The 119,515-nt window shown below is 49.2% G+C and overlaps 5 protein-coding genes across 13 annotated transcripts; 2 read left to right on the plus strand and 3 right to left on the minus strand.

Moving 5' to 3' along the window:
• Positions 1 to 27,592: 27,592 nt before the first annotated feature.
• On the plus strand, positions 27,593 to 41,806 carry DOK4 (docking protein 4). 7 transcript variants are annotated; one of them, XR_004055502.1, is made up of 9 exons: positions 27,593 to 27,779; positions 34,073 to 34,319; positions 37,800 to 37,907; positions 38,108 to 38,222; positions 38,511 to 38,630; positions 38,751 to 38,940; positions 39,693 to 39,831; positions 39,999 to 40,498; positions 40,851 to 41,806. XR_004055502.1 is itself a non-coding variant. In XM_010365484.2 (9 exons), the coding sequence occupies exons 2-9, from the start codon at positions 34,254 to 34,256 to the stop codon at positions 40,356 to 40,358; spliced, it is 981 nt and encodes a 326-aa protein (XP_010363786.1). In that variant the 5' UTR covers positions 27,593 to 27,779; positions 34,073 to 34,253; the 3' UTR covers positions 40,359 to 41,806. The 7 variants fall into 7 exon arrangements, 6 of the variants coding, with proteins under 6 accessions (XP_010363786.1, XP_030781374.1, XP_030781376.1 ...); XM_010365484.2 differs by having other exon boundaries at positions 39,999 to 40,122; positions 40,240 to 41,806; XM_010365485.2 differs by lacking the exon at positions 27,593 to 27,779 and adding an exon at positions 33,389 to 33,471 and having other exon boundaries at positions 39,999 to 40,122; positions 40,240 to 41,806.
• On the minus strand, positions 41,718 to 50,493 carry POLR2C (RNA polymerase II subunit C). The gene is made up of 9 exons (XM_010365488.2): positions 50,318 to 50,493; positions 50,087 to 50,136; positions 46,824 to 46,892; positions 46,620 to 46,672; positions 44,355 to 44,483; positions 43,879 to 43,930; positions 43,511 to 43,679; positions 43,286 to 43,360; positions 41,718 to 42,667 (listed from the first exon to the last, which is right to left on the minus strand). Exons 1-9 carry the CDS (start codon positions 50,401 to 50,403, stop codon positions 42,523 to 42,525), a joined length of 828 nt encoding a protein of 275 aa, XP_010363790.1. The 5' UTR covers positions 50,404 to 50,493; the 3' UTR covers positions 41,718 to 42,522.
• A 1,376-nt stretch (positions 50,494 to 51,869) lies between these two features.
• Positions 51,870 to 66,357, minus strand: COQ9 (coenzyme Q9). Of its 2 annotated transcripts, none has more exons than XM_010365481.2 (9): positions 66,208 to 66,357; positions 62,591 to 62,759; positions 60,225 to 60,360; positions 56,521 to 56,663; positions 56,152 to 56,236; positions 54,815 to 54,919; positions 53,446 to 53,601; positions 53,052 to 53,105; positions 51,870 to 52,559 (listed from the first exon to the last, which is right to left on the minus strand). In XM_010365481.2, exons 1-9 carry the CDS (start codon positions 66,281 to 66,283, stop codon positions 52,524 to 52,526), a joined length of 960 nt encoding a protein of 319 aa, XP_010363783.2. In that variant the 5' UTR covers positions 66,284 to 66,357; the 3' UTR covers positions 51,870 to 52,523. The 2 variants fall into 2 exon arrangements, with proteins under 2 accessions (XP_010363783.2, XP_010363782.2); XM_010365480.2 differs by lacking the exon at positions 51,870 to 52,559 and adding an exon at positions 52,621 to 52,860.
• Positions 66,258 to 85,461, plus strand: CIAPIN1 (cytokine induced apoptosis inhibitor 1). Of its 2 annotated transcripts, none has more exons than XM_010365482.2 (9): positions 66,258 to 66,446; positions 72,740 to 72,951; positions 73,643 to 73,795; positions 76,046 to 76,122; positions 79,476 to 79,644; positions 81,109 to 81,182; positions 82,414 to 82,529; positions 83,339 to 83,420; positions 84,368 to 85,461. In XM_010365482.2, the coding sequence occupies exons 2-9, from the start codon at positions 72,795 to 72,797 to the stop codon at positions 84,476 to 84,478; spliced, it is 939 nt and encodes a 312-aa protein (XP_010363784.1). In that variant the 5' UTR covers positions 66,258 to 66,446; positions 72,740 to 72,794; the 3' UTR covers positions 84,479 to 85,461. The 2 variants fall into 2 exon arrangements, with proteins under 2 accessions (XP_010363784.1, XP_010363785.1); XM_010365483.2 differs by having other exon boundaries at positions 73,682 to 73,795.
• Positions 85,462 to 97,909: 12,448 nt separating this feature from the next.
• CCL17 (C-C motif chemokine ligand 17) lies at positions 97,910 to 100,117 on the minus strand. Its single transcript, XM_010365479.2, has 3 exons — positions 99,990 to 100,117; positions 98,828 to 98,945; positions 97,910 to 98,202 (listed from the first exon to the last, which is right to left on the minus strand). Exons 1-3 carry the CDS (start codon positions 100,057 to 100,059, stop codon positions 98,115 to 98,117), a joined length of 276 nt encoding a protein of 91 aa, XP_010363781.1. The 5' UTR covers positions 100,060 to 100,117; the 3' UTR covers positions 97,910 to 98,114.
• Between the last annotated feature and the right edge of the window lie 19,398 nt (positions 100,118 to 119,515).

The raw sequence follows: 119,515 nt of genomic DNA on the forward strand, positions 1-119,515 counted from the left end.
GTAGGTGCCACCATCATCATCCTATTTTATGCTGAGGATCCAGGGTCTCAGAGAGACGGAGTGATTGTTCCAAGGCCACACAGCTGATTAGACATGAAACTGGGATCCCAGGCCAGAGCCCACACTCCTATATTTTTATTATTATTGTAATTTTTTTTTTGATACAGCATCTCTCTGTGTCGCCCAGGCTGGCGTGCAGTGGCACAATCTCGGCTCGCTGCAGCCTCTGTCTCCCAGGTTCAGGAGATTCTCATGCCTCAGCCTTCCATGTAGCTGGGATTGCAAGCATCTGCCACCATGCCCAGCTGTTTGTTGTTGTTGTTTGTTTGTTTGTTTGTTTGTTTTTAGTAGAGATGGGGTTTCACCATGTTGGCCAGGCTGGTCTCAAACTCCTGACCTCAAGTGATCCCCCTGCCTTGGCCTCTCAAAGTGCTGGGGTTACAGACATGAGCCACCACGCCTGGCCCACACTCCTGATCATGGGCTGCCACCCCATCCTCCAAGGCAAGGCCCCGTGTGGCCCCTGCCCTCTGCCACACCACCACACTCTACTCTGCAGACACTGCAGCTCCAGCCATACCAACCTCCTTACTGCCCCAAGTACTACCCTGCACCCATCAAAGTCCCACCAGCCCTTCAGAGCTCGGTCTACTGGGTTCATTCTTAGCATGTTAGGGGAGCTGTTTATGTGTCTGCTGCTTCTGCCTCCCTGGCTGCTCCTGGAGGGCAGAGAATCCTCTAGCAACCAGCACAGTGCCTTGGACCTAGTGGGCATTTCTTTTTTTTTTTTTAAGAGACGGAGTCTTGCTTTGTCGCCCAAACTGGAGTGCAGTGGCCGGATCTCGGCTCACTGCAAGCTCCGCCTTTCGGGTTTACGCCATTCTCCTGCCTCAGCCTCCTGAGTAGCTGGGACTACAGGCGCCTGCCACCTCGCCCGGCTAGTTTTTTGTATTTTTTAATAGAGACGGGGTTTCACCTGGTTAGCCAGGATGGTCTCGATCTCCTGACCTTGTGATCCGCCCGTCTCGGCCTCCCAAAGTGCTGGGATTACAGGCTTCAGCCACCGCGCCCGGCCTTTTTTTTGAGATAGAGTCTCGCTCTGCCGCCGGGGCTGGAGTGCAGTGGCCGGATCTCAGCTCACTTCAGCTCACTGCAGGCTCCACCTCCCGGGTTCACGCCATTCTCCTGCCTCAGCCTCCCAAGTAGCTGGGACTACAGGCGCCCGCCACCTCGCCCGGCTAGTTTTTTGTAGTTTTTAGTAGACGGGGTTTCACCGTGTTAGCCAGGATAGTCTCGATCTCCTGACCTCGTGATCCACCCGTCTCGGCCTCCCAAAGTGCTGGGATTACAGGCTTGAGCCACCGCGCCCGGCCATGGGCATTTCTTTAAGTGTTAGAGGGGAGGCAGGGGGGAAAGCGTGAGGGATGCATGGAAGGATGGATGAAGGACAGATGGGTGGGATGGTAGAAGCTGAAACCAGAACCCCACCCCACCCCCAGCTCCACTGCAATAACTGCCAGGCCAGTCCTAGGAGGGTCTTTCTGCTGCCCAGCTAAGTCTTCCTCCTGGAGGGGGGCGTGGAAGTCCCCCAAGCCCAGGTACCAAAAGCCACAGCAACCCAGGGGCAGCAGTGCCAGGGCCTCTCCTCATAGGCCTGGAGTGCCCAGACGGGCTGGAGAACCGGCTGAGCCAGACACTACCCCGCCACCCGGTCCCTCCTCTCCCATAGTGAGAGGGCTGGGGGCCCTGAGCCTGTCCTTCCTCTCCAGCCAAGGCCATTTTATCCAGCCTGACTCTACCAGGCAGCCCCTAGGGATTTCTGCCTAGAAATCCATGCCCAGCAGTGAGTCTTCTGCACTCCAGCCCTCCAGACAAACCTGGCTTCTGGCCCCAGCCTCTCTCTGATTGGCTGTATGTCTTCCGGTGAGCTCCTGCCTCTCTCCCAGCTTTGGTTTTCCTATCTGTCAAATGGGGACAGGAAAAAACGGGCTGTCCAAATCCACCTTCACTGACATGACTGTGCCGTTCTATTCCCCCTCTGACTCTCCCTGCTGCCCTGTATTTCCTCCCAAGCCGCCACTGCCTTGTCTTCCTGGGGCCCTCCAGCCACTCCAGGCAGCCCTTCTGGGCCAGTGGAGGGGGCTGGAGGCAGTGGCAGCATCCAGAAGCCAGCTGCAGCTCTCAGCCGGCCGCCTCCCACCTCCCCCGCCACCACTGGCTCCCCTGCCTACTTTACTAATTGCAGGGTTGCAAGATGCCATCTGCCTCCCAGGCCCCAGGCAGGCGCCTTCCAATGGGGCAGGGCCCCCCTGGAAAGCCTCCCAGTCTTCCTCAAGCCCCACAGACCCGGCTGCACTGGGGGTGGTCTCCAGAGTGCTCAGACTCCTTCCCAGTCCCAGGGAGGGGGCCTGAAAAGGTGGAAGCGTGAAGCCTTCCTCCGAGGCTTTCCCATTTCCCAGGCTTCCGCTATGTCAGAGAGGAGCAGCCTGGCCTTCCCCTCCCCTGCTGAAGGCCTAGCAGGGCTGGCCAGATCCTGGCCCCTGGGGTGCCCCAGACTCTCACCCTTGAGCACATTCTCCAAGTGGGCTCAGCTCCCTGTTGCTCTCGGAAAAAGTCCAGATGGGCCTCTTGCTACAGCCTCTCCTCCTCCCCAACTGCCTTCCCCAGCAATGCCACTGCACCTGCCTTGTGACCTGAGCACCAATGACCTGGTCTGACTGCATGCCAGAGAACACAGGGATTCAGGACCATGCTTCATCAGCCCACCCCTGGACCCCAAGCTCTGAGCTCAGCTCTGAGCTCAGGAATCCTGTCTGCAGGAATCTGAGTGTGTCCCCAGGAAAGGAAGGAGAGCGTCATTCGGGGCTCATGCTCCTTCTCTATTTTGCTGTTTAACTTTTACCTTCACAACCCCCTGGGAGGTGAAAAATGGCAAATGAGAAAACTGAGGCCCAGGGAGGGAAGGACCCAGCCAGGAAGTGGCAGGATCAGGATTTGAATGAACCAAGATAGCTCCAAAGGCTGGGCATTTTCAGCTACAGCACCGAGCCAGTGATGACCTGACAGCTGTCACCAAGCCCTCTCCCCTCAGATCATTCTGCAGAGCCCTTTCTCACCCAGAGCCTCACCTGATCCCCTAACTTGAATACTTGAATGGGTTGCAGCTGGGAATCTCATTACCTAGGTGAGTAAACTGAGGTCCCGAGAGCAAAGTGGCTTGTCCCAGGGTACCCAGCATCTGTGTCCTGAGAATCCCCAGATCCTCTTAATTAGGCGGTAATACATCGCTCCTTTATGCCCCATACATTCTTTTTTTTTTTTTTCATAGTTAAGGAAATATTGACCCTTTCATTATCATAAATTCAGAGAGATGTGGATTTGCCTCCACTCCTAACCATGCAAGCCGCACAACCTCTCAGAGACTCAGTTGCCACCTCTGTAACACGGGATGTGTTGTGGGGCTTAGAAAGGACCTTTGTCAAGCCCCTCACACAGGGTCCAGCACCAGCAGTATTGCTGTGTGTCCACCTTTGTCCCAGGGCACCTGTCAGGTCTGTGTGGGAGACTAGTTGTTCAGGCGAAAAAAGCACACTCGTGTACACTGGGTCAGGATCCTTATCCAGGATCTGTCTCTGCCTGCACGGCCTGCTCCCCCCAGCCACATGTGGCTCCCCCTGCCCTCAGTCCCCTCTCAGAAACCTCCACCTGATCACTCGCCCAGGTATCTTTTTTTTTTTTTTTTTTTTTTTTGAGACAGCATCTCGCTCTGTCATCCAGGCTGGAGTGCAATGGCGCGATCTCAGCTCGCTGCAACCTCCGCCTCCCAGATTCAAGCAATTCTTCTGCCTCAGCCTCCCAGGTAGCTGGGACTACAGACGTGCACTACCACGCTTGGCTAATTTTTGTATTTTTTAGTAGAGACGGGATTTCACCATGTTGACCAGGCTGGTCTTGAGCTCCTGACCTCATGATCCACCCGCTTCAGCCTCCCAAAGTGCTGGTATTACAGGCGTGAGCCACCGCTACTGGCCCACCCAGGTATCTTAAGGCCGAACTATCTCAATTCCAGGATAGGATGGGATTGGGAAGTGGCAATGCTTGGAGAGCAGTGACACCTTTGTCTGTCCCTGGACCACCACCCTGTCCCCACCACCCCCGCCCTGATGGCTGATAAACTGGACTCAGGTGTATAACAAAATCCTGTAGGAATCAGTCTGGTAGAAATCCTTTATCAGATGAAGCTTATCTGGTCCCCCAATCCCTGAAGGGTAAACTGAGGAAGCTGCCAAACTAAGAGGGGTAGGGGCAGAGAGAAAAAGGAGGTACCAGGCTAAACAGGCTGACTTTGTTATTTTTTTTTTTTTTTTTTTTTTGGAGACGGAGTCTCGCTCTGCCATCCAGGCTGGAGTGCAGTGGCCGGATCTCAGCTCACTGCAAGCTCCGCCTCCCGGGTTCACGCCATTCTCCTGCCTCAGCCTCCCGAGTGGCTGGGACTACAGGTGCCCGCCACCTCGCCTGGCTAGTTTTTTGTATTTTTTAGTAGAGACGGGGTTTCACCGTGTTAGCCAGGATGGTCTCGATCTCCTGACCTCGTGATCCGCCCGTCTCGGCCTCCCAAAGTGCTGGGATTACAGGCTTGAGCCACCGCGCCCGGCCACTTTGTTATTTCTTTTGATGCTCCTGACAGCCCAGTGAGGTGATCACAGTTATCCCCTATAAGGGGATAATAATTAATTATCTTACAGGTGAGAAAACCGAGGTTGAGATCTTCAGCAGCTTCCCGGGGTCTCAGAGCAACTAAGAGGCAGGGCTAGAACCAGGGCTGGTAACCCCACTGCATCTGCTGCCCATGGCACACCCTAAATATAACACATACCTCTTCCCAGGCCTCCTGGGGCCCTGAGGTCTGGATGTGTCTCTTTTCATAGCTTCATCTCCCCACAGCGCCCCCTCCCTGACTATATTCCAGTCCACTGGCCTCCTTTCCACTCCTCAACACCCCAATCCCACTCCAGCCTCAGGGCCTCCAGCCGTGCTGTTCCTTCTGCCTAGAACCACCTTTCCCTCCTTCACATCCTTCCAGTCTCATTTGAAGGGTCCAGGCCAGGTGCAGTGGCTCACACCTGTAATCCCAGCACTTTGGGAGGCTGAGGTGGGTGGATCACTTCAGGTCAGGAGTTCAAGACCAGCCTAGCCAACATGGCAAAACCCCATCTCTACTAAAAATACAAAAATTAGCTGGGCATGGTGGTGCATGCCTGTAAACCCAGCTATTCAGGAGACTGAGGGAGGAGAATCACTTGATCTGGGAGGTGGAGGTTGCAGTGAGTGGAGATCGCACCACTGCATTCCAGCCTGGGTATAGAGTGAGACCCCGTCTCAAAAAACAAAAAGAAAGTTAAAGGTAATTTCCCAAGGGCAAGGAAGTGGTAAGGGCTTCCATGACTCCTCTAGCTAAAAGGATACACCCTCTCCTGTGCCCCTATTAACCTGTATTTCAGTCCCTTGACATTGATTTTTCCAGATGGCTTCACTTTCCTCATTGCCAATGTTTTCACCTGACTGGTGCAGCCCTCCCGTGCCCTTGCCAGCTGGCAAGTTCCTCCTTTTTGCTCACCTTGGTGCCCCCACCACCTCTGCCAGCTACATAGCAGGAGCTCACTAAGCATTGGATGGATGGATGAATGGATGGATGACCTCCCATGCTCTCTCTCAGGCCCCTGCTCTGGGCACTCGAAAGCAGCAAGAGCAGGAGGGAGAAACCAAGTCAGGCAAATGCACTGTGCAAAGTTTTTTGAGAGGAAACTCAAAGATGCAGTGCTATTAAAAATTGATATTTCAATGAGATAATCCCTCTCGTAGGCTTTTAATTGATTGTCTAAAAAGCCTTCCTCTGTTGTTGTGCTTCTTTATTTGCAGGGACCATTAATTTTTTTATGGACGATCAAACCCGGATAGGGTGGAGGGGCTACCGCACGACTGATTCAAAAACAGTAACAGAGGCGCCAGGGAGGAACATCTGGGGTTCGGCCGTGGAGCTGGCCTTGACTGTGGGTCCTGGCAGGGGGTGGCTGATTCCCTTGAGGAAGGAGGGGAAGCCCCTGTGCATCCAGAACACACACACACACATCTCTGTCCTCAGTCCCGAAGGACAGGCTTCGTAAAGGGAGAAGGTGGAGGCCCAACAAGGGACTGGGGCAACAGGCCCCCCAACATCGAGGTAAAGCCCCATTCTGGGAGGTGGGACTCCTGGGTTTCTCCCTTGCCACTGGTGGCCAATTCCCCATCCACTCCAGGCATTGGTCCCTTGCAGGACAGGGCTGGAGGTGGACAAGGAAGAACAGAGAAGGGGACTCAGGATTTCTAGACCCTGCCACTTCTCCCCTCTGGGCCTCTTTCTTCCTGTATTCAGTGGGGGTAACAGTGGCTCCAGTTTCAAGGGATGGCTCTTCAGGCCAAGCACAGCACCTGACTCCCGTAAGAGTGCAGGAAGAGCTTATGTTGCTCTCCCTGTTATTAATCTCAGCTTCCTTTTCCTGCTCTGCAGGCGGCCCTCAAATTCTTGCCACGGCACTCCCTCCCTCATGCTGGGCTTGCACAGCTTTGTGGCTGCAGAGGTGTTATGCGAACACCTGTCTCCAGGTCACTGGCCCCATCTGCTTCTACTGCATCTATCCACTCCATCAGCCTGACAGGCAGCCCCAAGGAGGCCCCAGAGGCTCTCCGTCTACCTAGCAGAGAGCCAGGGCTGGGCTGGGATGCTCCCCGAGCTGGCGTCCCACGCTTACCTCCTCTCTGCTGCTCCATGCCTGCAAGACCTCTTTTCCAGGAGGAAGAGACTTGCCAAGAAGGCCAGCTTCATGGTTGTGCGGGCAACCTGTGCTGTTACTCAGGGCCCTACACTTCTGAGGGCCCAGGGCTTGGTTTAATACTCTGTTGTCACCCCTCAGCAATGCATTAATAATTTGTTGGTGGGGCACATATTCTTTTTGTGCTGGGCCCCGAAAATGATGTGGCCGGTCTTGCTGCCAAGGGACAGTGCTGCTTCAGGAAATGGCCACAGGGTGCATCCCCAGGGCAATGCCCATACCTTTAGGCCATGGACTGTCCCTGCAGAGGGTTGACCTAATCCCCACACCTTCCCTCCTCACTTTGCCCGGGTCCTCCCAGCTGCTCACTGCAGAGGCCCTTCAGGGGATGTGCAAGTTTGTGGGGAATGATTTCTCCAAGGATTGCTAAGTCTCAGACCCCAGGGAGGGGACTTAAGGGTATGGCAAGGGGCGTCCCCAAACACATATGTTCACCAAGTCTCATCTGTGGACTGAGGAAATAATGTTTCACCCAAACAGGTATGACTCTTGTCAAGTGGAAGTTCGGAGTCCACATAGCAGAGGAGGAACAAATTAAATCATCTGGGGAATTCCTAATAGCCTTTGGTCAACATATTGGTTTCCCGAGGGTTTTTTTTTTTTTTTTTTTTTCCAGGTACTGAATATTAAAGGTAAGACAGCTTTGACCTTATGGGCATCAGAAAGATTTCCTCCATTGATGCCCACCCTCAGATGGGAACAGGGCAGGCTGGCAAAATGCAGCAGAAACAGTTCACTTTGAGAAATCTCTCCTAAGGAAGTCTGTAAGCACACAGCATCTATAAGTGCAGGTGCAAATATTGAGCCACACGAGTGCTCATTGTGGCACTGTTTACAAAAGCAAAAATAGAGACAGCTAAATGGCCGTGGTCAGGGGCTGGTTAAATAAATGACAGTGCGTTTCTCTAGGGGCATGTCAGACTGTTGGTAAAATTCACCTTGTCCTATGAAAGAAGAGGGAGTGAGTGAAAAATCAGTTTTGGAAAAAAGCGTCCAACACAGGCTTGGTTTTCTGTCTCTATCTGTGGAGGCATTGAGACGATAATGTTCGTCCCAGGGTCATTGTTTATCTTCCTTCTTATCCTTGAGTGTCCTGGCTTCCAGTAGCCAATCACCAAGGAGTCAGGGACACTTGTCATTCTAAAGATCTCTCAGACCTGTTCAGAGCCACCAACCCTCTCACTACTCACCACCTCTCTCCTTCGAGACTTGCTCTTGTTTCCTGTCTTGCTCCCCCACTTCCACTTGGCCCCCTCCATATATTCTTTAAGGACAGCCAGAGGGATTCTTTCTCAAAATATAAATTGCGGCCTGGCGCGGTGGCTCATGCCTGCAATCCCAGCACTTTGGGAAGCTGTGTCAGGTGGATCACTTGAGGCCAGGAGCTCAAGACCAGCCTGACCAACATGGTGAAACCCCATCTCTACTAAAAAAAATACACAAATTAGCCAGGCATGGTGGCGTGTGCCTATAATCCCAGCTACTCAGGAGGCTAAGGCAGAATTGCTTGAACCCAGGAGGCAGAGGTTTCAGTGACCCAAGGTCTTGCCACGGTACTCCACCCTGGGCAACAGAGTGATACTCCATTGAAAAAAAACAAAAACGTCAGTTGGATCTTATCTCCTGCTTCGTGTAAAACCCTTGACTGGCTCCCTGCTACTCTTAAGATAGAGATGGAATTCTGGGACTGGCCTTCAAGACCCTACATACAGCCTCTCCAAGCACTGTGCTTCCCCTCCTCACTGCACTCAGCCGCCCTGGCCTCCTCCCATGCCCTTCTGCAGGCCAGGATCTCTTCTGCCAAGGGGCCTTTACACGTGCAGTTCCCTCTACCCAGAACATTCTCCCTCCCTTCTTCACCAGGTTACCTAATCCTTTCGCTTTCACCTTAAGGGCCACTTCCTTAGGAAGCCTTCCCAGACAAATCAGGTCTCCCTGTATCTCCGTCTTTGCTTTTTTGTTTTTAGAGATTGGGTCTCCCTCTGCTGCCCAGGATGGAGTGCAGTAGCATGATCTTGACTCACTGCAGCCTTGACTTCCTGGGCTCAAGTGATTTTCCTGCTTCAGCCTACCGAGTAGCTGGGGCTACAGGCACGTGCCTCCAAGCTGGGTTGGTTTGTTTATATTTCCTTGTACAGACAGGGTCTCACTATGTTGCCCAGGCTGGTCTCAAACTCACAGCCTCAAGTGATCTTCCCACCTTGGCCTCCCAAAGTGTTGGCATGAGCCACTATGCCTGGCCCCCGTATCTCTTCTAGCCCCCTGTAGCCGCTTCTACTCCTTCTGCCCTTCTCACAGTTGCACTTGCCGGTCACTTGCACTAGACCATGAACTCCTCAAGGCCATGGGCTCTTCCCGTGGAACACTGTGTCCCCAGTGCCCAGCGGCTGGCACAGAGTAGGTGCTCAGATGTTTGCTGAGTGAATCAATGAATCAGGGAGGGAGAGGAGGCTGGCCCAAGCACTTGGCCTCCCTTCACTGCTGCCTGTCCAGGGAGCAGCTTGTCAGACCTGCTATTAGCATCTCACACGTGTGCTCAGGAAGGCAGTCCAGGGAGAACCCTGTGTGGGGAGGTGGGGCAGGAATGTTGTCCCGGGCCTCCTTCCTGTGAGCTGCTCTCTGAGCCCATCAGAAATCACCCCTCGCCCGGCCTCCCCAGGAGGAAGCTAAAGGAGCTAGGGGGCCCCTGTCTCCTTCCTCTCCACGCCCCTCCTGGTCAGTCCACTTTGATGTGAAGGTTCCTGGGGAGGCTGGTTTGTGTCACTGTCGAGTCGGGGAGGCAGACGGGAAGAGGCCTCATCTCTCTTTTTTTTTTTTTTTTTTTTTTTTGAGATAAGGTCTCGCTCTGTCACCCAGGCTGAAGTACAGTGACACAGTCATAGCCCACCGCAGCCTCGACCTCCTGGGCTCAAGTGATCCTCCCACCACAGCCTCCTGAGTAGCTGGTACCACAGGCATGCACCACTGCGTCCGGCTAATTTTTATTATTATTACTTTTTGTAGAAACAGGGTTTCACCTTGGTGTCCAGGCTGGTCTTGAACTCCTGGGCTCAAGCAATCCTCCCACCTCAATCTCCCAAAATGCTGGGATTACACCGCACGAGGCCAAGGCCTCATCTTAACTGGCCAACGGGGCCAGCTCTCAGTGCTCCTGTGTAGCTCTCGAAGACACCAGCCTCTCACCAATGTCATTTGAAAAGAATTCATGGCCAGGTGTGGTGGCTCACACCCGCAATCTCTATACTTTGGGAGGCCAATGCGGGCGGATCACATGAGGTCAGAAGTTTGAGACCAGCTTGCCCAACATAGTGAAACCCTATCTCTACTAAAAATACAAAAACTAGTCAGGCATGGTGGTGGACGCCTGTGGTCCCAGATACTCTGGAGGCTGAGGCAGGAGGATCATTTGAATCCAAGAGGCAGAGGTTACAGTGAGCCGAGATCATGCCACTGCACTCCAGCCTGGGCAACAGGGTGAGACTCCATCTTAAAAAAAAAAAAAAAAGGGCCGGGCGCGGTGGCTCAAGCCTGTAATCCCAGCACTTTGGGAGGCTGAGACGGGCGGATCACGAGGTCAGGAGATCGAGACCATCCTGGCTAACATGGTGAAACCCCGTCTCTACTAAAAAATACAAAAAACTAGCCGGGCGAGGGCGGGCGCCTGTAGTCCCAGCTACTTGGGAGGCTGAGGCAGGAGAATGGCGTAAACCCGGGAGGCGGAGCTTGCAGTGAGCTGAGATCCAGCCACTGCACTCCAGCCCGGGCGACAGAGTGAGACTCCGTCTCAAAAAAAAAAGAAGAAGAATTCACCCGTCTGATGGCTGCGGTGACATTGCCCAGGATTCAGGGGACTCCAGGTGTCGTCCTCTTCCTTGCGCCTGGCACCTGGCTCTGTGGAGCTTACCCTTTTCCCCAAGAGTAGACCTGAGGGGTGTGGGGGAAGCAAGGACCTTGCTAGAGGCCCCATAGAAGGCTGACATGAACAGGGACCCCCATCCTTCTAGGTTATGCCAAGGCCCCAAGCAACACAGTCTCCAGGGTCACCAATTCAAGTCCTGGCATGACTGCATCATCTTGGACAGATTATTCTACTTCCTGGGCCTCAGTTTCTCTACCTGTGAAATGGGGATTGCTGCCATGAGGTTCAATAGGTTAGTAAGGTGTCTCCCCAGGTGTGGAGCACACCATGGTGATAAATACAGTGATGTGAGCCACACTCCACAAAATGGCCTTAATCAACACTGGGCTGAACTATGAGAAAGCAATTCCCTATTCGTTTTTCTTTTCCTTCTCTGACTGTTGTCAAGGGGAAAGCCTCAGACAGGTGGTAGCATGGGTTTGGCCTCTCTCCGACATGTGCTGAACTCCTTTTAACAAAAGCCTTAGAGCTTTCCAGGCAGCATTGTTTGCCAGCCCCAGTTGAATGTGCTTGTCTTATTTTCAAGGTATTTTATTTACACAATTTGTTCTTGAGGCAAATAGAAAAATGTGAGGTGATTTAAAGAAAGGTCTTGAGCAAATAATAGTAGAGGAAATGCCTGAATCTGACAAAAATCACAGAGTAGCTAGAATGGCCAGGCTTGGGAAATGCTTTTATAGTGTGGGCAAAAATTCCCTGAAAACGTTTGTGTGCGGTATAAACACGGTTTGAGGTCGAGGGCATGGAAAAGTCATGTCACCAAAGGGCTTTGCCTTTCCTGGGTGAAAACTTCAGGCTTGTGGGACTAAGGCCCAGAGAAGATGGTTAAAACAGTGGTTGGCTGGGCATAGTGGTTCACACCTGTAATCCCAGCACTTTGGGAGGCCAACGCTGGGGGACTGCTTGAGGCCAGCCTGGGCAACATAGAACTCTGTTTCTACAAAAAATATGAAAATTAGCCAAGCAGGCATGGTGGTGGACATCTGTAGTCCCAGCTACTCAGAAGGCTGAGGCAGGAAGATCGCATGAGCCCAGGAGTTCGAGGTTGCAGTGAGCCATGATTGCACCACTGCAGTCAAGCCTGGGCAACACAGTAAGACCCTATCTCTAAAAACAAAAGCATACAGAAATTAGCTGGTCATGGTGGTACGTGCCTGTATTTCCAGCTACTCTGGAGGCTGAGGCAGGAGAATCGCTTGAACCCAGGAGGCAGAGGTTGCAGTAAGCCAAGATGGCACCACTGCACTCCAGCCTGGCGAGAGAGCGAGATTCCATCTCAAAACAAAACAAAACAAAAGCAAACAAAAAACAAAAGCAAAAACACAAACTCTCAATACTTGCAACAAGCCTCCCTCCATTCCATGAACCAGGTGGATGTTTCCACAGGTCTTATTTCACTAAACTCTTAATGTTCTAATTTCCAGAGGAGGAAATTGAAGTTCTCAATGGTGAAAGGATCCAAGATGGATCTGCGATTGGCCCCAGATCCTTCCCTGCCTCCATTCTCAGTGTAGATTTCCAAGTGCCAGGGACACCGCCTCCTTCACACCTTCTCCCAATGGATGCCTGGGTTAGGTCCTGAGGTGTGGGCTGCCATCTGCGCCCAGTAAGTAATCAGAGACCAGTATGTAACCCCTCATGGAACACCATCCCCACACCACCCCCAAAACAACCCATGGTGGGTGGGTAGAGGAGGTACAATCACATTCTCACATGCTGGAGCCTGTTCCAACAGCTTTATATCTATTTCCTCATGATTCTAGAAGGAGAGACACTCTTATCATCACCCTCATCAACCCCACCTTACAGACGGCAAAGTTGAGGCACAGAGAGGCGAGGTGAGTTGCCCAAGTGTGGAACCAGGGCTCGGACACCGTGGTTTGGCTCTAGAACCTACATACCTTAGCACCACCCTTCTCTGCCTGGAATCTTCTCGTCCTTTACAGCACAGCCTCTTGGGCAGGCCATGTGAGGTTCACCCGCCCCCATTTCCAGGGGGAAACAGATGTGCAGAGATGAGTCCACCTCATTCACTGTCCCTTACTCAATTGCCTCAGTTTCCCTTCGCATCACATTCTGACTGGAGGTCATGATTACCAGGATCTTGGTGTTCCTTCCTGGCTGAGGAGTCGAGGGAAGCCCCAGGTCTGGGCGCCAGCCTGAGGCTGCCATCACAACCCCAGGCTTCACCAGATACCGCCCAGGAGAGCATCCAGCTTGGTCCTGCCATCTCTCCATCTCTTTCCTTCGTGGCTGCTCAAGCCCATTTCCTCCCAGACAAATTGGGGCAAAAGCCAGCACCCAGAGCCACCAAAAGCCCCAATAATGCTCAGGTGAGGAGTAAAGCCAGTCTTCCTGTCTGGAAAGAGTGTTGGCCGAGGAATGAATATGTAAGACGATAAAATCCATCTGTAGGGTGGGGCTGAGGGGCCCTGGTGAGGGCCGTTTGGGGCTGAATGGACTGTGAGCCTCCCACGACAGTGATGGTGGCCTTTTGGCTCTGCAGGCTCGGGCACAAAGGATCTACTAAAGCAAACACAGCTGGGACCAGCGTGCTGCCCCCAGCCCCTCCTGGCCTCAGGCCCAGCATCAATGCTGGACTGAAACAGGCTAAGGCCCCTGGCCGTGAGCTGGAGGGGTGTACCCAGTCACACCAGCCTCATTTAACCTCTTCTAGGCAGTACTGGGGGATGGAGCGGAGACTGTCATCTATAAATTTCAGTGCAGCCCTGCGTCCCTTCCAGGATTTTATTTAATTAATTTATTTTTTGAGACAGGGTCTTGCTCTGTCACCCAGATGGAGTGCAGTGTCACTATCATAGCTCACTGCAGCCCCCAACTCCTGGGCTTGAGCCATCCTCCTGCCTCAGCCTCCTGAGTAACTAGGACTACAGGCATGCACCACCACACCTGGCTAATATAAAATTTTTTTTTTTTAGAGATGAGGATCTCGTTATGTTGCCCAGGCTGTTCTCAAACTCCTGGCCTCAAGTGATCCTCCACCTTCAGCCTCCCAAAGTACTGGGATTACAGGTATGAGCCACCACACCCAGCCCCACTCATGATTGGGGGCCCTGAGGTTCCAGGAAGGAGAAGCACTTGCCAATGGCCTCACAACCAGAGGAACATCAGGCTGCAGCTGAGACACACCCTTCAGTCTCCACTCAATCAATTCTTGGTCATCCACAGTGCCCACAACCCCCGGCCCTGCCCGCACCCAAGGGTGGCATGAACACCTACAGGGTGCAACTTCTAAGGTCAGATTTGGAAAGTGGACCTTGGGAAGATTTTTCGTAGTAATAGATTGCAAATACTCGATTCCAGGTAACACATGAATGAAACAGTTTCAGATTTTGGTATGTGATGGATGTATACATTGTATATGCTGTATTGTGATACGTATCACATGCGTTGTGTGTAGGCATATGTGTGTGTGTCTGTGTGTGTGTGTGTGTGTGCACACGCATGTGTGTGTATGGAATCATACGGAATGTACTTGTCTGGCTTCCTTCACTCTTACTCAGTGTAATTATTTTGAGATTCATCTATGTTGTTGCAGTATTTCGTTCCTCTTACTGCTGAGCCGTATTCCAATGTATATATATGTCTATTAAATTATTTTAAAATGCAAGTTGGCCAGGCACAATGGCTCACACCTGTAAATCCAGCACTTTGGGAGGCTGAGGCAGGAGTGTAGTTTGAGCCCAGGAGTTCAAGACCAGCCTGGGCAACATAGTGAGACACTGTCTCTACAAAAATTTTTTTTTAATTAGCCGGGTGTGGTGGCAAGTGCCAATAATTCTAGCTACTTGGGAGGCTGAGGCAGGAGGACTGCTTGAGCCCAGGAAGATGAGGCTGCAGTGAACTATGATCACGCCACTGCATTTCAGCCTGGGCGACAGAATGAGATCCTGTATCGAATAAATAAATAAATAAATAGACATGTAAGTTAATAGATAGTGATTGAAGGTAAATCAATGGATGCCTGGGGACTGACAGGGGCAGGGAAATGATGAAGAAGGAATGTAAAGAAGAAGAAAACTATAAAGTGATAGATATACTCACTAACTTAATTGTGCTGTTAGTTTCCTGGGTGTATAACTATGTCAAAATTCATCAGACTGTATATTTTAAAGACATGAAGTTTACTGTATGTTATATACTTCAACAAAACTATTTATACATATGCATACACACACACACACACACACACACACACAAAACTAGCACCATTGGACCTGTGACTTAATGGATATTATTGCTTATTGCCTAGTTCAAGGGCAGAGCAGAGCTGGTGCTTATTTATTTTTTTAAGTGAGTTGGTTCTTCTGCTTCTGGGAAGATGGAGTAGGCCTCCTTTGTCCTATTCCTCCCAGTAAGTACAACTAAAAACCTTGGAAGTTATATCCAAAACAAACACAAGAAGTCTCTGAAAGATGGAGAGAAGAAGGCGGACAGGCTAGGGAATGTGGGACTCAAGCAACAACACACTGGTGATTTTCCTGGGTTTTTCTTTTGCCTCATACATGGCACACTTAGAGCTGAAAAGGCCAGCAACCCAGAAATGTCAGCGGGCACAGAGCAAGAAACACCACCAAATGAGAAAAGCGTGCTCTCTCCAGCCAAAGGACCAAGAAAGGGGCATCCTGGCTAGACATGAAATGTTTAGACAATAAGCACTCAGCTCCAGCCAAAAACCAAAACAAACAAACAAAATTGGTCCCACCTCCACCCATAACAGCAAAGGCTTAGTGGAGACTCTAGATTTCTTTTGAGACAGGGTCTCGCTCTGTCACTCACCCAGGCTGGAGTGCAATGGCATGATCTCAGCTCACTGTGGCCTCAACCTTCCTGGGCTCAGGTGATCCTCCCACCTCAGCCTCCCAAATAGCTGGGAATACAGGCTTACACCACCACACCTGGCTAATTATTATTATTATTATTATTATTTTGTAGAGATGGGTTTTGCTGTGTTGGCCAGGCTGGTCTCAAACTCCTGGGCTCAAGCAACCCACTCACCTCAGCCTCCTGAAGTGCTGGGATTACAGGCGTGAGCCACTGTGCCCAGTCCAGGACTCTAGATTTCTGCCCTCGTCAGTCTGTAACAAGGCACCTTAACTTTCCCACCAGCCAAAATCGAGACTCTCCTGCTGCCGTGTCAGTGTAGACCATATGGGAAGCCTGGACCTCCACCTGACCTGGTTGTAATGAGGTGTCCCTCTCCCTCCCTTCTGGGGTGGTGTCAGAGGTGAAAAGTCAAGTCTTTCACTACTGCCCAGTAGTAATGAAGCCACCTCCACAGTGGTATCAGTGGAGAACATGAGGATGCTGGAACTTCCATCCCTGCCCAGTAGTAATGAGTGGGCAGCCTCCTGCAAGATATAAACAGAGACCAAGTGGAGAACCAGGACTTCTCTCTCCACCTAACTGTAACTAGGTGGTGCTCCCCTTCCCCTGCTAGAGCAGTAATCAGAGAAAGCGAGCTAAAACAGGAGGCTTAAACAAACTCCAAAGTCTCATAACATAATATGAAAATATCCAGGTTTCCAAAAAGCACTCATCCCCAGAATCAGAAAAATCTCATACTGAATGAAAAATAAAAGGCAATCAATAGATTTCAACACTGAGATGACAGAGATGTTAGAATTATCTGACAAAGATTTTAAAGTGGCCATTATAAAATGTTTCAAGGAGCAACTGCAAATGTGCTTGAAACAAGTGAAAATAAAAAACATAGAAAGTCTCAGCAAAGAAACAGAAAGTATAAAGAGATCCAGTGAGAATTTTCAAACAACACAATAACTGAAATAAAAACCTCAGTGGGTGGGCTGAATGGCAGAATCAGGGGAACAGGAAAGAATCAGTGAACCGGAAGAGAGAGCAATAGAAATTGCCCAATTTGAACAACAGAGAGAAAATACAGGACCTGTAGGACTATAACAAAAGATTTAATATTTGTGCCATCAGAGTCCCTGAAAGAGAGAAGAAGGAAGACAGGGCTTAAAAAAAAAGTACTCAAGGAAATAATGGCTGAGGCCAGGCACAGTGGCTCATGCCTATAATCCCAGCACTTTGGGAGACGGAGACGGGCAGATCACCTGAGGCCAGGATTCTAGACCAGCCTGGCCAATATGGTGAAACTCTGTCTCGACTAAAATTATAAAATTAGCCTGGCGTGGTGGCACATGCCTGTAATTTCAGCTACCCAGAGGCTGAGGTGGGAGAATTGCTTGAACCCGGAGGTGGAGGTTGCAATGAGCCGAGATCACGCCACTGCACTCCAGCCTGGGCAACAGAGAGAGACTCCATTTAAAAAGAAAAGAAAAGAGGTCGGGCGCGGTGGCTCACGCCTGTAATTCCAGCCCTTTGGGACGCCGAGGCAGGTGGATCACTAGGTCGGGAGACTGAGACCATCCTGGCTAACACGGTGAAACCCTGTCTCTACTAAAAATTAAAAAAAAAAAAAAAAAAAAAAAAAGGCCGGGCCGGTGGCTCAAGCCTGTAATCCCAGCACTTTGGGAGGCCGAGACGGGTGGATCATGAGGTCAGGAGATCGAGACCATCCTGGCTAACACAGTGAAACCCCGTCTCTAATACAAAAAACTAGCTGGGCGAGGTGGCGGGCGCCTATAGTCCCAGCTACTCGGGAGGCTGAGGCAGGAGAATGGCGTAAACCCGGGAGGCGGAGCTTGCAGTGAACTGAGATCCGGGCACAGCACTCCCGCCTGGGCGACAGAGAGAGACTCCGTCTCAAAAAAAAAAAAGAAAAAGAAAAAAGAAAAGAAAAGAAATAATGGCTGAAATCTGTCCAAATTTGGTAAAGGACACAAGCCTATAGATTCAAGAATGTGAGTGAACCTCAAAGAGGCAACCCAAAGAAATCCACTCCAAAATATCTCATAATTAAACTTCTGAGAACTAAAGATAAAAATGTCTTGAAAGCACGTAGAGAAAACAATACCTCGCAGATAAGGCAAACACAATTCCAATGACAGCAAATTTTTCATCAGAAACCACAGTGGTCGGTCGGGCACGGTGGCTCACGCCTGTAATCCCAGCACTTTGGGAGGCCGAGGTGGGTAGCTCACCTGAGGTCAAGAGTTCGAGACCAGCCTGCCCAATATGGCAAAACCCCATCTCTACTAAAAATACAAAAAATTAGCTGGGCATAGTGGTGGACGCCTGTAATTCCAGCTACTCAGGAGGCTGAGGCAGAAGAATCACTGGAACCCGGGAGGCAGAGGTTGCAGTGAGCCAAGATCATGCCATTGCACTCCAGCTTGGGCAACAAGAGCAAAACTCTGCGAAGGGAAGGGTAGGGGAAGGGGAAGGGGAAGAGAGAAGGCATCCATCCATTGTGGTCAGAAGGAGGTAGAACAAGAAATTTTTTTTTTTTTTTTGAGACAGAGTCTCACTCTGTTGCCCTGGCTGGAGTGCAGTGGCACAATCTCAGCTCACTGCAAGCTCTAACCAAGTTCATGCCATTCTCCTACCTCAGCCTCCCGAGTAGCTGGGACTACAGGTGTCCGCCACCATGCCTGGCTAATTTTTTGCATTTTTAGTAGAGACAGGTTTTCACCGTGTTAGCTAGGATGGTCTCGATCTCCTGACCTCATGATCTGCCCGCCTTGGCCTCGCAAAGTGCTGGGGTTACAGGCGTGAGACACGGCGCCTGGCCAGAACAAGATTTTTTAAGGGCTGAATGAAAAGAACTGTCAACCCAGAATCCTATACCCAGTGAAAATGTTCTTCAGGAATGAAGGGAAAATTTGGACATTTTAAAATAAAACAAAACTAAGAGAATTTGCTCCTAGCCTAAAAAATGGCTAAATAAAATTCTCGAAACAAAAAATAAAAGAAGAAATTTTGAATAATCAGGAGGGAGGAAATAACATATTAAGCAAACGTATGGGTAAATACAATAGGCTTGGCCAGCCGTGGTGGCTCATGCCTATAATCCCAGAACTTTGGGAGGCTGAGGAGGGTGGATCACCTGAGGTCGGGAGTTTGAGACCAACCTGACCAACATGGAGAAACACCATCTCTACTAAAAATACAAAATTAGCCGGGCGTGGTGTTACCTGCTTATAATTCCAGCTACTTGGGAGGCTGAGGCAGGAGAATCACTTGAACCCAGGAGGCAGAGGTTCCAGTGAACCGAGATCACATCATTGCATGCCAGCTTGGGCCACAGTGAGACTCTATCTCAAAAAAAAACAAAAAAAACGTGTATATATATATATATATATATATATATATATATACACACATATATATATATCTACACATACACACACACACACAAAATAGGCTTTTCTTCTAGAATTTTCTAAATTATTATTCATGGTTGAAGTAAAATTATTTTGCTTCTGATACAGTTCTAAATGTATGTAGAGGAAAATTTTTTTTTTTATTTTTTATTTTTTATTTTTTTTTTTTTTGAGAAGGAGTCTCGCTCTGTCACCCAGGCTGGAGTGCAGTGGCCAGATCTCAGCTCACTGCAAACTCCGCCTCCCGGGTTTACGCCATTCTCCTGCCTCAGCCTCCCGGGTAGCTGGGACTACAGGCGCCCGCCACCTCGCCCAGCTAGTTTTTTGTATTTTTTTTAGTAGAGACGGGGTTTCACCATGTTAGCCAGGATGGTCTCGATCTCCTGACCTCGTGATCCGCCCGCCTCGGCCTCCCAAAGTGCTGGGATTACAGGCTTGAGCCACCGCGCCCGGCCTGTAGAGGAAAATTTTAACACAATTATAGATTGGGGAGGATAAAGGGACATAAAGAGGTAATATTTCTTTTTGTTGTTGTTGTTGAGACGGAGTTTCACTCTTGTTGCCCGGGCTGGAGTGCAATGGCGCATTCTTGGCTCACCACAACCTCTGCCTCTGGGTTTAAGCAATTCTTCTCCCTCAGCCTCCTGAGTAGCCAGGATTACAGGCATGCACCACCATGCCCAGCTATTTTTGTATTTTTTAGTAGAGAAGGGGTTTCTCCATGTTGTTAGTGAACTCTCGACCTCAGGTGATCCACCTGCCTCGGCCTCCCAAAGTGCTGGGATTACAGGCATGAGCCACTGCGCCTGGCCATAAACAGGTCATATTTCTATACTTTACTCAAACTAGTAGAACAATCTCAGTAGACTGAGAGAAGTTAAATAGAGATGATATAATACCTAAAGCAACACCGCTAAAGAGCTAAACAAAAAGATATGCTCAAAAACATAATAAGCAAATTAAAATGAGATTGTAAAAAATGTTCAGGCTAGGCACGGTGGCTCACACCTGTAATCCCAGAACTCTGGGAGGCTGAGGGAGATGAATCACCTGAGGTCAGGAGTTCAAGACCAACCTGGCCAACATGGTGAAACCCTGTCTCTACGAAAAATACAAAAATTTACCGGGCATGGTGTCATGTACCTGTAATCCCAGCTACTTGGAAGGCTGAGGCAGGACAATCGCTTGAACCCGGGAGGCGGAGTTTGCAGTGAGCTGAGATCAGGCCACTGCACTCCAGCCTGGGCGACAGAGCTAGACTCTGCTTCAAAAGAAAAAAGAAAAAAAAAAACCAAACTGTTCAAGTAACACATAGGAAGGCAGGAAAAAGAAAACACAGAAATAAAAAAGAGAACAAACAGTCAAAAAAAAAAAAAAAAGAAGAAGAAGACAAGGCCACGCCATTGCACTCTAGCCTGGGAGACAGAGCGAGGCTCTGTCTCAAAAAAAATAAACTAACAAAAAATAAAAATAAAAAGAAGAAAGAAAGAAAAGAAAAGAAAAAAAGAAATAATGCTTTTCCACCTATCCTGGTATCCCTTAACACAAAATTAGCCTTCACGGTAGACTCTAGAGCAAAGAAAACTACCAGAGACAGAGAGTGACAGTATATAATAGTAACAGTGTCAATCTATCCAGAAGATATAGAAATCCTTGGCCGGGCGCGGTGGCTCACGCCTGTAATCCCAGCACTTTGGGAGGCCGCGACGGGCGGATCACGAGGTCAGGAGATCGAGACCATCCTGGCTAATATGGTGAAACCCCGTCTCTACTAAAAAATACAAAAAACTAACCGGGCGACGAGGTGGGCCCCTGTAGTCCCAGCTACTGGGGAGGCTGAGACAGGAGAATGGCGTGAACCCGGGAGGCGGAGCTTGCAGTGAGCTGAGAGCCGGCCACTGCACTCCAGCCTGGGTGGCAGAGCAAGACTCCGTCTCAAAAAAAAAAAAAGAAATCCTTAATACAGGGCCGGGCATGGTGGTTCACGCCTGTAATCCCAGCACTTTGGGAGGCCGAAGCAGGCAGATCACAAGGTCAGGATTTTGAGACTGGCCTGTTCAATATGGTGAAACCCCATCTCTATGAAAAATATAAAAATTAGCCAGGTGTGGTGGTGCGCCCCTGTAGTCCCAGCTACTCGGGAGGTTGAGGCAGAAGAATCTCTTGAACCTGGGAGGCGGAGATTGCAGTGAGCCGAGATCACGCCACTGCACTCCAGCCTGGGTGACAGAGCGAAATTCCATATCAAAAAAAAAAAAGAAGAAGAAAAGAAAAGAAATCCTTAATACACATGCACCAAGCAAGAGAACTACAAAATATGCAAAACAAAAACTGATAGAACTGAAAGGAGAAATGGACAAATCCACACTTACAGTTGGAGATAGCAACACCTCTCTCCAACTATTGATAGTACAACTAGATATAAAATCAGAAAAGATGCAGAACTTAGCCACAGCATCAACCAACAGGAGTTAACTGATATTTTTAGAACACTCTGCCTCAGAACAGCAGAGTATACCGTGTTTTCTTTTTTTTCTTTTTTGAGACAGAGTCTTGCTCTGTCACCCGTGCTGGAGTGCAGTGGCACAATCTTGGCTCACTGCAACCTCCGCCTCCTGGGTTCAAGCAAGCACATCTGGCTAATTTTTGTATTTTTTCATAGAGACGGGGTTTCACCATATTGTCTAGGCTGGTCTTAAACTCCTGGCCTCAAATGATCCGCCCGCTTCAGCCTACAAAGTGCTAGGATTACAGGCGTGAGCCACCACACCAGGCCTACACCTTGTTTTCAAGTGCCCGTGAACATATACCAAGATAGACCACATCCTGGCCAAAAAGCAAACTTTAACAAGTTTAAAATAATTGAAATCTTACAGAGTATTTTTCCTGGCTACAATGGAATCAAACTAGAAATCAGTAACACAAAGAGAACAGGAAACTCTCTAAATGCTTAGAAATTAAACCATACACTTCTGAATGATCCATGGATAAAGAGAAAGTTTCAAGGGAATTTTAAAAAATATACATTGAACTGAATGACAGTGAAAGTAAAACATATCAAAATTTGTGAAATACACCTAAAGCAGCACTAATGTGGAAATTTATTTCACTTTAGAAAAGAGGAAAAGTCTTAAATCTGTCATCTAAACTCTATATCATCTAAACTTGATAGATTGACACCTTAAAGACCTAGAAAAAAACAGTGAAATAAATTCAAAACCAGCAGAAGTAAGGGAATAATAAAGATAAGAGCAGAAATCAATGAAATCTAAAACGAGAGAGAGAGAGAGAGGAGGGATATAGAGAGAGAGAATTAGTGGAACAAAGATTTGGTTTTTTGAACAGATCAATAAAATTGACAAATCTCTAGCAAGACTGACAGAGTAAAAAAAGTCAGACAAGACACAAATACCTATATCAGGAGTGAAATAAGGAATATTGCTATAAACCCTGAAGACATCAGTCATAATAATAATAAGGTAATGTTTATTATTATTATAAAGTTGATAACTTAGATGAAATAACTACTTCCCCAAAGACACAAACTGTTACAATTCATTTAACATGAAATAGTTCATTTGAGTAGTCCTGTAACAATTAAGGAAATTAGATTTTAAATTTTAAAACTCCCAAAAAGAAATCTCTTTGGGAAGCCAAGGCGGGAGGATCACTTGAGCCCAGGAGTTCGAGACCAGCCTGGGCAACATAGTGAGACTCCCCATCTCATTTTATTTTAAAAAATTATTATTATTATTATTATTATTTTAAAACTCCAGACTCAGATGTTTTTGCTGAAGAATTGTACCAAACATTTAAAAAAGTAATACTAATTCTACAAAATTGTTTTCAGAAAATAGGAGTGAATTCTGTTCAGTTCATTCTATAAAGTCAGTACCCTGATACTAAAACCAGATAAAGGTAGTACAAAAAGAAAGAAAAGAAAACCGGCCGGGCGCAGCGCAGTGGCTCACACCTGTAATCCCAGCATTTTGGGAGGCCGAGGCAGGCAGATCACCTGAGGTCAGGAGTTCAAGACCAGCTTGGCCAACATGGTGAAACCCTGTCTCTACAAAAAATACAAAAATTAGCCGGGTGTGGTAGCAGGCACCTGTAATCCCAGCTACTTGGGAGGCTGAGACAGAATAATCGCTTGAACTCGGGAGGCAGAGGTTGCAGTGAGCCAAGATGGTGCCATTGCACTCCAGCCTGGGCAAGAGAGCAAGACTCTGTCTCAAGGAAAACAAAACAACAACAACAGCAACAAAAACAGGCTAAAGATGAAATATCATATATTATATTACATCAGTCAGTATAGAAAAGCATTTGACTAAATTAAACATTCATTAATGGTAAAAGCTCTCAAAAAATAAGAGAGGAGAACTTCCATAATTTGATAACGAGAATCTACAAAAAACCTACAGCTAACGTTGGTCCTTAACGATGAAAAATTGAATGCTCTCCCTGAAGACCAGCAATAGGGCAAGGATGTCAGCTCATACTACAACATAGTGCTGAACATTTTAGCCAACGCGATAAACCACTAACAAATAGGTAGAAAAAGAGGAAAAAAGCCTTTTCTACATGCAGATGATATGATTATCTATATAGAAAATGTCAAAGAATCTACTAAGAAAAAGAAAAAAACCTCCTAGAACTGATATGTTCGGCAAGGTTGCAAAATATAATTATACAAAAATTATTTCCATATACTAGCAACGAACTCATTCATAGACAGCAAAATTAAAAATGCAATACCTTTTAAAATCACCGAAAATAAGTAAATAAAATCATTAGGTGGAAAGCTAACAAAATGTGTATAGAACCTGTATGCTGAAAACTCTGTAATGCTGATGAAAGACATTAAAAATAAATAAATAAGTGGAGAGACATACTGTGTTCTTGAATTGGAAGACTCAGCATAGTAAAAACGTCAATGCTCCCCAATTGATATACAGGTTTAATGTAATTTCTATCAGAATCCCAGCAAGATATTCTGTAGATACAGATAACATTATTCTAAAACTTACATAGAAAGATAAAGAATATTACTAGGACAGCTGAAACAATTTTGAAAAAGAGTAAGTTGGGGCTGGGCGCAGTGGCTCATGCCTGTAATCCCAATACTTGGGAGGCCAAGCTGGCAGGATCACTGAAGACCAGGAGATTGAGACCAGCCTGGGCAACATAGCAAGAACTCCGTCTCTACACAATTATTTTAAAAAGTTAGTTGGGCATGGTTGGTCTCAGCTACTCAGTAGGTTGAGGGTGGAAGATTCCTTGAGCCCAGGTGCTCAAGGCTGCAGTGAGCTATGATCGTGTCACTGCACACCAGCTTGGGGGACAGAGTGAAACCTTGTCACAAACAAACAAACAGGCAAACCAGTAACTTCGGAGGAATTAATAACAGTCTACCTCACAGGTGCCCAACCCCTGGACCACAGGCCAGTACTGGTTTGTGGTCTGTTAGGAACCCGGCTGCACAGCAGGAGGTGAGCAGCTATGAATGAAGCTTCATCTGTATTTACAGCTGCTCCCCATTGCTCGCATTACCACCTGAACTCTGCCTCCTGTCAGACCAGCAGCAGCATTAGATTCTCATAGGAGCGCAAACCGTATTGTGAACTGTGCATTCAAGGGTTCTAGGTTGTGCGCTCTTTATGAGAATCTAATGCCTGATGATCTGTCACTGTCTCCCATCACGCCCAGATGGGACTGTCTAGTTGCAGGAAAACAAGCTCAGGGCTCCCACTGATTCTACATTATGGTGAGTTGTATAATTATTTCATTATATATTACAATGTAATCATAATAGAAATAAAGTGGACAACAAAGATATTGTGCTTGAATCATCCTGGAAACACCCCTACAACATCCATGGAAAAATTGTCTTCCATGAAATTGTCCATGGTGCCAAAAAGTTGGGGACCACTGGTCTACCTGATTTTAAGACTTTTTTTTTTTTTTTGAGACAGAGTTTTGCTCTTTTTGCCCAGGCTGGAGTGCAATGGTGCGATCTTGGCTCACTGCAACCTCTGCCTCCTGGGTTCAAGCGATTCTCCTGCTTCAGCCTCCTGAGTAGCTGGATTACAGGCCCATGCCACCACATCCAGCTAATTTTGTATTTTTAGTAGAGACAGGGGGGTTTCATCATGTTGGCCAGACTGGTCTTGAACTCCTGACCTCCAGTAATCCACGCCTTAGCCTCCCAAAGTGCTGGGATTATAGGCATGAGCCACTGCTCCCAGCCTTAAAACTTACTATATAGGTATAGTAATCAAGACTGTTATTAACAGAGAGGTAGACATGCAGATCAATGAAATAGAACAGAGAATCCAGAAATATGTCCAACTGATTTTTTACAAAATTGCAAAAGCAATTCAATGAGAATCTTTTCAGCAAATAGAGCTAGAACAATCAGACATGCACAGGCAAAAAAAAAAAAAAAAAAAGAAAAGAAATCAAACCTAAACCAAAAAAAGTCATCAAAACCTCTATCAAATCTCACACCTCCTATAAAATTCAACTCAAAATGGATCACAGACTTAAATATAAAATAAAATTATAGAACTTTCAGAATAAAACATAGAAAATTCAAAGAGTTTTTAGATTAGGCAACAAAAGCATAATCCGTAAAAGGAACAATGGATAATCCAGACTTTATCGAAATTTAAAACTTTTGTTTTGTGAAAGACCCTGTTAAGTGGATGAAAAGACAATCTACAGACTGGGAGAAAATATTTGCAAACCACATATTCAACAAAAGACTAGTAGGTAGAATATACAACTCTCGAAATTCAACAGCAAAAAAGCAAATCATCATACGGGGTACAGAGGCTCATGCCTGTAATCCCAGTACTTTGGGAGACCGAGGCAGGCGGATTGCTTGAGCTCAGGAGTTTGAGACCAGCCTGGGCAGCACGGTGAAACCATGTCTCTACAGAAAAAAAATCCAAAAAAATTAGCTAGACATGATGGTGCACGCCTGTAGACCCAGCTACTCAGGAGGCTGAGCGGGGAGGATCACCTAAGCCCCAAGGCAGAGGTTGCAGTGAGCTGAGATCACGCCATTGCACTCCGGCCTCAGTGCCAAAACTGATGGCTTTTTATTGTGAAAATTCATTTGTGTTGTTGTTGGCCAAAGCTCCCCTAGAGGTTTCTGGTATTGAAAAACAGTTTGCTATGATGAATCAAGTGCTGGAAGCTTTATGGGCTGTGGTTTGAAGCAAAGCAGGTGAGGTCAAGTTTGAAAGACGCATAGAGAGGTCAGGAGGTCGAGGCCCACGCTAGCTTGGCCATGGGCCTGGGGCTGATTAACTCAGGCTGATCACAGACACCACAATGACCATCAGGGACATTTTCAGACATCCGGAGGCAGCCTCCCTTTAAGATCCCTGGGCAAGGCTGAGGCCCAGGTGTCTCCAGGGCAGGGGCATGCATTCCATGGGTGGGTGTTGGGATCCTTGGTCCCTCACTGCTTTAGGCCTATTCCTCTGAGACACCGGGACAGTAGCTGGATGTGGAGATATTTTCATTTCTCAGGATTCTGGCTGTTCAGGTGGCCTATTGTTTTGTTTTGTATATATGGTCTAAAGCAGTGGTTCTCACACATTAGTGTGCATCAGAATCACCTAACCTGTTAAAATACACATTTCTGATGGAAACTCCCAGAAATTCTGATTTCATAGGTCTGAGGTAGGACAGGGAATTTGCATTTCTAACAAGTTTCAAGGTGATGGGAAGCTTCTGGTCCAAGGACCACACTTTGAAAAGCTCTGGTGTAAAAAGGTGAAAAACCTTGAGAAGCTTTTCACATAAACAGATGTGAAAACCAGAGGGGAGCAGTTCCTCCCCAGAGGAGGCCCTGGGCAACTTCTCTTGTCCCTGCCTTGCACAGCTGAGGCCTGTGATCAGGGATTCCGACAGACCATTGACTCAGGCCCGAAGAGCAGAGGTGAGGGGGTTGGGGGCTGGGTGGGGGGAGCAATGGAGGGGAATGAAGTTTGGGCTTGAGGGCAAAGTCTCAGGGGGACCTAGAATAGGAGAACTGGATGTTTTGAGGGTGGAGAGGAGATTGGGGAGACAGAGGCGCTGGTGCGGCTACTTGAGGAGGGGTAGCAGAGAAGGTCACTGTGGGGCTGGGGGAGCTGAGCTGTGAGGTCCCAGAGAGTCATGATGGGGTTAGAGGAGCAATGGGTATGTATGTGATTCCTGAAGAAGTGAAGGAATTGAGATGTGGGGGCTGGGAGCTGATGTGGAGTCTGGGTGTGTATGTGACTCCTGAAGAAGTGAAGGGGTTGAGATATGGGGGCTGGGAGCTGATGTGGAGTTCAGCTTTCGGGGGCTGAGAGACGATGTGGGCTTTGGGGCCCAGGGAGGGGCGGTGGGAATGAGCCAGGGGTACCAGGGGCGACTTGAAGCGGGTGCGGGGATGCCAGGGCAGAATCGAGTGTCCCGCGGCTCGGAGGTATACGGCGGGGGCTGGCCGCCAGGGCGGGGCAGGGGGCGGGGCGTAGCGGTGAGACCAGGCGGTGGAGGGAGCCGAGCCGAGTCCCAGCCTGAGCCCGATCCCAAGCCGGGCGGCCGCGCCTCCCTCGCCGTCCCCGCCTGGAGCCCGGCGCCGCCGCCGCCCTGCCGCCCCCGCCGGCAGCGCAGTGACGCGGGCATGAGCCTGCTCCGCGGCCCCGCTGAGCGGGCGCTCCTGGCCCGGGCCTCGGCGCCCAGGTAAATTGGGGGGCGCGAGGAAGGGAGAGGGACTTAGGCCGCGCAGAGCCCGCGAGAGCCCCGGCGACTCCCACCCCTGATTACCCTCAGTCACTTCCCGAACCTGAGGGACGCTCCGTCCCATGGGACCTTCCTACTCTAGGGTGGAGGGGCTCAGAGACCCGCCCCCTAAAAGCCAGTGCCTGGGCCCTGAAACTCCCTGCGCTCTCTCCACCCCCAGCTCTCCTCTCCGGGGTAGCCCAGGTCGCGAGATGACCTCACCCGCACCCACACAAACCCCATCCGAACAACCCAGGCCCTGCGCTCCCGGGCCTGCCAGCCGGAAGGGGCATAACCCAGCCCCTGGCAGCTCCCAACCTTCTATCAGCCTTCCTACTCCTCCCCGGGGCCTCCTGTTCTCTCAACTCCTCCAAATTCCAAGAGATGATTTTCTGTACCCCAGCTGGCCCCCACTGCCGACCCCCTCCTGACTATGGGGTTTCTCCCTACAGCCCAAACTCATGACCAGCTGCCTCCTGTCCTTGAACCTTTCTCCACTGGCCGCCAAGGTCTGTCTACCTTTTCCCCAATGGCCCGCAAGGCCCTGGATCCAGTTATATGCTTTCTGTTACTGAAAAGGGGCATTAGCTGAGGCTGGGCACCTGGGTGATGTGGCAGAGCAGGGGCTCTGTGCAGCCCACCTGCCCCAAGCCATGGGAACAGGTCAGTTGCTGGGGCGCTTGCACTTGGATGGAGGGTGTGGGTTGGAGGGGTCTGATGGCGAGGGCAGCGAGGGGCCTGGCAGCAGCTCTAGGAGACTACGCTTTACAGTGTGGGGTGGGCTTGCTTAGGGCGGGTTCTTTCCTAGACCCTTTCAGAGGGATGTGGCACAGGTACAGGCTCTTCCTGCCCCTGCCCCCGCCCCCAACTCTGGTCCCAGGAGCTGTGTCTCCTCTCCCCAGTTGCTTGCGTTGCTGTGCTGGTACTGGTTACTCCCAGCATTTCCCTCCTGGGCAAGGCAGCAGGGACGGGCATGACCTCACCCCACAACCCTGGCCAAGGTGGGGCTGCCCAACCAGGCCTGGCCTTGGTGTCAGCAGCACACTCTTCCCTGAGGCAGCTCTGAACCAAACTGCAGGTCTTGAGCGCAGCTGGTTCTCCAGTAACAACAGCCTGCTGGCCATGCCAGTCAGCGCTGAGACCCAAGGAGCTAGGAGCCTGCTGTGGCTCACTCACCTCTGGAAGCTGAGCCAGGTCCAGCCAGATGGAGGCTGGTGGTGGTGGAAGAAAGGATGGGGAGGAGGACAAGTCCTGGAGAGAATGATGCGTTCAGCCCCCAAATATTGAGTGTCTCCTCCCCACCGGGCACCATTCAGGGAGCTGGGATAGAGCTGTTAACTAGACAGACGAGGCTGAGCCACCAGGGAGCTGACATTCCAGATGTCTCTCTGTGGTCAGAAACAAATGGACAGATGTAGGAACAAGAAAATCCCATGGTGGTGTGCGATGAAGGCAGCCGCACCTGATGTTGTGAGAGAGGCTGACTAGCGGGGATCCTTTGGTGAGTCAGGGAAGGCCTCCTGGAGGAGGTGGATGAAGCAGTGGAATGAACCATGAGCGTGTGAGGGAACGATGTTGTAGGTGGGAAACAGCTAGTGCAGTGATCCCTCGAGGGAGGGGGTTTGGCATGTTGAGGGGTGGGCAGGAGACCCAGGAGAGCAGAGTGGCACATGGCCACAGCATTACTCTCTTGGCTTAAGGGTCTGGGGGACCGTGGCTGTTCAGATGTCCCCTCCTTCTGCCATCCCTCTCTGCCCAGGTGGGTATTTGGTCTGTCTTTGCCATCCATCTTGATGGGACTCACCATGTTTCGTGTGGTGGCCCCGATGGGGATCTGTTGGGAGCACTCCCAGCCGGCCCCTGATAACAATCTGGGGGTGGGGTGGGGGGAGAGCAGCAGGTGATGGGAAATGGCCCTGGTGCTGGAGAGAATCCCACAGATCCGATCTTCGCCGTGGGGTGGAGACAGCCAGATGACACCGAGATGGTGTCCAGGTAGGGCTGTTCCTGCAGCCCCGATAAGATCCGATCTGTCAGGGATGGGGAGGCCCAGTTAGGCAGGCAGCTGCCCGCTCAGTCATTGGTTGCAGTCTCAGCAAGTAGCGTTTGTTCTGGAGCCAAAGCCTCCAGGCAGAATCCAGGTGCGAGAGGGAGTGCTCAGCGTGGCTGCCCCATGGGGCAGGTGTGCAGGGAGGGCCCTGGGAGTCTCCCGGCCCCCCGCCCCCTAGGACACCCACCCTTCCTGGGGAGAGGAGCGTTTTGGAGCTGGCTCTCCTTGCGCGGGAGCCTGTGGTGGCCTGGCACCAGGCAGGTACTGTCCCTGGGTAAGCAGCAGTGTTGGTACCAGGCTGGGAGGCGGGATACGGGGAGCCCTTGCTCCCCTCCTCCTGCACTGGAACCCTGAGAGGGGCTGCTGGACACCCTGCTTAGCTGGGAGCTTGGAGCTCACAGTGCTGGGGAAGGACCCAAGACCTCAGGTCCTCTCAAAGTAGCAAGCATTCTTCCTGCTGCAGGCTTGTGAGGCTGGCGGTGGCTCAGGAGTGGATGGGGACAGTGGCCCCAGGGACAAACAGAGCAGGGGCTACTTCAGCCCAATTCCTGGCCTGCCCAGCCTGAGCTGCCCTCCACTTTTTGTATTTTTTAATTGATTTTTTTGAAATTTTTTAGAGACAGAGTCTCACTCTATCACCCAGGCTGGAGTAAAGTGGCTTCATCACAGCTCACTGCTACCTGGAATTCCTGAGCTCAAGTGATCCTCCCATCTCAGCCTCCCCAGTAGCTGTGACTACAGGCACGTGCCACACGCCCAGCTAAGTTTTTCATTTTTTGTAGAGACAAGGTCTCTCTATGGTGCTGGGGCTGGTCTTGAACTCCTGGCCCCAAGTGATCTTTCCACTTTGGCCTCCCAAAGTGTTGAGATTACAGTTGTGAGCCACTGTGCCTGGCCTGCCCTCCACTTCTTGCTGTCCTATTGGGCCTTCACAGGCTCGGCTTGGGGGCTGCCTCTCTTGCTTAACACAATGCATTCCTTCTGGAGGATAGTGGGTTGGTTCTGGGCTCCCCTCACCACTTGACACTACTGCCTGTCAAATTTGTGGCTCTACCTATTGGCCCTGACCTTTCCCTCCTCTCCATTCCCAACCCCCCTTTGCCACACCATTTTGGGTCCTAGGTTAGGTCTTGCTCTTGCAAACCTCATTAGGGACTAAATGTGGCCAGGGGTCCCTGTGACTCAGGGCCAGAGTAAGCTGGCAGGACTTTGCCACACAGCCTTCCCGGTGAAGGTTACTCTTCCTGCTGGGGACCTGGGGTATGGGACAGGGTGGGGCCTATGGAGAGATGCAGCAGGAGCACTCCTGAGAGCTTGGGGCCACAGTCCCTGCTGGGGCGACGCTGGGAAGGAGCAGGCTGGCTTCTGGTGGCTTCGTCATCCTGTCTGAGCAGCAACTCTTGAAGAAAACTATATCCCTTGAAGAAAACAATGTATATATATATAGCCCTTGGAGTTTTCAAGGTAGAAGCTCTGACCAGGCGCGGTTGCTCACACCTGTAATCTCAGTACTTTGGGAGGCCAAGCCTTGTGGATCACTTGACCCCAGGAGTTCAAGACCAGCCTGGGCAACATGGTGAAAACCCATCTCTACAAACAAGTTTTTAAAAATTAGCTGGGCATGGCAGTATGTATGTACCTGTGGTCCCAGCTATTCAGGAGGCTGAGGTGGGTGGATCACTTGAGCCTGGGTGGTCGAAGCTGCAGTAAGCCGTGATCGCACCCCTGCATTCCAGCCTGGGTGACAGAGAAGGACCCTGTCTCAAAAGAAGAAAAAGAAGGCCAGGCGTGGTGACTCACGCCTGTAATCCCAGCGCTTTGGGAGGCCAAGGCGGGCGGATCATGAGGTCAGGAGATCGAGACCATCCTGGCTAACAGGGTGAAACCCCGTCTCTACTAAAAATACAGAAAATTAGCCCAGCATGGTGGTGGGAGCCTGTAGTCCCAGCTACTCGGGAGGCTGAGGCAGGAGAATGGCATGAACCCGGGAGGCAGAGCTTGCAGTGAGCCGAGCCAGCCTGGGCAATAGAACGAGACTCCGTCTGAAAAAAAAAAAAGAAGAAAAAGAAAAAGGGTAGAAGCTGTTGTCCCAAGTGGGCAGGCAGGTGCCTCATGGATTCATTTCCTCATTTAAAGTAGGTAGATTTATTCACATTTTTTTCCAATGGGGAAATTGAGGCACAGCGTCTTAAGCGGCTTGCCCAGGACCACACAGCCAGCTGGATTCACACTCCAGGCTGTGCTATGTCTGGGCTGCGCTGGATGAACCCGAGGGGCCCAGTGGCTTCCTGTAGACGTGTTCTGATAGGGGGCTTCCACACTGTGGACCCACAGCCAGTGGCCAGCCTGCTAATCCTCTTGGAGGGGAACTCCTGAGCTGGTCCTTGCTCTGGGGAGAAGGCAGCCCCAGAGGCAGGCGGTGAAGACAAAGATGAGAAAATTGACCCATCTCTGGCTGCCAGAGCCCAGGTGTGGCAGAGCTGTTGGGAATCAGTTGCCAGTGGGGGACCCCAGACCAGACCTTATAGGAGGAAAGTAGACCACCTAACTATGGGAGGGTCTTGGACCCCAGGGAGCTGGGATAGAGGCAGTGAATGGGCAGGAGTGGAATTGGTGGGGGGTATCAGGGTGCAAGTGGGATAGGGGAGCTTTACCCTCTCTGCCTGTCCCTTGTTTGTGTGTGCCCACTGGGGTAGTCCCATCTGTTCCTTGTTAGGCACTCAACAGACAGGCCTCCAGGACATTAATTAATGCCAAGCTGCTGGCACAACCAGCAGCATGCCTGCCCCAGGGCCCCGTTTTGGCAGCACAGATACCCAGCTGACCCCAGAAATGCTGCCCCGTTCCCACCCGGTGATCCTGAAGACACAGGGGCCACATTGCTGGTATAATCCTGCCCCTGAGGCTGGATGGCAGGGAAGGCTTAGGTGGTGGCATGCAGCCAGAGATGGCAGTAGGATGTTCCCCCTCAGACTGGCCTCCATCACCACCCTGGACCTTCTCCTTCATCCCTGGCTCTGCCCCAGGCCTGCTGTGTGACCTTAGTCATGTAACACTCTCTCTGGGCAACTTTCTTTCCCCATCTATAAAATGCAGGGGTTAGACTGGGTCATCACTGAGGTCTCCCTTTGAGTTTGAGTCTTTGTTATCTGCAGATCCGCCTGATTTGGGGTGGTCCTGCTGGTACTCCCATTTCCTGCTCCATATTTACCTCTCTCTGGTGTCCCACACTGTCTCCTGCATGTCTTGTTGCCCCAGGCCCTGGCTGGTTCTCCTATAATTAACTCCTGCTCATGCTCAGGACATGGAGGCCCTGCTTGGCTTGGCCAGACCCAGTGGCCTGTTGGGGCCCAGGCCCCACCCTCACGGACTGGCCAGCGTTCCCAACCCCACGGCCAGGGCAAGGCGTCTGCTCCCACAGTGGCCACCTCCAGCCGGCCCAGCACATTCCTCAGGCTTATCTGGGGGCCCGCCCCACTGGACTCTGCCCTCCCACCCAGGAAGCAGCACCCAGAGCTGTGTGCGGAAGAGCTGCAGGGTCTGGGAGCAGGCCCTGCATGAGCTCAAGGTAGTGATTCTTAGCCTGGGGCTGGAGAGAAACAGGTAGAGGACCGGGTGGGGCAGGAGGGCAGAGGGGTTTGTGGGGGCTGCTGAGCTGACCAGGCAAATTGTCTTTAACATTGCAGAGCATGGGTTCACTCAGACACCCAGGGGTCATCTCCTGGGACCCCCCCTCCCCCGTCTCTGGGAAGTGCTTGCCCCTACCCCTGGGAGCGCTTGTACCCAGGAAGGGGCTTTTGCTCTTGGCAAGTTGCCCTAAATTTGCCCCAGAGTTATCACAGTTGGTGGGGACCCGAGCCCGAAATGCTGAGGAACAGCACTCCCCGCCACTTCCCTTCCTGGGTCCCCACCTCCACAGCAGGAGCCAGAGCCAGTCCTCCCAGGAAGGGGTTAACTGCAGGCCCCAGCCGTGAGGGAGGGGACTGGGCTGGACCATTTTCCTCACTGCTGCCTCCACCTCGGTTTTCCTGAATGGTTCTGTCGTCCTGGGGTGGGGAGGGAAGGGAAGGAAGAAGGGCGGGAGGAAGGAGGGAGGGAAGAGGGAGGGAGGAGTGTGGGAAGAGGAAGGAAAAAAGAGAGCGAGACAGCGAGAAGAAGAGAAAGATGTCACTGTCTCTAATCTCCCTGTCATTTTTATTTCCAGCAGGCGCGGGGCGAAGGAGCTGCTAGAACAATGCTGAGGTGGGTGAGGTGAGGAGCAGCCCCTCGCGGCAGCCTGGACAGAGTGCCTGGAACAGGTGATTGGAGGAGCCGGAGACCCAGGCACCTAGACGTCCTTCGCCTCGCCTCCTCCAGGCCCCGCGCCCCCAAAAGGTGGGAAAACCATGGCGACCAATTTCAGCGACATCGTCAAGCAAGGCTACGTGAAGATGAAGAGCAGGAAGCTCGGGGTGAGTGACCCTGACCTGCGGAGGTGCCCTGCCAAGGGAGGGGGGCCCGAGGACAGGGTCCCAGGCACGGAGGCATGGTGTGTGGGGCATGCGGCTGCCCGCTGGCTGCCGGGCATCGTGCATCTGTGGTCTCGGGGCTCCTCGCCAGCGTGCTGCCTGGCATGTGCCTGGGCTGGGTTCTGTCTGCTGCAGCCCCCGCCCCAGAGGGCTGGCTGGCATCCCAAGAGCTGGGCCAGCGGTGGTGGTAGTGGCAGCAACGGTGGCCGTGAATGGGCAGGCGGCTCCCCTGCTATTGTTGAAGTTGTCACCACAGCAGCAGCAGGAGCGGCTGGCAAGGCCAGGCTGTGTCTGAGCTGAGAAGCAGCGTCTCACTTCCCCTGGCCTCCTCTCCCTTCCGTTTGCCCCCTACCCCCGGCCTCCCCTCACCTCTCCTGGCCTCTTTTCTTTTAGGTCCTCTCCCCTTGCTTCCGACTGCTTTCCGTGTGCAGATATTTAGTATATTTCAGATTGTCGTTTTTAATGTTAAAGAAGTGTTTGAAAAGGGGAGTGGTTGGCTGGGGGAGATGGGGTGGTGTGAGGCGCTGAAGCTGATATTTATGTGGTTTCTAAATGAGAACTTTGGGCAGAATGGTCCAGTGCTCTGGGACAGGCTGCTTCCCTCCAAGTTGTTGGCGGGTGACTCTATGCTTGCTTGGTGCTTGGCCCTGAACTGGGGGCTTGGAGGGACTACAGAGAAGAGGTCTCACTGGGCATGCATCCTGTCCTACCCCCTGTAGACCCCCAACTGGTGAAGACCCCCCAGAAGACAGGAGCAGAGGGGATCAACTTCATGATCTCAATGAGGCTGTCTGAGAGCTGCCTCTTTTCCTCTGCCAGGCCCCCTGCCAAAGACAGGTCTGGCAAGTAGCTGCCCCTTCCCCTGTAGGAAGGACAGCCCTGGTGACCTCAGTCACCCAAGTCTCGTGTTTGACCCAGGACTCCTGTCCCTCTCTCCCTTTTCTTTCCCATTGCCTTGAAGGGGTGGGTGGGCTCAGGCTGCTCAAGGCGTCCTGGCTCAGCCTGAGGGGGATGGGGGGCATGCGGAGTAGAAGAGGGATCTGCCACCTGGCTTCCTTACCTGGATACCAGACAGAGCAGGGCTGGCCTTGGAGAGGGTGGTTCTGGCCCTACCTCCCCTCCTGTTCCTCCCCACCCTGGGGCTCAACCTAGTTGAGACTGGGCCCTGGCAGCCATCGACTTCTTTGCTGTTTCTCTGAAAGGGGATCAGCCCACTGACTTGGAGCACAGAACAAAGAGAGAAGCTGAGGCTGAGGTAGGGAGGCCAAGGAAGCAGAGGCTTTGCTTCTAACATCACTCCTCATTCCTATGGCCCCAGACTTAGCAGGTCCCCAGGGCCAGCTGGGCTGAGGCTTTGCCCAGGGCAGAGCATGCCAGGAAGGCACCGGCTACAAGGGCAGCCACTTGGGCTCAGTATCAAACCTGTTCCAGAGGGAAGGGAGACTGAGCGGCTGACAGGTGGGCACAGCCCGGATGGGAAGGTGGGGCGTGGCCAGGCCCTATCCATGCAAGGAATTCTCTTCCCTCTGAAGCCAGGAGCCTCACTTCCCCTGGTATGAGAGGCTGCAGTCCCTCCCCAGCAGCCATTCTCATCTCAGCCCACAGAGGTGAGGGGGGAGGGGCTGAAAGAGATCAGGAGCCGGCACTCCTACCTGCCAGGGCCTTTCTCCCCTGGCAGAGCTGTGGCAGAGTGTTTCTGAAGCACTGATCAAAGCCCTGTGCGAAGTGGGAAGGAGGGCTCTTGAGTGCGTGGCTCCCTGGGGCTGTGAATGTGTATCCTGTAACCAAGCAACCGGCGTGCTCAGGTCCCCAGGCCTTCTGCCCCTGATGCTGCAGGCTGCATGGAGCCCACCCTGGCAGGGTGTATCTGGGTCGGCAGCATCCATCCATTCATCCATCCATTCATTCACGGTTCCTTCATGTGGTCATTCACTTGTTTGGCATGGCTGTTAATGAGGCTACCAGGATATGAGTGAGGATTCTGAGGATAAAATTCAGTGTCTGTCTTAAAGGAGCGCTGCAGCTGAGAACTGAGGGCTGCTGTGGTTTAGGTGGGTAGAACAGGGGCTGAGCCAGGGTCAGGAGTGCAGGAACAGACATGCCTCCTAGGGTCCCAGATAGGAGCCAGAAGTGGCCTGGCTCTGAGTGGTGTCTTGAAATGGGGGCTGCCTAGGGCCACTGCACCCTGGGACCCTGCCTGCCGAGGACCTAGTGTACCCATGGCACAGTAGAGCCGAGGAGAGGGTGGGGCCCAGAGGTCCCCTGGCCTCCTTTGCTGTGCTCTCGGCTGCCACTCAGTCTCCCTACTGTTTCCAGTAAGAGGAACACCAGAGATGCCTGGGAACAGGCTCTGCAGGGCTTTTGAAGTGCCCGCTGGAAGGAGTAGGTAAACCCCAGCCACAGACTTTGGGCAGAAAAAAGCCTAGGTGGGAGGGAGGGGCTGTGCAAGGGCAGCTCTGGCCAGTGGCTGGGGCCAAACCCTCCCCTACCCCGGGTGAATGATAGGCCGGTCTGTCCCTTCAGTCCTAGAATGGTCACTCCCCTCCCCTCCCCACCCCCTCGGGGGAGTCCCTGAAGCTACAGAGAATGTAGGTGGTTTAAGGTACAGGAGCCTCAGCAGTGGCCAGGACCAGGAGGGAAGGCACCATGCTGTGGGAGGAGCCTCAGATTCCTAGCTCCGCCCCTTCACCTCGAACAGCCTTGGGTTCCCAGCTGGAACTGCGCCCCTTACACGTCAGGGTCGGTAAGAGAATGAAAAGAGAGGGTGAGTGAAAGCCCCAGGAGACAAGAGTGGGGGTTACCTATGTAAAGACCCTCACCTAACTCAGAGAACTAGGGGTATGGGGATGTACAGGTGGGCAAGGGGCAAGGGTCTAATCCCTGTCCCCAGGAGACCCCTCTGTTGTGGCTGGCACTGCCCGAGCCCTGGCCAGATCCTGCAGTGGGCTGTGAGGGTCTGCCCTGGATCTAGACAGCCTGCTGCAAATACCAGCATCACCATTCCTTAGTGTTTTGATGCCTCCCTTTCCCCATCTATAAAATGGGGATGATAAAGGACTTATCTCAGGAGTGGCCCTGAGACTGTGCACAGTGCGAATAACAGGTGTGAGCAGGAAGCACTCAGGAATGCTGGCTACTCGCTAAAAGCGGGGCACACAGTAAATGGCAGGTCAGGAGAGCACCCTTTGTGGAACAGCGTTTTGGAGCCAGCCAAGAAGTCAATGACTTTTCAATTTGGGGAGGAGGCTTCTCTCCCAGGGAGGTGACACTGCTGTTGACTCCCACCCCTGGTGTCCCCAGGGTGGGGCTCCAGGGAAGGCTGTGCGGCACCGCCCCCTGTGGCAGGCAGGGGTGGCTGCAGGGCCATGCTGGCAGGGTGGGAGTGGTCCAGGGAGGTCTGAGCCCTGTCATCTCGCCCCACAGATCTACCGGAGGTGCTGGCTGGTGTTCCGGAAATCCTCCAGCAAGGGGCCCCAGCGGCTGGAGAAGTATCCAGATGAGAAGTCAGTGTGCCTCCGGGGCTGCCCCAAGGTTAGGAGGCCTGGGTCCTAGCTCCCCCAACCTGTAAGCAAAGACAGTCTGCTGAGGCCTGAGGTCTGCGCACCCTCCTAGGGGTGGCAGGGCTGTGAGGGATGGAGAGAGAGAGAGAGAGAGAGAGAGAGAGAGAGAGAGAGAGAGAGAGAGAGAGAGATGCACTGGCCAGGCTAAGTCCCTCGTGGATGCTGTCCCAGGTGACTGAGATCAGCAACGTCAAGTGTGTCACACGGCTCCCCAAGGAGACCAAGCGGCAGGCGGTGGCCATCATATTCACTGACGACTCGGCACGTACCTTCACCTGCGACTCAGGTGAGGTGCTGAGTGTGGACCTCCATCTGCCTCCCCTGGGGTGGTCATGGTCAGAGGTCCAGCTAGGAGCAGGCAGAGCAGGGCTAACCCTGGGTGGAGATGGTGGTGGGGTGTGTGTGGGGTTGGGGGTGCTTTCAGGGAGCAGGCCCTCAGGGTTGAGGCAGGATAGGCAGGCAGAACCCACTGTCCTTGCCCTCCCTGCTGTGCATGGTGGCATAAGTCAGACTGGGCAGATGGGTTGGGCTACCGGGCTCCCGGAGCCACATGATGAAGTAGCATTTTCTTCAGAGCTGGAGGCAGAGGAGTGGTACAAGACACTATCTGTGGAGTGTCTGGGGTCCCGCCTCAACGACATCAGTCTGGGAGAGCCTGACCTCCTGGCCCCAGGGGTGCAGTGTGAGCAGACAGGTGAGGCTGGGCCCTGGCCCTGGGGGTGGGGAGGGGGAGGAGGAAGAGGAGAGGAAGGGAGGGAGGAAGCCCCCATCTGGGGCATCTCTGTGCCCACTTGTCCACCCTCCCCCACTCCAGATCGCTTCAATGTATTCCTGCTGCCCTGCCCCAACCTGGACGTGTATGGTGAGTGCAAGCTGCAGATCACCCATGAGAACATCTACCTCTGGGACATCCACAACCCCCGTGTGAAGCTCGTCTCGTGGCCCCTCTGCTCACTGCGCCGCTATGGCCGGGATGCCACACGCTTTACCTTTGAGGCTGGCCGGTAGGACCCTCTTGCCTCTCAGCCCTGTCCTACCATGGTGTGATGGGGGCTGCCATTCACTCTGTGTTGAGCACTGCACTAGGAGCTTGGTTTATTTATTGGCATAGCAATCCCAAGGGGGAATGTAATGTTCCCATTTTATAGACGAAGAAATGAAATGGAGGCTCAGAGGAGTAACTTGCCCACAGCATGCAGATCAATTGAATCTATTTACCAAAAGTCATAGACTACTTTGGCTTAAGTCAAATGCGGGTTCAGGCACTTACTAGTTCTGTGACTGTAGACCTGAGTCTGGGTTTCGGGAATAATAAAGTACGTAACCTCCTAGCATTATAGTGAAGACTGGGTATCCCCTCACTTGAACTCTGGAGTCAGCCTGCCTAGACTGAAATTACATATAATCCTCTGCAGAACCTTGGTTGAGTTACTTAGCTTCTGTATGCCTCAGTTTCCTCATCTATAAAATGGCTTGGGAAAATGCGTAACAATGAGGAAACTATTTATGGTACAAAGACCAGAGGGAGGTGGTAAACTGAATGGGTTAATTCTTGTAATGCATTTTGAGCACCAGCTGGTATAGAAAATGCTCAGCACATTTGCATCATGTGGTCGGACCCCCAGACCACAGCCCTGCCTGTCCGCCCGGCCTGGAAGGCAGCCACAGCTTGCAGTTGCAGGACAGCCTAACCAATGACATGCATGTCTGTGGTGGGTCCCCACCGTCTTGCCCTCTGTGCCATCTGTGTCCCCAGGATGTGTGATGCTGGGGAAGGACTCTACACCTTCCAGACACAAGAAGGGGAGCAGATTTACCAGCGAGTCCACAGTGCCACCCTGGCCATCGCCGAGCAGCACAAGCGGGTCCTGCTGGAAATGGAGAAGAACGTGAGGGTGAGGCAGCGGGCATCAGTCCAGGTTACAGGGTTAGCGGAGGGGGGCGAGTGGGCAGGCAGGGCCAAGTGCCTGGGCTACACAGTGGAGGCAGATAGGGTCTTGGGCAGGCTGCTCAGGGATACTGTGAGCCACTAATGGGAGTGACCTCTTCCTTTGCCCCACAGCTGCTGAACAAGGGCACGGAGCATTACTCGTATCCCTGCACACCCACGACCATGCTGCCCCGCAGTGCCTACTGGCACCACATCACGGGTTCCCAGAACATCGCTGAAGCCTCCAGCTATGCTGGTGAGTCGCTTCCATGCCCCACACCCACCTGCCAGGAGGCTCTGTGGAGGATGAGGCCTATTGGGCAGGGGTCTTTTGACCTAGCTCTGAGTTCTGAGCCTGCTTCTGTGCCCACAGGTGAGGGCTATGGGGCAGCCCAGGCCAGCTCGGAAACGGACCTCCTCAACAGATTCATCCTGCTAAAGCCAAAGCCCAGCCAGGGGGACAGCAGCGAGGCCAAGACCCCATCCCAGTGACCACAGTGCTGGCGAGCACCGATGACTACTGGGGGCTGCCTGCTGCGGGGCTGGCTGCAGTGTACCGTGGACAGCCTCAAGGGGCTGTCGGCCAAGAGCCTGGAGAAAGGGAGCAAGCTGCCCTCTCCTTGCCCCCAAGGGTGAGACTGGACTGAGGCAAAGGGCTGGCCACACCACCTGAGCATGTGTGAGGGGCTGGAGCTACCGTGGGACTATATACTGTTAATGATTTTAATATATATGGCTTATGATATACTCTGTATCAATGAGATCCCCTCACCCTCACCCCATCCTTCCCCACCAATACACACACACTGTTTAATCCTATGACCAGGCCATAGTCAAGGCTGTTTTTGAGTATAAGGGCAGTTGTGTCCATCCTCCATGGCACAACCCTCCTGCTGCCAGAACCTGCTTGAACTACCAGGGCCAGAGGAGGGGGACAATCAGAGCTTGAGGCTGGCACTCTGACTGCTGGCTTTTCCCAAACAGCCCAAGGGCCGGAACAGCAGGTGGCTTCTCAGTTCCTCTGGGCCTGGAGTGACACAGGAAGGATCTGCGCTTCCACTGTGCTGCTTGCCAGCCTTGCAATTGGAGTTTTAAGCAGAGGTGACATCTGGTTGACGCCTCAGGTGAAAATCTGGTTTTAAAATGTTAACTTCTGCACAGGCTCCTTCCTGCTTTGTAGGCTGGGAAGATGCCCTCGGGGTAGGGGTGCTGATTACCTCGGCCACGTGGAGGAAGGCTGGAGCTTGTTCCTGCCCCACGGCCAGGCCAGGAGGGAAGGCTGCAGCAGGACTGCCGTGGGGAGCACCCCTGCTGCCCCCTCACTGACCAGGGGTGAACAATGCCCAAGCAGAGGGAGCCCCTTGGCCCTGTTTGGCCACGTTCTGGCCAGCCAAAAGCACTCTGAAACCTAGCCCTTCCCGTTTCCTCCTCCCCACATGGTGCTGAGGCTCCCTGCTGTAATGCAATTAAAGCAATTGATTTTCTAGTGCTGGTATTTGTTGACTACCAGGCAGAAGGGCTATCTTTCTATTCACGTCAAACCTTTGGTTGTGTGGGGTTTTTTGTTGTTTTTTGGGTTTTGTTTTTTAATACTTTAGGGTCCTGATTTGCGGGAACAGACCTTCTTGTAAATAACCACTGAGTTGTGGCAGGAGGATGATAAAGCACGCAGCCCCTCCCAAAGGAGCCCTTGAGCTAGGGAGGTGGTGCAGTCAGCCTCGCTCTCAACGTGACCCGGGAATGACCACCCAGAGGGATGAGCTAGCCTGTAGAGGGGAACTGGGGTCCAAAGGTCTTTGGGGAGGGAGGCAGAGCTGGCTGGCTCAGCTAAGTGGCACGATGACGCATGAAGGAGATTATGTTGTGCTCTTTATTGCCAAAAATAAACACTTTTAAAAAGACAACTTCTGTTAATCAATAAATATCCTTTCCTTTCTGTACTGGATCTCTGGTTTTCTCCAGGCTGCCTAATTAACTGCTTTGTACATGTTCCTATCCGGAGACAGTGCTGAGGGGTTAGGGCCAGAGGCTTCATTAAGGAGAAATGAAATATTCCTCCTGTGTATGTGGGAGGGGCCCTTGGTCCTGCGGCTGCTTCCACCCCCCTGCCCCCACCAAACTAAATGATCAGGCCATTGATGGTGAAGGGGTTCATAACTGCTGGACAGAGAATGAAATATCATGTTTATTTGGTGGGGAGGGGACAGACAGGGTCTAATGCTATTCCAAAAGGTTACTTCTCAAATTAGGGACACTGAATAAAGGCTATGGCACTTGATCCTAACACTAGAAATCTAAGGTACAACTGAAAATGACTCATTTTGGACAGAAAGGGTTTAAAGAGCTGGACTAACCAGGAGAGAAGTGCAGTTGGTTCCCTACAGGTGCACTGGAAACAGTCCAGAAGGGACCTTCTGGGATCTGGGGAGCACTGCTGTCAATTATGAACAGCAGTCAGGGCCAGTAAAGACCGGTCCTGCCTAAACACCACTGCATCCCTGGTGATCGATCTGTGACCCTCTTCTCATTGGTACTGATGTCCTGCCAAGACGCTCAAGCAACAGTAGACTAGATTCTCTAGAAGAGTCTGAAGAGAGACCCCCGTATCCAGCTGCTGGCCTGAATCTCCGTTTTTGCTGAAGCAGGCAAGCTACAGTTAATTTATGGTTAGCACATCACTCTGGATCTCGTGGCTTAATTGAGTTTGTAAATCACTCAGTTTCTTCTTCAATCCAGAGAGGGCTGACAGGACAATGGTTTCAGGACGCAGAGAGCCACAGGACTCCACGTTGTAGTAAAACCTAGGAGGCAAGAGTCCAGTGAGTGCCCTGTGAGGCAGGCTGGCCGACCCGAGCTCTGGCCATAGACAACCCTCCCTCCTTCCAGGTCTTGGCTCTGTTCCCACATGGAACTTGACCTTGGGTCAGGGCTGACTTCATCTAAAACCTCTTATATAGGGTAGTTTCAACACACTTTGCACGACTGCAAGGAGGCTACAACTACCTCATAAGGTACCTGCGAAAATCCTAAAGTTCTGTATATACGCATGCCCCACTGAGGAGAGAGTGGAAAACCAAGTGAGCAGTGACCAGTGACAGCTCTTTCACAGTCACCCCTGTGGAACTTGGGTCCAAATCTCTGCCCCTAGCGTTGACCTGAAGAATCTCTTCTTTGGGGGCTGAAAATCAGAATAGGAACAACCTGGATAACTAGAGGTTCCTCTTTGTCACAGTGACCAAAAGGGGGCTGACGGCCTGCCCTGGGATGTGCACATACCACAGGTCTGGTTTAGCAGTCAGCAGCCCTCCTCAGCTTGTGAGAACTGCGAGGTCGGGGAGAGGGACTGCCTAACTCACGGCCTGAACCAAAACCATCCCTTCTTACACACTTTACCTTCCCATGTCCGAGCAGGCTCTTACCTTTCTGGCTTGCCGTTGGGGTCATAGGGAGCCTGCGACTCATCCTCATCCAGCTCCGAGTACTCACTCTTTGGCCTGAGGTCAAACACAGGTCAGCACAAGGTTGCCACTGCTGTTTTTGAGGCACCCAAGTTCCTAGAAAGCCTGCCACATCTCGGTCAACAGCAGCCATTTCTATGACACACCCACCCCAAATGCCTGCCATCACTCCTAAGGGGAACATACCATTCCTCAGGCTTGGGGTACACTGTGTGCCTCAGGGCATTGTCTGGATCGTATTCAAAAGCCACCCCTGCAGTAGGGTTCCACTTGGCATGCTCCTTGCCAAAGCCCTTTTTGGCATAGGCTCGAAGTCTCAGCTCCTGGCCCTTTCTCAACTTGACGATGAGGATGTCTGCAGGGAGAGGCACAAGTCAGTCGAGGGCCAGGAGAGACATGGTTCTCCAAATTCTGACTTGGAGTGCCACTCCAAGACCACACACATCTGGAAAAATGGGTCTAAAGCCAATTTGTGAGGAGACCAGGCAGCAGGAGAGGCTGTATCTGTCTCTGCTTCCCGCTGGCCCACAGAGTGACAGATCAGGAAGACTCACCATCCTGCTCCACGTAGTCATTGGGGTCATTATCTCGGTTCCGGGATGTCACCTGTAGGGAGTCCACCAGGCATTCATTAGCTGCTCACCTCTCCAGTCACCTCCTCTGGCATCCATATCCCAGCACCTCTAGACTGCAATCTGTCAACCAGGGAAGGAGCACCTGACGAGGTGGTGGCACAGATGCCCCCAGGGCTCCAACCCCCACTTCATGGTGTGGTGATGGCCTCAGGCAAAACAATTCCATGGCCTTTAAAAGGGTCCCTGGGTGACAGAGGGTGTGCAGTAGCAACGATGCTAACCATGCAACGATGCCCAAGAAGAATCCAGAATTAGCACTTCTAGGGATCAGATTAAGGCAGAAGGTAACAGGGAATGCCAACATGTTATAAGGATCAACCCCAGTCTAGCCCACCTGGAGCCAGCAAAAGAAGAGAAAAGATCCCAGGGAAAAGAGGCTGCTCTCCTGCACTGACCGGAATGACCCGGGGGCTGTTGGAGATGAGGTCTCGAGACGTGACATGTCGCGTCTGGTCTTCATTGCACCGCACGTCGAGGGTGAACTCCACTGAGCACTCGGGGCAGAACTCCTCACATGTGCAGTCCTAAGGTAGGAAGAGAAGAGGGAATGAGTCTACAGGGAGATGGCAACTCCTGCCTTGGCTCCCTGTCTTGGTTTCCTGCATCTAATGCCCAGTTCCTTAAGTTTCTTCACCTGTAAAAAGGGGTTCATCAGTCTCCAGGTTCTTGTGGGCTGTGACAAACTGGTATACCATTCTCATGGACTGCCCAAGTTTAGAGACAACTTATACATACATTGGCACCCACATTTCCTTCCCACTCCCACCAGCTGTAAGGCCACCTCTGGAGACACACTGCTAACATCTCCCTCTGGCGCTTGAACTACTCTTCCTCAGATAACCAAGGCTATGAGGCAGAGGAGGATGCTTTCACACTCTATAGTTCAGCTTCCCAAGAACTAAGACGACCAGCTTAGGAATGTAATCATCATTTAAAATAAAACCACCAAGGAACAGAAAAAAGTACCTTTCAAGTTCTAGACTGCTCACCTTTTCTAAAAAATCCTTTCTATTATGGAAAATTTCATACATAACCACCTTCCATAATTATTAACATTTTGCCATTCTTAAAACAACTGACTCATTCCCATGTTAGGGACTATTAATTGCAGTTTCACTTCAGGCAAGAAGACAGTTACTAGGATGCAATCAAGCAAGCTGTTCTCTCCCTCACACCAGTGAGGAAAACCCAACATTCTTTTGATGTTTGCATGATAAGGAAGAAGCAGCAGCTAGAGGTCCCACCTGGGTCCTCTACAGTTACACACAGGTGAGGTATGAAGGTAACCCAGACCCTTGACACAGAATCACTTTTATAAATATGAAATGGGGCTGGGCACAGTGGCTCACACCTGTAATCCCAGCACTTTGGGAGGCTGAGGTGGGAGGATCGCTTGAGTCCAAGAGTTCGAGACTAACCTGGACAATATGGCAAGACCCTGTCTCTACAAAAAATACAAGAAAATTGTATTTTTAGGGTGTGGTGGTGCACAGCACCTGTAGTCCCAGCTACTTGGGAGGCTGAAGCAGGAGAATCATTTGAGCCCAGAGGCTGAGGTCACAGTGAGCCGAGATCATGCCACTGCACTCCAGCCTGGGTGACAGAGTGAGACCTGTCTGAAAAAATAGAAAAAGAAATATGAAATGGGAGAATCAAAATGTAATGGAAGATAAAAATATGAAAAGATATTCAACCTAAAAAAATGTACTGAGGCTGGGCACGGTGGCTCACACCTGTAATCCCAGTACTTTGGGAGGCCGAGGCGGGTGAATGCCGAGGTGGGTGAATCACGAGGACAGCAGATAGAGACCATCCGGGCTAACACAGTGAAACCCCATCTCTACTAAAAATACAAAAAAATTAGCAGGGCGTGGTGGCAGGCGCCTGTAGTCCCAGCTACTCGGGAGGCTAAGGCAGGAGAATGGCATGAACCCAGGAGGCGGAGCTTGCAGTGAGCTGAGATCCGGCCACTGTACTCCAGCCTAGGCGACAGAGCGAGACTCCGTCTCAAAAAATAAAAAATAAAAAAAAAAAAAAGAAAATGGACTGATTCTGGATCACCCAAAGCCATCAAGAGGGAGTAGTCTTAAGCTGCTATGTAATGCAGCCTAGTCAAAGGATGAAGGTAACCTACTACTATCCCACTCTCTCCAAAGTCTGAAGGCCTGTTAACATGCCATCAGGGAGCAAACACGACCAGGAGGAAGCGGGTAAGAGTGTGGCCATGTTTAAGCAGCATCACTTGCGAGTGAGGGGACAGCATGAATCTGCAGACACCAGGACTAGTTCCCCAGAAGCTGCTCTTGTGAGACAGCTCCCATTCCCTCTGCTCCTTGCCTACCCCAACCTTCTGTTGACTCCTGTAGCATCCTAAGGCCCCTGCTACTGGGAAGCGATGCTTTGGAAGGAAGAACCTCCACTGTAAATAGGCAATCTGGTGGAGCTGGCTAACAACATTTCCTGATGTCCTGTGTGCTAATCAATCTGAAGCCCCATCAGAACCAAGGATCAAGGCCTGCCCAGGCTCTAGACAACATCTCCACATTGTTGTTCCAGACCTACAATACTACTCAAGCTGGATGCCAAATGTCAGGAAAAATCCCTTTGTGAACCAAAGGCTTCCCACCAAATCTCACATTCCACCCAATCACATAGCATACCCGGGAGTACTGCAGCTTGTCCACAATGTCATCACTAATGAGGGGAATTAATCCTGTAAAAAACAGAAAAGCACTTTAAAGAAAACCAAACAGCCAAGCCAAAATGAGAAACCAGAAGCCTCCTGGGGGTGAGGCTGGAAGGAAGCCCCCTCCTGACACTAGGCACAGTATAGTACCCTCCCTTCTAATAAAAGGAGTACTCACCAAGCCTGTGAGCGATGAACTCATCATGAAGGACTGAGGAATTGGCATCAATCTGAACCCAGTCAATGGCTACAAAATGAAAGAAGCAAACATGGAGTTTAGCCATCAAATTTACCTAGAGACTTAATGCAGTGGTTCTCAAGATTTAGGAATCACCTGACACTAAACTGCAGATGGTTGGGCTGATTTCACAGCACTAGAGTGGGGCCCAGGAACTTGCATTTTAATAAGACCCACACACACCACACACCTCACCTCCCTGCCCAGGTGAATTTAACGCAGGGGGCTCCTTGCTTCACAGAAAACATTGACGCAGAGAATATCATGGGAGTGGAAACATGTTTATTTGAGCTGAGTATTTCCATGAGAAGCACTTAAATCTGCTACCTGTGCCACCACCAAATCCAAGAACATGAACTATTTGAGCACTTCAAAGTCAGGGAAAACCTCACAGAAGTAACACAGACTTACGGGCCATACCTCATTTTAGGATATAATGACTGGACTGCCCAACTTAGCACTTTTTAAACACTCAACCAACAGACGTTTACTGAATTCCTTTAACGCGCAAAGCATACTAAATATAGAACCCAATCCCTAGCAGCAATGAGCAGGTAGAAGGGTAAAGACGGTATTATCTATCACACACGCTTGACTTAAACACACATTTATTCATTCATAAACATTTGCATGGAACCAACTAAATCCAGGAATCAAATGGCACTGGAGCCCAACTGCCAAATGAGGGACACAGACACTAGGAACAGAGGTCGGAAGAGGACCTCCACATACTAGGCCTCCACCTACTCTGTCCTGCTATGCTTCCCATTGCTTCCCCGGTCCAAGCCAACTAAGAGAACCCTGACCCAAGCTTTTCTGCCTCTTTAATCCCCCGGCCCCTCCCTCCAGCACACCCTTCCCCTCCTCACTGTACAGGTTAAGATCCTCTGTGCCTCCTAAAAACTAAGCCTTGCCTGCCCTCTATGCTACAGGTGTGGCACTCCCTCTCTTTCAACTCCTCTCTCACAAAACTCTCTTCAGACTTCCCTGAACACACTTGTCCTAGTGTGCCTTGTGTCACATTTGTGTATGTTATGTTTATACCCCAAGCTTCAGAAATTCCTTCAGGCAGGTGCTGGGATGTCTTTATATTCCTAGCTTGGGTGCTCAACATTATTTGTAGAACTGAATTTGTGGGGCAAGAGGCATTTAGACTCAGAATGGCAGGGCTGCATCACAAAGTACAACTCCCTCACCTGACTCTTGATGAAACTGAGGTCCAGAGGCATGAAGTGATTAGTCAGGGGGAGGTCCAGCACTCCCAGCTGAATTGAAGAAGTGACTGGGGGGCTGGGGGTGGTAGTGGATAAACTACAATGTTCTCTGGCCTAATCACTTGGCTTGCTTATTTCCTTAAAAGTCTAAATATTTGGCCGGGCGCGGTGGCTCAAGCCTGTAATCCCAGCACTTTGGGAGGCCGAGACGGGCGGATCACGAGGTCAGGAGATCGAGACCATCCTGGCTAACACGGTGAAACCCCGTCTCTACTAAAAATACAAAAACTAGCCGGGCGAGGTGGCGGGCGCCTGTAGTCCCAGCTACTCGGGAGGCTGAGGCAGGAGAATGGCGTAAACCCGGGAGGCGGAGCTTGCAGTGAGCTGAGATCGGGCCACTGCACTCCAGCCCGGGCGACAGAGCGAGACTCCGCCTCAAAAAAAAAAAAAAAAAAAAAAAAAAAAAAAAAAAAAAAAAAAAAGTCTAAATATTTGATGCCACAGTTATGACTTATATTTCTTTTGCCTAACCCAAACTCTCTGGACCTGACTCTCGGAAATGCTTGAAGTATTTCATACAAGTATAATCAATGCATTAAGCACCTGGAGCAAAGTGGCTGGAACAAGACAAGAAATTGATCTTCCCTCCTCTAAGAGCCAACTGCACCATAGCTATGCTTCTCCTCAACTACTGATCAGTCTACCTTGCTTTAGTGTTGTCTGTGGATTCATCTCTCCCCCTGCAACCTCACTGTGGACTCCAGGAGGGCAAAAACCATGTTCTCTACAGCTTTGCATTCCCAGAGCTTACCACCATGCCTGCCACTTACATGCTCCATAAATGCTGTTGAAGGAATAGATTAATAAAAAAGCCATCTACCAGCACTGAGCACTCATTAAACATAAAGCACGTCTATGGATTACCTCACTTAATCCTTAACATTACCCTGATAAAGATCATTAGTGGCTGAATGTTACAGATGAGGAAACTGCAGCACGCAGAAGTTTAATAACTTGCCCAAGTTTCACAAAAATAGTAAGTGATGCAGCCATAAAAAAAAACGAAATCATGTCCTTTGCAGCAACATGGACGCGGCTGGAAGCCACTATCCTATTTCCTTTTGTTTGAGAAGGAGTCTCACTCTGTTGCCCAGGCTAGAGTGTAAGTGGCAGGATCTCAGCTCAATGCAACCTCCACCTTCCGGGTTCAATCAGTTCTGCCTCAGCCTCCCCAGTAGCTGGGATTACAGGTGTGCACCACCACACCCGGCTAATTTTTGTATTTTTAGTAGAGACGGGGTTTTCCCATGTTGGCCAGGCTGGTCTCGAACTCCTGGCCTCAGGTGTTCCTCAGCCTCGGCCTCCCAAAGTGCTGGGATTACAGGCCTGAGCCCAGTCTGGAAGCCATTATCCTAAGAGAATTAACACTGGAACAGAAAACCAAACACCACATGGGAGTTAAAACTGGGCATGCATGGACATAAAGATGACAATATAGACACACTGGTGACTACTAGAGCGGGGAGGGAGGCAGTGGGGCTAGGAGTAAAAAACTACCTATTGGGTACTATGCTCACTACCTGGGTGAAAGGATCATTCATATCCCAAACCTCAGCATCACGCACTATACCCAGGCAACAACTCTGCACCAATGTACCCCCATGAATCCAAAATAAAAGTTGAAAACATTTAAAAATTTTTGTGACAATAGTAATGAAAACAGTATTTGAACCCAGGTCTGCACACTGTTAAACCCATGCTTCTCAGCAATGCATACACAGGACAAGGGTGGACCTAAGTGGTCCGTGGGTGCCAGGGAGGCGGCCACTGGGCCAAGGGCACAGGGTATGGTCAAGTCTCCAGCAATGCACTTTTCTCAGCACTACCACCCTCAGCCCGAACCAAGGACTGGAAGGAGCCCCAAGGAGTGTGGGTGGAGAGCGGAACAGGAACCCGTAGGCCCGGGAACGAGGAAGGGGGGTCGCTTACCTATTATGGGCACCTCAGCGATGAAGACCCTCCGAATCGAATTGGCCACCCTGAAAGACGAAAAGCTAAGAGGCGTGAAGGCGCTGCAGCCTCGATAGGCTGGGCCCTGGGGCACGGGGGCAGCTCCGGAAGGACATCGCCCCCACTCCACCCCCGCTCCCTGCCCCCGGGGCCCCAGCTTGGGCCTCCCGGCGCCCCAGAGCCGCCAGCCTCTTCCCTCGGCAGCCTTACGCCAGGTCGGTGTTCTCGATGATGAACTTCACATTCTCGTCAGTGAGCTCAGTGATCCGCACGGTGGGCTGGTTGGCGTACGGCATCGCTCCCTGTGGCCGCCAGCCTCCGCGTCAGCTCCGCGGTGACTGCGCCTGCGCCACCGCCGATACCGGAAGTCAGTTAGCGTGGCCTCCGCAAAGACGGCCCACAGCGCCGCCTGCTGTTCGGAGGCCGGAACCGCCGAGCGTCTTCTACCGCCTCCTGCTTTAAAATGTACCGGATTCAGCTATCTCAGAGGGTAGTTTGGCAAAACACGCGTACGTCCTTGACTTAACAGTAACACTTCTAAGAATTCATACTGCAGAAACACTTGCAGTTGTAAACAAAGATACGAGTGCAGGGACGTTCATGGTAGTACTGTTTGTACTGTCCATTGATAAGAGACCTGGTGAAGTATACACACATAGAATACCATGAAGCCCTTAAAAAGAACTTGTACGTCTACAGAAAAACAAAAGTATATTTTAATATGAATGCATATTTTAGCAAAGTATACCTGAATTACAAGTAAATACCCTTTCCCTTGCAGTCTCAAGTATGGACCATGCACTTCTGAAAACTTCAGGAAAAGATACAATGTTCTTTAACCTAATGCTTCCTCTGCAGTCTGTGTAGCTGCGGTGGGTGAGTGGGAGCTTTGTCTCTGCATCCCCAGTGCCTGGCAGTGAGCACCATGTGGGGTGCATGCTCAACAAAGAACTACTGAAGTCCCCTAAACAGACTGGAGAGAGTCTCAAACTCTCAATGGGCCTCAAACAAATGGGCCTCAAACAAAGTGGCAGCTGCTCCAACAGAAAAGCTCTAAAATAGAACTTGACAGGAGCTACATTTAAGAGGTGGGAGAAGAGTAACCAGATAAAGAGTTGGCCTTTGCAAAGACTGACACCTCTTCCTGAGACAGAGGGTGGGCACTGATGGAACCCTGCTCCATAGCCTGTGTCATCTCTGTAAATTAAGAATTATGGTTGTCTGCTGAGTGTGAGATGGATGCTATGAAGGAAAAAGGAGAATGCAATGCAAACTGGAACAGCTACTGCAAAAACTTCACAGGATGTCAAAAGATACAAGGAATGAAGAGAGGTACAAAAAAGATCCAGTGGAAGACCCACAAGAGATCTGAAATTCAATTAGTTGCTGACTTCCCCCATTAATATTTAACTGACTTAGGCAGAAGACAGCAAAGCAGAAAACAGAGCTAACCAGACATGCAAAGCGAATCCAGCCAGTGTACAGGCTGAGAAAATTAGTGGGGCTAAAGAATCGTCAGACAAGGGCAGCCAAGGGAGCTAATGGTCTGTGGGAAGGCTTCTGTTACCCCTATTTTACTGATGGGAAGACTTGAGCCCAGAAACGCAGAGGTACCATAATTACTACTATGTACTAGGCAGTGGCAGCGCCAGAACACAGGTCTCCTGGCTGCCAGCCTCAAGCCTCTTCCACAACACCTCTGTCTCCCTCTGGGGTCTTGGATACCTATCATGGTTGATAAGCAAACTAACTACACAACAGGAAACTACTTCAAACATATTTATTATTTTTAGACTCAAAATACACTAATAATCCTGTGATGCATGCTGGTGTCATATGACACCAGGCCTGGGATCACACCTCTGTCCAGCAGGCACTTGTCTCCGGTGAGGCAGTTTTCTGAGGGGTTTCCCAGGAGTAGCATCTCAGGACACCTGAGAGGGAGGGGGGTGCAAGGAACACCTCTGTGTGCACACGCCTGTGCTGTGCTGGGGATGAGCTGTCACTTTGAGGTGGCATGAGGCATGCATCACCTTGACTCTGGCTTGGGAGCCCCAAGGTTAATGGAAGGTTAAGACTTGATCAAGGTGCCCATGAGATCATGACAGGGACATGCTTGGTTTCTGTGGCTTGATTGCTTGGATGCACATCTCATTTTTCAATCACACAATTGCAGTGCAGAAAGGCATCAGGAGGCTTGGTCTGGTATTAGGAACTGAAGAAGAGGCCCAATCCCTGACCAGAACGGTAGCATCAAATGCCTTGTGGTTTCCAGGTGGCGGTGGTAGTGTCTCAGGAGTCCTTTAGTGTGTTCTCAAGAACACCAGGTTACATGGATGGCACCTCATACTTTTCAAAGCTCTTTCAATCTGTCCACTCATTCTCTTCTAGGCATTGTAGCTTACACCCTCTCCTCTCACCGACGCTGGTTTAGACCTGTCAAGTTCTTGAGCTGACACGGGAATGGAAACAAAAAGAATAGTGAGGGCTTACCCTGCCTATAAACTCTAATAGAAAAGATGTAGCTTTTCTTTTTCTTTCTTTCTTTTTTTTTTTTTTTTTTGCATAGAGGCAGGGTTTTGCCATGATGCCCAGACTGGCCTCAAACTCCTGGGCTCGAGCGATCTTCCCAAAGTACTGAGATGATATGCATGAGCCACCGCACCTGGCCAAGATCCAGGTTTGCAAGGTGGCAGGTGCAGCTATGATACAGAGACTTGATATACCAGGGTCCCAGGAGTCAGTGATATCTCCTGATAAGAGGAAAAAATAAAGAAGCGGGGTTTTTGGAATCAAGACACTAGGGCTGAACCACTGTCAGCCTTATTATTAGATTATTAGGTTTCCAGGTTAGGGCTACAAAATGATGTGAAGTCAGTAACACATATATCACAGGGCTGGAGTGAAAGACAGGAGGGGCAGGGATGTGCTGGGCAGTACTCACCGTCACCGCTGCACCCATGAGTCCTTGCACCAGTGCCTCTCCTGTGGACTTTACCTAGAAGGAGTCAGTGTCAGGTTCCCTTAGGCCACCAACACAAACTTAAACATGAGACAGGCAGGATAAATCAGGAGGCCTATAAGCCCCAAAAGGTGGAGACATGGAGGCCACATTACTGGAAGGAGAGCTTTGGACAACACAATCACAAATGGGCAAAGTATGGCTCTTAGGGAAGGGCTGGCCTGAGGAAGAACCAGCCAGGCTCCCTGGGAAGGCCCTCAGGACTGTCAGCTGAGGCCAAAAGGGACCAAGAGCACAGTCAAGTGACCAGCTATGGCCTGAGGAGAACAGGTATGCCTTCTAAAGAGGGTTCCCCAAATGGCCAGTCCCCAGCTACCTGCTTGGCAGTGTGGCCCATGTTCATTGCATCATTAATCCGGTTTTCCAGGAAGCGCCAGGTGTCCTCAAAGTCTGGAGAGGAGTCCTGCATCATCACCAGCTCTGTCGTGTTGTAGATGCCAGCCAGCATGGCTCGGCGGGTGTACCAGTTAAACTGCAAAGAAACCCACGCTACCGCTGTGGGCTGATGCAAGTCTGAGGCAGTTCCTACCCAAGGCCATGGGAACTCCTGGTTCCCTCTTGACTACTTCTTTCTCTCACAGATACATCTGGCCCTCTAGACAACACTACCATCTCAAACTTGACTGAGCATCAGAATTACCTCGTTGATTAAAAATGCAAGCTCCTGGGCCCAACCTCTTAAGAGCAGAGTCAACGGATCTAAATTAAGTGCCAGGAATCAGGATACTTAATAAGTATCCCAGATGATTTCGCTACATCCAATCCATTTTGGAACTGCTAGTAGAAAGCCTACATCTTAGGACATCTGAGTCCCAGAAGATGCTGTAATCAGCCAGTTATGACCAAACCTTGGTGTGTTCATCAACAAAGTGAGGGCTGAGACAGACTCATGGACAGATTACAATACCTGGGCAAAGCTGAGAGTTCAAGTCCCTCAGCAACTTCTGATTGTTCTGGCAAACTGCTCTTCAGAGGACCAGCTCAGCTGCTTGGTGTTTTATTCCTTTAATTTCTTTGCTTTCTAATTTCATTTTCCTACTATCTCTGTTGGCATTATATTCCCACATGGGGGAAGTTTATTAAAACACTTTGTTATAACTATGGTGGGAGTATTTCTGTGTCTCCTTATCCAGGATTCCACAAAGTATCATCACATTTTAATTTCCTTTATGAAGGTATATTTTTTAAAATTTCCTACCAGAAATATGGTAACATTAACAAGTCAGATTCTTTCCTGGTGCTGTTTAAAGAGCCTTATTGATCTCTTAGCAAAGCAGGCCAAGATGGGCTGGGGAAGGGAATTTCTTTTTAAAGCAATGGGTGTCTCCATGGCATTTCTTTTTTTCAAAAGAGGAATTTTGCTGCAGAATCTACATCTTAGGAGGGAAATGATAATAAAATGGCAGCCCAATTAGCTTTTGCCAATGCTAAAGGCTCTCTGACACCTGGTGTCACCACCACAAGCTGGTAGAAATAATAACTGGTTTGTGGCTAGAATGCTGGTCCCTGAATGATGACCTAGATCCCACTTTGGCTTCGTGAGGGACCTTCCTCATACCTTAGATGGGAATGACACTGCAGCCCCCCTACAGGGGCTTGTGATCAAAGAAATTTCACAAGCTTCTTGAAGCAATGCTTAACACAAGCCTTTCCCAGCCTCCTGTGGGCCTGCAGAAAGCACTCACATCAGTGGACTGGTCCCCAGCGTAATGCCACATGTCATCCACCATGCTGGTGAGCAGGCTCAGGCTGGACGGGATGTTGTGAGGGAGCATGAGGATGCTGAGGGCCTGGGGAGAGAATGGCAGAGGAGTAAGCTCTGCTCCCAGATAATGGTGCATAGCTGACCAGCACCTACCTCTCCAATGAGAGCTAGTATGAGGGGACCTGCCCAGCTCTAGTTCTCTGAGACCAGCATCTTCACCCACCAGTGTGAGTTCTGGGCAGCTAGCAATGCTGACTACAGCTGAGGAAAGCCAGGGGCATAGCCCTGTCTTATGCAAGCCCAAGCACATTCTCCATCCCTAGCATTTGGAACTGGGAATGCAGAGGGACAGAGGGTCTAGATTGGTCTAAGCAAGGATGGGCAAAGATACCCCAGTCTGTCACACAGAAGAAACACAGCAGAGATAGGAGTCCGTTCACATACATCAGCTCCTACTGTCAAAACAAGGTCCTGCCACTTTACCAATGCTACATCCACTGGGGAGGTGGTCAGAGAGGTCCTGGATCAGCTGTAAGGTTTTCTCTTAGTGAGGTAGCCCAGAAGAAAACACTATGCTGAATCAGGAAGGCAGCTGAGGGACTCATACATGCACTTCCACTGATTTAACTGCAAGGTGGAATGAGTCACATGCGGCCTGGGGTTAGGCACCACCATAAGTGTTCAAATGTCTATCAACCGAATGACTGAAACTACATGTTCAGTAGTCTTCCAGCTGAGCAAAGGACACAAGATGTCTGAGTCCCTCTCACTTCGGGTGTACTTTCACTCTGTACTTTCTTCACTCAGAGAATGGCCCATACTGTGACATGCTTTAAAACAGAGGAAGAAGGAAGCTTCAGAAAAGGTGAAAAAAACCCTTGCAACGAATATGCCATTCCCCAAGCATCACATTGACAATTTGACAAATCACAGTCCTCGAGATCTAAAATCCACAGGGCTGTTATTCAAGTGAAGACAGCCAATAAAATCTTCTGACTCTTCTAACTTCCTGCATGGATTCCTCCTCCCTGAAGACCTGGTGGCACACTCAGGCCACTAGGAGAACCCCACCCAGGATGGGATCCAGTACCCGGACCACTGATATTTCCAAGAACTGAGACACAGATGGCTCAGGGTCACTCTCTTTGGTATGCCCAAGTTTGAAACCCAGCTCTACCAAGTGTACTAAGTATTCTCGGGTTTATGGAGATTGATGAGCTAAGTTCAACAGTGTACAAAGTCATCTGAGTGAAAGGTGCTGAGAATAATAAATATTAGGATTATTGTTGCTCTGGGGCCTGGATATGGACTCGGTACCCGGGGCCAGTGCTCAATGTATGGGATCAGCATTCTCAGTCTGGTTTCCACTGCATCCCTCAGGAACTGGTCTGTTTTCTTCTTCCTGGAAGAGGGAAAAGAAAACAGTGTGTCTCTGAGTGAAAGGCAGAGGCTTAGCGCTCCACGGTTTACTCAGCCCTAGGGAAAAGGGTCCCACCAGCTCCTGATGCTGGCCTGACTAAAGCTGTCAGAGACAGGCTGCCGGGAGTCAGTCCCATCACAGCAGCAGGGCTGCCCAATGCTACTTTCTTTGGGTTCTGCTTGGATTGGCCTCCTGGGGATAGCTAGTAGGGCCCAAGTTCCCTGATCCTTAGCTGCCACCCTGAGTAATAATGCCTTGGGACTTACTCTGCCTGGCCCAACTGTACCAGCTTCTGCTCCTCTTCCAGCACGCGTGTGAGCCGGGCATTGCACTCGGTCACAAAATGCAGTATTAGTTCACTGCCATCCTTCCCAAACATGCTGGCTGCTGCACTGGAGAGACCCAGAGACTACAAAAGGGGAAACAGAAAACAGAAAAGCGGTGCCCAAGTGTAGGGTACATTTGTTGCCTGTTCATCACTAGAGCCTCTTCCTAGTGACAGCAGCTTGATTTTCAGTGGGACACCCCTACTCTTCACTCTGGGTCCATGTGATTTTGGTGAAACTGACCACCACCGGTCCCTCCACCCCGCAAAGCCCCTTGGTGTGTGTGCAAGAGTGGAATCCAGGCTTGAATAGCAAGTTCACAGAGACTAGCTCAGGGATGAACACATCAACAGGTCTTCCTTTTTTAGAAACTAAGCCTTCAGCTGCTTTCTCCAACTTTGCACCTAACACATCTAACGCCAGTCCTTCCATCTGTTGTCCAGATCCCACAATTCTTGCCTTCAAGGAACTTCACCCTCTTGATTTTGCCTATTTTCTCTTGTAAATTCACCCTCACTCTTGTTTCTTTCCTTTTTTTCTTTTTTTTGAGACAGTGTCTCGCTCTGTCACTCAAGCAGTGGTATGACTGCAGCCTTGACCTCTCGGGCTCAAGCAATCGTCCCATCTCAGCCGGGGACCATAGGCATGTGCCACCACATCTGGCTAATTTTTAAATGTTTTTGTAGAGATGAGGTCTCGCCATATTGCCCAGGTTGGCCTCAAACTCCTAGTGTCAAGCAATCTTCCCGCCTCAGCCTCCCCAAGTGCTGGGATTACACATGTGAGCCTGGTCCACTCTTGTTTCTGTACTCTTCCCATTTGTGTTCAATCATGTGCAAACTTCCATCTGTTTCCTCTGCTTGGCGCACCCTAGTTCTCATCTACCCCTCGCAGCCAAATGCCTCACCACTTCCTCACCTTCTATATGTACACCTCGATCCACTCCAGTTGATTTCTGACCCAGTTCTCCACTCAAACAGTTGTTGCGCCAGTAACCAATGTCTAGCTGCTTAATCCACACTCTCCTGCTGTGCCTCCAACGTCAGGAAGCTCTGACTTAGACTTTGACAGCCCATCCTATTCTACTCTCCCCTTAAATGTCTGAGTTCCTTGACAGTCTGGACTCCCCTCTCATATGACATTATATTCTTGCCCTGGACAATCTCACTGACTTCCATAATTACTACACATATATATACACACACAGTATATATATGCACGCTAATAATGCCCAAATGTGTATCTCTAGTCCAGCTGTCTCCTCCAGTTCCCGACCTGTATGCCTGATGCCTCCACTGGTTGACTGAAAAACTCCTCATACTCAATAAAGATCAAGACTGTACCCTTCCCCAAAGATGGTCCTCTTCCAATGGCCTTAACCTTAGAAAACACTACCACTGTATACCCACACATGCAAACTGGCAACTCCAATGCCATCCTGTCACTCCCTCCCATGTCCAAGCTATTCCCAAACTTACCCACTGCCATTACTCTAAGCCAGACCACCTTATCTCTCCTGGATGTCTGGCAGCAGCCCCCAATGAGTCTCTCTCTGCCTCCAATCCACTTTTCATCCAGCAGCCAAAATGAGCATTTTGAAATGCCAAATTTAATCCAGTATCTTCAATTGTTCTTAGAAGAAAAGCTTGACTCTTTATCATGACCTTTAGGGCGTTGTCTGATTTGACCTTGACTGACCTTTCCAGCCTTGCTCATCTCAAGTCTCTCTTCCTGCACTCTCTGCATGGTGGTTCTCTGTGGTTCCTCTAATGTACCATCCTTCTTTTTCTTTCCACCTTGCCTGTGCAGTTTCTCTATTTGGACTTGTCCATCCCCTACCCACGAAGTCAGGTAAAGCCTATTCATTCCTCAATTCTCAGCTCAAAAGCCTTTCCTGACCGCCGTTACCCACCCCATATATATTTTTTTTTGAGACAAGGTCTCACTCTGCTGCCCCGGCTGGAGTGCAGTGGCATCATTATGGCTCACTGCAGCCTCGACATACCAGGCTCAAGAGATCCTCCCATCCCAGCCTCCCAACTAGCTGGGACCACAGGCAAGCACCACCATGCCTGGCTAATTTTTGTTTTTTTTGTAGAGATGGGGTCACTCTCTAGGTTGCCCAGGCTGGTCCCAAATTCCTGGGCTCAAGCAATCCTTCTGCCTTGGCCTCCCAAAGTGCTGGGATGATAGGCATGCACGACTGTGCCCAGCCCTCCATCCCCTTGGTATGACAAATTAAACTATTTGTCAAAGTTTAATAGGCAACATGTTTTCTTTTTTTACTGATGCACTTAAAAATGGTGCTTCTTACAACCAATGGCATCTTAGAGTCAATGAAATATGGTAGTTTTGATCACAGACAATTCTTGCCAATGGGTTGCCTTTAGAACACAACTCCCAAAAACCAATTCCATGGTTCATTACTTTTATATCCACAAAATAAAGCCATTCCATCCTATTGAGGGAAAAAAAAAACAGTCAATCTTGCAGCTGTGACCTGATCTAATGATCAGGTCCCTCCATTATACAGCCCAACAGCACCCTTCCTTGATAGCACTTACCACATCGTCTAAGTAAATATTTGTATACATTTTATTAATGTTGCTAGACTGGAAGCTCAACAAGGGCAGGAAGCAGGTCCATCTTGACCCCTGTCATGTCCCTTGGACTAGCACAGTGCCTAGGGCACATTATTTGCTCAACAAACATTTAAAGAATGAATCATTTAAAGGGTTTTAATTTGGAAGAACTAGGCATAAATGTTAGTAGTATGATCTTTGGTGTGATTATAGGTGTTTTCTACATTCTTTTTTATATTTGTTTGTATTGTTCAGTTTTCACAATGAGCCTACAGTGGAGTCAGAGCATCTGCATTTCACTAATGAGACTTCTGTTACCAAATGTGCATTTGGGAGTGAGAGAAGACAAGGAAATAACAGTTAAATTTCAGAAAAGCAGCAACCTTGCCCATTGTCCATGGGTAGATGCCCTGCAGCAAGCCTGGGATGGGAGATGCAACTCTGTCATCCCCTCAGTCTCTTGGAGAATGGTATCTTGCTATGCTGGAGGACTCCCTACAACATGGCTTGAACATGAGCCTACTGCCTAATCTAAAGCAGCAGTCTCTACTAATGCAGGAAATGCTGTTAGAGTTTCTGGGAAAATAAGATGTGTTGGTCTCCAAAGTGGTGCCTTCTTGGGGGTTTTCAAACACCATATGTCATTAATTCAAAAATGCATATAGATTTTTCATTTTAAAAAATCAGTGTCAATCATAGAAGTGCTCTGTCATAGTTCAAAATGCAGTATGCTTTCTGTTTTACTGATGCATTTAAAAATGGTGCTTCTTATAACCAATGGCATCTTAGAGTCAATGAAACATGGTAGTTTTGATCACAGACAATTCTTGTCTAATAGGTTGCCTTTAGAACACAACTCCCAACAACCAACTCCGTGGTACGTTCTTTATAACTACAAAATAAAGCCAGTTCCACCCTACTGGGGGAAAAAACCCAGTCAATCTTGCAGCTGTGAGGGGATCTGAGCTGGACTGGAAGAAGGCATGAGGCCTTCCGCTCTGCCTGGTGTGACTCCATCCTGGCTCATCTTGGTCAGGTGGCTCCACCCTCACCTATACACACCTGGGCTCCTTCTGCAATCGCCTCTGCTGTCCACCCGTGAGCGGGCACGAACTCCAGGGCTGCCGTCAGGATGCGGTCCTGCAGCTGCTCCTCACTTTCATAGTCCTCCTCCTCCTCGCCGCCCTGGGCTGTATACCTGAGACAAGAGGATACAGCCCAGCATATTTCATCTCCTGGCTTGTACAATGGGCCTGACCAGAAACTAGGGGCTCTGGATCTCCTCTAAGCACATGCTGGGAAGACATTTACTCTTGTGTCAGTATCAATGTGGGTTTTTTTTGTTTGTTTGTTTTTTGTTTTTGAGATAGTCTCCCTCTGTCACCCAGGATGGAGTGCAGTGGCGTGATCTCAGCTCACTACAACCTCCACCTCCTGGGTTCAAGCGATTCTCCTGCCTCAGCCTCCCGAGTAGATGGGACTACAGGCATGCGCCACCATGCCCGGCTAATTTTTGTATTTTTTTAGTAGAGACAGGGTTTCACCATGTTGGCCAGGCTGGTCTCGAACTCCTGACCTCAAGTGATCCGTCTGCCTCGGCCTCCCAAAGCTCTGGGATTACAGGTGTGAACCACTGCGCCCAGCCAGTATCAATGTTTTAATGCCAACAGAGTAAAAACTAGATCATCCTTCCCCTCCCCATAGGCACCGAGAGGAATCCAGCAAATGAGGTCATGTGGTATGAAGGCAATGCTGCACCCTGGAGTTCCCCGTCTTCAGCCCTTAGCACAATGTGCTCAGAGGGTTTCTTCATCTAAACTCACACCAGACTACCTCCATGAGGGCAGGAGCAATGCTGTTAGTCACAGGGCCTGGCATGATAGTAGGGCCTCAAAAAATATTTCTTGAATTGAAATGAAAAGTACTTTAGGGCCGGGTGCGGTGGCTCAAGCCTGTAATCCCAGCACTTTGGGAGGCTGAGACAGGTGGATCATGAGGTCAGGAGATCGAGACCATCCATCCTGGCTAACACGGTGAAACCCCGTCTCTACTAAAAAATACAAAAAACTAGCCGGGCGAGGTGGCGGGCGCCTGTAATCCCAGCTACTCAGGAGGCTGAGGCAGGAGAATGGCGTGAACCTGGGAGGCGGAGTTTGCAGTGAGCTGAGATCCGGCCACTGCACTCCAGCCTGGGCGACAGAGCCAGACTCCGTCTCAAAAAAAAAAAAAAAAAGAAAAGTACTTTAGTTAGGAAATCAGAAAAATGAAAAGGAACACTCTAATTTCAGATCTAGAGAAACTTTTCAATGGCAGGATTAGGAAAAAAAAAAACCCTCTAATGGAAATGTAAATTAGTATTACCTTTCTGGAGGGCAACTGGTCCCACATATGTAACAAATCTTTTTTTTTTTTTTTTTTTTTGAGACAGAGTCTCACTCTGTCACCCAGGCTGGAGTGCAGCAGCGCGATCTCGGCTCACTGCAACCTCTGCCACCTGTGTTCAACTGATTCTCCTGCCTCAGCCTCCTGAGTAGGTGGGACTACAGCCGCCTGCCATTGCGCCTGGCTAATTTTTGTATTTTTAATAGAGATGGGGTTTCACCGTGTTAGTCAGGATGGTCTCGATCTCCTGACCTCGTGATCCACCCACCTCGGCCTCCCAGAGTGCTGGGATTACAGACGTGAGCCACCGCGCCCGGCCTGTAACAAATCTTTAAATGTACATATCCTTTGACTCAGTGCCCCCACTTCTAAGAAGAGATTCACACACTTTATCACATTATTTCTTATATTAGTGAAGGAAATCTAAATATCCATCAATAAAAGACAGGTTAAATAAATTTCGGCACAGCTATTTGCTGGAATGTTATAGAACTATTAAACTATGAAAAGACATTACAAACGTACTGTTGAGTGAAAAAACAGGTTCTAGAACAGCATGTAGAGTTTATACACATTGTATCTATTCTATACAAAAACATATATATGAAATAAGCTTAGAGAAACATCTAAAAGGATATTCACAAAAATGTTAGCAGGGTTATCTCTGTAATTTTGGATAAAACTGCTTTATTTTTGTGAACTTCTCTATACTGTTTAGATGTTTTAGAACAAACAGGCACCAATTTTATAAAAACAATAGGTTATTTCCAAAGACAGCCTTGGGGTCGGGTGCAGTGGCTCACACCTGTAATCCCAACACTTTGGGAGGTCTAGGGGGAGGACAGTTTGAAACCTAGGAGTTTGAGACCAGTCTGGGCAATGTAGCGAGAAGTCATCACTACAAAAAACAAAAAATTCTAAATAACAAAGATGGCCTTGGAAATGAAGGTAGGTATAAAAGGGGATGGAGAGGAGAGAGGAAGTGAAGGAGGAACAGACATACTGAAGCATGTGAAATGGCCAGAAATAGGTGGATTAGTGCCTACCTGGGGGGTGGATGAGAAGACTCTGGATCAGGTTTTTCTGCCCCCTGTGTTTCAGAATGCTGCTGAGAAAATGAAGGGGGTGGCTGCTGCTTCTGCTCATCTGAAGACCTTAGCCCCACAGCTGAAGCATGGAAGGCACGTGGCACCAGGGCTGGTCGGCAATGGGTCACTGAAACAGAAACTGGGCTGGTCAGTCCGAGACATTCAACAGAGAAGACCCTTTCAGACTCAGAGTGGTAACAGAGACAAGGAGGAGGAAAAGCAGGCCAGAGACTCCTCCAGAACCACTTATCCAAGTGTTGGGTCCCACACAAAAATATTGCACGAACTGGGAACTTTGGGACATGAAGTGGTAGCAAAAGTGGTAAGCCAGGAAAAAAGACCTACCTAGCATCTCGACCTGTTTCTACTACTTGTTACTTGTGTGATAACTGGCAAACAATTTCACCCCAATGTGCAGATTTTTAAATCTGCAAATTTAGAGTAATAACTTCTACTTGCTCAATGGGACCACTGTGTGGCCCAAACAAAATGTAAAAGTGGCTTGTAAATGTTACATATTTATATATATTATGGCAAGAGCTCTGGAGTAGTAATTTAATGTCTCAGTCCTACTCTCCCAGTGTCTATACGGTATCTTTGGACAAGTCACTAATCTCTGCTTTCTCATCTGCAATATCTGTAACATCCCCACTTACTTTAAGAAAGATAAGAAGTATGTTTCCTAAGCATAAATTCATACTACTTTTTTATTTCCCAACATGTTTTATTCTAAAAATTTTTTTTTTGTTTTTTTTTGAGTCAGAGTCTCACTCTGTCTCCCAAGATGGAGTGCAGTGGCACTATCTTGGCTCACTGCAACCTCTGCCTCCCAGGCTCAAGTGATTCTCATGCCTCAGCCTCCTGAGTAGCTGGGATTACAGACACCCACCACTACTCTCAGGCTCATTTTTGTATTTTTAGCAGAGACAGGGTTTCGCCATGTTGGTCAGGCTGGTCTCAAACTCCTGACCTCAAGTGATTACCTGTCTTGGCCTCCCAGAGCGCTAGGATTACAGGCGTGAACCATCGTCCCCAGCCTATTATAAAAATTTTCAAACATGCAAATGGAAAGAATTATGGAATGAACACCTGCATATCTGACACTAGGTTCTACACATCTGTCATTTCTTAATCCATCTTGATTTTTGGTGCATTTGTTGCAGATATCAGTATTATTCATCTCTAAACATTTTAGCATGGAAGAGTTCTGTGTTCACTGTTTTTTTTGAGATGCCATTTACACACAATGAAATGCATAAATCCTAAGTGTACCATTTTATGAGTTTTGACAGATGTATACACTTGCACAGCCTGAACCCAATCTAAACAGAGAACATTACTGTCACCCCAGAAAGTTCTCTTATGCTTTTTCAGTCATTCCCCATTCATACTGTTCTGAAGTTTTCACTCTAGGTTAGTTTTTGCTTGTCTTAGTTTTGCCTGTCCTAAGATTTCATCTACATGTACATATTTCAATAAAGCTTCTTTCACTTAGGACTGTGTGTGTGTGTGTGTGTGTATTCATTTAAAGTTTAAATAGGGACAGAGTCTCGCTATGTTGCCCAAGATGGTCTTGAACTCCTCGGCTCAAGCAACCCTCCCACCTTGGCCTCCCAAAGTGTTGGGATTATAGGTGTGACCCACCACACCTGGCCCACTTAGTATATTTTTGAGATTGATCCATACTTTCATGCATATCAGTAGATCTGACAAAAATTGTCTCCTTGATCAGGCTCTAACCAGGCTCCTCTGAGCCCTCTTCTTATCTAGGCCTCAACCTTGGCCTATAAAGACTTGAACACACACTAACGTAAGCATCACTCAGGGCCACATCCCTTACGATAACCCTACCCACCTTTAAAGTGCCTGCCTGAGAAAACTCAGGCTGTCAAGAAAAAATTTACTGTTTGTTCTGGATAACACTTAAGAAGGATAGGGCTTATGTCTCCCTTTGGGAAAACAGAATCCTAACTTTGTTAACTGCCAGCTAGCAGCCCAATCTCATTTATAATTATTCACTTTCTTGACTCTACTGAGTCCCCACCTGCCTTCCTACCTCCTCCTTCATTTTTTTCTTTGAAACACCCAGTTACTTCTGCATGCACTAAACTCAAGGTTGCGCTCAGTTCATGCTAGACCCTTTTCCCTACTGCAATAGTTATTACTGATTAAAAACGGTCCTTATCACTTTAGTGTCCAGCTTTCTCTTTGACTAATTTTTAGTATTTATTGCAGAATAGTGTTCCATAAAAAATACTATTCTGTTGCTAGACAACTGAACTGTTTTTGTGTTTGGCTACTATGAATACAATTGCTATAAATGTACTAACTTTTTTGTAGATACATACCTTCATTTCTCTTGGTAGATCTGCGGGGTCATAGGCATTACTTTAACTACACACCTTTAGTTTGGAATTTTGTATAAATACAACAAAAGGGGGCTAGGCGGTGGCTCATGCCTGTAATCCCAACACTTTGGGAGGCTGAGGCAGGCGGATAACTTGAGGTCAGGAGTTTGGGACCCGTCTGGCCAACATGGTGAAATCCCATCTACTAAAAACAAAAAATTAGCTGGGCATGGTGGCTCAAGCCTGTAACCCCAGCTACTCGGGAGGCTGAGGCAGGAGAACCACTTGAACTAGGGAGGCAGAAGTTGCAGTGAGCCGAGATTGTGCCACTGCACTCCAGCCTGGGTGACAGAGTGAGACTCTCTCTCAACAACAAAATTAGCCAAGTAGGGTGGCACGCACCTGTAGTCCCAGCTCCTTGGGAGGCTGAGGAGCCAGACCCTTTCTCAAAAAAAAAAAAAAAAAAAAAAAGAAAGAAAGAAAAAGAAAAAAAAGAAACAGAATAGTATGTGTAAAAATATCAATATTTTAATACACGTACTGAAAGATATGGCACAAATATCCGTAAAACTTTGAAAAGGAAGGAGCGGATGCAAAGTGTGACTGTAGTACCACTGAGGGTCATGAGAAGATTTTAGGTGAAATACAGGTGAACGTTTCATCAGTTATGTATGTATGCTAAAGTGTTAATGCATACATTCTAATTAAGGAAGGCGATATTAGTTTTCCATTTCCGACAGTGATACAAAGTTTCCTCTTTCAGAACTCCTATTTAAAAATAAAAATACTGAGTACATAGTGGCAAAGGTGGTAAGAGAGTATCACAGAGTTCGTGAAGTGGTGGGGAAACGACTAGCTTTCGGGAAACAATGGACTTGGCTCTCTGTGGCCGTGTTCACCTGTCCTTCTAGTGGACTTGGCAATGGAGTTGAGAGTGGGTCTGCGACTGCCAGTTCTGTAACCAACAGGCTCAGGCTGCGTGACCTTCGTACCCCCAGCCCTCTCTGAGGCTCCGCTAACTCCATGAAATGGGGGTGACAGGCCCTGCCCCCTGCACCTGCCCCGCTCTAACCAGGCAGCTCGCCTGAGCCCGCGCCGATGCCCTTCACCTCACCTTGCTCGCGGGCCGCCCCAACGGCCTCTTCCCCCCACCGCCGAACCCAGCTCAAGCCAGCCTCGCGCCCCCTCCGCGCTCCCTGTCTCTCCCCGGCTTGGCAGCCCCCTCACCGGGCAGGCACCGCAGCTGCAGGAGCTTCCAGCCCGCCCGGCCAAGCACACCAGACACAGCCGCCGCCGTCGCCATTTTGGAAGCGGGCACGTCGCCCACGGCGACGCGACGGGCAGCGTCGGGACTACTGCACTAGGAGGGCGGAAGTAGTCGCGCCATGGAGCCTCCTCCTCTCGCGAGAGGCGCGAGGCGTGGAGTCAACGGCTGAGGAGAAGCCGCGAGCAAGCCCAGGCGGCAGGTGAGAGTGGTGGGGGCCAGCTGAGCGCCAGAGCTCCCTCAACTGTCCCCTCCCAGCCCCCCCTCGTCCCTATATCCTCTCATTTCCTCTTCCTACCCCTGTCCTTCTATGCGAACGCAGCCACGGACGCCCCGCTGAGAGTCCCGGCGGGTTTATTCCTGAGAAGTTGGTGTGCGAGGCCAGGGCCGGCCCTAACCGCCCCGGGGTCCTGACCGGGAATTTCTGCCGTTCCCAGGCTGCCTCGTCCCTTGCGCAGCCGGCCCTACTCTGAGGCCCCGGGGACACCACGCTGAGGAGAAAGGGCTCCGAGCTCTGGGGTCCGAGAGACCTCTTTCTGAGACCCGGTCCTACCAATAGCCAATCGTTGTGACCTTGGGCCTCAGTCCCCGTGAAGTTTCGGTCCCTGGGGGTGCTTGGCAGCAAAGCACGAAAGCTTGGCGGGGTACCTGAGCTCACGATTATAATTTCGAACCTGCGACTTGTCCGAATCCCCAGCGTGTTGAGTTGGTATAGTTAAATATCCAGATCGGAAGGATGCTTGTTACTAGAACAGACAGCCAGGCCTTTGTCCTGGAGGATTGATTGAGTGGTTCTGGGTGTGGTCCAGGAATCTCATTTTAACCACTCCCTTGGGTGATTTGTAGGATCTGCAAGTTCGGGAAAGGCTGGTGCCCTTCATTCTGATGTTACTGAGTGCCGAGCTCTGGATGGCTCAAGGAGGTCACGGTCCAGTCACTAACAGAGCCCTTCACGGGGGTGTCATCAGAGAAGGCTTAATAGGAAGAAGTAAATGGTTTTTGGACTAAGAGTAACTAAGGACAAGAGCATGTGATTCTGTCGATTTTGTGTTTGCACTCAGACCCCATCTTTGTATCTGTGAAAGTTGTGCTTTGTACACCCCTTGTCAACTCTAGTCTTTTCAGAATATCCGCTTCCCCTGCACGGGTGTGGGGAAGACCTCCTAAGCCAAAACTTACCCCAAAGGTTAAAATTTTAGATCCATGTTTCTGTTGTAGGTAAAACACTCCTCTGCATGAGGTTTTGTTTCCGAGTTCTGTCCACCCAGCTTTAAATGAGCCTTTCCTGTGGAAACTAACATTTGGGTATCCTTTCTGAAACTCTAGTTCCTGACACATGCCAAATGCCTGGAGACATTCCTGTTTCATTGTTGATTCTCACTTTTTTAAAAAAAATTCTGGGCCAGGCTCATGCCTGTAATCCCAGCACTTTGAGAGACTGAAGTGGGTGGATCACTTGAGCCCAGGAGTTCCAGACCAGCGTGGGCAACATGGCGAAATTGCATCTGTACTAAAAATACAAAAATTAACTGGGCGTGGTTGTAGGTGCCTGTAATCCTAGCTACTTGGGAGACTGAGGCAGGAGAATCGCTTGAACCCCAGAGTCGGAGGTTGTAGTCAGTGAAGATCGTGCCACTGCACTCCAGCCTGGACAACAAAGCAAGACTCTGCCAGAAAAAAAAAAAAAAAATATCTAACGTCCTAGTCCAAGTGTCTAGACAGAGAATTCTCTTGAGGGCAGGGAACAAGTGTCTTCTTGTCTGTCTCCTGTGTAGGGACAGGCACATAGTAGGTTTCTTAGGTCTCATTTGCAGATTGTAATTGTGCCTTCCTACCATTCTGCTAAAGCTGGCAGGGAAACTGAGGCCCAGAGAGGGGCAATGGCTGACTTAGATTGCACAGCAGGCTGGTTAGGCCCACTTGGCACTAGTCACCCAGAGGACAGGCAGTGACATGTAGGTGCACAAGAGCTTAGTTAATTTAATTTTTTTAATTTTTTTTTTTTTTTTGAGATGGGAGTCTCACTCTGTTGCCCAAGCTGGAGTGCAGTGGCAAGATTTTGGCCCACTACAACTTCCACCTCCTGAGTTCAAGCAATTCTCCCTACCTCAGCCTCCCAAGTAGCTGGGATTACAGGTGCAGGCCACCATGTCCAGCTAATCTTTGTATTTTTAGTAGAGACAGGGTTTCTCCATGTTGGCCAGGCTGGTCTTGAACTCCTGACCTCAGGTGATCCACCTGCCTAGGCCTCCCAAAGTGTGGGATTACAGCCGTGAGTCACCGTACCCAGCCCAGTTAGTTAATTTTAATTAGGATTTTCCTTTCTGATAACTGTCAGTATTCTTGGAATTCTTTTATGCACCCAAGTTAAAGGATTTTTTGATCTGAAACCCAAACTTCAGTCTTACTATTTTCTTTTGTCCCCTTTCACCAGAAGAGAGACCGAATGCCACAAGATTTGATGCTTACCGGGCACCTGAAAAACCGTCTGTTCTCAGACATCCGCTTTTACTGCCTGCCAGTAACATTTTAGAAGGGCCATGGACATGTGTGTGCCTCAGTCAGAGTTGGAGAGGCACCTAATGAGCTCAGTGATGTGACAATGATGCCACCTCATATTATGAAGCTGGGTCCTGAATCACAGCTTCTGAGCATGTTGTCTTAGATACGGGGACACTTTTTCGTTATGGATTTTTTTGTTTTGAAAGACAAATTCACAACAGCAACATAAAACTCTGATGATGAAAAGTATCACACTTTGGTTTTAGGTATTTGAAAGAATATTATCTCCTATTTTATTTGAAAAATGCTCACTGAAAGTAGTGGCTATGCCTATTTTTTGAGGGTTGATGTTTAATGAATGTAGTTCATAAGCTCCTCTTGCCATAAGATTAGTTTTGGGAGATCCAGAACGCAAAGCATTTTACATTCTTCTAATTTACTGACACAGTCCCGCTGGAGTACTGTCCAAAGATCATAAAGCACAGCTCTTACACTAATTCTAACAATGAAAAAGCAGCTTCCTATCACTCCCTGGGGTGTCCTCCTATCAGGCATGGCTAAGGAGAAACAGGGTTTTATAGGACTGTTTGAAGCAAAGGCAGGTAAACTAGCCACAGAAAAGTGGAAGCCCAGAGTTCTAGAACATTACTTTACAGAGCTCTGTGTGCCAGAGCCTGCTGAGTGCCTTACATATTATTATCTTCTCATTTGCTTCTTACAGCAGCCTCACAAAATATGAGGTTATTATCCCTACTTTACTGATGAAAAAACAAATTCAAAGAGTCTAGTAACTTATCTATGGTCATATGCCCATAAGATCCAGTGGAAGATAGGACCCTAGGTCATCTGCACTCAAAACCTGTGCCCTATAAAACTGCCTCCATAAATGTTGCTGAAAAGGTCTAGCCATTTGGCTTTTTGTTTTTCTCTAGCTGATAAATAAGCTTTTGCCCCTAGTTTCCTTCATGAGAGTTTTTCTGTAAATACAGTGCAAAGTTGCAGTAGTCTAGTAGGTGGGATCTTTATCATCCTTTTCTGTTATCCCAAGGAAGAACCTATTCCAACATCATTCTAGAAACAGGTCATTTTTATTCTTATAACAATGTCCAGCAATCTATACTCCCATCTTGCCTGGCTGGTTCTTAAATGTGAGATTGATCCCATATTGCACACCTTAAAGTTTGCAGGGGTTCTTCCTCGACATCATGTACCAGTTAAAAGTTTCAGTCCTTGATTGTGTGCTGTTTAGGGATTTAAAAACCAGAATTGGCTGGGCACGGAGGCTCACGCCTTTAATCCCAGCACTTTGGGAGGCCGAGGTGGGCAGATCACTTGAGGTCAGGAGTTTGAGAATAGCCTGGCCAACAACCCTGTCACTACTAAAAATACAAAAATCAGCCAGGTGTGGTGGTGTCCACCTGTAATTCCAGCTACTTGGGAGGCTGAGGCATGAGAATTGCTTGAACTCTGAAGGCGGAGGTTGCACTGAGTCGAGATTGTGTCACTGCATTCCAGCCTGGATGATGGAGTGAGACTGTCTCAAAAAACAGAACTAACAAGCAAAAAACCCACAGAATTAGCTGAGCAGGTGGCTCATGCCTGTAATCCCATCACTATGGGAGGCCAAGGTGGGCGGATCACCTAAGGCCAGGAGTTCAAGACCAGCCTGACCAACATGGAGAAACCCCCTCTACTAAAAAAATACAAAATTAGCCGGGTGTGGTGGTGCACGTCTGTGATCCTAGCTACTCGGGAGGCTGAGGCGTGAGAATCACTTGAACCCGGAAGGCGGAGGTTGCAGTGAGCCACGATTGCACTCCAGCCTGGACAACAAGAGTGAAACTCCGTCCTCCCCCCCACCCCCCAAAAAAAAAATTATTCTCTTTTGTATTATTTTTTTCTTTTCTTTTTCCATTTTTACTTGCCCTCTGCCATTAAAAAAACAAGAGTTAAATGACTAAAGAATCCTACTTGTCTGATAACACTTAGCATCCTTTTAGGGGCGCTAGCAGTTGGATCATACGGAAGGAGCTAGATAAAAGGCACGATGAAGGGAAAATGCAAAGGGTTTTCATAGAATAAGGAGGGATCACTTTGGAGTGGTGGGATATACAGGTGGAGCCAGATTATGGAGGCCGTGGATCTAGAAGGCTAACTGACTTCACTCTAGCAAATAAAACGTTTAGTAACTCCTTTAGAAAAAGAGTGACAGATCAAAGTGCTATAGTATTTAATGCTTGAGTGTTAAATATTTGACATCCTGGGGTATGTTTTGTAGGCAAAGAGGAGAGTTACTTGAAGTAAACTTTGCTTTTTTTGAGACAGGGTCTTGCTCTGTCACCCAGGCTGGAATCTTGGCTTACTGCAGCCTCAAGCTCCTGGGCTCAAGCAGTCCTGCCGCCTCATGCCCTCTCCTCCATCCCAGTAGCTGGGACTACATAAGATTACCACATAAGACTACCACAGATTCTGCCACCACACCCAGCTAATTTTTGTATTTTTAGTAGAGATGGGGTTTCACCATGTCACCCAGGTTGGTCTTGAACTCCTGGACTCAAGGGATCCACCTGCCTCGGTTTCCCAAAGTGCTGGGATAATAGGCATGAGCTATAATTTTTTATTTTTTTATTTTTATTTTTTTTTTGAGACAGAGTCTCACTCTGTCACCAGGCTGGAGTGCAGCAGCACGATCTTGACTCACTACAACCTCCACCTCCCAGGTTCAAGCAATTCTCCTGCCTCAGCCTCCTGAGTAGCTGGGATTACAGGCGTGCACCACCACGCCCAGCTCATTTTTGTACTTTTAGTAGAGATGGGGTTTCACCATGTTGGCCAGGCTGGTCTCAAACTCCTGGGCTCAGGCAATTCGCCTGGCTTGGCTTCCCAAAGTGCTGAAATTACAGGTGTGAGCCACTGCGCCCAGCTGAAGTCAACATTTTAAAAGAAACGAGAGTGTAGTGACTTGGCTTAAATTCAGTCTGTATCTGTGGTGGCGTGATTGCCACTGAGTTGGCCACCTCCGCAGAAATCTGAAATGTTCAACATAAAACTAATCCAAGTTTGACCCCTCTACCAGAAATTGTTTGTTTCATTTATTTGAGCTATGTTAAATTGGAAACTGGTGTCATTAATGTTTAAGAAAGAAAGGAACCGAGTAGAGTACTATCTCTTGAACTACTTTCTTTGTGAGCATATTATATACTCACCTGAGTATCAAGTAGAAGAGAAAGTTGATCTATGGAGGGAAATTTCCAAAGGTTAAAAGCATGGGCTTTACGGTCAGATGAATTTGGATTCAAATCCTAGCTCTCACTTTATCCATGTAACACCCACTAGTTGTGTGACTTGGACAAAGTAAATTGCCTGAGTTTCCAGACTGTAAAATGGTAATAATATCTAATTTAAGGCTGTTCTGAGATTCAATTGAGATAATGTTTAGAAGATGCTTTGAACAGTGGCTAATGTTAAATGGTATAGACATAGTAAGTATTCTTGATCACTGCAGAGTCAGTGAAATTAAATTTTCATATTTTGATGAAAGGGAAAATACCAGTATTCAGTTTGCAAATTTTAAATGCGTTGTTTCATTTTAAAAACATTGAACCTGTGGTTGGATTATTTCTGTCAATTTATTTGCCTTCCTTGCTGAGTCACATTTTGCCTGATTGATGTCCTGTGTGTTTTGCATTCCATTCATGCTGAATTATCTTAAAGAGGAAATCATCTTTCTGCCTCCAACCTTCTTACTTGCCTCTAATCCCCTTTCTTGACTCTTCCAAGTCAGGATTCTCACCAAGGAAGCTATTGGCCTTTTTTGGGAATGTTGGGATTATGAAGACTTGAGATAATGGGGTTCATGTATTCAGACTCTTTAGCATATACAGTAGGGTTTCTAATGTCAGCATTCCCTAGTGGGCGGTTACAAGTTAGGTTGGGATTCTAATCATATTTTATGATACCTCATGGATTAAACTGCACTTTGTCTCTGCCCAGTCTTGATTCTCTTTTGGCCAGCAGTTTTTAGGTCCATCAGTACTGCACTGCAAGAATGGCAGATTTTGGGATCTCTGCTGGCCAGTTTGTGGCAGTGGTCTGGGATAAGTCATCCCCAGTGGAGGCTCTGAAAGATCTGGTGGATAAGCTTCAAGTGTTAACTGGCAGTGAAGGCCACGTGTCTGTGGAAAACATCAACCAGCTGTTGCAGTGTAAGTACCCACCCATGTTGTCTGTATGAGGCTGGAGGGGTTTCTGTGGGAGTGTTGCCTTTCTGTGGTTCCTTGATACCTGAGTTTTCTTTTAGGGTGGCATGTGATAGTGGTGGCTCGTCACCCTGTTATTTTTCAGTTGAGATACACTGAGCTTAGGAGTGTAGTTGATGATTTCCATAAGTATGATGTTCTTTCTGTGTAGCTATTCCATGTTTTTTTTTTTTTTTTTTTTTTTTTGAGATGGAGTCTCACTCTGTCACCCGGGCTGGAGTGCAGTGGCCGGATCTCAGCTCACTGCAAGCTCCGCCTCCCGGGTTCACGCCATTCTCCTGCCTCAGCCTCCTGAGTAGCTGGGACTACAGGCGCCCGCCACCTCGCCCGGCTAGTTTTTTGTATTTTTTAGTAGAGATGGGGTTTCACGGTGTTAGCCGGGATGGTCTCGATCTCCTGACCTCGTGATCCGCGCGTCTCGGCCTCCCAAAGTGCTGGGATTACAGGCTTGAGCCACCGCGCCCGGCCGCTATTCCATGTTTTTTTAAAACACTTACTATTCATCCAGCTTCTTGGATGGATACCGAGTGGGGTCCATTCTCTCAGGGTGAGGTCTGTAGCCTTTGTTGGGGGTTGAAAGGGACCAGGAGATTGTCCCAGGCCAGATGATTGCTAATTAGAGTCCTCTTCTTTTCAGCTGCCCACAAAGAATCCAGCTTTGACATTATTTTGTCAGGTTTAGTCCCGGGAAGCACCACTCTGCACAGTGCTGAGATTTTGGCTGAAATCGCCCGGATCCTTCGGCCTGGTGGATGTCTTTTTCTGAAAGAGCTGGTAGAGACAGCTGTAGGTAAGGAGAGCTTCACTTGAAAAACACATTTGACAGGGTTGAGTCTTTGAGCATGTGTGCTGCATCTCCCTGATCAGGAGATATCATTGGGAGATCAGTATTCCTATAGCAAAACCTTTTCCTTGGGGATAAGTTATCGTTAAAATCTGAAGCAACATATCTGGAGAAATTGTAATCTTTGGCTGACTCATTATGTAACAAAATAGAAGGACACTGCCATCTAAAAATGGGTCCTTTTGCAGGTGAATAGTTAAACTTTGATATGTTCATAATATGGAAAGTGATGCAGCAATAAAAAGGAACACGCTAACTATATGTACATCAGCTTGGATGGATATCAAGGGAAGTAGCTGAGTGAAAAAAGTCAATCTCAAAAGGCTCTGTGCTGTACAATTCCATTCATACTCTTGAAATAACAAAATTATAGTGGTGGAGATCAGATTAGAGTTTGCCAGAGGTTAGAAGTGGGAGGAAAGGGGTGTGTGGAGCTATAAAGGGGAAGTATAATGGTTCTCCTTTATAGATAGAACAATTCTGTGTTCTGAATGTGGTGGTTACACATATCTACACATGTAATAAAATTACTTGGAACTGTAAAGCCCCCTCTGCCAAACGAGTACATGTTAAAGTAATGAAATCTGAAAAAGCTATGTGGACCATCAGTATCAATTTCCTGGTCTTCATATCAGGCTATAATTGGGTAAGATGTTACTGTGGGGAGAGAGGAAGTGAAGACCTCCTTAATATACAGAACTTTTTTGTTTTTTCCAACTTCCTGTGAATCTATAGTTATTTCAAAATAAAAAGTTTAAAAATAATGACTGGAACTCTGGGAGTGATGTGGTAATTATTGATTCATATGAAACTAATGACAGTGTTCATGAAGTAAAAAATTTTTTGATCAGTGGTATAGCTGTCAGAGTGATTCAATTCTGGATTTTAATATTTTTCACTAGACTTTCAGTCAAAATGTAACAATTTCATCAAATTGAATAATAGAATAATAGAAATGAAAGTATTTTGAAATGTATAAAGGTGTTCATTGTTTATGGGGAAATAGAACTTTGTGTTATGTGTAGTATAATGGAATTGTAACATTTAAGAGCTTAGGTAAAAACACTTTGAACAAAAAAAAAGTGTTTGTCAAGTTAAAATAGTGTCACTATGGCCAGGCACAGTGGCTCACACCTATAATCCCAGCAGTTTGAGAGGCCAGGGCAGGCGCATTGCTTGAGTCCAGGAGTTCGAGACTAGCCTGGGCAACATGGCAAAACCCCGTCTCTACAAAAAATACAAAAATTAGCCAGGCATGGTGGTGCCCACCTATAGTCCCAGCTACTTGGTGGGGGCTGAGGCAGGAGGATTGCTTGAATCTGGGAGGTCGAGGCTGCAATGAGCCGAGATCATGCCACTGCACTTCATGACAAAGTGAGACCCTGTCTTAAAAATAAGAAGAAGAATAAAATAGTATCACTAAAATGTATATACAGTTGTCCTCATCTTACAATGGAGTTACGTCCTGATAAATGCTATTAAGACGAAAATGCATGTAATTCATCTAACCTACTAAACATAATTGCTTAGCTTAGCCTAGCCTACCTTAAACACGCTTAGGACACTTGCATTAGCCTACAGTTGGGCAGAATCATCTAACACAAAGCCTATTTATAATAAAGTGCTGAGTATCTCATGTAATTTAGTGAAAACTGAAGTATACAATTTCTACTTGAATGGGTATCACTTTTACACCATCATAAAAGTTGAAAAATTACAAGTAGAACCATCATTAAGTCAGGGACCATCTGTACATTAAACAGAATAGGTTATTTTGTTTTGTTTTGTTTTTTGTTTTTTCTTTGAGATCAAGTCTCACTCTGTTGTGCAGGCCAGAGTGCAGTGGTGCAGTCTCGGCTCACTGCAATCCCCACCTCCTGGGTTCAAGCGATTCTCATGCCTCAGCTTCCCAAGTAGGTGGGATTACAGGCATGTGCCACCACGCCTGGCTATTTTTTGTGTGTGTATTTTTAGTAGAGACGGGATTTTGCTATGTTGGCCAGATTGGTCTTGAACTCCTGGCCTCAAGTGATCTATCCACCTCAGTCTCCCAAAGTGCTGGGATTACAGACATGAGCTACCACGCCCACCTGGTTATTATTGTTTGAATGCTTGCTAACCCACATAGGATTGAGCCTTTATTATTTTTCCTACTTTGACCTATAAAGCTATTAATTGAGATTTTCCTTTTGGCAGGTAACAATAGCAAAGTGAAGACAGCATCTAAGCTGTGTTCAGCCCTGACTCTTTCTGGTCTTGTGGAAGTGAAAGAGGTATGTTTGTAGACAACTTTCTTTGATGCCCTGCAGGTGAGGTAATCAGTATTGCTTAGAACTAGGAAACAAGAAACGCTTTGCATGTAAGATACATGATGCTGGCCGGGCGCGGTGGCTCAAGCCTGTAATCCCAGCACTTTGAGAGGCCGAGACGGGCGGATCACGAGGTCAGGAGATCGAGATCATCCTGGCTAACACGGTGAAACCCCGTCTCTACTAAAAAATACAAAAAACTAGCCGGGCAAGGTGGCGGGCGCCTATAGTCCCAGCTACTCAGGAGGCTGAGGCAGGAGAATGGTATAAACCCAGGAGGCGGAGCTTGCAGTGAGCTGAGATCCGGCCACTGCACTCCAGCCCGGGTGACAGAGCGAGACTCCGTCTCAAAAAAAAAAGACACGGCCGGGCGCGGTGGCTCAAGCCTGTAATCCCAGCGCTTTGGGAGGCCGAGACGGGCGGATCACGAGGTCAGAAGATCGAGACCATCCTGGCTAACATGGTGAAACCCCGTCTCTACTAAAAAATACAAAAAACTAGCCGGGTGAGGTGGCGGGCGCCTGTAGTCCCAGCTACTCGGGAGGCTGAGGCAGGAGAATGGCGTGAACCCGGGAGGCGGAGCTTGCAGTGAGCTGAGATCCGGCCACTGAACTCCAGCCCGGGCGACAGAGCAAGACTCCGTCTCAAAAAAAAAAAAAAAAAAAGACACATGATGCTTCAAAGGACAAAACTTGTGAGAATAGGCCAGGCGCTGTGGCTCATGTCTGTAATCCCAGCACTTTAGGAGGCCGAGGCAGGTGGATCACGAGGTCAGGAGATTGAGACCATCCTGGCTAACACAGTGAAACCCTGTCTCTACTAAAAATACAAAAAAATTAGCTGGGCCTGGTGGCAGGCGCCTGTAGTCCCAGCTACTCGGGAGGCTGAGGCAGGAGAATGGTGTGAACCTGAGAGGCAGAGCTTGTAGTAAGCCAAGATCACGCCACTGCACTCCAGCCTGGGTGACAGAGTGAGACTCTGTCTCAAAAAAAAAAAAAAAAAAAAAACTTGTGAGAATAATCAACTTCGAAGAGACTCAACTTGGCCCATGTGGGCTGGGGCTTGTTCTTGTCTCCTTGGTACTAGTTTAGTGGTAGTGACAGCTGAGGGGCATGAGCAGCAGCTCTGTTGCTTCCAACACCCACCTCTCAGTAGACCCGAATCCTAGGCCTGGGTGAACACTGTCACCTAGTTCAGCCTCACATTTTTGGTGGGAGGTTGGAATAGGTTAGGGGGCAAAGTTCCTTTTCTGACAATTAAGTGGAAATATTTAAATTAAGCAGAAGTGTTTATATTTCTACACTCTTTGATGTTAAAATTTTCTTGGATGTGGGAGAGGTAAATGTTACAGCATGATAGCTGTTGTGCCTGTTATTTCTTACATAACGTAGGACCTTAAATTCTTTATTTTTTTTAATTTTTTTTCCTTCTTTTTGGAGACAGTCTTGCTCTGTTGCCTAGGCTGGAGTGCAGTGGCACGATCTCTGCTCACTGCAACATCCGCCTCCTGGGTTCAAGCAATTCTCCTACCTCAGCCTCCCAAGTAGCTGGGATTACAGGCATGCACCGCCATACCCAGCTAATTTTTTGTATTTTTAGTACAGATGGGGGTTCGCTATGTTGGCCAGGCTGTTCTCGAACTCCTGACCTCAGGTGATCTACCCGCCTCGGCCTTCCAAAGTGCTGGTATTGCAGGCGTGAGCCACTGCATCCTGCCAGGCCTTAGATTCTTTATGCCAACCTCTTCTTATTTTTCCTTTTAGTTTAAGGTTTTCTGTGCTTGATTTTAAAATAAGGAATGTGTATTAGACCGTTCTTCTGTTCCTATAAAGGAATACCTAAGACTGAATAATTTGTAAAGACAAGAGGTTTAATTGGCTCACTGTTCTGCAGACTGTACAGGAAGCATGGGCGTGCAACTGCTGGGTTTCTAGGGAGGCCTCAAGGAACTTTTACTCATGGCAGAAGGTGAAGCAGGAGCAGGCACATCACATGGCAAAGGCAGGATCAAGAAAGAGAGGAAGAGTTGGGGTGGGGAAGGTGCCACACTTTACAACAACCACGTCTCATGAGAATTCGGATGGTGCTAAACCATGCATGAGAAATCGGCCCCCATGATCCAGTCACCTCTCACCAGGCCCCACCTCCAACACTCGGGATTACAATTCAACATGAGATTTAGAGGGGACACATATCCAAACTATATCAGACTCCTCATAAAAATTCACTTTATACTGAAGCATACAGAATATAAAGTGATATCCTACTCCTTGCTCACACTTCTCTCCCCAGAGGAAGCCACCAATGCCTTTTTGTATGTCCATTCAGACCTTTCCTATGTATTTACAAGCATCTACATGCACATACTTTTTTAAAAATGTAAAGGCCGGGCGCGGTGGCTCAAGCCTGTAATCCCAGCACTTTGGGAGGCCGAGACGGGCGGATCACGAGGTCAGGAGATCGAAACCATCCTGGCTAACACGGTGAAACCCCGTCTCTACTAAAAATACAAAAAACTAGCCGGGCGAGGTGGCGGCGCCTGTAGTCCCAGCTACTCGGGAGGCTGAGGCAGGAGAATGGCGTGAACCCGGGAGGCGGAGCTTGCAGTGAGCTGAGATCTGGCCACTGCGCTCCAGTCTGGGTGACAGAGCGAGACTCCGTCTCAAAAAAAAAAAAAAAAAATTTAAATAAGATCATATGCATACATTGTTCAATCACCAGCTTTTTTCTCACCCTTACATATCGTAGACACTTACCCACTTCAGTGTATTACCCTTCATTCATATTAATGATGTAATAGTATTCCATGCAATAGATGGACTATGATTTATGTAACCAGTCTATAATTATTGGACATAGAGGTGGCACCCTGACCCTTTTTTTCTACCTTTATTCTCTGCTACTTTATCCCAAGGAACATAGAAAGGATTTTGCTCCCCCTTTGTGTTTTGGGATATAAATTTCTGCTGTGTTCATTGTGGGCATTCTTTCCTGTTACACAGTAGGACCACATATGGTTCATTTTCATAATTATATTACATCCCCTCCAATAACTAGCATATGCTTCATACCTAATATTTTATAACTACTTTTACATTTTCCAAGGGGTAGGCTCCAAGTAAACATGCAGACAAAGGTTATACTCTAGGGTTCCTATCAGTGAGAAACTGAATGTGAGGCATAAAGTGGTATCTGTTACCATCTACTGTTATATATTTAATGCACAGAAATGAGTCTTTAACTCCTGTGTAGGTAGACATAGTAAAACCATTTTATAGAGGAGGGTGGACTAATCTTTTTGATGTCTTGAATTCTAGCTGCAGCGGGAGCCCCTAACCCCTGAGGAAGTACAGTCTGTTCGAGAATACCTTGGTCATGAAAGTGACCATCTGCTGTTTGTTCAGATCACAGGCAAAAAACCAAACTTTGAAGTGGGTTCTTCTAGTCAGCTTAAGCTTTCCATCACCAAGAAGTCTTCTCCTTCAGGTAAGGCTGGCCTAGGGACATTCTTCTGTTTGAATGGGTTTAGAGGGACATGTTAGAAATTGAGCCAGCAATAAATGAAATGGTGATATTTTTAGAGGTTTAGTCTTTTGATTTCTGCCATTTCCACATAGAAGAATACTTAATGTACTATTATCGTGGGCATATTAGGATCCCAAACTGAAATAATGCATAGGTATTATCTAGTTCAGCTCCTTCTTCTGCACCAGAAGATACTGAGGCCTCCTAATTCTACAGGACTGAGTCACACAGTTAATTAATGAAGTCCTTCCAGGTCCCGGAATTAACGTTTATCCTCAGAAGACCTCACAGTGTAGTGGTAATGGCAGATGAGAGTGCCCTGTTCCTGTTCTCATGTGCTTTTTTCCCCTATGCCAGGAAAATCAGCTGTTCTTACTTTGAGGATGCTAAGACACTTACAAAACTGTATTTCTTCTGCCTAGAAAGTTGTGTACAAGCACACACGTGCACACACACACTGCCCCATCCTCATCCTTCCTATCACTATTTTTAAATGCCTGAATTGACCCAGCTGTGAGGTATGCACACATTTACAGATATTTACTGGTATATCCCCACTTGTACGGTTTTGACCGTCTAACCTAAATCTTGAAGAAATCCTTTGGAATCTAACCTTTCAACTCATGGTTCCAGAATGAGTAGGAATAGCTTAGAAGAACAGTTGGCCCTGTGGCAGGTGTGAGCATCCAGCTATAACAATGATCACTAGAAGGCACTCTTACCCCAAGGGCCTGCAAGGATTTGCGCACACTGCATCTGAGCCTCAGCTCTTGGGCTCTTCCTTGCATTCTCCTGACTAGACAGAGAACCAGGAGGTGTGAGGTTTGTCTGCCACTGATGGTGTTACCTTGCCACCAGCAGCTCTAGAGCCTATTTTCTTGTATGTAGCAGGTTTACATGAGGCTATAAAGCTCTGCTATTTTTAAAGGTTTTGACACATTTCTCATTTAATCCTCAAAACACCTGCAGTAACATAGGGAGTACGATTTAGCTTCATGTTATAGGATGGAAACTAAGGTATCGAGGAGGAAGCAATATGGAATGGAGGTTAAAAGCATCAGACAGACTTTGCAGCCTGTGGAACCAGCCTAAGTGTCTAAACCTGTTTCCTCAGCAGTAAAACTAGGATGACAGTTACCTCATAAGGTTGTCAGCAGAATTAAGTTAGATAATGTATGTAAAGTGCTTAATATGGTGCCTAGTACAAAGCAAGTGCTTAGCAAATGGTGACTGCTGTAACTACCAGAAAGTGGTTGGCCCAAGGTCAGACCTCTTAGAGGAGTAGGGCTGGAATTTGAACCCACATCTTCTGCCTCCCAGGCCAGTGTGTTATCTTCTACACAGCAGAAAGCATTTAGGTATGTTTGTAATTAATAGTTTCTGACTGTTTTTATGGAGTTTTTTTCTTTTATTGCTTGGACTCAGTGAAGCCTGCTGTGGACCCTGCTGCTGCCAAGCTGTGGACCCTCTCAGCCAACGATATGGAGGACGACAGCATGGTGAGCTGGCACCACGGTCACTTGATGACTTTCTTTCAGGCCCCAGTTTGGGTGTGAACAGCTATAGTGACCTTTCTGGACTTGTAGGTGTGAATGTATTTAAAGCCCAGATTTATGACTATGCCTGTCACTTACATCTTTGATTTAGAAGGAAACTCCATGTTGGTGGCTCTTTTTTTTTGGAGACAGAGTCTCGCTCTTTTGCCCAGGCTGGAGTGCAATGGCACGATCTCGGCTTACTGCAGTCTCTACTCCCAGGTTCAAGTGATTCTCGTGCTTCAGCCTCCCATGTAGCTATGATTACAGGCACATGCCACCATACTTGGCTAATTTTTGTATTTTTAGTAGAGACGGGGTTTCACCATGTTGGCCAGACTGGTCTCAAAACTCCTGACCTCAAGTGATCTGCCCACCTTGGCCTCCCAAAGTGTTGGGATTACAGGCATGAGCCACTGCACTCAGCTGTGTTGGTGGCATTTTAAATTTTTTAGCATTTCTTTTTCCCCACATAATTTCTTGTTCTCACTTCTTATGATATGTTGAAAACTCTTGTGGGCATGTGTAAACCTGAAAAGATTTTGTCAGCTTAAATAGTTTTATTGGCACCTTTGTTTGGGCAAGTTGCTGAATGTTTCATGCTTTAAAAAGCCCTGTTTTCCATCTTTGATTGGCCCTGCCTGTAATAAAGTTCTTCATTTCTACACCTCTACTATTGAAGTTAGTGAGCAAAATAAGTCAGGTTCATGCTCTCATAGGGTTTACAGACTAAGTGTCTACACATTTACAAAGAATTACATAAAGATATATATAACTGTTTGATTTTTCTCTGGGATTATGTAGAAGATATTTTGTTCCCTTTTTCACATGACTCTTCATAAACACTTCTCTCCCTCTCTGTTCTGCCTATTCCCTCCCTTCTCCTCATTCCTGCCCCTAACCCCCAACATGTGTATATTCTCTACACAATGCTGGCCAGTCTTACGGCTTTTTCTCATGTAAATTTGTTTCTAATTCCTTCGCATCCTAGTGCATCTTCTGTGGATGTAGTTTAACTCACCATTGGCCTCTTGAGCATGTGGTCAGGTTGAACATGATGATCAACCAAAAGTAGGACAGGGTGGATACCTTCTTTAGCCTGGACTCCAAGTTTCCTCTCAAAGCCTGTGGTCACTTTAGCTTTTCATTAGCAGAGACCACGACTGTGTCACTCATTGCTTTGAACACTCTCCAGGATCTCATTGACTCGGATGAGCTGCTGGATCCAGAAGACTTGAAGAAGCCAGATCCGGCTTCCCTGCGGGCTGCTTCTTGTGGAGAAGGGAAAAAGAGGAAGGCCTGTAAAAACTGGTGAGTGCTGGGGTGACTGGAGCCTGCTATGCTGCATCCAGTGGCTTTGTGCGCAAGTCATCACAGTGCTGTACTATTTTTAAAACATACGTTTTCCAGCCTGGGCAATACAGGGAGACCATCTCTGCAAATAATTAAAAAAAAAAAAAAATTAGCCAGGCATGGTGGTATGTGCCTGTGGTTCCAGCTACTTGGGAGGCAAAGACAGGAGGATCACTTGAGCCTGGGAGGTCGAGGCTGCAGTGAGCCGTAATTGTGCCATACATCTAATTTCACTCTCCCTCAAAACCCTACCAGTGAGCCACGATTGTGCCACTGCACTCCAGCCTGGGCATCAGAGTGAGACCTTGGTGTCTTCACATTTGTTTTTATAAATGGATGGGAAGGATTGTAGAAAGTTAATCAGTGCTATTCAGGCTTGTTTAATCATCAGTGTTTTTTAAATGTAAAAGTTGCCAGCATTTACAAATCAGGAAATTACAAGTGAAAACAGATTTTTTTCCCCTTCTGTTCTTGAATTTGGAAAATATGGCAAACTGGGTACTCTTTCCCCAGCATGATAACCAGCTGAAGCTGAGTAGTGGCTGCCCTCTGTAAACAGAGTACACACACTCTACTTCCCTCATCCTCCTCCCACTCCTGTCTCCCTCAGCAGCCTCTCCCATTGCTGCTGTCTGCCTGGCTCATAGGCTTCTGAGTTATGACACCGGTGTGAAGAGAAAAGGCTTAAAGCACATTTTGGCACTGTTAGGATTTGGAGTTTCTGGGTGGTGACAATTCTCATTCATTAGTTACTGATTTTCCCACAGCACCTGTGGCCTTGCTGAAGAACTGGAAAAAGAGAAGTCGAGGGAACAGATGAGCTCCCAACCTAAGTCGGCTTGTGGAAACGTAAATATCAGGATCATTCCTCGGCATTCACACACCCCCAGGGGGATTAGGCCTCCTTCTAAACCAAGCACGTACAAGCTCCACCTCAAATATTTTAGTAACAGACAAATGCGTGAGCACACGAACATAGGTAGTAATGGGGAGAGAGGCTTTCTCCTGAGAGTGAGAGTGGGTTAGCGTGCTTGTGCTGGTCGGGGAGGGTCTTGTTTTTTTTTATTTTTGGCCCATTTCTTTGTACTTCAGAGTGAGACCGGATGGTTAGACATTTAGCTGAAGTTGGTTGTATTTTGAACTGCATAGAATATAGAACTATGGCCGGGCGCGGTGGCTCACGCCTGTAATTCCAACTACTCCGGAGGCTGAGGCAGGAGAATCACTTGAACCTGGGAGGTGGAGTGAGCTGAGATCGCACCACTGCACTCCAGCGTGGGTGACAGAGGGCCAGGTGCGGTGGCTCACGCCTGTAATCCCAGCACTTTGGGAGGCCGAGGCGGATGGATCACAAAGTCAGGAGATCGAGACCATCCTGGCTAACACGGTGAAACCCCGTCTCTACTAAAAATCCAAAAAAATTAGCCGGGCATGGTGGCAGGCTCCTGTAGTCCCAGCTACTTAGGAGGCTGAGGCAGGAGAATGGCAGGAACCCAGGTGGTGGAGCTTGCAGTGAGCCAACATCGCACCACTGCACTCCAGCCTGGGCTATGGAGTGAGACTCTGTCTCAAAAAAACAAAAGAACTATGGCCTCCTAGGGAACTTTTCTTGACTGTAGTTTTTCACGAAACCAGAAATCTTGAAAACTCTTAATATTTGGGACTCAATTGGACCTGCAAACATACTCAGCCATTTCCTTCAGACCACTGTGACCACATGAAATTAGGAATTTCTGTCTTCTGGCTGGTATGCCTGGGATAAACTGACCCTTGGCTTCCCCATTTTCTCTCTCCAGTGCTACCTGGGCGATGCCTTCCGCTGTGCCAGCTGCCCCTACCTTGGGATGCCAGCCTTCAAACCTGGGGAAAAGGTGCTTCTGAGTGATAGCAATCTTCATGATGCCTAGGAGGGACCTGACATAGGACCCATCTGCTCCTCCAGCCAACTCCTGTCCCTCACATCCCACCATGGTGGCTCCTCCCACCTCCTCTGGATTTGTTCACTCCGAGATCCATTTGCAGAGTGGGTGCTTAGCAGACAGAGTGAAGCTGGCTGGGGGGCGCAGTGGTGTGTAGTGCTGCTGTGTATCAAAAGACCAAGGTGTTATGGGGCCCGGTTACTCAGAATGGGATGGGTTTCTTCACCTCATGTTAAGAGAAAAGAGTGCGTCCTGAAGAACCCCTTCTTCTGATGTTAAAATGCTGACCAGAACACTCTTGAGCCCAGGCATCCTTGAGCATTAACACTCTGACAGAGCTCCAGACCCCTGCCCCGAGTCTCATCTCAGCAATGCTGCCACCTGCTTGTCTTTCAGAGTTGTTAGTTTACTCCATTCTTTGTGACATGAGTCAAGGGTCTCACAACCTCCTCAGGGCACCAGAGGACTCACTCACTGGTTGCTGTGATGATATCCAGTGTCCCTCTGCCCCCTTCCACCCCCAACCACATTTTACTGTAGCATTGCATCTGTGTCCTGTTGTCATTTCTGTTAACCTTCAGGTATTAAACTTGCTGCATATCTTGAGATATCTTGAGATTCTGCATGTCTTGTAAAGAGAGGGGATGTGCATTTTTGTGTGATGTTGGATAGTCATCCACGCTTAGTTTGGACCATTGGAGGAACTTAGTGTCACACACAAATGGGGCTAGTCCTACCCTTAGAATAAGGCCTGTCTGCCCACTTTAGAAGAGCCCAGGTTGGTGAGCATTTAGAGGGAAGCAGGGCAGAACTCTGAACAACAATAAGTCTCTCTGAGCAGAGACCCCTTTGTTCTTGTTACCCACCCGTACGGACTTGGGATCAATCTTGCCAAATATTTGGAGAGATTGTGTGGATTTAAGAGACCTGGATTTTTATATTTTATCGGTAAATAAAAGTGTTCATTGGTATCTGTCCTTGAAACTTGATTTGATTCTCCAAGTTTGCTTTTGCTTATGCTAGTCCCTGCTGGTGGATTTTAGTTGTTGGTGTGGCTAATTGAAGTTTGGCTCCAAAGACCCTTTTATATGCAAGTCTAAGATGACCCCTAGTGACTCATGCCCTTGTATAATAACCTCCCCTTGAGTTTCAGCAGGACCTGTGAATGTGATGGGATAATCTGTACTGCGATTAGGTTGCATTCTGTGGCAAAAGTGAAGGGATTTTGCAGATGTAATTAAAGTCCCTAATGGACTTTAAGTTAATTAAAAGGGAGATTATCCTGAGTGGGCCTGACCCAATCAGTTGATCCTTTAGAAGAACTGAAGAAGAGTTTCTTTTGCTAGCCGTGAAGAAATAAGTTGCTGTATTAGTCTGCTCTCATACTACTATAAAGAACTGTCCTTGACTGGGTAATTTATAAAGGGAAGAGGTTTAATTGACTCAACAGTTCTGCATGTCTGGAGAGGCCTCAGGAACTTACAATCGTGGCAGAAGGCGAAGGGGAAGCAAGACACCTTCTTTACAAGGCGGCAGGAAGGAGACATGCTGAGCAAAGGGGGAAGAGTCCCTTATAAAACCATCAGATCTTGTGAGAACTCACTATCATGAAAACAGCATGGGGGAAACCGCCCTCATGATTCAGTGACCTCCACCCCTCTCCCTTGACACATGGGGATTATGGGGATTTCAATTCAAGATGAGATTTGGGTGGGGACACAAAGCCTCACCATATCAAGCAGTGAGAGGGCCACAGAACTGTTGAGTGCAGGCTCCTCACACATTGGCAGACAGTTGAGAAAAAGGGGACCTTAGTCCACAGCTGCAAGGAACTGCATTCTGCCAACAACCACGTTAGCTTGGAGGGGACCCCAAGTTCCAGATGAGAATGCAGCCTAGCCAGTACCTTGTAAGATCCTGAGTAGAGGCCCCGGTCTTCTGTGCCTGGACTCCTGGCACACAGAACTTGTGATAAGAAATGGGTGTTACAAGCAGCTAAATGTGAGGTCGTTGGTTACACAGCAATAGGAAACTAATTCAGCCCCAGAATGGTTTGACAGTAACATTATTATTATTATTATTATTATTTGTTGTTGTGGTGGTGGTGGTTGTTTTGAGACTGAGTCTTGCTCTGTCACCCAGGCTGCAGTGCAGTGGTGTGATCTTGGCTCACTGCAACTTCTGCCTCCCAGGTTCAAGTGATTCTCCTGTCTCAGCTTCCCAAGTAGCTGGGACTATAGGCGTGTACCATCACGCCCAGCTAATTTTTTGTATTTTTAATAGAGACGGAGTTTTACCATGTTAGCCAGGCTGGTCTCAAACTCCTGACCTCGTGATTTGCCCGCCTTGGCCTCCCAAAGTGCTGGGGTTAACAGGCATGAGCCACCACGCCTGGCCCGATAGTAACATAATTATTAAGCTGCAGGGCCACTGTTAGTTGCTTCTGCTGCACTTGCCCAGATGAAGGACAAAAATCTCACCCTCCAGGTTGAGAACAAGAGATCCTGAGCCAGAGCTTCCTGAACAGGCCTAGCAAATGCAACAAGCCCTCGCCGATTCTTGTTATGAGTCCCAGATGCTGCTGGCAAAAAGGACGCTGCCACCTCCTATCTGCTGCAGTTGGTGTAGTTAATGATTTCACACCGGCAGTTGCCGTGTCACTCCACAGGGTCCGGGGCAAGCCAGCCAGCTCGGAGTTTGGGGCCCAGAGTGAGGAAAGAGTCCTTGCCAATCAGCAGAGCACACCTGGGCCGGGGGCTCAGCCACACCTGCACCTGCACCTGCACCTGCACCCAGTGAGGCAACAGCCAGACAGGCTAGAGGTTTCGGCCTTCAGCAAGCTCACAGTATTGGAGCCAACACGGGCTCTGATAATCACTGAATGCAACCTCATCTTACATCTGAGGAAAGGGTGAGACCAGGAGGGTAACCTGCTGCCATCATTCACCTAAGCACCTCTTAAAAGTACTGAGGCCTGGCTGGGTGCGGTGGCTCATGCCTGTAATCCCAGCACTTTGGGAGGCCGAGGCAGGCAGATCACGAGGTCAGGAGATTGAGACCATCCTGGCTAACACGGTGAAACCCCGTCTCTACTAAAAATACAAAACATTAGCCGGACGTGGTGGTGGGCGCCCGTAGTCCCAGCTACTTGGGAGGCTGAGGCAGGAGAATGGCATGAACCCGGGAGGCAGAGCTGGCAGTGAGCCAAGATCGTGCCACTGTACTCCAGCCTGGGAGACGGAGACTCCGTCTCAAAAAAATAAACAAAAGTACTGAGGCCTGGCCTGGCACGGTGGCCCACACCTGTAATCCCAGCACTTCAGGAGGCCAAGGCAGGTGGATCACCTGAGGTCAGGAGTTCGAGACCAGCCTGGCCAACATGGTGAAATGCTGTCTCTACTTAAAAATACAAAAATTAGCCAGGTGTGGTGGTACATGCCTGTAATCCCAGCTACCTGGGAGGCTGAGGCAGTTGAATTGCTTGAACGCGGGAGGTGGAGGTTGCAGTAAGGCAAGATGGCGCCATTGCATTCCAGCCTGGGTGATAAGAGTGAAACTCCATCTAAAAAAAAAGAAGTACTGGCCGGGCACGGTGGCTCAAGCCTGTAATCCCAGCACTTTGGGAGGCCAAGACGGGTGGATCACGAGGTCAGGAGATCGAGACCATCCTGGCTAACACCGTGAAACCCCGCCTCTACTAAAAAATACAAAAAAACTAGCCGGGCGAGGTGGCGGGCGCCTGTAGTCCCAGCTACTCGGGAGGCTGAGGCAGGAGAATGGCATAAACCCGGGAGGCGGAGCTTGCAGTGAGCTGAGATCCGGCCACTGCACTCCAGCCTGGGCGATAGAGCGAGACTCCATCTCAAAAAAAAAGAAAAAGTACTGAGGCCTGATGTCCTTGGACGTTCTGAGTCAGCCCAGTGTGGACCGAGGTGGGGCTAGGGGTGTAATCTTTCTTCTTTTTTTGTTTTCTAAGGTCTCTAGCTTAGAACTTGGCAGTGTACATTTGGGACTTCCTCCTTCTGAAATCACTCAGAAGCAGTAAATGGAGGGGGTAGCAGAGACAAACCACACCTTCTTTGGGGTTAGGAGGCAGCCAAAACAGAACCACAAAATACTTGGAAGGAGGTGAGAGCAGAGGCTTTGGAGCCAGAGTGTGGACAGGAGAGAAGAGAGAGCAGTTGAGGGTGCAAACCTGCTCCAGGTGAAGAAACCCCTGAGCTGCCGAATGGGCCCCTGTTTGTAACAGTGGGGATCCAAGTGCACAGGCAGGCAGTGGAGCTGAAGGGAGAACCCCACAGCGGAGCCTGGCATGCTGGAAGCACCCTGGTCTCTGCACTGGAGAAGAGAGACTGTGAACAGCCCAGCTGCCTGTCCTCGTGGCAGGGAGAAGGCTAAACAGAAACCTTACCAAGTATGGGTGAAAATGTGGCCAGGTGGGAACTCACTGTTGGTGAGGATACTTTCGGCAATGTCACCCTCATGTCACTTTGAACACTGGCTGCATATTAGAATCACCTGGATAGCTTCCAAAAATGAACCAAACCAAAACAAAACAAAACAAAGCCTATTCCTGGGTTTCCTTTCCAAAACCCAATTCAGTCAGAATCCCTTGGAGTAGGGCCCAGCGCGTCAGCATTTTTGCAAAGCTCTCCCAGGTCATCGTAGAGTGCAGCCAGGATTGAGAACCACTGCCCTAGAGAAATTCTTTGGCCCATGCACCAGGAGACAATCTAAACAAGTATTCAAAGCAGCAGTACTTCTAAGAGACAATCCAAATGGCCATTAACAAGAGTGTGAATGAATGAGCTGTGTGTCCAAGCAGTGGAACACTGTACAGCCGTAATGAGCTATAGCTGTGCACTTCAACATGGAAGAATCACGAAGCAACAACGGCCACAAAAGCAAGTCACAGAAGTGTGTGTGTGTGTGTGTGTGTGTGTGTGTGTGTGAAATATTTCATTTACATAAAGTTCAAAAACATGCCAGATCCATCAGCCTGTCATTAAGGATATACACATACACATGTGCATATACATGATGTATACAAACGTGTGTGTGACAAAACTAATAAAGAAGCTCAAGGGGAATGGTAAAATTCAGGACCACAGCTGGCTCCAAAGAGAGACGGGAGAAAGAGGCAGGACTTCATAGTAGCAGGAAAGTTCTATTTCTTTGGCTGGATGGTGGGCATACAAGTGTTAATTTTTATTGGTTTGTATGCCTGCCATATACATGATGGATTTGTATTTTTTTTTTTTTTTTTGAGACGGAGTCTCACTCTGTCAACCAGGCTGGGGTGCAGTGGTGGAACCTCTGCCTCCCAGGTTCAAGCGATTCTCCTGCCTCAGCCTCCCAGGTAGCTGGAATTACAGGCGTGTGCCACCATGCTAAGCTGATTTTTGTATTTTTAGTAGAGACAGGGTTTCACCTTGTTGGCCGGGCTGGTCTCAAACTGCTGACCTCAGGTGATTCACTCGCCTTGGCCTTCCACAGTGCTGAGATTAGCAGGCATGAGCCACCATGCCCAACTGATGGATTTGTTATTTCTAAGAAACTTCATTGAAAAAAACCTGAAAACCCCTCACGTAAAACCCTGGGTCTTAAGGAGAATACTGCTAGCCCAGGACAAAGTCCTGCATCTCCCCAACACGAACCTGAACCTCCGTGGAACACTTGACACCATTATCTCACGCAAAAATTTTAAAGTAGAACTAGTAAGGCATCTATATAAAGCTGCCTCAGAATTATAATAACAGTGGGAGAAGGTTGCCACAGAGCAGGTGAATACTGTTTGTGACCAAATTTTTTGCTGCAAGTTACACAAATGTATAAAATAGCTTTGTGCTGAGTGGGGGTGGGGACGGGGCAGCTCTCGGGTGACTCTTACTTCACCCCTCTGGGGAAAAGCAGGGACAGAAGCCCCCACTCAGCCCTTAGTGACTTCAGGTCTCACCTTCAGTGGTCACTCCTGGTGGTCAGCTGGTGGTCTGGTCATTGGTTACCCATGGCCCACCATCCAGCATTGAGGCTTTCACCTCTGCAAAGCACTGCGATGATCTGGAGACTGCATTTAGACTCAGCTGGGTTAGAATCCTCCCTCCTTTCCTTCCTTCTTTCTTCCCCTCCCCTCTCCTCCCCTCCCTTCCCGTTCCCTCCCCTCCCTTCCCCTCCTCTCCCCTTCCCTTCCCTTCCTTTTTGATTTTCCATAATTACTTAAACATTTTTTTCTCTTAAATCATGAACGATTTCAAATACAGAGAATTTCCAGTAGACAACTAGCTTTGCTGTGTGTGATTCCGATCGCTCCTTTTTTCATACACAAGTGTTACAGCAGTGGTGAAATCCCTTCGCTGCCCTCCTAGAGGACTCCTTTGTCCTAAGCTGATGTATGTCTCATCCAAGCCTGCTACTCTGCAGAAAAGTGAATATTGAATATGTCTTTTTTATGAAATTCGCATAACATAAAATGAACGATTTAAAATAAATAATTCAGCAGCATTTGGTACATTCACAGTGTGGTGCAACCACTGCCCCGATCTAGTTCCAGAATGTTTTCATTGCCCTAAAAGGAAACCCCATCCCCAGTAAGCAGTCCCTTCCCGTCGTCTTCTCTCACCATCTCTGGTCACCACCAGCCGGTGTTCTGACTCCATGGAGTTACTTCCGACATTTCATATGAATGAAATTATACACTGTGTGACCTTCTGCAGTTGGCTGCGTTAGCTCAGCACAGTGTTTTAAGCTTCACCCATATCATAGGGCGTATCCATGCAGAAAAATCTTCCTTGTATGGTTAGACCACTTTTGTTTATCCATTCATCTGTTATAGGCCTTGGGCTGTTTCCAGCTTTGTGCTGTAGTAAATATCCCACCATGAACATGTATGGCAAGGACTAAACAAGTCCTTTGGGCCGGGCGCGGTGCCTCACGCCTGTAATCCCAGCACTTTGGGAGGCCGAGGCGGGCGGATCACGAGGTCAGGAGATCTAACCATCCTGGCTAACACGGTGAAACCCCGTCTCTGCTAAAAATATAAAAAATTAGCCAGACGTGGTGGCGGGCGCCTGTAGTCCCAGCTACTCGGGAGGCTGAGATAGGAGAATGGCGTGAACGCGGGAGGTGGAGCTTGCAGTGAGCCGAGATCACGCCACTGCACTCCAGCCTTGGCGATGAGCAAGACTCCATCTCCAAAAAAAAAGTCCTTTGAAGGCTGACTTTTTGGCTGTGACAGTTTCTCACACTTTCCTTGTTTTGGATGAGCTTGATCATTTTGAGGACTGGTCAGGGTTGGTTGGTTTGTTTTGAGACAGAGTCTCACTCTGTTGCCCAGGCTGGAGTGCAGTGGACTGATCTTGGCTCACTGCAAACTCTACCTCCCAGGTTCAAGCAATCCCCCCATCTCAGCCTCCCGAGTAGCTGGGATTACAGGCGTGCACTACCATGCCCAACTAATTTTTGTATTTTTAGTACTGTCAGAGTTTCACCCTGTTGGCCAGGCTGGTCTCAAACTCCTGACTTCAAGTGATCCGCCCGCCTCGGCCTCCCAAAGTGCTGGGATTACAGGTGTGAGCCACCGTGCTTGGCTGAAGGCTGACTTCTTAAAGCCCTGATCCCTTTGCTTGTCTGAGTATTTCACCCCTGTGGTTGCCATGCTGGATTTGGAAAAGGGCACAGGGAATATTCAGGTGATGGCAGTTCAATTATGAGGAAATGGCAGGTTTTCTTTTCTTTCTTTTTTTTTTTGAGACAGAGTCTCACTCTGTTGCCCAGGCTGGAGTGCAATGGCTTGATCTCAGCTCACCACAATCTCTGCCTCCCGAGTTCAAGTGATTCTCCTGCCTCAGCCTCCCGAGTAGCTGGTATTACAGGCACGCACCACCGTGCCTGGCTAATTTTTGTATTTTTAGTAGAGATGAGGTTTCACCATGTTGGTCAGGCTGGTCTCGATCTCTTGACCTCATGATCGTGAGCCGCTGAGCCCGACTGGAAATGGCAGGTTTTCTAAGACTGTGGTCCCCTAAGAGCAATGTGAGAGGTAGAGAAGTAGCCATATTGGCACATCCCGAAACAGGTGAGAGAGGGTCCAGTTCCATTGCTTCAAGGAGAAATAGGCTCAGGCAGGTAAGGCACGTGTGTCCAGGTCCAGTGGCCAGTCAGTGGCAAAGCAGAGACTCCAAACAGGTCCCTGACCCTTTGTGTTAAAATGCATTTTCAAAGATAAGCTTTTTTAGCTCCCACGTATGAGTGAGAACATGAGATAGTTGTCTTTCTGTGCCTGGCTTATTTCACTTAACATAACGACTATCCATCCATTTTGCTGCAAATGACAGGATTTCCTTTTTTTTTTTTTTTAACGGCTAAATAGTACTCCGTTGTGTACATGTACCAAATTTCTTTATTTATTCTTCCACTGATGGACACAGGTTGATTCCATATCTTGGCTATTGTGAATAGTGCTGCAATAAGCATGGGGATGCAGGTATCCCTTTGATATATTGATTTCCTTTCCTTTGGATAAATACCCAGTGGTAGAATTGCTGGATCATATGGTAGTTCTATTTAGGGGAGAGGGAGTGATGGGGAGAGATTGGTTAATGGGTGCAAACAAACAGCTGGATAGAAGGAATAATTTCCAGTGTTTGATTGCACAGTAGGGTGACTAGTAAACAATTTATTGCGTATTTCTTTTTTTTTTCTTTTTCTTTTCTTTTCTTTTCTTTCTTTTTCTTTTTCTTTTTTTTTTTTTTTTTTTTTTTTTTTGAGATGGAATTTTGCTCTTGTTGCCCAGGCTGGAGTGCAGTGGTGTGATCTTGGCTCACTGCAACCTCTCCCAGGTTCAAGCGATTCTCCTGCCTCAGCCTCCTGAGTAGCTAGGATTACAGGTGCATGCCACCACATCCAGCTAATTTTTTTTGTATTTTTTAGAGACGGGGTTTCACCATGTTGGCCAAGCTGGTCTAGAACTCCTGAACAGGTGACCTACCCACCTTGGCCTCCCAAAGTGCTAGAATTACAGGTGTGAGCCACTATGCCTGGCCTTTTTTTTTTCTTTTTGAGACAGGGCCTCCCTCTGTCACCCCGGCTGGAGTGCAGTGGTGCCATCATGGTTCACTGCAGCCTCGACCTGCTGTGCTCAAGTGATCCTCCCACCTCAGCCTCCTGGGTAGCTGGCAGCACAGGCGCACGCTACCATGCCTGGCTAATTTTTGTGTTTCGTAAAGACTGAGTCTCACTATGTTGCCCAGACTGGTCTCAAACTCCTGGGCTCAAGTGATCCTCTCACCTCGGCCTCCCAGAGTGCTGGGATTACAGGTGTGAGCCACTATGCCCGGCCTATTGTATATTTCAAAATGGCTAGAAGAGAAGATTTGAAACATTCCCAACACAGTGAAATGGTAAATGTTCAAGGTGATGGTATCCTGATTACCTTGATCTGATCATTACGCATTGGACGCCTGTGTCAAAGTATCACATGTGCCCCATAAATATGTACAATTACTATGTGTCAATTTAAAACTTTTTAAATGTACCCACAGGATTTGAATTGATGGAGGTGGCTGAGTGACAACACAGAGCAACCAAGGCCACTGAAAGAAGAATTTATTACTTGCATCTCCCAGGAGAACAGGGCATGGCACACATGCAGGACCACACACAGGCTCCACAGGGGGAGCACCAAGTTTGGTCAGGAGGCTAAAAGGAAGGTTCACAGAACAGCACAGGCCACAGCCTTTCATGGGGTTTCCACTTGAAGGGCAAGGCAGGCCAGGGGAAGCAGCCCAGGTCTGGCTAGTTGGAATAATTCCAGAGGGCCTTGGGCATAGGGGCTGCCCCTAGTTGTCTCTACCCGGCTCTGGGTGATTTAGGGCAGGGGAATTACTGGCTTGGTGTGAGAGTTACATATAGATGGTTGGGGGGGTCTGTGATCGGGATTGGTAGGAGGGTTTGTAACTATTATTACTTTCAAAAACTTGCAAAATCCGGCTTGCAGGGGAGGTGTAAATGCCTTTGGCCCTGTGATTTGGCCCTGTGATAAATGGATGCCAAATAGAACAAATACAGTCTCTGAGAAAATACAGGGAAACACCCCGGCCCACAGCTCTCGGCACTGCCCAGGTTGCTTCTGGAGTTAGTGGCCCTGCTAGTCCCAGCAGCATTTCTTCCTTCTTCCTCTTCATCCAGCAAACCCCAGGCAGTGTAATTGGTGGTTTCTTAGCTTCTGTTCCCCCAAGAGGAGAGCTGGCCAGCTACAGACACCCCTGCCTCAAGGCCTAGTGCAGTTACAACCAGATGTGGCTGATCCCAGCCCCTGGGGACAGCGATGGGGTGGGAGTCCAGCTGGTGGGGTCAGGGCCTCTGGCACATCAGCCTCAGAACTTCCTCCTAAGAGCAGAGTGCCCTCTGGTGGGCCACTGGAGAACAATCCAATTCTAATTTCCACATTTGGAGATGAGATGTGTTTCAGGCCTGGTTGTTACGGCTCCCCAGGAAATTTCTCTTTCCCCGCTAGTGCCCCTTGTGGAATTCACCCAAGCAGCACTGATGAAAATGTATAAATCAAATATACACTATGCACAAAGCTTTTTTCCCTCCTCATAAATGAGTCTGGTACTGTTTCCTGACCCAAATACCTGTTCAGTGAGTTTATTGGGTAAATCACCCAAGCAGCTCCAATTACAAGGGGCAGAGTGTGGTCAGGATTAGACTGAGGTGAGCGCTGGCAGCAGGTGGAGGACACACAGCCCAGGTTCAGATGCAACCAGAGAGACCAGGGCTGGTTGTCTGGCTGCCGGGGAGGCAACACTCAGTTGAACGTTGAAGAGAAACTGGATTTCAGAATAGTAATCCCAGCACTTTGGGAGGCTGAGGCGGGTGGATCACTTGAGCTCAGGATTTCGAAACCAACCTGGCCAACATGATAAAACCCTGTCTCCTCTAAAAATACAAAAATCAGCCAGGTATGGTGGCATACACCTATAATCCCAGCTACTCAGGAAGCTGAGGCATGAGTATCCCTTGAACCCGGGAGACAGAGGTTGCAGTGAGCCGAGATCACACCACTGCACTCCAGCCTGGGGACAGAGCCAGACTCCATCTGAAAAGAAAAAAAAGCAGGGGTGGGGTGGGGGAGGAGGGGAGGCACCTATCAGTTGAAAGAAGCAACGTAAGTCTGGCACTCCTCCTCACTTTTCACCCCGACCCTGCCCATTCCTCTTTTTCCCTCCCAGCTTTCCAATCATGGCAGCCTCCAAGTCACACCTCCTTAAAATGCCCTGAGGTCACATGGCAGTTGTCCTAGCTCTTGCATCTCACCATCCCCCAACTTGCGCCGGATGCTGCTTGTGAATACTTGGATTCTGAATCGTGCATTTTGTTGCCAGTCCTGGATCCACCTCTTCCCTGCCTTTATGCAACGCCCCCACCCTATCTCACTTTCAGGGACCCTCTGGCAACTCCCCACCTCCTCACAGGCCTCCACGGCAGCTCTACTTATCTCAGCTTATAATATGGGCTTCTGAGTAGGATTTCAGTAGGGGGGAAATAAAAGGTCTTGCTTTTTTAAATGAAGTTTGCTGGAGGCCAGGCGCAGTGGCTCATGCCTAGGATCTCAGCACTTTGGGAGGCCAAGGCTAGTGGATCACATGAGGCCAAGAGTTCAAGACCAGCCTGATTGACATGGTGAAACCCTGTCTCTACTAAAAATGCAAAAAAATTAGCCGGGTATGGTGGCAGGCACCTGTAATCCTAGCTACTTAGGAGGCTGAGGCAGGAGAATCACTTGAACCTGGGAGGCGGAGGTTGCAGTGAGCTGAAATCCAGCCATTGCACTCTGAGAGTCCTTCCAGCTCTGGCCTGCAGGGTGCAGGGGTCCAGACCCCGACCGTCGCTGGCCTTTGCTATCTTAGGAGCTTCTCCTTGCCTCCCTCCCTTTTTAGATCATCCTCCACCGGGTGGATTCAGAGGACAATTTTCCATGAAGAACTCAGACTGGGCCACCCCTAGGACTCTAGGTCTTAGGCAGTTGTTCAAGGGATCCTCCTCGGCATCAGGACAGGAGATGAGCCCATCTGCGGCCGAAGAGACCCTAGAGTCACAGGGAAGCCAGTTCACTGGTTTTATCAACGTTTTTATCGCTGTTCTTGTTTTAATCCTGCCCCTACTGGAAAGTAGACTTGCGTTCTATCATCTGCCCTGCAATGAGTTGACTGGCCACAAGGGGGCAGAAGGAGGCAACAGTAGGGCCTGGAAATTGCCCTTCTAACCGCAGCCCTGCCAAACAATGCCGGCCACAAGGTCCTCAGAAGAGAAGGACCCATGCCCCTGCCGCCAAACTGTGTTCAGAGAGAAGCCACGGCCCCATCGCTGGTTGGGAGAGTGAGAGAAGTAGAAGGGAAGGCCCTGATTCCTCTGTGCTCAGCCCGTAGCTGGGCATGGGCAGGGGTCTGGGGGTGGGGTGTTCTGAGCCTCTAGTCCCCATCTTTTTGAGCACAGGGGTGCGGGGTCCCCGGAGTGGCTCACGGGGCTCTCAACCTAATGGAGGAGCTGGGACTCACACACACACACACACACACACACACACACACACACACACACACACACGAACCAATGAGAGAACCATGAGGAGCAGGGGTCGGCTTCCGGGCAGTCCCTAAGAGCTGGGGGAGTGAGTCGGGGGGCGGCTGTGCTGGGCCGGCTTCCTGCAGGCTGGGCGCAGCTGAGGTAGTGGGGAGGTCAGCCCGGGCCGGGTGAGGATCACACTTCAGTCAGGAGGAACCACAGGGCCGCGTGGTGCCCGCCTGCCTGGGGCTGGAGGGGGCTAGGAAGGTAGCTGCAGGCAGAGGTCCCAGGGCCCCCGCAAGGACCCAGGACCCACAGATCCCCCTTGCTCTGAAGCTGGTCTGCAATTTGAGCGGGGAGAGGGAGCCAGGGCCAGGAGCAGCCGGGCGAGCTGGCCTGCAGTGAGTGCGGGGGGAGGCAGGGACAGGGCTGCAAGGTCCCGCCACCCTCGGTCAGGGGGCTCCCCGGCACTGGGCAGAGCTGTGGCCTGCGGCAGGGTCCTGGCCAGTCTGTGAAATTGACTCCAGCACCTCGGGGAAGCTTGTCCTCAACTCCACGTGGGGCAAGAACAGGAGCTGGGCTAGAGGGAAACCGGGAGACCTCGGGGTGGGTGGGAACAGAATCCAGCCACCGCCTCCCAGGACCCCGCCAGCCCCGCCCGTGCCGGGGCCTCTCACCAGGGCCTCCCCTCACTGGTGCGCGGTCTGCGGAAGCCACGTGCCCCTCTCAGCCTCAGTCTCCCTTTCCAACCTGCACAGGGCAGAACCAGATGTTCTCTGAGGACCCTCCCAGAGTGACAGGCTGGAGTGGAAGTGCGTCTTGCACTGTGGGCACGAACACGCTGACACAGACTGAGGAGAAAGAATTTAATCTGGGCCCTTTGTGCCCATGGCTCCAGTTCAGACAAGGGGATGGGATCTCCCTCACTGTGGCGCTTCTTTGTCCTTGGAAGGCCTCCCCTGGACCCATTTGCTCAGGGTTGGGGCAGTGAACACCAACGGTGGAGGTCCCAGGTGGTCCCAGGAGACAGTCAGGAGTCTGAGGTGAGGAGGCTTCAAGACCTCTAGAGGCTTTGCAGGTATTTAAGTGCCTTCTTCACTTTCTTGTCGTTGGGGTCCGAACAGATGGCCTTGTTCTGGACAGTTACAAAACTACAGAGAAGGAGGATGTTACCAGGGGTGGCAGACGGGGAAGGGCTCCCAGGGACTGGGAGCTGTGCTGACCAGGATTCCCAGGGACTGGGAGCTGTGCTGACCAGCCGCCCTGTGCTGACCAGGATTCCAAGGCTCCAAGAGGGGCAGGAAGTTGCTGCAGTCACACGGGGCATTGGTGGCAGATCTGGGACTTCAGGCTCTGTCCTGAGTGACATCAACCCTCCCAGGCAGCCAGGGCTGCAGGACCTTGTGCCCACCCCTCAGCCTGCCCATGCCCCCAGACGGCCTAGAGCCTGGGACGTGGAGACTGCGGGCAGGGCTTAGGCCCAGGCCAGGGGAGGTGACCACATTGCCCCTGACCAGCTTTGTGACCTGGGGGTGTTCATCGCTTCCGGGGCCTCGATTTCACCACAAATCAAGAAACAGGTTGGACCTCATGGCCTGCAGCCATTTTGGGTCCCACAGCATGGGGAACATGAACTGCCCCAAGGAGCCTGCAGAGGTCAGGGAGGAAGGCCCCACTGTCTCTTCCCTGCTCCCCAGTGGCTGTCCTGGGAGCTCCTGGGAGCACTTGCCCCCAAGCTTGGCCCTGAGGAGCAGGGTAGGGCCGGGGGGGACTTACACAATGGCATCCCTGGGACAGTCCTCGGATGTCTGGTACCATGTCTTCAGCTTTCTAAGGGGAATGGCTCCCTTGAAGTACTTCAGGCAGCACTCCCGGCCCACGTTGGTCCCTCGAGCTGCAGGGAGAGGAGCGGGGCAGGGGTGTCTGTGAGTATCTGGGTGTGTGTTGCGGGGACTCCTGGAGGCTGTTCATGGAAGATCTGCATGTGCGTGTTCATGTGTGCACCTGTGTGTGGTGACTGCATGTGCATCGCTGCCTATGTGTATGTGTGTCTGTGTGTTACCGTGCACAAGTGTGTGTGAGGCCTCTGTGTATGCTGTGGGGGTCCTGTGTGTTTGTGGGTATGCATGTCTGTGTGTGTCTGTGGGGGATCCTGTGTGTCCTGTGAGTGCCTACGTGTGTGTGTCTGTGTGCATCCCTGTATGTCTATATTTGGCAACCTTATTTCATCTTCCCTTTGCCAACCTAATATAAGAATCTCTTTTTCAGGCTGAGACCCGAGGCTCACGCCTGTAATCCCAGCACTTTGGGAGGCCGAAGTGGGTGCATTGCCTGAGGTCAGGAGTTCGAGACCAGCCTGACCAACATGGTGAAAATCCATTGGTGGCGTGGTGGCTGGGCCCCTGAATTACCAGCTACTTGGGAGGCTGAGGTAGGATAATTGCTTGAACCCAGGAGGCAGAGGTTGCAGTGAGCTGAGATCGCACCATTGCACTCCAGCCTGGACAACATAGCGAGACTCCATCTCAAAAAAAAAGAATCTTTTTGTACATGCTTTTGGAACTAATTATCCTATCTTTATGCTGATTCCTTCGTTGTGCATAAAACCTGTTAATAAAACAGAGGCTAATAAATAATTTTGAGAATTGTTCATTTTCCATTACACAACTACAGCCACAGCCCCCACCTCGCAGCCATTGCAGTCGGAGCTGTGCTCGCTTTGGACCTCACCAAGCCCACCCGCAAGAGCTGGGTCATCATCAACATTTTTCTCTGCTTATTTCCCTCAAAATCCTAGTGCTGTGGGCTTCTCATGTCTTTTGTGGGAGTAGGTGGGGTGTAAATAATACACAAATGTGTGTGTTGCTGCAGTGGTCTTCATGCCCCCAACTCCTGTCCTCCCGGTGCCCACCCCTGGCCACCTGTCCCCTGCTCTCACCTGCATGGATGTGCTGCAGAGAAGCCCCCAGGAGGAGGATGACCAGGGCCAGCATCTTCAGTGGGGCCATGGTGCCAGGAGCCCAGGAGGGAGTCTCTGCGTGCGGGTCCCTCTGCTTAGGGAGACACCCTGGTGAGAGTCGAGGGTGGCAGTGACCTATTTAACCTCTTTGAGGGTCTTGCCCCGCCTTCTGTCACCTCCTCATATCCTTCCCTAGACCAGCGAAGTTCGAAGAATTTGAGATGATTCAGGAGAAGTCCAGCTCTTGGAATATTTGTGGATTTCCAGAGAAGGGGCACTCAACTACAGATGGAGGTGGGGTACATGTATCTGGAGCCCATGGCAGTGATATACTTCTCCTTTCAAAGGCGACATTTCTCGGTTCCTCTATTAGAATTGAAAAGCCTCCATGCACAGCTGGGTTCATCTCTCTGGGGCTGGAGAGCGTCCTTCATGCATGGTGGCTTGAATAGGGGAGCAGACGGGGGTGTTGGGGAGTCAACCAGGCAGAAACCAAGCAGAGCTCTTCTGGACCATGAGTGAGCTTCAGGGTGCTGTCGGGGCCACCGCGGCTGCCGGGCACAGGCACATGGGCATCACTCTGCAGGGAGGTCCATGCTTTATCCGCCTCCGAGAGGCTGAGGCCCAGCCAGGGCACAGAGCAGCTTTGGCTGGTGTCCCATCCCAGGCGAGGCCCTGACCGCAGGAGGCAAGAGCCCGGTGGCGCTTCGATCACCATTCAGTCCAAATAGCTCAGGAGACCACGTTCCCCTAAATGGGATGCCTTACCCTAAGATACAGAACAGAACGAAGGGGTCCGTGGGAGATGCTGCTTCTCACTTCTAGCAGAGCTGTGTCCCGGAGTCAGTACTAGATGCCTGGTCAGGGTCCAGCCTGAGTCAGGCCCTGAGCTGACTTTCCAGGCACCCCGGCTCTTTGCAGGGCAGATGACAGAACATGAGTCCACTTTCCAGTAGGGTCAGGAATAAAACAAGAATTGCAATCATAAGGAGGTTGATAAAGTTGGTGAACTGGCTTCTCTGTGACTCTAGGGTCTCAGCCCCAGGTCACAGCATCCCTGCAAGTGGGTCAGTCCCCCGAGGAAATTGCCAGTCACCCTGTTGGGGCTCACAGGAGCCTGAGCACGGGCATCCCTTCAGTAGGATGAGAATCCCATGGCCTTCAGGTGGGCAGCACCAGGGAAGGGCGGCTCCAGGCAGGACAGCACCTGGACTCTGATTGTGACATGGGGGATCTTGGCCTGGCTTCACCCTGTCCCTGCATGACCAGGGCCAACTCAAAATGATAGCACTGCCCCTCCAAAACAAGGCACAGCTGCCTTCCACCCTTTCACAGTCCACCCTGTGTTAATCACTGTATCTTTACAAAGTTTTTCACTAACGTCACGATAACAGCAACAGCCGCTATTTGTCGTGAGGTTTTTTGTTTCTTGGTTTTAGATTCTGGGGACCTGTGGAAACCCCACGCTCCCGGAGCATTGCTCAGAGCTAACCTCATCAGTCCTCAGGTGGAAGGGTGGGGATCCTATAAGAGGAAACCAGACAGAGACCCTCAACCTCGGAGGAGCCCCAGGCGCTCCTCTCCCCACCCCTCAACAAGGGAGGGCTGGCTGCTTCTGCACCTGGGAGGGGGGGCTTCCCTGCTCATGGAGAAATCTTTCTGTGGGCAGGATCCTCTGTGTGACCTCGGGCGGCTCTCAGACCCTCTCTGGACCTCAATCTCATCACTTGTAGAAGGAAGTTTGGTCTGTCCCACAGAGCCCTGCCAAAACGGTAGATCTCAGGAAGATGGAGACCCCCTTGGTGGGCCTCGCACCAACATTTCTCTGCTTCTCTGGGGGTCTCATTAGCTACCAGAGACCCTGACCCTGCCCCCTCCTCAAGCCACAGCCCAGATGGGTTCTTTGCCCCCAGCCACCCCTCCTGCGCCCAGGGCTGGCTTCCATTTGCACATGCAGAGGAGGGGGAGGGGAGGCTGCTTTTCCTGCCTGGGCACCTCCTTGGCGCCAACATCCCAGAGGAAGGGAGGAGCAGCCTCAGAGTAGCTCTCCGCAGAGTCCCCATGCAAAGGAGGCCGCGCTGGGCAGGGGGAGGTGTGCAGGCACAGGGCAGCCCTGACCTGGTGACAGAGCCTGAGCCCAGAGGTGTAGGGCCGGGCCTGGGTCCTGGGAACAGGCAGGAAGGGGCGCCTCTGCCAACCACCCCTCCTGCCCTCGCTGCCCTCTGTGTGCTCTGCCCTGTGGCTTCTGCCTGCCCTATTGTGGGAACTCCACCTGCCACAGAAGCCACTACATGCTCTTCTGTGCTACACAACTGCAAGGGACAACTGTGACCCAGTGAGCAGCCTGATTAATGATGAAGCGACTGCAGTCCCTGCTGCTGGGGAAACTCCCCGGTGGGTTCTGAGTTTTCTTTGCTTTCCCACAGACTCAGAGCTTTCTCCAGAAGGACCCAAATTCCCCTGTTTATTCTGGGGAACAGATCATGAAAGTAGCAGTGGAAGGTTCTGGACTAGGAAGGTTCCGGTTCAGCGCAAGGCTGGTGCAGACTGCCTGGCTGGCAGGGGCAGCTGGCCTCTTGGGGCTGTGCCCGGGGCTGCAGGGTGGACAGAGGCCAGACCCTGCTGTTGTGGGGTTTCACAGTGGATAGGGGTGGGGGAACAGGGCCTGACCCCTTATAAGGACATGCAGGTGAGATTAAAGGGCTTCGGGGCACAGATTGGGGAGAGGCTGCTTCTGGCCAGAATTCATGGAAGTCTACCTGAAAGAGGTGGCTGTAGCGCATAGGGCTAGGTTTTGTAGATAAGATTCATACTGAGGCCGGGCGCGGTGGCTCACGCCTGTAATCCCAGCACTTTGGGAGGCCGAGGCGGGCGGATCACGAGGTCAGGAGATTGAGACCATCCTGGCTAACAGGGTGAAACCCCATCTCTACTAAAAAATACAAAAAAATTAGCCAGGCAGGGTGGCAGGCACCTGTAGTCCCAGCTACTCAGGAGGCTGAGGCAGGGGAATGGCGTGAACCTGGGAGGCGGAGCTTTCAGTGAGCCAAGATTGTACCACTGCACTCCAGCCTGGGCGACAGAGCGAGACTCCGTTAAAAATATATATATATATATTCATATTGAGATTGGAAGAAAGGACATTGCACAGGGTGCACGGTTTAGGCAAAGGTGCAGAGAGGGAAATGTGCAGATATAAATTAGGGCAACAACAGCTGGGCATGGTGGCTCACGCCTGTAATCCCAGCACTTTGGGAGGCTGAGGCGGATGGATCACAAGGTCAGGAGATCGAGACTATCCTGGCTAACATGGTGAAACCCCGTCTCTACTAAAAATACAAAAAATCAGCTGGGCTTGGTGGCGGCCACCTGTAGTCCCAGCTGCTGGAGAGGCTGAGGCAGAAGAATGGCGTGAACCTGGGAGGTGGAGCTTGCAGTAAGCCGAGATCGCGCCACCGCACTCCAGCCTGGGTGACAGAGCAAGACTCCGTCTCAAAAAAAAAAAAAAAAAAATAGGGCAATAGCATGAAACCCCGGCACAGGGCACAGCCTAAATGCAAGACTGAGAGCCAGTCACATGAGGACAGGCTGTGTCTGCCTTGCCCCGTGCTGTGGGCATCCCCAGGGCCAAGCATGGTGCCTGGCATGCAGTGAACCTTCAGCGTTCGAGTAAACACAGGACTGACCGAGTAAACACAGGACTGAAGGAAGGGTAGGTGAGATGGATGCAAAGGGCCCAGTGTGCCTCAGTCTTCTTTGGGAGGTGGCCGGGACCAGGGATATTTTTGAGGTGGTTTCCTCACCAGGGGTTAACCGAGTTTATTCCTCCTCAGTTCTCCCAGGCTGTGAGATGGATGCCAAGGGACCTTCCAGACAAAATATCCCGAAGTCTGGGCCTATCCGAAACATCTTGAGAGATCTTTATGCTGCTGTGAGGACTCTAGGACCTGGAGGTCTGTCAGGGCAATCAGGAATGCTCCCTGGAGGAGGTGGCAGTGAGGCAGAGCTTTGTGGAGGGGCAGCAGGGGAGAGAATGCTGTGGCCAGGGGAAGGGGAAGGGCCATGACAGGGAAGCAGGCCAGACACTGTTAGGCCTATTAGGAGAGTGTGAAGGGGAATTGGATGTGAGTGGGAGGAACGGCCATGGTAACTCCTTGTCTCAACGCCTCTGACTAAAGTGGGCAGGCACACCACCCAGGAATCTGTCGCGCTTGCCCCAGGGGCTGCTGCAACAGCCCACTCCGCTTTGGCCAGAGGGCACTGGAACAGGCAGATATGTGGTCCTTCTCCCTGAAAGACAGGGAAGGAACGTTCCTGCCCCAGGCTCTGCCCAGGCTCATACAGAAGCCTGTCCCCGAGGCAGTGGGTGGAACGAGGATGCTGTCAGTCACAGAGCATCCAAGCAGCTGGGGCGGAAGCTCTTCATCATCTTCAATTGCATTTGACAGCTGTGGCTGACCGGGGGTGGGCAGCTAGGCAGAAGTGTCATCCCCGTCACACCAGTGTCACCTGAGGCTCATCAGGGCAGTGACTTGCCTAGGGTCTCCTGGAGCAGCTCAGGAAGGATTGAGCATTTGTTTACTCATCTCCATCACTGACAGCTGAAACTGGATTCATCCTGCCCTACCCAGGGGCCCGGGAATCAGGGATCAGGGCCAGTCCAGCTGAGATGTGAGGGTCCCAAATGGTATTTCCACCCCTGGCCCCAAAATAGGCCCCATTCCCCTGTCCCAAAGACTTGACGTGCCCGTTGATGTGTCTGTCGTTCCTGATGGGGTGTCCTCTTGGTTCCTCAGGTCGGAAATCCAAGGGTCATCTCTGTCCCTGGGCTCTCCCTCACTGCCCACATCCAGTCCATCAGCAAAGTGTGTTAGTTGGCTACCTGGATGTGTCCGGAATTTGTCTCCTCCTCCTCCTCCATCTCTCTGCTGGACCACAGCCGTGAACTCATGCCCCAGCTTCCAGGCCTTCCTGGTCTAGTCCATCTTCCTCTCAAAAGCCCAGTGATCTCCAAAACACGAGTCTGAGCAAGGCTCTCCCCTCTCAAAATCCTTCAATGCCTCCCCATTACCCTCAGGACAAAGCCCACATTTCTGCCTACTTCTCCAGGCTCAACTTTTTCCTCCAGCTCCACCACCCACCACATCACTTTGTCCCAGCCACATGGACCTTCTTTCAGTTCCTTGAAAATGCCAGGCCCTTACTGATACCCAAGCCTTTGTACAGGCTGTTCTTCCTGTCTGGAACATTCTCTCCTGCTCCCCCATCTCACTTCCTTTTACTCCTACCCTCATTTCAGAGGGCCAGCTTGAACCCTCACTCCCTTCCTTCCTCTATATCCCCAGAGTTCATTGACTTCCCTCTTCATGGCTGTCTTCATATTGTTTGTGATTGCTAATTTACTTGTTGGGACTCACACAAAAGACTGTAAAATCCTTGAAGGATCTCTTTTATGTTCCAACTTATCCCTCCAGGACTTAGCACCTTAGTGGGTGCTCAATAAAATGTTTATTAGGCCAGTGTTGTGGCTCACACCTGTAATTCCAATACTTTGGGAGGCAGAGGCAGGTGGATCACTTCAGCCCAGGAGTTCAAGACAAGCCTAGGCAATGTGGTAAAACCCTGTCTCTACAAAAAAATGCAAAAAAATGACCAGGCACAGTGGCTCATGCCTGTAATCCCAGCACTTTGGGAGGCCAAGGCAGGTGGATCACAAGGTCAGGAGATCGAGACCTTCCTGGCCAACATGGTGAAATCCCGTCTCTACTAAATATACAAAAAAAAAAAAAAAATTAGCTGGGTGTAGTGGAGTGTGCCTGTAGTCCCAGCTACTCGGGAGGCTGAGGCAGGAGAATCGCTTGAACCCGGGAGGTGGAGATTGCAGTGAGCCGAGATCACACCACTGCACTCCATCCTGGGCAACACAGCGAGACTCTGTCTCAAAAAAAAAAAAAATTAGCCAGGTGTTACAGTGTGCACCTGTCCCAGCTACTCTGGAGGCTGAGTAGGGAGGATCACCGACATCAGGAAGGTTGAGGCTGCAGTGAGCCATGATTGCACCACTGCGTTCCAGCCTGGGAGGCAGAGTGAGACCCTGTCTCAAAATATATATATATATGTTTACTGAATGTATAAATAGGTGAGTGGTTTTATGGATGGGTGAATGAATGAATGGGTGAATGGATATGGAAGGGTAAATGAGTGAACGGATGGATGGTGGATAGATGATGGATGTGTGGATGGGTGATGGATAGATGAGTGGCTGGAAGGCAGATGAAAGGATGGATGGATGGATGGTAGATAAATGGATGAGTGGATGTGTGGATGGATGATGGATAGATGGATGGGTAGATGGATGGTGAAAGAATAAATAGATAGATGGATGGGTAGATGAATGGATGGATAGATGGATGGATGAATGAATGGATAGATGGATGGGTAGATGAATGGCTAAATGGATGGGTAGATGGATGGATGGCAGATGGATGTATGGATGGATGGTAAAAGAATAAATAGATGGATGGATGGGTAGATGGATGGATGGATAGATGGATGGATGAATGGATGTGTGGATGGATGGTGAAAGAATAAATGGATGGATGGGTAGATGAATGAATAAATGGATGGTTGGATGGATGAATGGAGGGATAGATGAATGGATGAATGAATGGGTGGGTGGATGGATGGATGGATGGACGGATGGAAGGATGGATGAATGAACTGACAGATGATGGATGGATGCATGAAACTGGATAGCTGAGCAGACGGATGGACTGATGGATGGGTGGGTGTGTGTATAGATGTACAGATAGATGGATGTGTGGTTGCATGGGTGAATAGAAGGATGGGTGCGTGGCTTGATAGATGATGAATGGATATATACATGCATGGATGCATGGATAGATGGATGGTCACTTAGAGATTCTGAACTACAACATGGGCCCAACTTACATTCTATCCCAGGGCAAATTATTTTTAAACCAGTGTGTCCCATCATTTCATGAGACACACCCAAATCCTTCTGTCATGGATAAAGCAGAGGAATCTAACCAAGGATACCCTGATTCCTCCTCCATCTAGTTTACAACTTCCTTGTGGTTGTGGCCATTTTCTGCCAAACCTACATTGCTTCAACTGTGGCTTGGATCTCAACCTTTATTCATCCCAGAGGGGCCTCCTTCCCTCAGTTGAGCCGCCATCTTCTAGCTCTTTACTGTCTCCCATCCCATGACACCCTTTCCCTCTGCTGACAACATGATCCTGTCTCTCCACTTCCATAAAGACCTCCCCTTGACCTCAATACCCCCGCATGGTGCCTTCCCATTTCTCCTTTCATTCATGACCAAACTGCTCCGATGTGTGGTCTGTACTTCCCTCTACCATTTCCTCTCTGCCCACTTGTGATTTAATTAATCCTCAGCAATGTGGCTTCCAGCTCTGATGTTCTAGGAAAGGTGCTCTGTCTGAGCCTCTCGATCCCCTCCAGCCACTCCCTGAACCTCCCATCGCCTTACATTGGGCAGTGTGGGGCAGTGGTTACCAGCAGAGGCTCTGGAATCATTAGCTACAGCCCTGGGTCCCAGTCCCTCTGCTACTTGTTCCTGGTTGTGTGACCAACAGCAATTTTCTGAACCTCACTTTTCTCATCTGTGAAATGGGTGTGATGATAAACACTCCCTCATGGTATGGCCTGGAAGACTGACTGAGATGAAGTCTGTAAAGTTCCTGGTCTCCAGCTGGCTCAGGGAATCACCTTGTCATCCCTGGGAACCTACCTCCCTTCTTGATGCTCCTCCCACTGGGATTTGGGACATGGTTCTTCCCTGGGCTCCCCAAGAGCTCCTCTTCTCAGAAATGTCCCTGAGCTCTCACTACAGGCTGGGGTGGGTGGCGGGGGTGGTCTCAGCAGTTAAGTCTATTAGTTTACTTTGTCCTCACAACAGCTTCAGGGGTAAGAACTATTAGTTTTTACAGATGAGAAAATTAGGAACTGACCAGAGTAGTTTAAACCACCAGTCCACTGTAATCCCAGCACTTTGGGAGGCTGAGGTGGGAGGATCGCTTGAGCCCAGGAGCTTGAGACCATGGGCAACATAGTGAGACTCTGTCTCCACACATACAAAAAATGAAAATTAGCCCATCACAGTGGTGCATGACTGAGCCATGACTGTGGCACTGCGCTTTAGCCTGGGCAAAAGAGCAAGATTCCATTTCAAAAAAAAAAAAAAAATCTACTTCACGAGCACAGAGCTAGCTGGTGGCAGGAGCAAGCCTGGGCCTCTGTCCTAGACTTTGTTTTTGCCTCAAGCAACCTTCTCTTCCTCCCTGACATCATCTACCCCAGATCTTTTACCTTTGGATAAATACTTGTCTGTCTCCAGCCCTGACCAGTAACCAATCAGACACGCCTACCTGGACGCTGCCCCTTCCTGCCCATCTTTCTGTGGCACCCCTCAGCTCTCTCTGCCTTGCAGCCTGGCCAGCTCTGTGCAGTTCTGTCCCCCACACTAACCTGTGGGCTGCTGGGAAGCAGAAATCTGTCCTGCTATGGTTCATTCAGCCCCAAGTACCAGAAGTGCAAAACCGAGTTCCCTCTCACACCAGCCTCTCTTTTTTCTGTTCAAGCCAGCATTGTTTCCCACCTCCCTGTCTGCCCCCTAGTCTGAAACTTTGCCCTTGACTCATTCCTCGCCTCCATCCCCCACGTTACATCAGGCAGAGACTCTGCTCAGCGCTGTCTTCAGTGGGAGCTTGGCTTCCTCGCTTCCTTCTCATCTCCACTGGCTCAGCCCTCATCCTTCACACCCAGAGAGTCTCAACAACTTCTGGGACTGTTTCCTCCTCTCTGGTCTCTCCTGACACCTCCCTCATCAGCTGTATGCCCATATGTGATGGATCTTTCACAAGGGCTGCCCCAACCATATAATGCCCCCTTCCTCCAAAACCATCAATGGCTCCCTGCTTCCTTCCCCATCCAGTCAAAACTTTTCAGGCCAATCTTGAAGCTGTACCTTCAATCTAGCCCCTCCTTCCTATTCAGTCTCATCTCACTACTCCCCAACATTCAGTTTCCTTGAGGGCCAGTGCGTCCCCTCACTTTGTGTCTTGATTTGCTGCTTCCAAACTCCTGTCCGCTTCTTGTATGGATTATCTTCTCTTGATCCAAAGACCATCCACCTCTCATCTAAGACATGCCATGAGAGATCCAGTGAGGGGGCCACCTCACAGTGGAGGGGTTAGGAGCAAAGACTCTAGGTCAGGTCACCTGGTTTTGAATTCAGCTCTCCCATCAGCAGGTGGTGACACTGAGCTCAAAGTCACTTCTCTCTGAGCCTCAGTTTCTACAGCTGCAAAATGAAAATAATAACAATAATTAGAAGGCTTTGGTTTGCATCAACTGCCTTACTGCATATATCTGGCAAATAGTACACGTTTCTGACTTTAAATATCATCTATATGCCAACCACTCCCAAGTTTCTCTCGCAAACTCCAGCCTCCTTCTACGTCCAGCTGCCTACTCGCCATGCCAAATAGGCAGCTCCAACCCTCCAAGTCCGAAGCTGAATTCCTGATTCCCACCCACCCCTACACCTGCTCTCTCCTCCTTCTCTGCCAGCCCCTTCCTTCCGGTTACTAGGGCCAGAAACCTGGACGCTATCCCTGACGCCTCTTCCTCTCGCCCCCAACTTCCCATCTGTTGGGTGAGCTCATGTCTCTGCTTTCCAAATACACCCAGAAACCAGCATCTTTCCCTGGCTTCCTACAACTGCCTTCTTGGTGCTCTCCCTGTCTCCATCCTTGCCCCCTAAAGTGTATTCTCAGCAGAGCAGCAGAGGGACCATGAATCTCCTGTGTTCAGAACGTCCCCGAGGCTCTCCACCTCACCCAGAGGACAAGTCCAAGACCCTCTGATAGCCTGGAATGTTCTGACCCTCCACTGCCTGGAATGTTCTGTCCCTAGATACCTGCAGGACTCACTCCTTCACCTTTTTCAAATCTTTGTTTAGGCTGGGCATGGTGGCTCACGCCTGTAATCCCAGCACTTTGGGATGCAGAGGCAAGTGGATAACTTGAAGTCAGGAGTTCGAGACCAGCCTGGTCAACATGATGAAATCCCGTCTCCACTAAAAATACAAAAATTAGCTGAGTATGGTGGCAGGTGCCTGTAGTCCCAGGTACTTGGGAGGTTGAGGCAGGAGAATCGCTTGAGCCCAGGAGGCAGAGGTTGCAGTGAGCCGAGATCATGCCACTACACTCCAGCCTGGGCAACAGAGCAAGACTCTGTCTCAATATATATATATATATATATATATTTGTTTAGATTACATCTTTCAGTGAAGTCTACCCTATTTCAAATTGCATGCCATCCCCATCTCTTCCTCTGCTCTTTTTTTTTCTTTTTTGCTGAAATGCTTATATCCTCTGACATGCTAGACCATTCGCTTACTTATGTCTGCTATTTGCTGTCTGTCTCCCACCTGTACCCCCACCCCCGTCCTACTGGGATGTAAATTGCATGAGACAGAGGCCTCTGTTTCTTTTCTTTAATGGAGTATATCTCGACACATCGTAGGCCGTCAATATATTGGAGTAAGTGAGTGAATGGATAAATGGCTGGTGTTGTTCCTGAAGCAGAAGAATGCAGAAACCCATTGGTAAGAGAGTAACTCACTCTTACCAACGGACTTGTCCCAATGTCTCTCTGATGCCTGGGCCCCAGGACTTCTGGGCTTCAACTCAAGCCTTGTAAACGAGTGCATTTTATTCATTGCTAGAGTCTGACTCTCTTTCCAAGGAAAACCTGTCCCTGTTTCCAAGCTGCTTCAAAGGTAGGTCTATGGTCCCCTGATGACATTGGGAAAATTCGAGGTTTACCCCTCAGGGTACAGTAACAGAAATCACTGAGAACTCAGAAGTCCTTTGCTTCTATCCTGGCAGCCTGCCTGCAGTGGGGGTGGAGGATTGTCCTGCCAAACTCGACCCTCTGGGCACCCGAGGAAGATCTGTTCAGCACCAGGGTCAGTGACAAGCACCCAGCATCCTGGGAAGAAGCCTTGCACCCTTTCCAAAAAGCCTGGTGGATCTGGCCTCTTTGAAAGGCCTTGGGAATCTCAACCACTGCAAAAGCCAGCAGGGAACGAGGTCACGTCTCAATAGTATTTGGGGATTTGACACATGGCACAGTGCCACCTGGGTCATGGCTCTCCCCAGTGGGGGCCGAGGGTATCGGGAAGGGATGTGGCCACTTCTGAGCAGGCCCCAGACCTGGGAAGCAGGAGTCCCTAGAGAGCCCTTTGCAGGGAGGAACCGACACCTCAGCTGCCCTCTGAGCTGTGTCTGTCCCTCTGCATAGTGGGGCTTTCACCTCAACCACACTTGGCTAACGATAGGGTCCGCCTTCCTTTCTGCCTTGCCTGGGCTCTGCCCTCTCAGCTTATGGGTGACTGGGCTCTCTCCATTGTCTCAGGTTGAGTTCATTAAGGATGTGCTCTCTGGGGAAGTAGTGGGAAAGTGGAGGAGTAAAGACAGAGAAAGGATGAAAGTCCAGCAAGGGTGTGACCTCAGGTGACGTCCCCGGAGGGCAGCTTCAGCCAGATTCCTCAGAGGGGCCTGGGAGAGTGATTGAAAGTAAAATCAACCAAAAGCAGTGGGGCCTGGGTAGGGCACCAGCGTTGCTAACCACACCCCTGTACCCACGAACAGGTTAACAGATGTATTACCACGTCACTGAGCCCCGCTTTCCTCCCCTAATCACAGCCTCTATGCACTAGAGGAACAGAATTTGGCAGCCATTAGTCCCACGCATTTCTTCACATCTCACTAACTCATGTGTGTATGTCCTTAAGCAAAATATATACCATTGTTCATGCACATTTCTTTCCTTCTTTTTTTTTTTTTTAACAGATGGAGTCTCGCACTATTTCCCAGGCTGGGCTGCAGTGGCGTGATCTTGGCTCACTGCAACCTCTACCTCTAGGGTTCAAGCGACTCTCCCACCTCAGCCTCCTGAGTAGCTGGGATTACAGGGGCACACTGCCATGCCCAGCTAATTTTTGTATTTTTAGTAGAGATGTGGTTTCACCATGTTGGCCAGGCTGGTCTCAAACTGCTGACCTCAGGTGATCCTCCTGCCTTGGCCTCCCAAAGTGTTGGGATTATAGGCATGAGCCACCATGCTGGGCCTGTTCATGTTCATTTCTAAGCTTTATATCGACACCATCATCTTATACCTGTATTTCCACATCTTGCGGCATTACACCTGACAGTGTCATTTGTGTTGATACAGGCCAAATGCATAGTTCTTTCTTTTCTTTTCATCATTGTATGCTATTCTACACACCAACTATACCACAATTTACAAAAAAAAAAGAAGAAGAAGAAGAAGAAGGATCTCTGAAGTGAGGTTTCCTGCTGGCTTAGTTACTAAGTGCGTGACTTTGGGTTTCTTTTTTTTTTTTTTGAGATGGGGTCTCGCTCTTGTTGCCTAGGCTGGAGTGCAATGGTGCGGTCTCGACTCACTGCAACCTCTGCCTCCAGGATCAAGCGATTCTCCTGCCTCAGCCTCCCAAGTAGCTGGGATTACAGGAACACGCCACCACACATGGCTGATTTTTGTATTTTTAGTAGAGACAGGGTGTCACCATGTTGGCCAGGCTGGTCTGGAACTCTTGGCCTCAGGTGATCCACCTGCCTCAGCCTCCCAAAGTGCTGGGATTACAGGTGTGAGCCATGATGTCCGGCCTGGGTAAATTTCTGAATCTCTCTGTGCCTTTGCACTCCCATCTGGAAAATGGGGCTCAGATGGAAACCAGCCCAATACTCCCATACACTGTTCTTTGGACAAACATAGAAATTGACCCTTCTGGTCTTATAGCTTGAAACTTATATTTGTTTTATCTGAGTTCCTTCCTCAAGTAATGACCTGTTGGGCCTCTCAAAAAAAAAAAAAAAAGTATCAAAGAACTGAGACTCCCTCATTCACCATGATTGCTACCTTGCCCATCTAGTTCCTGTTCTCTTATACATTGTTACATTTCTTCTCTGCTGTATAAACCCCTGGTTTTAGTCAGTCAGGGAGATGGATTTCAGACTGAGTTCCCATCTGCTGGTTGCAGCATTTGATTAAAGTCTTCCTTGGCAATATTTGGTGTCTCAGCGATTGGCTTTCTGGGCAGGGAGCAGCAGGACCTACCGCACACCTGGTGTTTTGGTAACACTATGAGCATGAGCTCATCTTTGAGCTGTGACAGGGATGACAATGAGAAAACCCATCCAAAGGCTCACAGGGATGTCATGGGGACAGTGAACCTCATGAGAAGAAGGTCTATGTCGGGTCAGGCACAGTGGCTCATGCCTGTAATCCCAACAGTTGGGGAGGCCAAGGCAGGCCTGCCATCTCTAAGAGCTGTAGCGCTCACCACAAAGGTTGGTGGCTTCATTCTTGAAGTCAGTGAGACCATGAACCCACGGGCAGGAACCGGAGTTGTCTAGACACACTGAGAGTCCAGAACTTCTAGATTCTCCCTCGCCTCCTCACTCCTCTGGGGAGATTTGGTGACAAGCAGGGTGTGACCCAGTCCAGGCTTCCTGGGGATTCTGGCCATGCCTGGGGACAATGTCTTGGCCAGGATGTGCTGGTGATTGCATAACCACGGGACCAGCTCAAACCAACCAACCATTCATTGCTTAAGTTGTTACAGATAGCATGGAGCCAAAACTGCATGTCATGTAGCCTGGCTGGGTGCAGAGAAAACTTCCATCTCCCGATCGTTAGCACCACCAGTGTGGCAACTGGCTGCATCAACATTCCTGGGACTAGTTAACAGTGCCCTAAAAGCTTGACCTACCCAGGAATCAGGGAGGCAGATTTGAGTGTTGTCTTCTGTCTTGCCAGGTGACTTGGAATAAAGCTTTTTCTTTTCACAAAAGTGGTGCTATAATATTGGCTTCTACTCACGTCAGGCAGCAAGTCCATTACTCGGTAGCATTTGGAGGATTCGAGGGGCTCAGGAGTGACTTGAACACATCACAGATGATCACTTTCAGTCTCTGACAGTCCTTTGAGGGAGTTAAATATTTCCCACTGGGAAATTCCTTGAAATGCAGCGCCCCACAAGGACAAGGTGGGCTTTCCATCAGTTGGAAAGGGGCATGGCACAAGGAGTGTCAAAGGACACAGATGGGTGGGCTCTGGCCTTTCCCCTCTTTACCCTTTCCAGGACCTGCAGTGGTCACTGGGACACAAAGGGGAACAGGACACATCCATGCCTTCTCTCACAGATCTTACAGAAACACTTCAGGGCAGGCAGATATAGCCAGGTCATGTGAGGGTTATGAGGGAAGACCCCAGGGACCATGAGTCCCCTTAGCAGGAAACCTTCCTTAAACTCAGAAGTCAGGGAAGGTCTCCTGGAAGAGGTGACATCCAAGCTGAGAGAAAGGATGAATAGAAGTTGGCCAGGGGAATAGTGAAGAGGTAAGTTATCTCAGACAGAGAGAAGACTGACTTGAAATATAAAGAAAATCAGCTGGGTGCTGTGGCTGATACCTGCAATCCCAGCACTTTGGGAGGCAGAGGTGGGTAGATCACCTGAGGTCAGGAGTTTGAGACCAGCCTGACCAATATGGTGAAACCCTGTCTCTACTAAATACAAAAAATTAGCCAGGTGTGGTGGCACACGCCTGTAGTCCCAGTTACTTGGAAGGCTGAGGCAGGAGAATTGCTTGAACCCAGAAGGCAGAGGTTGCAGTGAGCCAAGATTTGCCATTGCACTCCAACCTGTGCAACAAGAGCAAAAACTGTTTCCAAAAAAAAAAAAAAAACACACACACTTTAAGAATCTGCACTTTGGGAGGCAGGTAGATCACCCGAGATCAGGAGTTCGAGACCAGCCTGGCCAACATGGTGAAACCCCATCTCTACTAAAAGTACAAACCAACCAACAAACAAAAAACACAAAAAAAATTAGGTGAGTGTAGTGGTGTGTGCCTGTAAACTCAGCTACTCAGGAGGCTGAGGCATGAGAATCGCTTGAACCTAGGAGGCAGAGGTTGCAGTGAGCCAAGATTGTGCCACTGCACTCCATCCTGGGTGATAGAGCGAGACTCCATCTCAAAAAAAAAAAAAAAATCTGTGGACAAAAGTGCTGGGAGAGGGTGAGAAGGATGGGAGCTGGCAGTAGGAGGATGAGGGTAAAGCCAGTTGACCTGTGGAAATCCTCCAGGGAACCCAAGACACAGAAACTGCCCATTCTGGTCCCTAGAGCTGTGCCTAAACACCTGATTCCTGTGCCTGCAGGCCCAGGTTACCCTGGTTTGGCTTCTGGGCTCAGGAGTGCTTGCAAAACTGGCAGACCCAGATCAACTGGCGATGAGGTGAGGCTGGATAATGTTAACTATTCTTTTCCCTATTTACTTCCTTGTCTGCTGAAGCATATCTGTATTAGTCAGGGTTCTCTAGAGGGACAGAACTAATAAGACAGATGTATGTATATAAAGGGAAATTTATTAAGGAGTATTGACTCACATGATCACAAGGTGATCTGCAATAAGCTGTCTGCAAGCTAAGGAGCAAGGAAGCCATCCTGAGTCCCAAAGCTGAAGAACGTGGAGTCCGATGTTCGAGGACAGGAAGCATCCAGCATGGGAGAAAGATGTAGGCTGGGAGGCTAAGCCAGTCTAGTCTTTCCATGTTCTTCTGCCTGCTTTTATTCTAGCTGTGCTAGCAGCTGATTAGATTGTGCCCACCCAGATTGAGGGTGGGTCTGCCTCTTCCAGTCCACTAACTCAATTGTTGATCTCCTTTGGCAACACCCTCAGGGACACACCTAGGAATAATACTTTGCATCCTTCAATCCAATCAAGTTGACACTCATCATTAACCATCACAACATCTGAGACATTAAAACTCTCGAACACCACTGTATTTCAGAGAAACTGTAAAGACTTTCCTCTTTCCAACTCCACTCAGTGAGAATTCCAGATAAATCCATAGACACCATAGACAGTGGCCCGTGCTGAGGGTGACCTCCCCACATCTGCAAAAAGACCGAATGAAGAGATGAAGAGGAGAGTCAGCTAAGAGCATATTTTCAAGCTTTTTTTTTTTTTTTTTTTTTTTTTTTTTTTGAGGCAAGGAATTGCTCTGTTGCCCAGGCTGGAGTGCAGCAGCATGATCATGGCTCATTGTAGCCTCAACCTCCCAAGCTCAAGCGATCCTCTTACCTCAGTAGCTGGAGCTACAGGTGCGTGCCACCACACTTGTTTTGTTTGTTTGTTTGTTTGTTTTCTTGTAGAGACAGGCTCTCCCTATGTTGCCCAGGCTACTGTCCACTCATGGACTCAAGTGATCCTCCTGCCTCAGTCTCCCAAAGCACTGGGTGTGAGCCACCTACACCCAGCTTGTTTTCAAGCTTTTTTTTTCCTTTCTTTCTTTTTTTTTTTTTTTAATCCCTGTAGCTGGAACAGGACTATAGATGCATACCGCCACATCCAGCTAATTTTTGTGTTTGTAGTAGAGAGAGGGTCTCCCCATATTGCCCAGGCTGGTTTCAAATTCCTGGGATCAAGTGATCTGCCTGTCTCAGCCTCTCAAAGTACTGGGATTACAGGTGTGAGCTACTGCGCCTGGTGTTTTCAAGTTTTTAATAGCATCATGCAGATTACTGACAAGTCGTGCCTATTGAGTCCAAGCAATCATATTTTTTCTTCCTGGATGCTGTATCCATCAGTATGGGCTAGGATATGCTGCAATAACAAATATCCTCAAACTGTCTGTGGATTAAACCGCGAAGGTTTTATTTCTTCCTCACACTGCGTGACATAGATTAGCTGGGGCTCTTTTCATGGCTGGAGGCTCTGAGTCACACTCACTCTGGGACCCAGCCATTTTCTGGAGTATTGCCAGATGCCATGCTGGAGCTACTGAAAGCTCTGGTAGGTCTTCCACCAGCAATTAAATGCTTGAAGCTTGTGTGACACACGCTGCTTCCACTCCCAGCTCACTGGCCAGAACTGGTCATTTGACCCCCACCACAACCCCAAAAGGCTCAGGAAGAGCAGTCCCCTCGAGTGCTCAGGAGGCAGCAAGCCAGAAATATTCAGGAAACTGAGTACTCCAGTCACCAAGTTCTTAAAAGCAAACAGGCTTTCCTTTCTGTCCCAAGTCAGCTTGCTAGTCAACAATTAATTAGTTGAGATTTGTGCATTTTGACCTTGCCAAGTATCTCAGCCTATTTTCTGTTTCTTAACTTAATACCACAGACTGGGCAATTTATGGAGAAAGGAAATTTGTTTCTTACAGTTCTGCAGGCTAGAGAGCACAAGGTTAAGGGGCTGCATCCGATGAGAACCATCTTGCTGATGGGGACTCTGCAGAGAGTCCCAAGGTAGGGCAGAGTATCACATGGTGAGGGGCCTCACAAGAGACAGCCAAACTGGTTTTTATAATAGACATACTCTTGTAATAACTAACCCACTCCCTCAATAACCCATTAATCCATGAAAGGATTATTCACTAATGAGGGCAGAGTTCTCATGATACAATCACCTTCAAAAGATCCCACCTCTCAACACTGCTACCATTGGAGATGAAGTTTCCAAAACACAAACTTTTGGGAGTCATATTCAAACAAGAGCACCAAGTTCAAAAGTAATTTAGAAAAGTTACATCAACTTGAACAGCGTCTATGGGCTTAAGGAAAAATTATGCAAATTACAGATGATTATTTTTTAATTAATCAATTTATGTATTTATTTTTAGAAACAGGGTCTTGCTGTGCCACCTGGGCTGAAGTGCAGTGGTGCAATCATAGCTCACTGTAACCTCGAACTCCTGGCTCAAGCAATCCTCCTGCCTCAGCATCCTGAATAGTTGGGAATACAGATGTGTGCCACCATGCCTGGTTCATTTTTTATTTTTTGTATATATAGGGTATCACTATGCTGCCCAGGCTGATCTCAAACTCCCGACCTCAAGTAATCCTCCTGCCTTGGCCTCCCAAAGTGTTAGGATTAGAGGTGTGAACCACTGCACTGAGTCACAAATTATCCTGATCTCCTTAATGACACTATAATATTTCTTCAGCCTACTTTACTGAAAACCAAGAAGACTGCATTTCTTTATAGATATCTTATAATTCTATAGTCTTCTTTGGGTACCCAATAACGAAAGCAAATATAAATAGGCTACTTCAAACCCTTTGGAAACATCTATTGCATGATCATAGGTCTGTTTACTGAGAGCTCACTATGGGAATGTCATTTTTCTACGTATTCAAGGATTATCTCATGATATCTTCACCCCTGAGATGAATTGTTATTATTCCCATTTTACAACAGAGAAAACCAAGACCCAGAGAGGTTAAGTAACCTGCCCAAAGTCACACAGCCAGAGAGTCCCATGTTATGTTTTGCTCCTGCATTGCTTGAAATTGCTCATGGCAAATAATCCTATTCTGGCCTCTGGGGACAACAGGATCCCCGGAAGTTAAGAGAGGGGCATCTCTTCAAAACATGTGCTGCTCTGGAATTCTCCTGGGTTTGGAGGCACACTCCCCACCCCAATTTGGCACAATTAAAGAGATCCTGCATGAGTTTCAGCTGTTGAACTTTGCTGCCAGTTCAGGAAAGCCACCCTGGCAGTAGATCTTTTCTTAAGTCTTTGCAGCTGAATCATTATTTATCCAGGAAAGCACATGACTGATCAGAAAAGAACAGAGCATGGATGGTCTCCTGAGTGCTTATGTGCTTGTGTACATCTGGGAGGAGCGGGGCATGTGCACACACACACAGACACACACACGCAGAGCACACACACATATACACACAGAACACACACATATACACATATGCACAAACACACGCATATACAAACTACACACACTCATACATACATTACACATATGCACAATGCACATACATGCACCGTACACACGTACACATGCCTACACACACATAACACATGCACACATACACTACATGGATACACACATATATACTACACATACACATACTGCACACACATGCACAGTACACACATACACATGCGTACACACATACACATAAACACATGCATACACACACTACACACATACACACAATGCACACACATGCATAGTACACACATACACACATACACATACACATACATACATACACTACACACATATACACACTACACATATGTACAATGCACACATATGCACAGCACACACATACACTTACACACATGCATAAACAAATGCATACATACACTACACGCATGCAGACAATACACATACACACATATACACATACTACACACATACACACAATGCACAGACACACTACACACATTCACACAATACACATACACACATACAAACATACCACATACATACACTAAACACATATACACACATACTACACACATACACTACACACCTATACACACATACCACACACATACAATACACATACACACATATACAAACATATTACACATATACACACATACACATAATGCA

The sequence above is a fragment of the Rhinopithecus roxellana genome, chromosome 20 (assembly GCF_007565055.1).
Source record: "Rhinopithecus roxellana isolate Shanxi Qingling chromosome 20, ASM756505v1, whole genome shotgun sequence".
Classification (NCBI taxonomy): Eukaryota; Metazoa; Chordata; class Mammalia; order Primates; family Cercopithecidae; genus Rhinopithecus; species Rhinopithecus roxellana.

Coding starts and splice junctions, on each gene's coding strand:
- DOK4 (XM_030925514.1), top strand. CDS start 34,254: ATGGCGACCAATTTCAGCGACATCGTCAAGCAAGGCTACGTGAAGATG. Junction 34,320..37,799: donor TGAAGAGCAGGAAGCTCGGG/GTGAGTGACCCT, acceptor CTCGCCCCACAG/ATCTACCGGAGGTGCTGGCT. Junction 39,832..39,998: donor AAATGGAGAAGAACGTGAGG/GTGAGGCAGCGG, acceptor TTTGCCCCACAG/CTGCTGAACAAGGGCACGGA.
- POLR2C (XM_010365488.2), bottom strand. CDS start 50,403: ATGCCGTACGCCAACCAGCCCACCGTGCGGATCACTGAGCTCACTGAC. Junction 50,137..50,317: donor ATCGAGAACACCGACCTGGC/GTAAGGCTGCCG, acceptor TTCGTCTTTCAG/GGTGGCCAATTCGATTCGGA. Junction 43,931..44,354: donor ACAGCCCCCGGGTCATTCCG/GTCAGTGCAGGA, acceptor GACTCCCTACAG/GTGACATCCCGGAACCGAGA.
- COQ9 (XM_010365480.2), bottom strand. CDS start 66,283: ATGGCGACGGCGGCGGCTGTGTCTGGTGTGCTTGGCCGGGCGGGCTGG. Junction 62,760..66,207: donor GCAGCTGCGGTGCCTGCCCG/GTGAGGGGGCTG, acceptor TTTCTGTTTCAG/TGACCCATTGCCGACCAGCC. Junction 53,602..54,814: donor CTGGGGACCAGTCCACTGAT/GTGAGTGCTTTC, acceptor GTTTCTTTGCAG/TTTAACTGGTACACCCGCCG.
- CIAPIN1 (XM_010365482.2), top strand. CDS start 72,795: ATGGCAGATTTTGGGATCTCTGCTGGCCAGTTTGTGGCAGTGGTCTGG. Junction 72,952..73,642: donor CATCAACCAGCTGTTGCAGT/GTAAGTACCCAC, acceptor TCTTCTTTTCAG/CTGCCCACAAAGAATCCAGC. Junction 82,530..83,338: donor AGGAAGGCCTGTAAAAACTG/GTGAGTGCTGGG, acceptor ATTTTCCCACAG/CACCTGTGGCCTTGCTGAAG.
- CCL17 (XM_010365479.2), bottom strand. CDS start 100,059: ATGGCCCCACTGAAGATGCTGGCCCTGGTCATCCTCCTCCTGGGGGCT. Junction 98,946..99,989: donor TCTGCAGCACATCCATGCAG/GTGAGAGCAGGG, acceptor CTCTCCCTGCAG/CTCGAGGGACCAACGTGGGC. Junction 98,203..98,827: donor TGTCCCAGGGATGCCATTGT/GTAAGTCCCCCC, acceptor CCTTCTCTGTAG/TTTTGTAACTGTCCAGAACA.